The sequence below is a fragment of the Pyrus communis genome, chromosome 4 (genome assembly GCF_041283825.1).
Source record: "Pyrus communis isolate YQ-2024b chromosome 4, ASM4128382v1, whole genome shotgun sequence".
In the NCBI taxonomy this organism is placed as follows: Eukaryota; Viridiplantae; Streptophyta; class Magnoliopsida; order Rosales; family Rosaceae; genus Pyrus; species Pyrus communis.
The window spans coordinates 15,609,706-15,751,322 of record NC_142568.1 but is presented as its reverse complement, the minus strand read 5'-3'; the positions used below and the strand labels follow the sequence as shown (position 1 = coordinate 15,751,322).

The 141,617-nt window shown below is 36.3% G+C and overlaps 13 protein-coding genes, 2 long non-coding RNA genes, 1 other non-coding gene and 4 pseudogenes across 25 annotated transcripts in view; 6 read left to right on the top strand and 14 right to left on the bottom strand.

Annotated features, from left to right (window-relative positions):
- Positions 1-1,024: 1,024 nt before the first annotated feature.
- Positions 1,025-1,487, bottom strand: LOC137722293 (large ribosomal subunit protein P2 pseudogene; annotated as a pseudogene).
- Positions 1,488-1,589: 102 nt separating this feature from the next.
- On the bottom strand, positions 1,590-5,093 carry LOC137722290 (UNC93-like protein 3). The gene is made up of 10 exons (XM_068461258.2): positions 4,396-5,093; positions 3,885-4,048; positions 3,713-3,776; positions 3,516-3,629; positions 3,395-3,439; positions 2,788-3,038; positions 2,572-2,662; positions 2,286-2,398; positions 2,021-2,144; positions 1,590-1,936 (listed from the first exon to the last, which is right to left on the bottom strand). The coding sequence occupies exons 1-10, from the start codon at positions 4,561-4,563 to the stop codon at positions 1,754-1,756; spliced, it is 1,317 nt and encodes a 438-aa protein (XP_068317359.2). The 5' UTR covers positions 4,564-5,093; the 3' UTR covers positions 1,590-1,753.
- Positions 5,094-5,672: 579 nt separating this feature from the next.
- LOC137723677 (UNC93-like protein 3) lies at positions 5,673-8,907 on the bottom strand. Its single transcript, XM_068462875.2, has 10 exons — positions 8,454-8,907; positions 7,880-8,043; positions 7,539-7,602; positions 7,332-7,445; positions 7,190-7,234; positions 6,833-7,080; positions 6,618-6,708; positions 6,416-6,528; positions 6,195-6,318; positions 5,673-6,082 (listed from the first exon to the last, which is right to left on the bottom strand). Exons 1-10 carry the CDS (start codon positions 8,649-8,651, stop codon positions 5,903-5,905), a joined length of 1,341 nt encoding a protein of 446 aa, XP_068318976.2. The 5' UTR covers positions 8,652-8,907; the 3' UTR covers positions 5,673-5,902.
- Positions 8,908-14,553: 5,646 nt separating this feature from the next.
- Positions 14,554-15,530, bottom strand: LOC137741592 (uncharacterized). Its single transcript, XR_011069317.2, has 2 exons — positions 15,456-15,530; positions 14,554-15,001 (listed from the first exon to the last, which is right to left on the bottom strand). It is a non-coding gene; the product is annotated as an uncharacterized LOC137741592 (long non-coding RNA).
- Positions 15,531-16,523: 993 nt separating this feature from the next.
- On the bottom strand, positions 16,524-19,435 carry LOC137709355 (topless-related protein 1). Of its 6 annotated transcripts, none has more exons than XR_015961664.1 (8): positions 19,118-19,435; positions 18,551-18,647; positions 18,213-18,439; positions 18,036-18,097; positions 17,747-17,901; positions 17,462-17,556; positions 17,031-17,096; positions 16,524-16,935 (listed from the first exon to the last, which is right to left on the bottom strand). XR_015961664.1 is itself a non-coding variant. In XM_088692609.1 (6 exons), exons 3-6 carry the CDS (start codon positions 18,347-18,349, stop codon positions 16,909-16,911), a joined length of 345 nt encoding a protein of 114 aa, XP_088548735.1. In that variant the 5' UTR covers positions 18,350-18,439; positions 18,551-18,647; positions 19,118-19,434; the 3' UTR covers positions 16,525-16,908. The 6 variants fall into 6 exon arrangements, 1 of the variants encoding a protein (XP_088548735.1); XR_015961660.1 differs by having other exon boundaries at positions 16,525-16,935; positions 17,442-17,556; positions 19,118-19,434; XR_015961661.1 differs by having other exon boundaries at positions 16,525-16,935; positions 17,442-17,556; positions 17,747-17,862; positions 19,118-19,434.
- Positions 19,436-23,879: 4,444 nt separating this feature from the next.
- On the bottom strand, positions 23,880-27,511 carry LOC137722023 (uncharacterized). The gene is made up of 3 exons (XM_068461028.2): positions 26,785-27,511; positions 25,795-25,962; positions 23,880-25,700 (listed from the first exon to the last, which is right to left on the bottom strand). Exons 1-3 carry the CDS (start codon positions 27,373-27,375, stop codon positions 24,015-24,017), a joined length of 2,445 nt encoding a protein of 814 aa, XP_068317129.2. The 5' UTR covers positions 27,376-27,511; the 3' UTR covers positions 23,880-24,014.
- Positions 27,512-31,037: 3,526 nt separating this feature from the next.
- Positions 31,038-32,321, top strand: LOC148697528 (uncharacterized). The gene is made up of 4 exons (XM_088691946.1): positions 31,038-31,634; positions 31,776-31,898; positions 31,999-32,015; positions 32,114-32,321. The coding sequence occupies exons 1-4, from the start codon at positions 31,038-31,040 to the stop codon at positions 32,319-32,321; spliced, it is 945 nt and encodes a 314-aa protein (XP_088548072.1).
- A 3,524-nt stretch (positions 32,322-35,845) lies between these two features.
- On the bottom strand, positions 35,846-37,963 carry LOC137721768 (actin-depolymerizing factor 2). Its single transcript, XM_068460788.2, has 3 exons — positions 37,678-37,963; positions 36,443-36,708; positions 35,846-36,349 (listed from the first exon to the last, which is right to left on the bottom strand). The coding sequence occupies exons 1-3, from the start codon at positions 37,678-37,680 to the stop codon at positions 36,199-36,201; spliced, it is 420 nt and encodes a 139-aa protein (XP_068316889.1). The 5' UTR covers positions 37,681-37,963; the 3' UTR covers positions 35,846-36,198.
- Positions 37,964-55,033: 17,070 nt separating this feature from the next.
- LOC148697527 (uncharacterized) lies at positions 55,034-66,081 on the bottom strand. The gene is made up of 3 exons (XR_015961659.1): positions 65,777-66,081; positions 55,397-55,435; positions 55,034-55,266 (listed from the first exon to the last, which is right to left on the bottom strand). It is a non-coding gene; the product is annotated as an uncharacterized LOC148697527 (long non-coding RNA).
- A 3,364-nt stretch (positions 66,082-69,445) lies between these two features.
- LOC137723363 (uncharacterized) lies at positions 69,446-76,289 on the top strand. Of its 2 annotated transcripts, none has more exons than XM_068462546.2 (19): positions 69,446-69,785; positions 69,875-70,790; positions 70,895-70,963; positions 71,052-71,250; positions 72,027-72,111; positions 72,287-72,355; positions 72,480-72,561; positions 72,659-72,718; positions 72,817-72,869; positions 73,024-73,202; positions 73,598-73,781; positions 74,074-74,131; positions 74,238-74,294; positions 74,374-74,619; positions 75,022-75,083; positions 75,231-75,287; positions 75,380-75,473; positions 75,589-75,729; positions 75,868-76,289. In XM_068462546.2, the coding sequence occupies exons 2-19, from the start codon at positions 70,047-70,049 to the stop codon at positions 75,949-75,951; spliced, it is 2,523 nt and encodes an 840-aa protein (XP_068318647.2). In that variant the 5' UTR covers positions 69,446-69,785; positions 69,875-70,046; the 3' UTR covers positions 75,952-76,289. The 2 variants fall into 2 exon arrangements, with proteins under 2 accessions (XP_068318647.2, XP_068318646.2); XM_068462545.2 differs by having other exon boundaries at positions 69,460-69,785; positions 70,892-70,963.
- Positions 76,290-76,878: 589 nt separating this feature from the next.
- Positions 76,879-78,422, top strand: LOC137723608 (organelle RRM domain-containing protein 2, mitochondrial). Its single transcript, XM_068462805.2, has 3 exons — positions 76,879-77,127; positions 77,883-77,951; positions 78,041-78,422. Exons 1-3 carry the CDS (start codon positions 77,010-77,012, stop codon positions 78,277-78,279), a joined length of 426 nt encoding a protein of 141 aa, XP_068318906.2. The 5' UTR covers positions 76,879-77,009; the 3' UTR covers positions 78,280-78,422.
- Positions 78,423-81,058: 2,636 nt separating this feature from the next.
- Positions 81,059-86,689, top strand: LOC137723098 (arginine biosynthesis bifunctional protein ArgJ, chloroplastic). 2 transcript variants are annotated; one of them, XM_068462258.2, is made up of 18 exons: positions 81,095-81,412; positions 82,142-82,180; positions 82,399-82,821; positions 82,932-83,055; positions 83,140-83,213; positions 83,353-83,397; positions 83,537-83,587; positions 83,677-83,745; positions 83,877-83,935; positions 84,163-84,232; positions 84,581-84,661; positions 84,736-84,822; positions 84,959-85,078; positions 85,264-85,326; positions 85,784-85,861; positions 85,940-86,085; positions 86,208-86,278; positions 86,444-86,689. In XM_068462258.2, the coding sequence occupies exons 3-18, from the start codon at positions 82,654-82,656 to the stop codon at positions 86,524-86,526; spliced, it is 1,389 nt and encodes a 462-aa protein (XP_068318359.2). In that variant the 5' UTR covers positions 81,095-81,412; positions 82,142-82,180; positions 82,399-82,653; the 3' UTR covers positions 86,527-86,689. The 2 variants fall into 2 exon arrangements, with proteins under 2 accessions (XP_068318358.2, XP_068318359.2); XM_068462257.2 differs by lacking the exon at positions 82,142-82,180 and having other exon boundaries at positions 81,059-81,412.
- A 7,420-nt stretch (positions 86,690-94,109) lies between these two features.
- On the bottom strand, positions 94,110-97,314 carry LOC137722763 (uncharacterized). Its single transcript, XM_068461846.2, has 3 exons — positions 96,560-97,314; positions 95,527-96,354; positions 94,110-94,828 (listed from the first exon to the last, which is right to left on the bottom strand). The coding sequence occupies exons 2-3, from the start codon at positions 96,337-96,339 to the stop codon at positions 94,412-94,414; spliced, it is 1,230 nt and encodes a 409-aa protein (XP_068317947.2). The 5' UTR covers positions 96,340-96,354; positions 96,560-97,314; the 3' UTR covers positions 94,110-94,411.
- A 4,699-nt stretch (positions 97,315-102,013) lies between these two features.
- On the bottom strand, positions 102,014-103,532 carry LOC137721745 (em protein H2-like; annotated as a pseudogene).
- A 5,375-nt stretch (positions 103,533-108,907) lies between these two features.
- Positions 108,908-108,981, top strand: TRNAN-GUU (transfer RNA asparagine (anticodon GUU)). Its single transcript has one exon. It is a non-coding gene; the product is annotated as a tRNA-Asn (tRNA).
- Positions 108,982-109,933: 952 nt separating this feature from the next.
- Positions 109,934-110,550, bottom strand: LOC137723758 (histone H2B.9-like). The gene has a single exon (XM_068462949.2). It carries the CDS (start codon positions 110,446-110,448, stop codon positions 110,035-110,037), a length of 414 nt encoding a protein of 137 aa, XP_068319050.1. The 5' UTR covers positions 110,449-110,550; the 3' UTR covers positions 109,934-110,034.
- A 2,392-nt stretch (positions 110,551-112,942) lies between these two features.
- Positions 112,943-122,769, top strand: LOC137721721 (TMV resistance protein N-like; annotated as a pseudogene). The gene is made up of 15 exons (XR_015961658.1): positions 112,943-113,098; positions 113,204-113,259; positions 113,357-113,447; positions 113,554-113,672; positions 113,761-113,810; positions 114,161-114,471; positions 114,630-114,697; positions 115,020-115,097; positions 115,761-115,871; positions 116,815-116,985; positions 118,227-118,938; positions 119,297-120,396; positions 120,492-120,770; positions 120,883-121,815; positions 121,899-122,769. The product of XR_015961658.1 is annotated as a TMV resistance protein N-like (transcript).
- A 374-nt stretch (positions 122,770-123,143) lies between these two features.
- Positions 123,144-125,653, bottom strand: LOC137723524 (uncharacterized). Its single transcript, XM_088692608.1, has one exon. It carries the CDS (start codon positions 125,458-125,460, stop codon positions 123,355-123,357), a length of 2,106 nt encoding a protein of 701 aa, XP_088548734.1. The 5' UTR covers positions 125,461-125,653; the 3' UTR covers positions 123,144-123,354.
- Positions 125,654-128,925: 3,272 nt separating this feature from the next.
- LOC137722022 (uncharacterized) lies at positions 128,926-132,982 on the bottom strand (annotated as a pseudogene).
- Positions 132,983-140,950: 7,968 nt separating this feature from the next.
- The window catches only part of LOC137722713 (uncharacterized), a 2,605-nt gene continuing 1,938 nt past the window's right edge, over positions 140,951-141,617 (bottom strand). The window contains exon 2 of one of the 2 annotated variants that reach the window (XM_068461782.2): positions 140,951-141,329. In XM_068461782.2, the coding sequence (XP_068317883.2) occupies positions 141,320-141,329 (10 nt within the window). In that variant the 3' untranslated portion in view covers positions 140,951-141,319. Of the gene's footprint in view, positions 141,395-141,617 lie in introns of both variants that reach the window. The other variant, XM_088692607.1, reaches the window with a different exon arrangement.

The following is a 141,617-nucleotide window of genomic DNA, read 5'->3' as shown; positions in this document are numbered from 1 at the left end:
ACTATTAACTGAAGCCATTTGCACAGAATGAGATAGTTTTCACTATTTTTGCTACATCAACTCTTGGTTTATGGTTGTGTAAGTTTGTATATGTTTTGCTGGTGAGCTTTTCCACATAAAGGGATAACTTTGAGATCCCAAATACAGACCGACAAAAGCCAACTCCACTTTTTCCCTTGTGAGAAACAAAGTGCAAATAATAGCAGAAAGACGTCATACAATTTTTTTTTCTCTCCTTTTATTTTGTATCCATTTTCCATTTCCAAAACAAGTACAAATAATAAGGCAGTGTGATATTCTGATCGTGTTCCGCTTCAACTCCTAGCAAAGATTCTCTCTCTTACTTTTGCTTATTTATAACACTAGACAGTTTTCTGTGAAATATAATCTTTTTCAATTAATGGCCTAGGCCATTGAATAAGTTGTCATCATCAATGTTAATTCCTCTCCGCTCAAACATTTTTGCTCCTACAGCACACACCCCATCAACTTCTCCAAATGCAGTAGGGTTTGGTTCCATATCAACTGGAGGGCTAGTACTAGGCTAACCCTAGTCGATAGAGAATCAAACCCTTGCCCAGTTAAGGAAGTTGATGGAGTGGATTCTGCTGGAGCAGAAGCTCTAGATGGAGTAAGCTTTGTAAATGTATTGTAGATACGCAGGAACAATAGAACGGGAGAGGATTGCACACAATTGTAGAGAATAGAAAGGCCATTTTATAGCAAATGCGGAATCTGCATAAAAGGCATGTACAATAAACACAGAGGTGTCATGAAAAAGAAAAATTATTTCAGGCCTACATTTGGATAAATTGTCAATTAGGAAAGTTAGTGGGCTCGAAAAATTAAAGAAAAAACGTTACACAATATTTGGCTCAATTTTTCAAATTTCATGTTTATATTCAATCTCTCAGAAATTCATTCATATTTTGCGATACCAGTTTTCATTTCTATTGTTTGTGCCGTTGTTGTTGTCGTGCTTCTGTCTACAGGTGCTTCTTAGCTCAATCACTTGGTTTTAATGTTTTCAGAAACTTTAAGAGTTTTTGAAATTAATAGCACACAAGATTCAAATCCACCACAATTCCAAAACATACTACCATTTCACTCAGAAAAGAAAAGCTGTTCTTCCGGGACGTATGCACCCTAGTACTCTACAAGTCCATGTCCTCATCGGACTCCTCTTCCTCCACCCTCTCTTCTTTCTTTGCCTCAGCAGCAGCAGGCGCTGTGGCACCACTGCCGCCGCCTCCGGTTGCAGCAACTGCAACACTACCACCACCACCAGACGGTACAGAGGCCATCTTTTCCCGCCCAGAAGCAATCAGCTCTCTCATGTCCTTACCCTCGACTTCCGAAAGAAGAACCTAAATCCTGCCATCATCAGCCTCAACTCCGACAGAGCCAAGGATGTCCTTAAGATGTTCAGCAGATGGGACGGTCTTGCCTCCCAACACGGCCAACAAGTACACAGCTACCACCTTCATTTCTTCTTTAATATGCAACCGAATGTGAACACTACAACCAAAACTAGGGTATTTATAGCCACCGTAACCTAATCCTACTAGGAAAGGGATTCAAATTCTGAATGATCTTAGAACTTTGAACACTAGCCTTTAATTTCTCTTGAAGTAGATGAACATGTTACAAACAACAGATTTCCTTGCGGATGGATTTGGAGAATGTAGCAAACATAACATATACCTATACACGATTTTTTCTCAAGGATGATTTCAATTTTCATGTTTACACATTAAGAACTTGAAGACTGGGACGCTTTCTCTCGATGCGAGAGACAAACAAAGGCAGCATATGAGATTGCAACAGCGGCAAGCATAACGATCAGCATTGCCTGCAATGAGATGTATGAACTGATAAAGAAGACGACTGCAATCGAAGCACTCTGCCAGACCTTGAGCTGTGCAAATGCTCCTTCCTATTCCCAAAAACAACACACTCAGTATAGATCGATACACGTAAAGCATTAGGGGGCAGAATAAGGGAAATGTGTAGTCAATACCGTGTCGGTCTTGAAGAATATCCCAAGCAAAGCACTGAGCTGTGTGTTTAAGACTCCATCACCAACGCCCAATACAGCTGCCATTATAAGAGGGTAGACAATTCCGAGGACACCACTCTCCGCGCTGCATCATGACGAGAAATTGCATATTACCAATAGCTTCAAATTAGAGATTTAATTTTTCGGCCAAAGGTTCAAATTAGATTTTACCATAAATATTTCAACTCTACAAAAGTGTAGTACGCTACATGTATATACAACTAACCTGTATCCTAGAAGAATCCACAGGAATATTATAGCCTGAAGGAGGACTCCACCGGAAATTATAATAGTAATGGACTTGAGACCGGAGGTAAGTCGACCAGCAGCCAGTGAACACTGTATATGTTCCGCCCAAAATAAACACCAGATATCGAGCATGCATAAAAACTCCATTAAAGTATATGAAAAGGTTAAAAGTGTTGATTTTGAATGCAATCTCCACCTGAACTAACTAATGGTATAAACTGCGTTGGATAAATGATTCAAACTACTTATGCCAGTATGCTTACGATTGCATCAAAAGCTCCATAAACTGCCATTGCACCACCCACGCCAGGCACACCGAGTGTTGGAGTAACAATATACTTGGTGTATTCGGCCCTAACATTAGAACAATTGTGCAATGTTCAAGAACCGAAAAAGTAAAAGAAGAAATGGAAGCCTAAAACAAGTGATAGTGTTTCGGATACAAGAAAGTAAGCAGTAAGAGTTGGTCACGTAATTACCACACAAATGCTTGTTGCAATCCTGAATACGCCATTAGGGGGATGATCAATAACATCCTTGCATCATACAGAGGAGTGACAATTGCCTTTGACAAAGATAACAGAGAAGCATAGAAACTGGGAGAAGAATCCTGGGTGTTCTCCTCTGCTTTACCATCCCTTTTATGTAAGAAGCACATCATTATGGTACCCAAAGTCATACTGATGAGAAACACACTGAACAATAAGGTTGTGCTATTAGTACTTCCCCCCTGCGGTGATGGGAAGAAAAATAATTCAATGCGCGTAATTTCAAAACACTAATAAATTCTAAATCAAAATCTAAAATTAGTGTATGTGCAGGACTCCCTAAAATTCGTCGTGACTGAGAAAATCAAGATGAAGTAAGAAACCTCAGCCATGCTTGCACATCCATAACATTGCTGTACTTTTTAAATTAGTATCAAGTTTTGTAACCAAAAAATGCAATTTGATTTAAGAGGATTCCAAAATGACAGTTCTTTTATATACTAGGCCATCAGACTTGTGGGGTCTAATTAGTGAACAAAATCAACGGAATTGTCACAACAAACACAAGTCCTCTACAAGAATGGCAGGAGTCACATACTGTTCCATCTGTTAGCACGGCGAGTGATATAAGATTTCCCACAAACTGCAAAAGTTAAGAGTAAAGATTATAAGCCAAAACAACCAACAAAAACATTATTAATAATGTAACACAAATTCACCTGGTGAATGGCAAACATTCCCCAAAATTCTCCATTGAAGTGGCCAATGACTGTTCCTTCATGTAAGTTATAATCTTTGGCATGACTACGTGCGGTAGAAGTAAGATATGTCCCCTGATAGACCCACATTATGGTCAGAATTCCCACCAAACACTAAAACAAGACTTGAAACAAATACATATGGGTTTAATTTCTACCTGCCCAACCCATATTATCGAAGCAGCAAATCCCATGTACAAAGAAGCCGGAACCATAGTATACCTACATTGAAATACGTCAAATCCTAAAGCATATGCATTGTGAACAAATTTATGTGGGGAATGCATTGTGAACAAATTTATGTGGGGAAGTATGGATACAAGTAGCTACCAAGAGGGTATCAAGTTTGCAGCTATGAACAACCAATAGCCAGTAGTCCCAAGAATCAAAGCATTCTTTGATCCCAATGCTCGAACCACCGGAGACGCCACCATAGAGAAAAATGTGAAAGACAAATACAAAATCCCAAGTGAAATTGTCCCCAAATCATCCTCCTGAAAACCAAATTCACAGACCCAAACAAATAATCAAAATCAAGTCGAATTTACGCGTCGGGATTGCTTCTATATGAATCACTTCAGCTCAAAATTGCTTATCTAGAAGTGCTTTTACTACATCTAGAAGAGGTACTTCTACGACCCAAAAGCATATTTAATTCTTCCGCTGAAAGTTGTCAGAAGTGTCTTCTGATTGTCAGAAAACACTTTTGGCTTATTCAGAAGCAATCCCAAACAGATTTTACATCTTTAAACTCAATTTTAAATTCACAGTGCTGAAATATCATCAAATTATGAACGGAAAATCATTTCTTTTCGATTCAAGTTTCCAACTTTATACTCACAGTGTTGACACTTGTCTCTAGATTCTGGGCGGCCCCATAAGCCAGAAAAATCAGCAAAAAGGCACAGCTGAGAATATGCACATCTCTGGTATGCCTCCTCCGGCTCTGAATCGGCGAATTATCCACCACCAGCGGTGTCTCTTCGTCGGAAAAACCGGCAGAGTCCATAGCTTTTCGAGTTCTTCTTTCTCTGTACAGATTCTCAAAGAATCGCTATAAAACACTAGACATGAGTGAAAGAGTCCAACAGAGTGAGGCCAAAAGGAAGAGGGTTTCTGCCGGCGGAGAAAATCGAAAGCTGGCGAACAAACCGAGAGATTTGACTTTCAATTGGGATTACTTATTAGCTCAAAAACTCTAAAATACCGTTTGGTTGGTGAGAAAATGCAGCAAGAAAATTGAGAGGATTCTGAATTTTGGGTTTTTGTCGGGAATCAAGCGGTAAAGGAAGGTCTTTGAATCAATCGAAAGAAATATCTCACGAAACGACAATCGCCGTCCTGCAGTTCGCCAACCAAATCGTTATTATTGCCACCAACCATATAATTGCAACTCTTTTCCTTTTTCCTACTTTTTTATTTTTTTCTTTGAAATTTACACTTGTAGGCTTGTGGTTTGGCCTTAGGTTGCAATCAAAATCAAAATTTTGAAAAACAAACTAAAATATTGTCGGTAACATATTCCAAAATAGTCATCCTGCGTCCATCAGTCCATTAATTTGACTAAAAGCAGTGTAAAATGGAACCCATTAATAGTCTATTGACATTGACTTTAGTATAATTAATTGGAGTATAATGACTACGTACTACCTTATCTTCATGTTAATGTGTCAATATGTTAGGTCATGTTAGGTCATTTAGTATTACAATACATTGTTATTCATTTTTATTTATAACTGAGAGGTTTATTTTCGGTTCTCGTTAAAGACGAAATTGAATCACATTATTCTAGTTCAGCATGAGACTAAATCGCCCCCTTAATTACGATCATATCGTTTGTTAAAAAAATATATATATATATATATACACACACGTTAGAAGGCAAGGCATGTCCAAAGAACTTTTTGGTCATTTCACATTTTGCCACATTAAGATTGACCAACAATTGAGATACAGTTATTTTTTTTCAATTGAATTGCCAGCTAAACACCAAATTATAAAGAGTATAAAAGTGCAAATTGAGCTTAAATAAACACATATTGGAAAGGATCAGTTCAATTTGATCCTTTCAAATGTAAAAAAAAAAAGAAGCTAGAAGTCTGAAGTTTGTCCTTCAAGTAGATTTGAACCCAATTCGAGTAATGTATTAGATGCAGTATTATTTTGTGACAGCATAACGGTCATTTTACATTAGTTTCAGAAACAAAATTACAAATTGGATGATATGGATTTAGAGAGAGTAACAAAACACAATGATATCCAAACTTGTATGACTATGACAACTTCTGTTTTTCTCTTGAAAATGATTTAATGTTTCATGTGCACATATCATGAACCTGAACCTGAACTTAACAAAGCGAGATTGATTTGTCTCCTCGACGATGCAGAAATAGAAAGGAGGCGTATGCGAGGCAGATTGCAGAGAGCATAAGCACCAGCATTGCCTGTAATGAGATGTATGGACTGATGAAGAAGATGAGTGCAACACCGCCACACTGCCACACCTTGAGCTGTGCAAATGCTCCTTCCTGCATGTCCGCGAAAAACCAAACAGATTCGGTTTGTCAATGCAAGTGGTTCTGAAGTCGAGAGATAAACAAAACTTACAAAGGAAGGGGGGAAAGTGGAGATTTGTCATACCGTATCGTGTTTGAAGAATATTCCAATCAAAGCACTGAGCTGTGTGTTGAAAACTCCATCCCCGATGCCCAACAGAGCTGGCATTATAAGAAGATTCATGGTGCCATGTAGTCCGCTTGACGGGCTGCGTGATCATAACAAAGGTAAAATAAGGAACTAGAGACAACAAGGCATTCACTTCAGATTGGAGACTAGAATTGCAATAAAAACTGCCAAGTAACCTGTAAAATAGAAGCAGCCAGATGAATATAACGGCCTGAAATAAAGCTCCGCCTGTGACGATAAGAGTGATGGACTTGAGACCCGAGGTAAGTCGACCAGCAGTGAGTGAACACTAACATGAGCGGCACCCAAATGTGAGATCACAAGTCTAGAAAAAACTTTTATCAAGGATTAAAGAACTACTTGTGCATATATACTTACTATTGCATCAAAAGCCCCATATACAGCCATTGCACCGCCCACACCAGACACACCGAGCATTGGTTTAACGATGTACTTGGTGAATTCAGCCCTGAAATTATAATAATTGTGCAAATCTTAATACTAGACAAGCAAAGAACGATGAGAAAAAGAAAATAAGTGATTTTTGTTTGGCTGCAAGACAGTATAGCGGCTATAATTGGTCAAGTAATTACCATACAAATGCTTGTTGTAATCCTGTATAAGCCATAAGGGGCATGATCAATAGCATCCGTATATCAAACAAAGGAGGGATGAGCGACGTTGACGAAGATGACAGAGTAGAAAGTAAGTTGAGAGAAGAACCGTGGGGTGGCTCTACTTCGTCATCCCGTTTGCTTAGGAAGAACATCAGTATGGTTCCTAAGGTCATACTGCAGAGAAACACAGTGAACAACAAAGTTATGTCGCCTGCATTTCCATCCTGCAGTGATCAAAAGGGAAACAAAATCAATGCACATCATATATCCAAACAACCATGAATTCTAAATGCAAAATCGAACAAGCAATGTATACAAAAGGATGGCACGCACTGTTCCATTTTTTAGCAAGAAGAGTGGTAAAAGATTTCCAACGAACTGCAAAGTTCACAGCAAACATCATAAGACAAAATGACAGGATAAATTTGATAAAAAATTATAGTACAAATTCATTAGGAGGACCAAACAGATTCACCTGTCGACAGGCAAACATTCCCCAAAATTCTCCATTGAAGTTGCCAATAACTGTTGCTTCATGTAAGCCATTGTCTCGGGCATGACTACGAGCTGCTGCAGTTAGATATGCTCCCTGATGGATCCACAATAAGTTCAGAAATTAAATTCTAGCTTTTGTCACTAAACACTTAAGACTTGCAGTCGAAGCAAATATGAAATCTCGTACCTGCTCGACCCATATTATTGAAGAGGCAAACCCAAGGTACAAAGAAACCGGAACCATTATGTACCTACAAAGAAATAGTTCATAGTTAAAGCATATGCAACAAAACGAGAGTAAAGACTTTCTTATACTTAGCTCCTTTGTGCAGACAAATCACAGTTTAACATGTTTGCATACACTTTTACTTTCGCAATTTCAATGCCTCGCAAAGAGCGTATGTCATATATGTGTAATGCAGTGATTTGCAGTTAAAGAGACGCGTTCTTTGCGCATCAGTTGGGATTTTTTTAATTTAGACTTGGAATTCAGTTGCTAGTTATTTAGTGGATTAGTAAAGTAGCTACCAAGTTGGTTTCAAATGTGCAGCTATGAACAACCAATAGCCAGTAGTCCCAAGAATCAAAGAGTTCTTTGAACCCAAACGTCGAACAACCGAGGACGCCACCAAAGAGAAAAATGCGAAAGATAAATACAAAATTCCAAGCGATGTGGTACCCAAATTCTTCTCCTGATTGCCAAATTCAAAAGTTCCAAAACCATCAGAATCAAGTTGATCAAAACCATAAAATAACTTCTAACTCAAGATTCATATTTTCCTAATACTATTAGTGTTGCATGTCACAATCATATTACTGTTGAAGAGCTAATCACGTTTAATTTTCTCTGTAATTAAATAAAACTAAATCATCAAATTACAATTTTTGTTTTCCTTCAAAACATGCTCTCAATAAAATAGTCTAGTGCTTCTAGCACTCAATTTTTATCCCCAGAACTTCTTCTGGGAGTGCTGAAAAAATCATAAGTATTCAGTTTGGAGTGTAAATAACTAAAAGAGTTGAGTGTCAAAATCGCTACCACCCTTAAAATAATCTCTCGAAAAATAGAGAAAATAGGGAAAAACATAAAAACCCAACTCACAGTGATGAGAGTGCTCTCTAGATTCTGAGTGGCACCAAAAGCAAGAAAGATGAGCAAGAAGGCAGAGCTGAGAATATGAACATCTCGGGCATAATTCTTTCGGGTTCGAGAATTATCGACAAGGAGTGGCTTCTCCAGATCATGAGAAGACTCCAGATCATGAAAAGAAGCTGCAGAGACCATAGCAGCAGACTCCATAACTGCTTCTTCTTCTTCTTCTTCTTCAAGCTCTCAATCGAACAAAACTAGTGAAAGAGAGAGAAATTTCAACAACTAAAAGTAGGGTTTTTTGAGTGAGTGATTAACTCGAAAGTCTGTCTGGTTGCTGAGCAAGTGCAGGAAAGATCTGGATGTAGTGCTTCTGGCAGCCGAGAAATTAATAATATAAGGACACCCCATGCAGTGAGTCACTGTCTACAGAAAGACATATCCTCTTGTGATGCCTTATCTCTTTGGATATGCTCACAAGTTTACAAGATTTATCTGCTACTGGTAGGAGGCAGACTCGGACAAATTTTGATATGCTTGAAAATTTTCAAGTCTCACGAGATGACGAGGCAGCTGTACACAAGTTGATGTGCCACTTCATGCCAACACCCTCTCATGATTTAAATGTGGCTACTCGACCAAGTTCCCACAAGATGTGGGGCCTACATTTTTTTATTTTTTGTGAAATTCATGTAATTGCATGCATGCATACAAAGACATATTGGACACCCGCGAGTCAGGCCGATTTGGCGAAAATTCTAGTGAGGGTCATGATGTGGATCGAGATTCATGACCGTTCGATTCTTAACTAAAGATTTAAGGATTCAACAATTACGAATTTTGGTTTACTAGAACATGTATCAAAATTTATAAGAATTCAACAGTCACAAATTATGATTATTATAACATGCATCGAGGTTCATTACTGTTCGATTCTTAGCTAAACATTCAATGATTAAGGATTCAACAGTCAGATTATGATTTACTATATTTCGTGATAGTTCAAATCTTAACTAAAAAGTAAAGATTCAATGACTAATGATTTACCGGCCAAGGGTCCTGGTATATGCTAAGAGCTGATTCATTGTAGACAAACTCCGATTTGAGATCTCAGCTAGAAAATCCAAGCCAACCTGTGTACATATATGAATTATGAGCAACCAGTTCCTCCATATGGAAGATGTGTTACAGAAAATTATTACAGCTTGAAGTATGAGAATTGGCAAGTGGTTAGGGGAAATGGCAGAAACTGTTGCTGCATAATATTTATGTTAAATGATTTTTTGTCTTTATCCAATTTTAATTTCTTTGATCTGTGTACTTTCATTGCTTTGCAACTCATAAGAATCACAGCTTGAAGTATGAGAGTTGTCAATTGGTTAGTGGGAATGGAAGAAACTGTTTGTTGCTACATAAGATTATGTTAAATGATTTTTTTTGTCTTTATCTAATCTTTTAATTTCTTGGGTAAAGTACAAAAAACTACTACAACTATTAGTGTCACGACACTTTCATACCTTATCTTTTAAAACTGACAATATCATACCTCATCTTATGAATTTGTGACAATGTCAGACCTCCGTCAGTTTTTCTGTTAAGTGCTGACGTGGCTTGATTCGGAGCCCACTTTCTATTAAAATATTATTAAAAACTAAAAAAAATATTTAATAATTTTTAAATATTAAAATAATAAATAAAAGTTAAAAATAAAAAAAATAAAAACCTTAGTCATCCCTTTCCCCCCCCCCCTCCCTCCTCTCCTTTCTTCCCCATGTTCATCTTCTTCCTACTTAATCTTTAACCCCCAAAAAAAAAATAAAAAATAAAAAAATAAAAAAACCCAGAAGAAGAAGAAGAAGAAGAAGAAGGAAAAGAAGAAGGAGAAGGAGGAAGAGGAAGAAGAAAACCCATCAATTCAACCCCCCTCCCGGCCCGCCCGCAGAAGAAGAAGAAGAAGGAGGCGAAGAGGAAGAAGAGGAGGAGGAGAAAAAAAAAAAAAAAACCCAAATTGCAACCTAGAAGGAAGGAAGAAGAAAAAATTAAAACACCCCCTCCTGCGGAAGAAGAAGAAGAAGAAGAAGAAGAAGAAGAAGAAGAAGAAGAAGGAGAAAAGGAAAAAAAAAAAAAAAAAAAACCCCAATCCAACGCGCACTCATCTCTCCTTCCATCTCTCCTCCCCCATCTTCATCTTCTTCCCCTTTTCCCTCTACCTGCAACTCAGAAACAAAAAAATAAAAAATAAAAATAAAATTTCGAACCCAGTTTTGGCCCAAGAAGAAGAAGAACCCTCTTTGTCTCCTCCCCATCTTCATCTCCGTCCCCTTTTCCCTCTACCTGCAACCCAGAAACAAAAAAAAAAAATAAACATAAAAAAAAAAGAAATAAAATTCATACCCAGTCTCGACCCAAGAAGAACAAGAAGAAGAACGAAAAAAAAAAAAAAAAAAAAAAAAAGTGACAAATCCAGTTCCGGTCCAAGAGAAGAAGAAGATGATGAAGAAGAAGAAGGAGAGAGAGAACAAAAAAAATTGAAATTGGTGCGGGTGAATGAAAGGGGATGCCGCACCCCTAGGAATTTTTTTTTTTGTTTTTTTATTCTTAATTTTTTAATATTTAATTATTTTTTTAATTCAGCTGTATTAGTGAGTAGTCCCCGTCTCTTACCACATCAACACTTAACAGAAAAACTATCAGAAAAATTGACGGAGGTATGACATTGTCACAAATTCGTAAGATACGGTATGACATTGTCAATTTTAAAAGATGAGGTATGAAACTGTCATGACCCTAATAGTTGAGGTAGTTTTTTGTACTTTACCCTAATTTCTTTGATCTGTGTACCTTTTAGTGCTTTACAACTCATAAGATCATATTTGTTTTTCTGTGGATAGAGTTTGATGGATAAGGTGAAAACCCATTGGAGGCCAACAATCGAACCTATGATTTTGTCTTGGAGAAATTCTAAGGAGAATTTCTCAAAATGAGATTTTTCATAGATTTTCTGTGACCTTACATTTTAACGTTAATTTTTGTGCTAACATTATAAAACATTGTGCAAAAATATGAGATGGCAGAGAGTCCGATAGAGAGTCCTACTTTTGAGGAAGTCTCCTTAGCATTTCTTTTAGTCTACAATGTTGATCTTAATCAAAGTAGACCCTTGAATTAATTAGTCAAATACTTTAGATGTGGTCCCTAGTCTTTAATGTTCTTTGATTGTAATCTTATTGGTTTTAAATTATTTTTTTTTATCAAAGTTCGTGACTTATGTACACCTTGCAAGTTAGTAATAATGTATTTCCATGTCACCTTTTTAAGAGTAAACTTGATATAAGTCCAGTTTTGTAAGTCACTACTGGGATTCGTCGACTTTGTTATTTTAGGCCCGTTCATTGATTATCGTATCAGCTTATTTTCATTATCTTTATATTAACTTGTGATAAATGTTATCTTTGAAGGAAATATTTGAGAAAACCAGTTCATTTGAGCAACATCTATGCATGCAATTAACAATTAAAAGGCAGAATCATACTTGTATGCACTCAAAAACAAAGCTTTGCCCATGAAATTCAAGGCCTAGTAGTTATGGTGAACCAAGACTCAACTCAAAACAAAGTGAGTTAAGAAACTTTATACCTTTGAAGCACATCTTTGCTTAGCAAAGGCTAATCACCCAAGAGATAGGGCCTTCATTCCTTTCTTCTTAGCTCCATGGATTTCTTGGAGGAGGATGGTAGAATGGATTCTCCAAGTTCCCAAAATAAAGAACATCTAAGTCTCCACACCAAGGAGAGCATTGATGAAGCGATGAGTGACCTTGGATGAAATAGATGCTAGTAATTTCTCCAAGGTGGCTGGCCTACTAGAGAGAAAATGAGAGCTTGTGTTCTCATATTTTTCTCCAAAAGAAACCCTAAAGATGAAATGGCTATAAAGTTGCTTTTATACCACCTCACAATGGAGTGGCAAACTTGCAATTAAGCCAAGTTTACTACCCCTCACTCTTATGCCCGGCCATATTGGGTTCTTTGGGCTTTGAGGCCCTTTGTGTTTCAAGTTGTTATACAACTTGAGTTAATGGGCTTGACATTCAAATCTCATTGGGCCTTGCAACCCAAAACTAACTAGAGGTCTATAATGAACATATTCGTTTGATTAATTAACATATTAATTAATCCTAGCTATAAATAATTAAACCATTTAATTATCCTTACTCATCTCCATTGTTTCTTCAATCTCTACCTTCCTCGGTGTACGATCCATTAGGTTCCTTTTAGCGAGGCAGTGGGCAATTAGAATCCTTCAAATCGATTGTGAATTGAAACTTACTTTCAATTCTCCCATTAGTGATTATACACATTTAGGGCTTCCACAAACCATGAGTGACACCTAGCAGTATGACATGGCTACCCAGGCTAATCAGAAGAGGTATAGAACCTATTCAGTTTAGGATTACAATGTAATACGGTCTTTCTCTAATACAATAATGTTGACCACATTATTTGATTTGATAGTTTATTCATGTCTACTATTCAATGTGATTCTCTTACTTATATGATTACTTTGAACGTGATTTGGAACGACTTCCTAAATCTCATTCATACTCTGGCCAGAGATTCTTAATCAAATCATAGAGTATTCTCCCTTAAACGGTTTGAAAGCTAAAGATCCCTTGTTGCCCATTCACTTGCCCTTTAGATATATATATATATATATATATCTTTTACTCAGTTTTAAGAATAAATATGAGAATTAAATGTTGTTTCTCTTGCTCTCAATCAGTATCTTAATTTTTATCTTTTACTTCCATCACAAGTTAATTGTGCTAACTTATTTATGTTGACTAATATATGTTGCAAGTATTTTATATATAGGGTGAAGTGCCGATTTAGTTCTTGAACTATCATCTCAGTGAAAATTAGGTCCCTGAATTATTTTTTTGATAAAATAAGTCCCTAAATTCATTAAATTTTTTCTAATTTCATCTCTGCTATTATATTAAAAGCTATTTTATCCAATTTTTCGTCAACTTAAGTTACTTGACACACTTTAGAGTGTAATACCGTCATTTTCTCGCCAATAAGCCCTTAACATTTCATATAGGTTGCAAATCTAACTTCTACCCTCCAAAGTTAACTTACATTATTTCTTATGAAAAACTACCAATTACCCTCCAAAGTTAACTTCATACACTATTTATTTATGAAAAACTATCAATCTACCTTTAAATGTGTATCACATGCAAGCAACGTGACTTAAATTGACAGAAAATTGAACATAGTAGCTTCGAATATAATATTAGGGATGTAATTAACAGATTTTTATAATTTAAGGATTAATTTTTCTGAAAAAAAATAGTTTAAAAATCTAATTTTCACCAAGATGATAATTTAGGAACTAAATTGACAGTTCATCCTTATATAAATGTTAGCACAAGGTCCTTTTTCAATGATCCATTATAAAACGTAGAGAAACCCACAACCAGCAAATGGACCCAAGGCAAAGAAAAAGCCCAAAGACATGTTCATGACGAGCCTAGAAGGAAAACTTAGAAGATATATCATAGTCGACGTGCTACTGAGCACTCACTGACTGAGACCGACCACAAGCACGACTTTTAACCGCCACCGACCACTACCTCCTGACAAAAAGACAGATGAATCTAGCCCAAAAGGACCAGATTTCACCAAGAGATGCGAGCTTGTAGAGCTCCAGATCTACACACAAGTGCTCAGGGCAGTGCAGTTATAGTAGCAATCTCCACACAGTCATGATGAACAAAGGCTTAAAGGGCCGGTGTTCCCTCTCACGACGGAAAAAGTTAGTAGTAGAAAGAAGAGAAGGAGCAGTCCCAGTTCAAGAGTCTCGAGAAGAAGATGGAGGCCATCACTACTAGAAATTTGGCTATAAGCCACCCTTTTCATTTAGTGGCTATTGTCAAGTGTTGCCACTCACATTGGTGGCCAACCTCTTTGCCCACCAAGCACCCACTAAACTAGAGAGTGTGGCCTATGTAGAGGATTCTATTGTAATAATGACTACCAATATTTCATTGGTGCCTTTCCTGCAGTGCCACCCTTATTCACATCAGTGGCAAAATTGCAAAATAATATTAAAAAAAGAGGATGCCCTGTGTGGGCACCCAGATTTGAATAGGAATATTTCCTTTTTTTTTTTTTTTTTTTTTTTTGTGAGGAAACAAATTGTAAGATCTTTGATATAAGAATATACTACAAATTTGCATAACTGATCTTTAATACAATTTTGAACAAATGTTGGGACTCAAACTTTGAAAAGTGTTTGAAGACTCTGTTTCCAAAGAGCTTAATCATGTCATGCCAATCTCTCTTTGGCGATCAAACCATTGTCTCTCCAAGTGGGATGTTTGAGCTAGGTTTCTTCAAACCAGGTCAGCTTTCAAACTACTATATAGGTATATGGTACTCCAAGCAAGTAGTATCTGAGAGGACTGTTGTTTGGGCAGCAAATAGGGAAATACCAGTCAAAGGCAGCAACAGCAAGAGCAGATGATGATGATGATGCTGCGATGGGAGTTCAAACTAAACATCAAAATATTAGAGAGAATTGAAGCAAAGAAATACTCAAAAAATTACATTCACATATCCCAAAACAATATAAAAAAAATAAAATAAAATAAAAGGAACAGAAATCTGGAAGAAGATGAAAAAATCGATGCAAAACTCTGCTGCACTAAAAAAAAAATCAAAGGCAAGTCCTGATCGCCAAATTTCGAGCACAAAGAGCTGATCGCTAGAAAGAAATACAAAAACACATTGTTACTGAAGTTTTACTTGCAGCTCATTAGCATAGGACCATGCAGATGGCTCTAGATTTTTACACAAATCTGGAGGGCACCAAGACTACCAACCATATGCTTAAAGGAACTTTAATTTGTTTGCATAACTACCTGCTAACCAAATCTTGAGCATATTGATAAACCAGAAATTTAAACACGTAAGCGGCCAGATTGCAAGCACGAGACTAATTCCATACCTCAAACCGAAGGCGACGCGCTGTCTAGCAGTCCAAACCTTGATCCTTGATAAATTGAACTTTCTTCTTTGATCTAGCAATCCAAAAATAGATAAATTAGGCAGCATGTCATATCAATATAACACACCTATACGTACACACACATACCAAAACAGCCTACATTCATATTTGCATCATATCCTTGTTTCTAACTCTCTGGGGAATTTTCACAAACACCCAATAGGCAAGATTTGCTTCAATATAAAAGAAATCTGATTTAGTCAGTGATCTCAATTGCATGTATATCTGAACGACCATGCTTGTTAGTCAGTCATGTTATAGGATGTATTTAACACTTACCAAGCGATTCTAAAACAACATCCTACATACATATTATGTTGTCAAACTATGAATCAAGACAAAACTTTCCTACTTTGGTAATGTAATCTCCTAGTCTAGTTACGATTTGGTTCCTGTATTTTGACTTGAAAACAATTTTGGTCCCTTAGAAGTTGCCAATGGCTCCTGAATTGTAACTGGAAAAAAACTCAACACAGCTATGAAAAATTAAAACTCGAGGCACCAAAGCGTGAAAAAAAAGAAACCAAAATAGTTAAATTTACCCTTTTATATCATACATACCATTAAAAATTTGTTTAGAGATAAAAATGGTAGTCATAGTAAAGAATCCAACTTGACCAAAGAAAGTGGATTTCCTCACTTTCTAGTGCTAACTAGCAAGCTTGCCCGCGCGGTGCTGCGGGTTTTGAAACTGTATAAAACATGTAGAAAGAGGCAAAAAGGTAGGTGTTATTCATTTGATCTCACAAAGACTGATATTATTGCAACACATTCCAACTGGAATTTAAAAAAAAAACATAAACCTTTACTTTCTATGAACTATCACCAGAATTCTTCTCTGAACAATCATCAAGGGAACATCCTTTCTACTTTTTTCATAACTTCCTAAGAAAGATTAGGATTCAACAATCATCAAACGAACATCCTTCAGATGATACAAATATTTAAGCATGAGCACGCACCTCAAAAGAAAGGCAGAAGCTTGATGCAGGCCCATAAATCAAAAGAAAGTAGAAATCAGAAAAAAAAAAATGCTAAAAAGCAATGTGAGTCACAAAATATATGAAACCTAGATCAAACTTCTTGATAAAACCTAAGAATAACTCCACAAATTTCTGAGTTGTAAAAAAAAATTCAGAATCCCAGATCAAATTTCTTGATAAACTTTAAAAACCCCAATTCAGATGAGGAAAATACATGAGGGACTAATTTTAGCCATATTAGTTGTTTGCATTAGGTTTTGAGAAACTCAAGTACGGAACAGAAAATGAAATCAGATAAGTAATGTTATATTCAAAAGATGAACACTAAACGTGTGATAAAGATGACAATGAAATTGAATTACGGGTTCTTACCGTGCCCTTTGTGAAGTGTCCTTAGTTGAGCAAAATATTCAGATATTTTCCTGATAGGCTTCCACCTAAAAAGGTAAAAGCAGAACATCAAAAATCATGCAAGCGTCCCTGTAGAACCTTTCCAACCTGATGAAAAATAAGGGAAGAGATCAAGACTGACCTGCTCAGCTAAAAACTTGATTTCAACAAAATCTATTAATTGCACATCTTTGTTCTTCTTAGCAACCTGTTAGTTGTAAATTCAAGGATGAACATAGTATAGTAAGACTGTTAATTCACAACACGAACCAATTGATGGTACAAAATATAATCACCTAAGCCTAATCATCTTATATTAAAAAGACATCATACAATAACAATGAATGTTTTACAGTGTGCAAGTGAAGCAGCTTTCATTTGCTAATTTCTTAAGTCATAATGCAAGCTCGATTGCTGGATAAAAAAAAAATAGGGACCAAGAAGACATCAAATCCAATGCAGACAGCAGATAAAATTGAACCCAAAAGGCAAAAGCCTTCTCTAACAAATAGATACATATAAAGAGTCATTTGGGATATAGATATTGGTGGACCTGGAAGAATAGAGACGCACTGAGTAGGAGAGAACAAAGAGAGATAGTGGAATTTTGGAGGAATACCGGATGACGATGAACTGTGTAGCCATAGCTGTTGGTGGCGGTGATTCCGCTGCGAGAGACAGTTCGAAAAAAGGTAATCAATAAATCTTACAGAACTGTAATAATTCAGTCATGAGCTTCAAATCATTGACATTTCAATTATAAGGATTCATAATTTAAATTTTAAGATAGAATTAACGGTTTACAAAATTAGAAAGGTTCAAAGCCATTAACAATTATGTAACTCAGACTCTTCATACCTAGACTTTGCTCACTACAATCTCTATTTTAATCTTAGCGGCAAAGTTCTCTTCATATCTCATTACTTCACTCTTCTTTCTTCTTCATTACCAAAATCATTTTCTTCATGTACTATCTAATCTATTCAGATTCTCCTCAGACAACAAATTGATAGCTGGGAATAAAGAAGAAAACATGCATCAATAAAATTTCGAATTTTTAACCACCTCTAATTTATAATTAATCTAAGTAAATACACAGCAACCACAACAATAAGAACTTTCAAATAGAAAAGTATCTATTAACTACCATGCAGAGGATCTTCCTAGATCCAACTTCCCACAGCCCTATGTCCCCCACATTGGTACCAACTGAAGCATATACAGAGAACAATCAACAGTCAATTATGAGCAGCAAGCATCTAGGGAAAAATTGTAGAGCCAAAGGTATACAAATAAATATAAGTAACTACTTAAAAAATACAACCCAAGAAGTAGAGTCTGCTGTGAAGGATGAAAATCCATGCTCATGGGAATTGAGCCCTGATTCAAAGTCCGTGTGACATTCTTAGGCAAGTCATCAGGTGCATTCAAAGCTTGCCCTGGACATGTTACTGGCCACATGTTAACAGGGAGATTAATCCTAATCCCTGATTTCTTGGTATTCCTGTACAAACTAATTATGGCCTGATTTTTTTAAAATCATTCCATAAGCTGCAACCACAACACAACCACATCAATAAGAACTTTCATGAGCTGAATCTAAGCTTGCAAAAAGCATTCCATGAGCTGCAAAACGCAAATGCAACTGACTACTATGCATACCTTTGAATTTTTCAGATGCTTCTTCGGATATAGTTCATTGGAATCCAATGTAGGTGGTGGTGCTAAAAGCATACATGTTCTTTGCTTCTTCCAATTTCTACATAAACACAAATTAACAGATTAATCTCCCAATTACAATACGTAGCATGAAATAACAAAAACAACCAATATAATCTGGTGCATTAAATGCTTTGCCCTCCCTCATTTTATACATCGTGGGAAAATATCAAACCCAAACAAAAGTCCTCTGAAACTCCGATTTCAATATAACCAAACACAAACAAAATACCAACTCAACTCTGATTATAAAAAAACTAAATTAAACTATAAATTGAAACTTTCAATAGAACAATCCCAGAATTTTAAATTACTTACGTTGAGAACAAAGGGTTTTGCAACCTACAAACAAACATCCAAAATTTGAAACACCTACGAACCCAAAATCACAAAAACACCAAAACTGAAACACGGAATCACATTTTCTCATCTACCGAGCAAAAAATTACGAATCCAAAACTAAAATATAAAAAAAAATCCCAAAAACTTAGTGCTGCATGAAGTCCGTACCTTGGATTTTGAGGAAAGGAATATGGGTTTCGACAGATCGGCAACGTTTGAGAGCGAGAGAGACTGAACGCTTGAGAGTGAGAGAGGCGAGTTTGAGAACGGCGGAAGCAGAAATTTGAGAAAGAGAGAGAGGGAACGGATGAAAAAACCATGAAGATGCACTGGAAGTGGAAGGTCCAGCGATATGATGAACGGACGCAGGACTAGAGAGTTCCAGAGGCATCCACAAAGCGGAATCGAAATCGTCAATCGTGTTGCAGAGCACAGTTTTTCCTTTTTGGATTTCGTTTCTGAGGGAGTCGAGAGACTTCTATTGGCAATCCAGTGTCAAAACCGTCATTTTACTGTGTAATTGACAAAAACAGTAAGACTTAAAGAACAACTGAAGGGCAAAATTGGAACAACACTGGTCATCCACAGTACCAACCCTACGGGTTTTAGTATATATGATATATTTACCGTGCTTGAGACTACAAAAGCTTTATAAAAGCAGTTGCTTCTTTTTTAATTTGTCCATCAAAAATATTGCAACTGCAGATCCTGGGAATTTAAAAAAAAATTCCAAGCAAGAGATAAAATGTGATAGTTGTGGTTAAGGAGAAAATCACCATGTTCACCTTAATTTTTTTTAGAAGAACCCTCTTCACCTTAGTTTCACCCACAACCTTCCAAGGCTTCCATTCTTCTCGGCCCAGGTTGGAAACAACCTTGATTCACCTTCCTTGTCCCCAATCTTCAACATGCATACAGAAAATGGAATTAAAATTTAAAATCTAGAATTGATAAAAAAAAAAAATCACTTACACTAGGGAACACCCATGAGGAGAGGATCATTTTTACCTCTTGATTGAGGTCCAATTCAGGCAGACTTTGCTGGAAATTGGCCGGAATACCTATGGTCACCGTTTCTTAGATCTGAAATTGAGAAAATTCGGCTACAAATTTGGAGAAACTAACTTGAGGGTTGGAAAGAGGAAGGGAAGAGGATTCTGAAGGTATAGTTTGACGCTTGTTGGTGACGGGAGGACGGAGCCTCTGCTGCATGAAAGAGAAGAGTATACGGGAGGGAGGAGAGAGAGAATGAAAGGGGAAGCAAGCGGAGGGAATGAAGGGGAGGAGTTGGACTTTTGTGAAGGGGAGAGAGGTTTAATGGTTTTTTTTTATTTGTTTTATTGGTGTTCAATAAATTGTATTGGTGCCCAGTTAATCACAAATGCACAAAAAAGTATTTTTAAGAAATAAAGTTAGTTAACAGACACCAATATTGGTGGCTGATTTTTTTAGGCCACTGATATCAGTGGCATCTCACTGTAAAGCCACCAAATAATAGTAAGAGTAGCAACTTTATATCTATGACCACCAATTGCAAAGGGTGGGCAAAAAATGGTGTGTAATGGGCATAATTCTAGTAGTGCATCCTTATAAGAGTAGAGGAGAATATGCAAGGGCTGAGATATTTGCTCCATGCTCAAAACACCACGTTGCAGAAGAAACATGATGACACCCTTAAACAAGTTTTCTAAACCAGATAAAAGGTGGAAGAAGAGGTTAAAAGGGCAAAAGTGGTGGAAGATTACATATTTGGTGAAAACCGACAATCCTTTACACTGACCGCATAGGCCACAACCGAGCATCGTACGGATTTGGAAGTAATAGGAGAAGAAGCCCGGGAGGAAATCGATCGCGGAGACCAAAGACCAGGCCGAGTAGCACAAGATAGGTTTATAGAAGAAGAACGACATGGGGAAGAAGTTGAATCTTCAACAAACATTGATCCCTCTGAACATTAAGAATGCATTCAAAGAAATGATGACAAATGAGATGAAGAGTGTGTGGGACCACCTCGGAGTCACGGAGAATAGCAAGAAGCGAAAGGGCTATGATTGCATCGAGGACAAGAGCCCTCTTGTCGGCGCCCACGGTAGGAGACACCAAATTATTAAAGATGCAGAGGTACGAAGGGTTGACCGATCCCTTCGATCATCTGGATAATTGTAATTTTATTTATGCAGTAGAGGGCCGAGCATGCAATGAGGCTGCCAAGCAAAGAGAAGTGAGTCTAAGCCTTCGATGAAATACCAGTCCATAACCCTAAACCCCCTGGTATTTAAGCCCTAAAACCACTATAAACCTCCTAAGAACCATTTTTGTTAACCTTACCATCTTTTTGCGCGCGCACACAAACATTTATAATTGTATGAAAATTAAACTTCTTTGAACTATTTTCAAGGATGATAGGTAGATTAAATTTATTTATTTTCGTATATTCTACCTCCATCACAAATCAAATGTATTTAAACAACCTATGGTGTAGATATCATATATGATGACATATAAATTTTCTTTTACGTATCTTTTTAAAAAAGATTAAATCTTCGAATTTTCAAATTGAAAACACTCAGTATTACTGTCACATCACGGCCCAAGGGGACCACTTCTCGGGCTCACTCCACCACCGTAGCACGATATTGTCCACTTTAGGCCCCAACCACGCCCTCACGGTTTTGTTTCTGGGAACTCACACGAGAACTTCCCAATGGGTCACCCACCCTGGGAGTGCACTTGTGCGCTAATCGCTTAACTTCGGAGTTCCCATGGAACCCGAAGCCAGTGAGCTCCCAAAAGGCCTCGTGCTAGGTAGGGATGGAAATATATATATATATATATATATATATATATATATATATATAAGGATCACTCCCCTTGGCGATGTGGGATGTCACAATGAACAAAAAGTGTGAGTGGGCAAAAACAAAGCTTTTCAAAATCATTTCATTAACAAAAGTTCTAACCCCTCGCCATAAAACTTGTATAGTTCCCAGAAAATAAAACATGCACATTTATCGAAAACATTCTCAGAAATATGCCATGTCGAATGCCTCCACATAAAATGTAATTAAACCAGGTAATGTCAATCAATGCAAATAACATGTCAGCAAGAGTCACCTAACTTGACTTATACGGCTAAATCTAGAGCGCAAATCCCCAACTCATTAACTATACTTGCACACAAGTCGGAACCACCTAAAGTGGTCTGTACGACAGGACTGGGTGTAAATAAATATGCTCAAATGCTACGATCACATGAAGACTGGGCGAATAATCACGGGTCATCTACAAGTCGGAACCACCTATAGTGGTCTGTACGACAGGACTATCACATCCTGGCCCGGGGAGGGGGGGACCACTTCCCGGGCCCGCTCCACCACCGTAGCACGATATTGTCCGTTTTGGGCCCCGACCACGCCCTCACGGTTTTGTTTCTAGGAACTCACACGAGAACTTTCCAATGAGTCACCCATCATGGGAGTGCTCTCGTGCGCTACTCGCTTAACTTCAGAGTTCCCATGGAACCCGAAGCTAGTGAGCTCCCAAAATGTCTCGTGCTAGGTAAGGATGGGAATATACATATAAGGATCACTCCCCTGGGCGATGTGGGATGTCACAATCCACCCCGCTTAGGGGCCCAACGTCCTTGTCGACACACCACGACCAAGGTTAGGCTCTGATACCAAATTGTCACATCCCGGCCCGGGGGGACCACTTCCCGAGCCCGCTCCACCACCGTAGCACGATATTGTCCGCTTTGGGCCCCAACCACGCCCTCACGGTTTTGTTTCTAGCTAGGAACTCACACGAGAACTTCCCAATGGGTCACCCATCCTGGGAGTGCTTTCATGCACTACTCGCTTAACTTCGGAGTTCTCATGGAACCCGAAGCCAGTGAGCTCCCAAAAAGCCTCATGCTAGGTAGGGATGAGAATATACATATAAGGATCACTCCCCTAAATGATGTGGGATGTCACAATTACGATCTTCCTCTACACTTGGAAGTGAGAGGTCGTAGATTCGAATCTCATGAATGGCAAATTCGATGCCAAATTAGGCTGCTCATTGTGTGGTTTAGCCGAACTCCCTCTCCCCTTAGTGTAAAAATATCAATGTACTAAAAAAAATTCAAATTGAAAATGTGGATAAAGATGCATAAATCAATAAGTTTAATTAAAAATAATAATTGGAGTAAAAAAATACACTTGACTAAATTCAATAATAAATCAAATTTTTTTTTTAATTTAAAATTTTATAATTTGCAGTTAGCTATTTATATAGAATTTTAAATAAGACTCATAGTGATTTGAAAAAAAAAAACATATATATATATATATAAATATATGTTTTTTTTTTTTTTTTTTAACAAAATCATGGTTTGCCATGTAAAAAGTTTGCGCACATATAATAAGAAATATAGTGTATACATATATAATGATGTATACATTCATCAAATCAACGAAGACAATGTACCACAAAAAATTGGTAGATTCTTTATCAAACACAGAAAACCTAAGTACATTCTCTAAAAAAACAAAAAAAAAAAACAAAAAAGAACCAAATAACATGGGTACATTCACCGAATAAACCTCACATGAATACATTCTCAAATCAATCAAAAAAAAAAAAAAAATACCCATATTCATAGTGCCCATGAGAGTATGTGCAAGCTATCCATAATCCTCATAAAAGATGGATAAAAACGTAACTAAGGTGATCTTCTAGAAAATGGGTACATTGTACAACGAAATACTAATGATACAATCATTCATGTATAGCAATGAAAACTAATCTGACCTAAACTACCGATCGTAGATGGAGAAAGAGAAACACGTTGCACAAGCCAAATAAAGAAAAACAAGTTGCACGAGCCAAGTAAACTAGGCCCATATCTACAATTGTTCATGGCATTTAAATTTGCTGAACTTTGATCTAAGTGGGAAAGCATATATATTAGAAGTTGGAAGCAAGATCCTTTCTGTAATTAAATAATTAAAAACCTCTAACTAATAATTAAACTTAGTAGCTAGGAAGTCAAAGGTTTTAGTATATTAAAGTATGTGTGTATTCATACTATTACATGGCTTGAAGGGTCTTCCAATTTGATAAGTTCTTGAAACTCTTTCTCCATCTCTTTTACTTCCCTCAGCAGACTGCTGATGCAAAACCCTAATCCACCCAAACAAACAGTTACTTGCCCTCTAAGCTTCTGATGATCCTCTATTAATCCAGTCATGGTGGCAGTTTTGTTGGATAATTCATTGGAATTTTGAAGAAAAGAATCTACAATGCGTTCAGTCTCTTCCTTCTCTGAATCCAAAACCCTAGAACCATTTTCTCTTGCTGATAATGTTCCCGACTCAATGTCATGTTTGTCATGAACTGCAAGAGACTTCTTGGAAGCCAGCTCTTGGAGGCATTGCAGAGAATTCCCAATTTTTTTCTTGAAAATTTCCAAATCTTTCTCGATGCCCTTCATGGGTTTTTGGAGTTCTTCCGAATCAGGTTTGAAGCGCTGTAATAAGAGTGATAGAGATTCTATTATGTTGGACATGATACTCAAAAGATTCCCCGTGTTAGATAAAGATCTCCGGAGCTTGCCATAACAGGCACCATTGAAAGGGATGAACCAGAAATTAGGCTCCAGCTGAGCTTCTTCAATGAACTTCTCTAACTTGTTGACATGGGATTTTAACTTGTTCTGATTCTGTCTCAACTTGGGACCAACTAAAGTGATTTGGTTTTCGAAAAGAACTAAATCTTTGATGCATTCTTGAAGGGATCCTAGTCCAAGTGAAAGTTTGAGTTTTGCCAGAGTTGGTGCTCTTGCAGGGGATATGAGAATCTCTATGGTGATGAAACTGATCAATCCAATGACAGCCTCTGTGATTCTAGCAATCGCAAAATCGAGTGGAGGGCCATAATGTTTCCTGCCGAGTATTAGTAGTGCCCCTACAGCTGCTGATATTCCGCCAGCTTGACCATACATCCTGCTGTGCCACAGAAAGCTTGTGAAAACTAACCAAGGTAGAAGAGGTAAGAACCTCAAGTCCTCGACTTTCTTGAATATGAAGCAACACAAGATCCCGTAGATTGACCCCATTGCCGTAGATTGCGCTCGAGCATTTGCGAGAGTGAATGTTGCTTGTCTTCCCCTGACAAAACTTATTGCAATTGTGAGTCCTGCCCAATATGCCTCTCTCTTGTTAAACAGCAAACCCAGCTGCACTGCAAGGCCTAATGAAAGTGAACACTTAAGTGCAAATCGTAGACTTGTTCTGCTTGGTATAATGCACAGAAGTCTACCGCTCCATTTGGTACAACAGTTGCTTTGATCTTGTGAACCGCTTGAGCTTTTGATGCCAGGGCACTCATGCTTGCATTCTTCAACAGCCTCGGTATTTTCTTGGAGAATTTTTAGACAATCAATGAAAAAGTAAGCCAATAAATCTTCAGGAAATATGGTTTCAAGGGACCAGAAGGCCTCATCCAAAGATCTTTCCTTTTTGTTTCTTGTGTAGAAGGGTGCAAAGCGCTCAAGTTGCTCAAGCTTGTCATGTATTTGCCTTTTCATGTCGTGTAAAGCGTCCGTTTGCAGTTTCTTAATCATGGCCACAGGAAAGGAAGGGTATGAAGTTGCTGCCATTGCAATCCCTCTCAAGGGTATTTCAACTTCCTGCAATTTTTCTCGAACAGAAAAGCTACTACGGTTGAGGATACTTCTGATTGTTGGTCTCTCCCACAGTAAGGCGTCCTGTCCAAAAGGAAACCACATTGGTTAAAATCACAATGTAAGCAGCGAAAACCCGAGCAGAGGATCCAAACTCTTGTACAGAAGGTAGTTTTACCTGTTTATGTTCGATCCTTCGAAGGAGCTTTTCTCCTGCTTCAGCCAAGGGCTTGGCCTGTAAAATAAAGTCAAGTGCAGCAGAGCTGTCCCGAGACAAGATTGCATTTAAATACAAGTCGAACCTTTTCCTAGCATTCTCGGCATATTTTTGGCACATTTGTCTCACCTGTAAATGTTACAAGCATTGCCGTTAGGCTCATCGTGACATGCTCGGGATTTTGGGGCGTGACAAGAAATAAAACAACTTGAAGGTTATATATCGCTCAATATGCGTATTTATTCTTCGTAAACATCATATATCGATTTCAACTCTTACCGAAATTTTAGTAAAACTAATGTTGTTGAAATCTCGAATTTGGACGGTGTAAGTTGCTAGAAAAAGAATGGAATTACGCGGCGGATGTGAAGTTGAAGATGAAGCCATTAAGGAATATAGAATAGATTGATTTTCAGGCAACAGTGCAAAGAATATTAGGATCTATTCCTCCACTGACCCTTCTTTTTTGGGTGTATTTTCAATTTTTTTTAAATCAAAATAGATGATTAGGCGATCACTGCCATAATATTATTTTCACTTTTTTTTGTTTTTTTTTGAGGAAAATATTATTTTCACTTAAAACTTTTCAATTTTTAACTAAATTTTAACTCAGTTCATTCACAAGTTCTGTTAAAAATTTGTATAGAAAAACCGAAAGATTACAGGAACCACATGACTTGAATCATCGTAAAATTTATAAGGGTACGATATTCTAAACTACTCTAATCTACGACAAGGGAGTTTCGAACTTAGATGCAAGGATGCACTGGCCTAACCTACATGAATCATCATGAAGTTTTAACTGTGAAAACTTTGTCGACAAAAAAAACTGTGAAAACTTCTCACCATCGTTTACAAGAATTTTAGGATCCATACAAAATGATGCAGACATATGGAAGACAAACAACACATGTTATAAATGTATACATATATAGCTAGATGTATATATACCTCGTCGTAGGCAAGGTAAGGAGACAACACAGCCGCCAGAGATGCCTTTTGATAGAAAAACAAGTTGGGAAACAACATAGCCCCAACAGATGCCGAGGCTCCAAGCATAGTACTCAATGACACCTGAATCGGGTGCATAAGTACCAACTCACCAGCTTCTGCGCAATGAATGGCAGTGCCTACATACACAATCACAATCTGCCCGAACGCAATCCGCTTAGACATCAAGTGGGTTGCTCCCGGCAGTGCCACAACAAAAGCGCACAAAGCCACTACAAGGGATGATACAAAGTAACTGAAGTGAGCCGGGCCTATTAGCTGGAGGCTCAGGATTGAAAGGATCAACACCTGAATACAAGCGTAAAGCGCATGCCAGAAGCCTCTCAGTGCCTCCCCCAGCGTCGCATCTGAGACGATGAGGATTGTGGTGAGGTAAGAGTATGCAGGGTAGGCAACTAAACGCCTGAGAGGCTGTGGACCGTAGAGGGTGGTGGTGTAGACTATGGTGCAGGCTAAGATGGTTCGAAACGCTGCTTGTAGCCTCAGGCACCACACGGCATAGGTCCAGCCCATCCTGGTGGCCGGAACCATTATCCGAAGTGTTGGGAGCCTCCAAGCTCACAGGTACAACTGAATGAAATGATGTGCTAGCTTAGCTAAATTCGACCCCCAAACAGTTTTACCTGTGATATGTGTTTGCTTTTAGCATGTAGTGTACAGCTAATGAAATGGTAATAGTAAAGTTTCAAGGCTTTGGTAGAAACTAAGATTTCAGATTTACCAAGATGTCAGTGTACAATATATTTATAAAGAACAAGTTCCACGATCCTGTTTGTCTTCTTTATATCTCTCGCAAAGAGGGGTTCAAAGTAGAAAAAAATCTGACTATAAAAGTACAGCTTGACTAAGATTTAGGATCATTGTTCTAAAAATTTACACCTAGGTACTAGGTGGCTTGCCATCATCCCGATTAATCCTTAGACGTTTAAAAATTAAAAAATGACCCCTAAACCTATCTAGGCACTCGCCTAGGTCGCAACTCTCATTTAGACAAAAAATATATAACTTTTATTTTGCATTTTATTTTTTAACAAATTGTAAAAGACTTGTTGAATACTTGGTTGGACACTCATTATATGTTTGTTCTCCATGTTTTCAATATTTCCTAATACTTTATAATCTATATGTCATTCTATTTTAAATTTATGTATCTCAATACAATTATATATTCTTTTATTATAAATAGATATATTATTTGATAAATTTAATTAAAATTAAAAAAAAACTGCATAGTGGCTAGGCCCTTACTCGTCGTCTGACTAATGCCTTTTAGAACCTTAGCTAGGAAGGTAGGAATCATAAAATTACGAAAAATCGACTTATGAGAGAATTAGGGATTTTAAGTTCTTAACTCTACACCCTTGGACTTTCTCCCATGTTTCTTGGGTTTGGCTTTACTAATAGTCACTATAGTCCTTTTCCCAACCTACGTTAGAAACTAGAATTCCAAACGTTGGGTTTGTCTTCAGTAATACACTCTTTCTCCCAACAAACGGTAGAAACTAAACAAACTTAGGGTTGACCTTCTTTTTTAGCATGTCTAATTCTAGCGGGTGGTGTCCCATTAAAGCTTTTTACCTGTTCAAAATGCGCAGTATCCTTTCAATAGACGATTAACATGTGATGAACTGGTTAACGTGAGAATCTCTCCCTAATCGAATCCTAGCTTTAAACAGCTGTCTCCTTGGTCGCTCTTTGAGCCCATTTCTGGAAATTGAAACTTCACTTTTCTCACACTCCATCTTATATTTAGGGTTTCTCTCTATTTCCATCTATTCCACAAAGATTAGTTCCTAACTATAGCACAATCTCTCTCTAACTTATTCAGAAGTTGGTAAAGCTGAATTACCTTTCTATGGGTAGTGTTTTAATCAAATCCCGTCTTATTTGGGAAACATGGATTGTTGAGGATCTGCAGAATGTTGGGTGGAGAAGCACTTACCCTACAAATGGGTCAGCACTATGGCAGTATTCCAAACAAATTATGTACTATTATGTGACAAGGTAAAGTATATGGCAGTGCATTATTAGTTTGAGTTTCGCTTCGGTGGCCTCCAAGTATAGGTTCTTCCTTCATATTGGGCTTACCTCGAATTTTAATTAAAAGATGATTCTCGTTCACCATTCCTTTCATTTTGCATAATGTTATTTATTTTTTGTCCTTTAATAAACAAGGGGAGAAAAGAAGTGGCCGAAATCGCTTTCCTTTTGATAAAGATAAATAAATTTAATTGAATTGCTCGTAACTGCAGCTGAATACATGTTAACAATTGTATCTTGTTAAAAATAATATAAAGATACACTTCACTAAAGGGTGGGGATTCGAACTAAGTCGAACAATGGATCAATCAGAATAATTGGTTATCGCACTCACTAACAACAAGAGTCAAATCTAAAACCTACAGCTTACGCATGAAGAAGAATACTAACTACATCATAGTGCTAAATGAGAATGTATATTGTAATTTAAAGACAAATGGTAAACTTTCGTATGTAGTAAGGAATCACGCAAACATCGCCCTCTTTGTTTCTGGACCAGAATTCTAGTCATATATTCTTATGCTCCATAAATCAATGTAAAGGACTAATTTATATTTTTTTGGTACTATGAGACTAGTCACATATTCTTCTTTTCATATAGAAAAAAAAGGTAATATTTAGTTTTCTTAAACTACTTGAGCCTAAAGAATTTAATTTTTAGTTTTCAAATCACAAAAATCCCTTTCAGATCACCAAAAGTGTTCCTAACCATGTTTAAAAATTAAAAATAAAAAATAAAAAATAAAAAAGTTCTTATTGGTTCAAATAAGCACTTGAAGAGCTTTATGAAACAATCACCTGCTATGTGCTTTTTCAAGAAGCACTTCAAGTGTTTCTTTCATGAAGCGCTTGCATTTTCATTAAAAATCGTGTTTCTAATAGAAACGCTTCTAAACAGAACTGTTTCTTTAAAGCACTTCCAGCCAGGTGTAGAAAAACTGTGAGGTTTTGGTTCAAGAGTAATGTTATTCACACTCCCACTGTCGTCCTGCACTCCTTGTCTTTGTGTTCGACTGGCGCGTTCCTGAATAACGAAAAATACACTTGCACTGCAAACGAATTCTGTCGCGACCACGATCAGATAAAATAATGGATCATCAAAGTATCCACCCACTTGTGACCTAACCTAATAAGGCAAATGTGAATGCTAAATATTTTGTTCGATACAATGAGTTGCATAAGAATTTACCAGATCAAAAGAGAAAGAATATAGTTAAAGAATACGCCTAAGCATATCCTTGACCAGTCTTTCCAAAAACTTAAGCTATAAGCAGCTATTTTTTCTATATTCTAACAACAATTCACAAACACCCTCAGGAAAGAATGGCTAATACACTTGAAAAATAGTTTGCAATACATTTACATTCTCTGCTACGTCAGCTTACATTCTCTGCTACGTCAGCTTAGAGGATCGGGTACCAAAAGAACGGATGAATTCATTTCTGGGCATAATATTAAAATACCTCACAAAGTACCTGAACTCTCTTTTGCAGATGGGGAAGTAGACGACACGGCTTTTAGAAAGTCAGCAAATGAAAGTCAACAGTGCTTTGACGCATTGATTCCGTGCTTCTTAGCTCAGTTGCACATATCATCCTCCAAAATTCCTTCATCATGTTTACTAAATCTATGTTGCATCTTCTGTTCGACCAGAAGCTAATACTTGAAAGTTGATGTAGAATTGTAAGTAATGAGCTGATGAGTAAATAAGAAGTCATTTAATGTTAATAGGGTATGCACTTAGTCTTCAAAAATGACAAGTGTAAGGCTCAAATATGTAAGGCTAAATTAGCCATGTGTAGTGATCCTAAAAGTTAGCTAGATGTGTGGCTGAGATCAAATGTGTTGTTTTGGATCCAGCTTAAAGCAAAACGGTTGTAAAAGAGTGAGTGTGTGCGTGCTCATTCTTGAAATATATGAAATACTTTTTGTCTCTGCAACTTCAGTAGAGATGAAGAACTTTCGCATTCCTCAATCCTTTTTTCTTATTGTTATCCTGCATAACTTAGCAAAAATACTAGACACTAACATGGCCTCAGAGCCAGGTTGGATCAACTGAGTCTGGGTGTGAATCTGTGAGGTCACTGAGCTAAATCGAAGCTCACTCAAAGTTCGTGAAGGTCGTTGGAGTTTCATTATCATTCAGGCCAAAGATGTCTAGATCTGGAAGCTCGGAGGTGAGAACTCCCATTTTCTCTGGTGATAACTACGAGTTCTGGAGAATTAAAATGGTTACGGTTTTCAAATCTCTGGGGTTATGGAATCTGGTAAAAAAGGGGATTACAACCCCTGATTCGAAGAAGAAGAAGAAGAAGAAGGAAACTGAAAAGTCATCGGAAGATGCAGTAGATGAAGAAATGAATGTTGTGTTCATGAAGGATGCGAAGGCTCTAGGAATCATACAAAATGCAGTCTCTGACCAGATCTTCCCTCGGATTGCCAATGCCGATTTAGCTAAGATGGCGTGGGATCTGTTGTATGGAGAATACCACGGTGGTGATCAGGTTAGATCAGTAAAACTTCAAAATCTTAGACGAGAATTTGAATATGCTAGGATGCGAGATGATGAATCTCTATTTGGTTATCTTACAAGGTTGAATGAATTGATTAATCAAATGAAAACATTCGATGAATCTCTTTCTAATGAAAGACTTGTGCAAAAGGTTCTGATTAGTCTAAGTAAACCATATGATCCTATCTGTTTGGTTATAGAAAATACAAAATGTTTGGAGACTGTAGAATTGCAGGAGGTAATTGCAATCTTAAAGAGCCAAGAACAACGGTTTGATTTACATATTGTTGATACTACTGGGAAGGCATTTACATCTCTCTTAGTGAGTCCAAAGGGATAAAATAGAAGTGGAGCTCAATCTGGTCCATCTTAATTCCAGAAGAATTGGAATTCTAAGGGCAAGAAATGGGATTCAAAACCCAAATTCCAGCAAAAATTTCATGCTAGTCCTGCACAAAATGCACAATTAATGGGTCAGGCAATCACAAAACCACAGTGCAAGGTATGTTCTAAATTCCACTTTGGTAAGTGTAGGTATAAGGGAAAGCCTAAATGTTATAACTGTGAAAGGTTTGGACACTGGGCTCGAGAATGTACTGCAGGCAAATCAGTTTAAAAGGCAAATAGTGCTAATCAAATAGAGGTGACAGGAAACTTGTTCTATGCAAATAACAATATCTCTGAATATGTTGTCAATGGCGAATGGTATGTTGACAGTGGTTGCAGCAACCACATGACTGGAAATGAGAAATTGTTGGTTGATATAAGGACAAATGTAGTAGGCAAAGTACAAATGCCAACTGGTGAGCTTATGAATGTAGCTGGAATGAGGACTCTAGTAATTGATACTAGTACGGGCAGAAAATACATCAAGGAGGTAATGTACCTACCTGGATTGAAGGAGAACATACTGAGTGTGGGATAGATGGATGAGCATGGGTATTATTTGTTGTTTGGAGGTAAAATGTGTAGCATTTTTTATGGTCCTTCACTGGAATGCCTTGTAATTAAAGTAGAAATGAAGAGGAATAGATGCTATCCTTTAGCATTCTTGCCTGATAATCATATAGCTTTGAAAACAAGCTTGTCTCAATCTACTTGGACCTGGCACAAAAGGCTAGGCCATCTGCATCTAAGAGGATTAAAACAACTCAAAGAGAAGGAAATGGTGCATGGACTTCCATATTTAGAAGAAGTTGATGAAGTGTGTAAAGGTTGTCAGCTTGGAAAGCAACATAGAGAGTGATTGCCGAAGAATCAAGCATGAAGAGCAAGCAACCAACTAGAGTTGATTCATGTGGATCTATGTGGACCTATGCAAAATGAGTCCATAGCCGGAAACAAGTATTTTATGCTTCTTGTAGATGACTGCACAAAAATGATGTGGGTTTACTTTCTCAGATACAAGTCAGATGCATTGAATTGCTTTAGAAAATTCAAATCTATGGTAGAGCTACAGAGTGGTTTTAAAGTAAAATGCCTAAGAAGTGACAGAGGGGGTGAATTCACATCTTGTGAGTTTAACAAGTTGTGTGAAGATGAGGGTATTCAAAGACAACTTTCTATGGCTTATACTCCACAACAGAATGGAGTTGTAGAGAGAAAGAACAGAACTGTAGTTGAAATGGCAAAAGCCATGCTTCATGATAAAGGATTACCTTACTATTTGTGGGTAGAATCTGTACACACAGCTGTCTACATACTGAATAGGTGTCCTACAAAAGCTCTCAGAGATATAACTCCTTTTGAAGCATTCAGTGGTCGAAAACCAGGGATTGCACATCTTAGAATCTTTGGTTGTTTGTGCTATGTACACATATCAAGTGAGTTGAGACAGAAACTAGATGCAAAGAGTGTCAAGGGCATATTTGTAGGTTATGCCACTTGTGAAAAGGGGTATAGAGTGTATGATCCTCTTACTAAGAAACTTTTACGCTCGAGAGATGTTGTGTTTGATGAAAATGCAGCTTGGGAGTGGAAGAAGATCTCTGAGCATTATGTAATTATGATTAATCATGATGAGCTACCTGATATGCCTAAGGGTACATCACTTGAAACAACTCCTGAAGGTCAGAACTATGTCCAAACACCAAGCTTATTATCTTCTCATGAATCAGCAAGTGATGTGAGTAGCAGTATGAGAAAATCTCAAGCTTTTGATCATACTCCATTGTTACTTTATGTTGAGGTCAAATTAAGCATGTTTTAAGAGCATCTCCTAAAGACATGTTAAATATGCCAACTACGACTAAATACATTAAGGTTTTCTCCAAGAGAGGTCATAATTGACGTGACAGCTGAATTATTCGACTTCTTATTTTCTAGTAATCGTTTTTTTTACAAGAAACGAAGATAGAGTCAATAGGATACGACTTTTAAACTATTTTAAATATTTTTTTTCTTAAAAATTGCAGTAAGAGGGCCCAATAAATAATAATTTAACACATTCATTAGATCACCTCCAATCCTTGCGTTAAACCTAAAACTTTTAATCTAGAAAATTTTGGTTTTAACCAGAAACAATTTTTTCCCTCAAACCCTTCTGGCTTAAATATTGAAAAATCACTAAACTGTCACCATGAAACTCCCATAACAATATGAAAGAATATGAAACACATCAAAGATTTTTTTTTTTTTTAATTATTTTAGCTGTTAGATTTAAATTTGGATATTTAGTTCTTTATTCTTACCGTTTGATTTGATCATATTAGATCTTAACCGTTAGATTCAATGAATTTATAAATATAAAACTAAAAAAAATACACATATATGATGGGCTAGTCCCACGAACTTAGGGCGAATCCTGGTCTAAATTTACCCTAGAAATGAGTTGGAGCAAGTTGGGGTAAATTTGAAACCCTAAACTTTAAGTTTATTCCAAGAATTAGAATAGATCTTAGAATGAAAGAAATTTTGACTTCATATTCAAATGGCCACCTTAGCTTTCAAATAAAATTTTGACAACCTATATTTGACATCTCCTCTAAAAATGCTTAAGCCCTCAAGTTAGTAGTGCACAATGCACTTCCTGTGGATAATAAATCACCTAAAAGGATCTAATGGCATCAGAGGTGTGGCAAAGTCACATGTGTTTGCTGTCCTAGTGCTAGATAAGATCGGAATTGAGTCCAAGTAAGTCATATGTTTCTCAAGTCTGTCCCACAAGATAGGACGGATAAGACATAATATATTGATGTTTGGTAGCCAGATTTTGGACAATTTCGTAGAGTGAAGTCAAGCGAGTCATACGTAGTCTCATCCTACTAGATGGGATCATGTGTTAGAAGATTTTCCGATTTAATAACTCAAGGTAACAATCTAGTCTCAGCATTTAAAAATTCACCAAACAACAATCTTCCACAACAATCTTATTTGACATAAATAGTCTAGTTAGGTCGAGCCGCTATCGTGTTATAGTTCTTAAGAACAGTTTTTTCTCTACCAAAATATATAAAAAAATAGAATCAAGCATTTGACTATTGAAAGAGAAATTTTCTAGCGCAACAGAATCTATGCATTAGCTCCAGTGCAGAGCCATGAAGGGACCAGAATGGTTCCTAGTCTACCGACTTTTTCTTCACATACTTGAATTATGCTCTCATCCATGGGCAATTTTCGTGCTCACGTTACCCCTTCCTATTAGATTTTTTTCTTCGCCAATTAACACAGCTTCCAAGTGGTCAGAACATACTAATGAAATGGAAAGAAATTGAAAAAATCAACGCCCTTGTCACTGAGAAAACGAACATTATAATCGGACCAAAAGACAATGGATGAGACAATAATGAAACGATGGATAAGAGATGGATTCGTGAGCGTGAGATAGGGATTTGTGAGCATGTTGCAGCATTGTTTCAGGTCTGGCATTGTTAGAGGTGTTGTAGCATTTTTCTTTTACATTTGTAAAAGGCCCCTCCTAATCCAAAATGTTGGCTCCGCCAGTGATGGCCAACCCTTACACGAAAAAGAATAGCTTAGGACCCCAAAACAGCTTACTGTACTGCGTCATTTTTTCGAACAAACAATATTATCCACATTAAGGGATGGGGAAATGAGTTAAGCCTTACAAGGAACTAGCAATAACGTACTTCAAATTTATCTTTGACGAAAATCGAACCTAAAACCTCTCACTTATAAGTGAAGAAGAATATCATTACACCGTAATATTGTACCACGTCATATTATGCATAATTGTAGGTCATGTGAGGTGAGAGATAAAGACAAGTACATTACACCCGTGACATGACAGATCATCATCTTAAAACCAAACCCAAATGGTTCGTCGAACCGATCGACAGTTTACCCTAGGCTGCGCGCACCCAAAGCTTTGCCGCAACCATAAGTAAAAACATCTCTTACCAATTAGAAAAGATGCAGCAGATAAAAAATCCAATCAGATGCCAAGGTTGGTCATACAGATAAAGCCATTAAATAAGCAACAACGAAAGGTCACAAAAGCATGCTCCTTTTATACTGCTCCAAAGTAAAAATGACGAGGGTCATATACAACACTCGCAAAGAGGAAAGGTGTCGTCTAAACCCCACAAACAGCTACATATTAGTTTGTCGAAATACAGCTACTGAAAGCAGCCACTCAACAGAGATAGGTTCTATAAAATAAACATATCATATGATATACCAGAAACCAGACACTTGTTTAAAACAAATAAGAAACGACAGCGAAACTTGGAAATTGATTCCATCATTCGCCAAGTCGCCATTTCCACAATGTATAAACATATCACGCAAGTAACGAAGGGTGCAGGGAAGAACTTCCCACCAGATAGCCTATGATTCATAATCTAGCTGGCACGGCTCTTAATGACATCGAGACCAATCTCAGTAGGATCAGTCGCTTGCAACTCGACCTGAATGCCATCGAGCTCTCTCTTGAATCTGTCTTTGGAGCTTGCGTAGATCATCTTGCTTCTCACCCTTGATGTATCAGGAGACCTTCATAGAAAGAAAGGAAAAACAATGAATTTATGTAAAAGATGATTAGATAACAGAGTACACAGTTGAAAATGATTAAAGAACCGGCATTACCAAGCAATGAAGAATATCCGACTTTTCTGGACACCTTCTGGTGTAAGAAAGTCAAAATCAAAAATAGCATATCGGCATTCATCAGCAGGAAGCTTCTCAGTGAACTGCTCATAGGTTTCCGCTGGTTCACCAACATGTTCAACCACAACCTGCTTTTGCTTCTCCTCAATCTTGAAAACTATGGAGCGGTAGGTCCTCTTTGCCTTAAGCTCCAAAAACTTCAGTTTGCAATCATCGTGCACAGCCATGCCAGATGCTGCGTTGGCCTGCAAATTGCATGCAATCAACAAACATCAGACAGCAACACTACAATTTTCCAACAGATAAATGAATATAGATTGAAAAGACGTTTTATCAAACTAAAATTAACAAAAGAAAATTAGTAAAATGGATCTTTACAGGGAAGAACAAGTCAAGTTCTCAACCAACCCATCATGTCTTATTTCCAATGAAAACACATAACTCGGGTGAAATGCGCACAATCTGTCTTATCCTTAGTATATCTTTTCATGATATGATGCTAAAAGTAATATCTTTTGGTCCTCTAAAACGTCTTAAGCAACAAAAACAACCAATGTCAAACTTCTTTCCTTCGCGCCGTAGATAAAATCGACACAACAATGCACCTTTGTTTGTTTAATTTTTGTCCGAAACGCATCAAATTGACTCGCACAAGCGTTAATACCCCCAACAATAACAGCTCAGCAAATTATATATAAACAAACATAAATGCTAAGTACTCGACAATTTTTCATGGTACCTACCAAGTACTCATTACTTTATTATATCATTGAGAACAAATATACAAATTAAATCTGGACCGGACCAGTTCAGACAGCAGATCCACAACATTCCCAATCATCAAGAATCAGATCAAATTCGGGCCCTAAAACGCGTATACAAAACAAACAGATCCAAAATCCAATCTTAAAATGCAACAAATCGTGATCAAAATTTCAACAAAAATCCAGATCTGAAAGCACGAGATGCACAGAGAAACAGTAGATGAGCTACAAATTCTAGCCAATTTAGCTCTAAACCATCAGATCGACACAGCGAAGGAAAGAAAATCGAATCAACAAAACCGATGATCGATTAACCAGCCCAGAAATCGCAATCGGTCAAAAATCAGTGATTTTACTTTATTTTCTCTAAATTTTCTCGGCAGCCAAACAGAAAATACACTCAGAAACCCTAGCCGAGCAAAACGGAGCTAAAAGAGTGTGAAAACTCACCATTTTTGCTGCCTGTTTGGTTCTCTGATGGCGACGAAGAAGGAGGAGAAAATATAGAGAAACGGGTCTCTCCTCCAATGGCGGCTCGGCTATCTTGTGTCTCGAAGGGGAAATGTCCAAGGGCCCTTTATATTCGGTGGTTCTCTGGATGCCAGAGGAATGACAACGTGGAGCTGATCGTATGATAGAAGAGCGGGTGATAGGCGGTTCCACCAATGGCGTGCCGCCACGACTTGTACGGGTCTTTGTCTGTGTACATGGAGAGATTTTTCAATCTCCCCACAACACGGGCTAGTATGCCACTTTATTATACAATTTTTCAAGTCTTCTTTATATATGTCATTATGTGTCTTTGTTCTCACACGCTAAAAAATCTCTAACAAATGTTGGAGTGGCTTGTTTGAGCCGGCTTCATTTGGACTCGCTTATGAAATATGATTAATTTCTAATTTTAAGACACGTATGCAATTAGACTTAGAAGAAATCGATATCGTTGATGATAAATTTAATATTAATTTAATTATATAAGAAAATAGACAACATAAGATCAAAAATTTAGAACATAATAGTTTGACATAGTCATCTACGTCTTTATCCTTTTTCAGGCATGTAATTTCTTTATAAACAAAGAAGTTAGAATCTCCAATCTTTAAAAATTCAAATTAAAGATGATCAATCTAAATTGACCAAAAAAAAAAAAAAATTTAAGTAAACATAATTTCCAAAAGAAAAATATTAAACATGACAATTTCTTTCAATGAAAATTCTTGAACTTAATTTACCTTGAGTTGTTACGTAAAAAGGTGAGTTGCTCACAAGTTTTACGAGTCAAATACATCAATGTTGAAAAATCGAATCTAATACAAGTTTGTACTGTTTCAAACCAATTATTGTCAAGATATAAAAGTGTCAACCTTTTTGAAAATAAGAAAAATTTGTATAACACGGCCGACATTGTAACGACATTATCCAAATCATACAAGTTCCTCTCTCCAATGAAAGCTCAGGTCGGTTCTCCAAAAAAAAAAAAAAAAAAAAAAAAATGAAAGCTTAGGTCGGCTGGGTTAGCTCGGCTTGTAATTAACACGTTAAAAAAAAGGGCTAAATTAATAATTAGCCAGAAAAAATGGTAAAATCACAGATTTGGATCTTCTCCAGAGTCCAAAGAGGATCCTCTTGATCAAACATATGTATGTCGTTGGATTTTTATCCAACGGCTACAAACAATAAGATTTTTTAAAATTATAATAATTATAACCGTTGGATTTTCATCCAATGATCCATGTGTGTTGCTCAGGAGGAACCTCTCCTTGGACTCCAGAGAGGATCCAAATCCTAAAATCACACAAGGGCAGGTCCCACCCAGATTCTTTTTTCTGTGTCGATACAACGCTGCACTGCCCTTTTTTTTCTTTTTTTGTTAAAAACGCTACACGGCCTTTGATAAACTAAATTTGAATTATAAATCACCACTACTTTTATCAAGAAAAGAATAAAAGAAAAAAAGCAGCACATGAATGATCATAATCTACTAGTTTTAAAAGGCCCCCCCTTCTTCTCATGAGGTATACGTTTACAAGTGATCTCAATAATTGAAATCCTAATAATTAAACGGTAGTGTTATTCACACATAATTTTTTACTTTTCAGACTTTTTCACACAACCAATCCTTCCAATATTTTGAACGAATACCGTTGAAGTTGCATTCCTATTAAAATTGCACAGCTATGGGAAAACGATGATTTCGAAGTCTTCCAAGTGACGTGCTATATACGTCTGGAAAGGTAAGAAGTAGATCTACAATCTTATTATTTTTTCAGAACACCAACGATCTTAGATTTGGCACTTAAAGCAGCTGAACAGCAAACCAGCACATCACAGCAGCACTATTAAATTGACAAATTAAACTATACCTGCTCAAAACGAACTGGAAGTTGTGCCATATGCCATAGCAACAATACAGATATTAGATTTTTGTAGAATTTTATGGAAAGTTATGTGGAGAACATTATCGTCGTTTTACCACTTGTAGTGCAGGCTAGAATTCGTTGTAGGATACCTCGAGTTCTTCCTCTGAACTCATATAAAATTACGCTCAACATGCTACAATAACCTGTGAGTTTAGGATACACACAATAATATCTTCGTTAATAAGGGTTCCATCCAATGCCCTGTCCGCTCTGACGAGCTAAAAACATCACTCGCAAAGTACTATGTGATAATTCCACATTTGTCCTCCTCCAATACTAGCTCGTAATGAAAAAACACGGGGGGTATACTGTATGGAGTAAGAAGTAAATTTTTAGAGAAATATGTACGTTGGGACGATTCTCAACATTCCCACACATTAATTTAGTACAACTCATACACCAAATGGCGGTTGTGGACCTGAATTCTCACAAATAAAAAAAAAATCCAAACAACATATTACTCCAACTTAATCTAAAAAACATCTTCCTTGGATAACTATCGATCCTGAATGGGGTTTTCATACGAATTTTCTCTTGACAAAGTGTGGTGGATCGGAGTAAGTATGCCTTCGTATTCTGGTCATGACTTAAACAGCTCAAATCACGATTAGCTGAACAAACAAACCCACAGTGCCACCACACCTTGTTGGGCTATGGAATGGTCCGCAAGTACCATAAACCTTGTTGAGATATAGGTTTCCTATATTCATGGAGATTCCTACAATCTAGAGATTGACGTGTACTGCAAGTAATCATAATGCTCGAGGACACAATATCTTATGTTAGATATCCTCTTAGGATTTTTGATGAATTCACTATCATATACTCATGGTGACCTTGCGAACACTTCATCAGGAATAAATGATTTGGGCAATTAAGCTTAGGCAACACGTCATTGTCTACAAACTACAATGCAAGCATCAGTGATCCTTGTGGCAAACCATGCACATCTGGAAGACATGAAAAGTGTGTCTGCTACTCCAAACCTGCCTAAATTAGAACGTGAACCAACCCCGGTGCGAAGTAAAAGGCAACTAACATTATGCTCATGCATATCCGTCCACTTGATGGACTAAACTTGAAATCCTCATATGATTGGACAGTGATGCTTACATCATTGGAAAGCTACATATGTGATATTTTCACAACATTTTACAGCTTATAATTCCAATCTCTAATGAAGAAAATTTCGTTGTTTTACTACGGACAACGCAAGCAGCGACTTTCTGCAGATTAGTCAAAGTTCACCTTTTCAGGTTCGAACTTCAACAAGCAATGCGCTCAAAGTACAAGGGTCTGGGGTATGAAAATAGTCCCTCACAAGCATGGAAGTTCACTTTCACGCTAAGGCGTTTAGAAGTGACATGAAAAACTATTTGAAGGCCCATCCGTCCAGTGAACAACCTCTGTACAAATCATGGTAGCGCTCCAAGAAGTAAGTTCTTTTAATTATTTGATTGTATCCAGAATTGACTGCAGGATGATACATACTTCTAAGATTCTTAAACAAGACTGGAGCATAGAATCATAGTGGCCACGCGCATGAGCTACACTCCTACCAAATCAGCCTCTGACATGTTCAAGTTTAATTCCATTAATCGACCACAAGCCAAGTCAGCTTGGTCGAAGCAGCAATGTCCTATGCAATGACTTAGACACCTAACACAGGCCAATGTTGAAAACTACATATTCAAGACATAAAGCTCCAAAGTTAGGAATGATCTTTTCTAATCCTCGCTACGGATGGCCAATGAATGTGCAACCTTATCACCCTCACAGCATACTCTCATTCCTTCTTGCAGGAATGTCGAAGTTTTTCGATTCTTTCGTGACTTTGTTTGTTTTTTCTTGCACCATCTTTTTCGGTAAAAGAAATACCTCAAATTCCCACAAGGGCATAGCTTAGTCATGGCTTTGTCTTACTACTTTATAACTATACAAAAATTGACATAGTCTAAATACTCAAGGTGCTAGTGTCAAATGAGTCTCCTATAACTCATTCTGTGGTTAAAAGCTTGGTAGGCTCGACTCGAGCCATATTAAGCGCGATTACATTAGGCGGACTTTGGACATTGTGACATAGTCGTATATAATAAAATAAAGGGTTTTTATCACAAATGGTCCCTAAAATTGAAAATCTATCAATGAAGTCCCTTAAAATAGGTGTCGCAAATCAATGTGGTACTTCCGTCACAATTTTGTTAAAAATTTTATTAAGTGCTGATGTGGCACATAAATGAGTCCCACAAGATTTACAGGTTTTTATCACAAATGGTCCTTGAAATTGACCCACACCATCTAGATGGTTCTTGAAATTGATGCACACCATTAAGATGGTCCCTAAATTGAAAATCGATGAATGTAGTCCTTAAAAATAGGTGTCGCAAATCAATATTTTCATTCCGCCACAATTCTCTAAGATTTTTTGTTATGCGCTTATGTGGGTTTAATAATTAGTTTAAAAAGTTGTCTAAATACATTTTTGTACAGTAATTTTTTTTCTTATAGTAGGACCTACTCCGAAGAGAGAGCCCTTCCATAAATTCTCAAAGGCACAAGGCTTAACCAAGGCCTAAGAGGGGGTTTGGAAATAGTTTTCAACGAACAATAGACGCATCTCGGTTATAACCTCATTATCTCAAGGCATACTTCGTTGTTCTTTAAGTCACCAGCCCACCAGGGAAGCGTCAAACAAGCTTTCTAAGATTAAGGTTGTGAGGAGGTTAATTGCTTAAATGTTAACGGTGATGTCCCATAAGCGTTGCCAATCAGTCAAGCCATCACCAAAAGTGATCTCGATCCAGGTTCAATTCGGTGAAGGGTGTCAAAGTGTGTAAAGATGGGTGTATTGAGATTTTTTTAGAGAATAGACAGCGAAAGAGGTAGAAGAATGTGGACTGGGATTAGAGGTGATTGTAGGACTGGGTTTTTGGGTTCACAACTTTTTTATTAACTATTAAATTATTAAACCTATGTTGTAATTTTTTGAATTTAATTAGACTTGTGTGATCCATTTATGTGTCACATCAGCACATAATAGAATTTTTGACAAAATTGTGACGGAATGACTATATTGATTTGAGACACTTATTTGCTGGACTACATTGATCGATTTTCAATTTCAAGGACCATTTTGATGTCGCATGTCAATTTCAATGACCATTTTGATGTTGCAGGTCAATTTCAATGACCATTTGTGATAAACAAAAAAAAAAAAAAAAAAGGGACTTATGTGACTCATTTATGTGCCACATCATCACTTAACGGAATTTTTAACATAATTGTGACAAAATGACTACATTGATTTGCGACACCTATTTTCTGAGACTACATTGATTGATTTTCAATTCCAAGGACCATCTTGATGGTGATGGTCAATTTCAGAGATCATTTGTGATAAAAACCTTAAAATAAATAAGAAAATGTTGTTGCATAGGAGCTACAAAACGTCAAGTCACGAGTTTTTCTTCAATTTTGCTCAAATGAGAGAGAAATATGAGCAATTTTGAATTTGACAGTCTGTATCTCCTGTATTTCTCATCCATACAGTACTCAAACAAATTCTTTCTTACCCGTTGAAACGAATAGGGTGGTCAGATGGTACCTAACTCGGTGATTTATATGTCAAATACATAGTATTAAGTTGGTCAGATGGCACCTAACTCGGATTTATATGTCAAATACATAGTATGGCTTGATTAAACCGATATGAAATTGACTTTATGCGTGATACACGAAATAGTGGTTCTACGTGAAGGGGCCTTGTTGAGGAATGTAAGGCCATTGGAAAGTAGAGGCAACAGAGCCTCCACCGAGATAGGAATCAATACCATGCTCCCAAGCCATTTTTAATCCCAAACACATTACGACCTCACCAACTCTTGGATTTTGCAGCAAAAGCCTTCAATTCCACTGCCCCAATGCAGCCCGCCATTGAATTCCATTGTTTAATCATTCCATTAATTTTAACTTGTGATGGATAAAACTGCTCAAATCAGCTTCCCCATTGGATCCAATCATCCAAACACAGAAATACACATACATACAAAATTAAAAGAATTAAAAACTAATTAAACTCAAAGTAAATATATTTTTTTTTTCATTAATGTGGTTCATCTGTGATTCTAAACATCAAGAAAACGCTCAATTCTTGAGACAACATAACAACACCGATCGGCAAATCACAACGCAACACAACACAACACAACACAACGCAACACAAACAATGCAATGCCAATTGGGTTTAGTTATCCGCATCTGTGGTTTTCTTTTTGTCCTCAGTCGAAACCTCCTTGGTCTCTGCTGCTTTCGGGGTCGGTGGCAGAGGAGGAGTGGTCATCTGAGGCGGCAGAGCTTGACCCGATACCACAGCAGCAGCACCCACATTGCCTGCAGATGCAGCATCATCAGCCAGGGTAGCCAAGAGATAGTCAGGGGACAAAAACAAACACTGGGATGGCCTTCTCTGGTGGCGATTCGCTCTCTGAGACATTCTCGGTTTCCCTTCGGAATTGGGATTGCGAGAGCAAAAAAGGGATAAGAAGAAGGAGGAGGAGGAATTGAGGAGTATGGGAGTGAGACTATGGAGAGTTGGTGTATAGGCAGTTTGGTAAGTGCATGTAGAAAACAGAGTGTTGACTCTGTTTTTATAGTGCTTTGCAATGGTTTAAAGTTGTTAGGTTGGATTTTTTTTTTTTTTGGTTACATCTAATGCTCCGGGATCTATGGGCACCATCTTGGAGATAAAATGGTATAAAAAAAAGGAAGTATTTAACCATGTAAAGCCATATTTATCCCTTACAATGAGTGGGTAAGAGGATATAAATTCTCTGATAAGATGGTGGTATACGTCTTTTTAGTTATATTTACTAATTACGTGCTACCCACGGAATGAGATGATTGTAAAAAAAAAAATTCAGGATAAGAAAATTCTTCAGTAAAAGTAAAAAGGTGGTTAGTATATAAATTTTGTTTGACAACACATTTAATTGTAAAGAAATTATCATAAAAGTTTCTTGAAAAGGCGTGAAGGGGTAGTTAGCTCATAATTGAATTTGACTGTACATTTTACTTATACGGAATGCTAAATAGATCAATTTTTTAAATTATATTTGTAAACTATGTTATGTGTCACTAATAAAAAAATATGTGCATTAATCAACATTTAAATAATAATTCAATCATCAACAACCATATTACATGATTTACAAAATACAGTTTAAATAGATAACCTCCCTAACATTACTCTTTACTTATTGATTGCATTCTGCTGATGAGATGAGATGATTGTAAGAAAATTCACAAAACAAATAAATAAATACAATCTTATGTTGGTGTGAGGGTTGTTGATACATAAATTTTAATTTGATTACACAATTAAATTCAAATTACGTGCGCGCGGAAGGATATGATTATAAATTTGAATTTAAAATCTCGTTTGGTACATCCTATTAGACTTCGGATAGGATTAATAGTGCAAAACAGATGTTTGGTGCAGTTTTGAATTAAATAGCCGGCCGATTAAATATCCCGGGCCCACTTTTTAGTCCGGCTCATACCTGCTAAATAATACACTCCAAAAGCTAAGGATAATTTAGCGGGTTCAAAACTCAAAAGCCCAGGAAAATTTAATCGCGTTGTCTCTTCGCTCTCAAACGGATCTGTGCCATCTCCGTTCTCTCCCCTATCCAGAACGAACTCCATCTGCTGTTCCTTGTACTTCTTCCTCCTCTCGAATTCATCTGCTATACTTCGTTCTTCTTCGTCCTTTTTCTCCGCTCCCGCACTCTGTTCGCTCTCTGTTCCCTCTCTTATGAAATTGGTTGATCTGTCTATTTCTTACAAATTGATTTCATTTCTTCATCAATTTATATCTTCAATTATATTATTTTGGTTGGTGAATCCATTTGGGTTTTGGGAGATTAATTGAAGAAATGAGGAAGTGGGTTCGGCAGAGAGAGTGAGATTTGATGCGCGGGGATGATGATGAAGAAAGGATAACACAACTGTGAGAGAAACCTGGGTTTCTTTCATTCCATTTTTATATTTTGTTTTTTAATTTTGTCAGTGCAATGAGGATTAATTCTTTTTTTTTCTTTGGTTTTCTTCCTTTTTCCATTTTAACATCAATCATTCGGTGAATTTTTTTAGAAATTTATTGTAGTCCGATGTATTATCTGATGCACAAATTTATTCAGTAAAACATCAAAAACTCGACTAATTTAATCAGTATTATTCGATAATTATTTATCATATCCGACTGAAATAGTTAGTACAGTCTAAACTGTCAGACGAGGTATGTACAAAAGTGCATGCTCCTAGAGGGATGAGATATTTTTTTTGTCAAACGGTAAACTTTATTAAATTCTTATGAAGGCATGAAAGGGTAGTTGGTAAATAAGTTTGAGTTTGACTACACATTTATGTTTGGATTGTGTACTGCTCACGAAATGAGATGATCCGGTTAGTTCATAAATTTGAATTCGACTACACCTTTATTTACTAGTTATAGCTTTTAGAATGAGATGATTGTCATTTTTTTAAGGAACCTCCAAAGTAAAAGAGAGACTTTATTTAAATTTTGATCAAATTATTTTTCGTGGTCCATGTGGTGAGATGCTAGTTTTAATTTAACATATGTGGTGAAAAAAACTCTTAGTTATGACCATGTGGTCAAGTTTGTTAGTAATCTTAGTTTGAATAAAAAAATTCTATCAAAACTCCATCCATATGCATGGGTAAAATGGTCAACTCCGTTCATTGCTAAAAAAACAAAAAAGAAATTAAAAAACCCACCCACCCATCCAATGTCGGATTTAGGATTTGAACTTTGAAAGTCCTAATGTTAAATACAAGTGTTTTAGATAGGAACAGATTGTGAAGCATGCAAAAAAAAAAAATCAATTTATTTACATTGTGGGCTTGTTGTGAACATGTCAACAGATATCAGTATATGCTGAAAGCCTGAAACAATCTGTTGAGTGATATAAAGAGAATTTGTCGAGTGTTGTCTCGCAACCTGTCGAGATATGCCTAGCATGTATTACATCAAGTATTTAGTAAGCACGAAAGGAACCATACCAAACATTCATAACGTCGTCAGAAAACATTCACATGTATATTTTCTGAACTCGGGTGGTCTTAGGACACCTTGATCCCTATTTCCATTGGCCCCAACACCCACCTTAGCCACGGCAACCACCGCCTCCCTCTCTCTGAGCCTCTCCATTTTCCCAACCATGCCTTTTTCCTCAAATGTTCGCATCTCCAACTATACATGAAACAATTTTTCTCTTGGCAAGGGAGTAGGATTTTCTCCCATTCTATTTTCATCCCCTTCATAAAGATGTTTTCTTCCCTCCTCTCACACATTGTTTTTTGTCTTATTGTCTCTATAAAGATATTAATATAAGATGTTGACGTGACTTAACTGTAACCATTCAAATAAGAGAGGAAGGAAGGAGAGAAAGATTAGGAGGGAGATAATCCTCCTCCTTTTCTACCACCTCCATCTCAAGCAATTGTTTCGAAGCATCAGCCGCATCACTGGCAACAACTGTATAGTTTTTTAGCGTTTGCATTATTGGAATGAATAATGAAGGCCTTTGAAACCTTGATTTCATCGACAATGTTGAAAAGCCTGCTTGAGATTTTCTAAAGAACACAACGCGAGAGAAGTCTTTGAAGAGGTTAATGGCTCGAGTTTTGACGGACTCGAGGTTCAATTGTTGTTGCACAACGTCTTTCAGTCACTAAATCGGTATGGATTGCGGTTGTTGTTAGGCCTGAAGAGGTTGATTACACCTTCCATGGATGCCACTTTTATTTCTTCCTTGAGAACTAGATGAATGTGTCATTTAGTATTACGGTCTAGTGGTAATCCTCTTTACTTGTAAGTGAGAGATCTTAGATTTGATTATCGCCAATGGCGAATTTGAACCACGTTATGACTAACTCATTGTAAGGCTAAGCATCCCCCTCTCCTTTAGTGTAGAGAATATTGTTTGTTCCATATTCAAAAAAAAAAAAAACCTAGATGATGGTAACGAAGATGAGGGAAATTTAGGTGTATTAAAAGCAACACACATGCTCATGTGGTAATTTACGATTAGTTGAGACAACTAATAGGATTGAATGCATATTTGCCCTTCAAGTTTAACGGAGTTTTAACGAAAGAAAGAAGGAAATTACAAATTGGATTGGTATTGCTAACGAACTTGACCACATGGTCATTATTAATAATTTTTTCACCACGGGGGCCAAGTTAAAACTAGCATCTCACCGCAGGGATCATGAAAAAAAGTTTGCCTGAATTTTTTCAACACAACAACATATTTACATCTATGAAGCTCATGAGCTTCAATTTAGTGCATAACTACGCTCGCTCCGTGAGCAAGATTTAAGGTTTACATCTATGAAGCACATGAGCTTCAATTTAGTGCATAACTACGCTCCGTGAGTAGGATTTAAGGTTAAGACACAAACACAATGGGCTGCCATAATAATTTGGTATCAAACTTGCTATCTGTGGGAATCAAACCTAATACCACATACTTATAAGCGAAAAGAAATATCACTAAACTATACTCTTTAATAGCACGACTGCTACTGTATTGAGTATTAACAAAATACTAGGGGAGACTCGATTGAAGTTCTTTTCATGAGTAATGATTTGTTAGCATCTGTGAGGGGATTTGAAACATCAATGCAAATAGTTGATCTTGATTTTTATTACAGAGGATATGAATCTTTAAGCTTAGAGATGACAGAAATTGAGATGTGCGTATAAACAATTAGTATGCTAGTTAATTGTGATTTGCAGTTAAGGAGGAATGAAAAATTCTCTAGTGCGAAATAAATCTTACAAAACGGTTGCAGAATACGAGTGTTAAGGTTGATCTTGTATTGTGATTGGTTGACCAACACTCACATCCCGCATTAGAGAAAACATATTTAAATGCTCAATTCTATTGGAAATTCAAGCTCCCACATTAGAAAATTGTAATTACACACTATGTTATAGTCGATTTATGAAACTTTTGTAACAAAATATTCTAAATTATAATTTGTTTGATCGAATTCTAAACTATAATATTAGACATTTTATATCCCGAGACTTAAAAAATGTCTTACATACTTGCATTTGACAGCAAATGACCCTCTACCCTAGTTGTGAAGATGAGTATTGCCCTCTCACACTGTCGATTATTTAATCTAACATCTAATCTATCTATTGTTTGACACACACACACACACACAAAAAAAAAAAAAAAATTAATTAATTAGAAAAAATAATTAACAAAATTTGGATTAGATCCTAGATAAATGAATTGCTGGGAGTCCATTTGATTTGATGAAAAATATGATTTGAGGTTGGAACCTTCGTCCTTATCTGTTTCAGATCGAGTTTTTTTCTTTCTTTTTTCCATCTTAAGGCAACCAAGTTCGCTGCACCTAATTACCTACTTAGGTAAAGTGAATCTGGTGAATTATGGAAAGCATTTAATTGTATTAATTGTTAGTTTGATCCTTGTTTGTTATTTAGTACTACATTTTAATAATATTCTCATGCATTTGAAAGTAATAAATTTTATATTCGATTCTCGTGCATAACAAATTCAAAAATAAAGAAAGTGTTTAAATCTCGTGCATGATGAATTCGAAAAAAAAAATAATTTGAATCACATCTCATTTTGAGTGATACTATGTACTATATCTACATTATGCTTGTTAATTGTCATGTTTTATTGTTCTCGTGTTGTGTGATATTCATTTCTTATCTAAATGTATAAACTCAAAGCCCCATCCAAAATCACGGTAAGACTTAAGCCAAACACTTAGATGGTGGTGACTGGTAGTGGTGATGAGTGGGATGACAGTGGTGGTGAGTGGATCTGACAATGCCGAAGAAAAAAAACACTAAAAACATACTTTTGGTGTTCTTAGGAATTTGTGTAGTTTTTAAGTACTTTTTTGGTTCAAGTTTTGCAAAAACAGATGCATGGATAAATTTTTTAGGCTTAGAACTCAAAAACACTTATTGAGTTATAAATTTGAGTCCAGAATACTAAACGACCCTTAACTTTTTGGATGTGTTCATATCGTTTTATCGTGTTTTAACTTGCTATGTCTAACTGGCATAATAATATGAATTGAGGCGACTTATTTTTTACTTGTTACACAAAAAAACTGTGTGTTATTAATTTATGTTCTATCGTTTAAAATACGAGTAGTGAACAATAAATATTTTATGGTGTAGCATTAACAAGTTCAATACGTGTAATAATTACGAATAATTTATAACACTACGTAACAATATGACAATCATGCAAAAAAATTATCCATAACCGCGAGAAATTGGCCAACGCTAGTCCGCTACCATCAATCCAACGCTCCGAAGTGGGGTCTACAAACTTTACAGAATTAGGAAGATGGGTCCCACATTTCATGCCTAAGCAAGGTCAATTAAAAGTTATGTTCGTAAGTATGACTTTGTTGTTGCACGATAATTACAGGGAGCCGAAGCTTTGGTATCTGTCATTCTGCCATCCAGCTAACATATGCTTAAAACATCAATCACGCACAAAAAGTCCTTGATACAACTAATTGTACAACTTAGGATACAGTCCGTAACTCAATTATTATCTAATACCTACACGTATTAACGGTTGTTTATTAAAAGTTATCGATGTAATTAGTAATATAATAATTTAGTATGAATCGTATTTTGATTCGGTTTGGTTTCAAACGTGATATGCTTATGTTCTTCAACAACAAGCTCATTCCCATGGAGCAATGGTGTCCGAATCTTGAACCACTTTGCTAGTCTTCTTAGCTCAAAGATTTTCAAAGTCACTCGCATCTAAGGAGGCTGGAATGCAGGGTTTTTATTTGAACACTACTTTTGTTGCTGAAAGAAAGCAGCAGCTGCTGCTTTGGGGTTTTTTTATTTTGGCCATTCTATTCAATGAACGTCGTAAATTACAATATGTGCTAAACTCCAATTGGATTGAAATTACGGATTTTATATGTGGGCTTCATGACCAATTGACAATTTTGGGAGGAGGAGAAGGAGAAAAGGACTGCAGATGAGCTGGAAGTGTAAACAACGTGGGCAAAAATGTCCATATGGATGTTGGTACGTTCAATGAATGTTGTTGACATGTTACCGATATTTGATAAATATTAGTAATACACTTAATTTAGGACTCTTCATGTGGAGACTTTTTTTTTTTTTGTTTTCACCTAGAGACAAAACTATTCAACTTTGGTAAGTAATGTCATGGTTGCTTTTTCAGTTCGCTTTTGCATTTAAAATTTTGCTCACTATGTTTGAAAGGTGAATGGATTTGTCGGGTCTTTCTCTTCTTTTCATACATTTTTTTTTTTTAGAAAAACTAATGAAAATAATTAGAAAATTTTGAGTTTTAACGAAAATGATAAAATAAAAGGTAAAGTGAATAGTATCATGATTGACTTTTTAATATAAAAATATGATTTTTCGTTAAAGTAAATAATACCGGAAACTTTTTATTAAAGTTCCCTCTTTATTTTCACTCTCTCTTTCCTTCTTCTTATTTCCCCTTCTTCGTATGTACCTTTTTTATTTGTTTAGGAATCTAAATAAGCCTTCTAAGTGCTTGCTACGAGAAAACTCACTCGATATGGAGCTCTAAAATGCTCGTTTTTAGCAGTGCGTCGTCTTCTTTCTTTCATTTTTTAAGTTTGTGCGTGTAGATTTATGATTTTTTTTTTGTTTATCCAAATTGGGATTTTGTGTTTGTGGTTTATGATTTTAGTATGGTTTGAAAGTATAAAAATTGAACCTATCAATAAGTATACAAAATTGATTATTCAGATGGTTAATTTGACTTTTTCACATGTTTTTTTTTTCAAAGTAAACAAACTAATTATATTAATAAGTATACAAAACTGATCCTACAGATAGTTAAGTTGTTTTTTTTATTTAGAAATTTTTTTTGAAAGTATACAAACTGATTCTACTATTACATTAGACAAAAATGATTCTACATATGGTTGAAACTGCTCGTGCAGAAATGGTTGAGGAGGAATTTGGTTGATGACAATTTTGTTGAATTTGTGCAGGTTGGGCTAAGTCAAGTGTATGTGATAAAAAAAAAAAAATTAAATTGATTTCCTTGTTTTGGTCTGGGTTTGGTGAGTGAGATTCTCTTCGGATCTCTGTATACAGAGTCTGTTGACCAAACAACCCTAACCGTTCAAATTAATCCTAATGCTAGGAAGCAATTTTAACTTTTAAGGAGGGATGAAGAAAGGTGGTGGGAGATGTAGAAGAAATGCAAAAGGAAAGACGCAGAAAGTGAAACTAAAGACCCAACTTTCAAGATTTCGTTTTTGTTGATTCTTTATTGGACTTGGATTGTCTGCCCTCCCTATCTCATACCCTTCCCATCCCCTCCTATATTATGTGGTCACGGTTAAGCTATGTCAACATTTTATATTCCCATTGCCTTTTGTTTTATTATTTCTATAAAAAAAAATCAATATAAAATGTTGATGTGTCTTAACCGTGACCACATAAATAGGAGGGGATGAGAAGAGTATGGGATGGGGATGGAAGACAATCTAAGTCCTTCTTTATTTCATCCTCTCTATCTCTCTCCCGTCACAAATTAAAAACCAAAAGCTACAAACAAAATACTTAGGCACTTAATATTATACAAGTGCCAAATAATATGCGAACTTGTATGAATGTAAGAGTACATAACTAATCCGTCTACTAATATGATGATTTGTGAGTCTTTCCCTTCCTACTTCCTAGGGGACTAATTCGGTGTCATTTTAACAGAAAATTGGGCCCAGAATAGGAGTCACAATTAGACTCGGCCCACACCCCAATCTATGGCTGAAACAGCCCAGTCCCATTTTATATAAGGTTTTACTTAGGTCCAAGTGTTAATATTTTCTTGATTAATTCGGTGGGTGTTTCAAACTTGAGACTTAGCCTTATATAGAGAAGAAAAGTATCACTAAACCAATAACTAGTTGATTTTAATAGTAAGTTAGTTCATGCTATTTTAAAAGAAAAATGAAGCCAAAGTTAAGAATCATCATTCGACCACTGCCTAATATTAGGCCGAGCCGAACTAGCCCCCATTTTATGTAGAGTTAGACTTAGGGAATTGATTTTCACACACCTCTTTTAACTTCTTATATATCCTTTTTTTCTTTATAACCATCAAATTAAATAAATCAAACGAAATCAAGTGTCATGATTAAACAGGGGTGTGTACAAGGCTCAAAAAAGTGTGTGAGAATCATTTCCCTAGACTTACTTGAGTTAAAACTATGCAATGGTATATATATGGCATGAAGATAACATTTTAGTAACTTTATTCATAGTCGAAACTCTACTGTAAGTCTGTAACGCATTTATTAACGTTCATGACAAATACTTGAGGGGCGTTTTGCCATCGCTGTAACTTTTATGTTTCTTGTTACAAAAGCTTGGGAAATTTTCGGTGAAAAAAAAACCTCGTTGATCCCGAGCCTTAGTCTTGTTGATTCATTTTTTGCATAAGTTATTTTAGAAACATTTTCTTTTTTGAATCAAAGTAGATGATTTTATTTTCTTTTTAAGTGAGAATAAAACTCAGTATTATGGCAGTGACTATAACAATTACACATACGGATTTCAATTTATTTTCAAAATCTCCTCTATGATTTGGTTTTTAAATGAGAATCCACTCAAAATGAAAGTGCATTAAAATTACATGTTGTGTACATGGTAAGAAATCTTCCTTGTAAGGTCGGTGACTCTATATATAGAGTATGCATTTCACTTCAATCTTCATGACTTAGTTCACTCACTTATACAAAGTGTTAGTCTACACTAAATTAACTTAAGCTATAAGAGGAGAATTCGAACTGGGTGCAGAGAGAAAGAACACACGGTTCTAGCGAACTTGACTAAGGTCTACACGCATGAGTTTTTTCATAGTTAAAATATACATTGTTTTGTTAGTATAATGATTGCAGGGAAAGGTGTGGCTTGAGTGTGAAAATTGAAGTTAAAGGTAAACTGAGTTATACTTGGCTCCTTGTATGCCACAAGCAGAAGCTCAATCTATTTCTTGATTGGCTACTACGGGTGGCTTATAGAGAGCTAAGCATACCCTCTATCTTTCTCTGTTTGAGTTGTCCTTCCATTGTTAGCATCATTTTGCTTTTTTGGAACCAATCTTAGCAAAAATGCAAGTGAATCTTAAAAACAAAACACTTAAAAGTGTTTTTTGCAAGAACTACATAACTGGTACTTTTTGTAGGAAGCACTTTAAGTGCTTTTGGAACCCAAAAATATTTTCTTTAAAAGCCTTTTCATCTATTTTAAAGGCGCTTCCAAACGAATCCATAATTGTTTAGGAACTAAAGCTTTACCCAAAAAGAAAAAATTGTGAACGAAATGAAATTGAATTACATACTTAAGTTGAAAAAGTTCCCTAATCCGCTGCTAATTAAGATTTCCCATACCATACCAGACTTATATCTTTCATTGTATTTTATCATTTTTTTTTTGCTAGGAGAAATGATAGACGCACGTTTCTTATCCTCTTATACATAATACATCGTTGTTTAATTTGATGTTTGTTGTTTCAGTTTAATTTATTCAACTTTATAACCAAAATTTACAATGCATGCTTATGTAAGTACTTTTTTCAAAACAAAGCAAGAAGGAACCATGCATGCACTGCGTAGTGACCACTCAACAGAGGGGGCGTTAAGGAAGAGTGAAAGGCGCAATCGCACAAGACCCCAAATATGAAGGTGATGCAGGGCATAGCGGATAGAAACGAATTGAAATGATAGATAGAATTGATAGGTAGGGTCCACTATCTTTTAGTGCGAGGAGAGACCTGAAAATTCTATAAACTTTGGTTCTAATATCAGCCAACAATGTAGACACTAGAAAGAACAAAGCAATAGACTCTTAAACAAGAGAAAGGCACATAAAAACGAGTTTACAACTCAAATATCAATATGATAATTCAAACAACTTTTCCCTTATTGATAGATGCTTAAACCCCTTCTTGCAGCAAGATACTTGATGGAATCAATCGATAGAACACATAAGATAAAAAGAGACAAACAACCAACCATTAGTGACGCTATTGTACTTTTACTGGTAAGTAAACAAAAATTAATTAAAAAAAAATCAGTTTTTGTCTTATTTTACAAAAATATACAAATCTCTAACTTTTATTTTGTCTACAGTATTGGATTTGTGATCACAGCACAATCATCAAACCAATATAAGGAAAGGAGAAACGCTTGCAAACAACAGTAAGTGGGATTTGGCAGTTCTACATGAAAAAAATCTATAAAAAAAACAAATGAAAATTTGGAGGTAAAGCTGATACTGCATGTACTTTTATGTAAAACATGATTCTACATGTACTTTGTGTGAAAAGATATACAACATTTGTGATTCTGCATGTGCTTGTTGTGTGTTGTTTTCAAACAAAGTATAAAAAAATATAACTCTTTAACCTTTCACAGATGGACAATGCAAAACCAATTGAGAAGTCAGTTGAACAACGCTTAGAAGATGATGACGACGACGACTTTTTTGATCATCCACCTGCATCAAAAAAGAGAAAAATGGAAAAGCAAGTAGCTAAGAAAGGACCAAAAGCCAAGAAAGCTAAAGCGTAAAAAAAAATTTTTGCTTGAACATGAAGATCCTGAAGAAGATGAAACGGTAGTAGGACCTGAGCAAGTCGCCAAGAAGGATGAAACCGTAGTGGCACCTAATGGTCAAAAAGGTGATGTTGATGATGAGATGATTGGCGTTCAACAACAAGATGATGATGATGATGATGATGATGATGATGAAAGAACTATTCCAGATGTGCCAGAAAAATACAATGATCAAATAGATGATGAAGATATTCAAATGACATCGGCTGCGTGGAAGATAAAAACACAAAGCCAAGACAAGCTAAAAAGTCAAGACGATGACCCAGCAGACAAAATGGTAAATCCAAAAAACAAAAACAAGCTAATTCTGTTTAAAATTTGTGTTTATATTTTATATAAAATCATGAATTTGCCATAAAAAAAAACATTAAAAATGCCATCAACTGAATGATTCTGGTATAACTGATGTTGTATACTAAGTCTGATATAACTGATGTTGCATGCTAAGTCTGGTATAACTGATGCTGCATACTAATTTTTCATCACTGATGCTGGATACTAATTCTAGCATAAGTAATAATGCACGCTAAAAACTTATATTAGTAATGATGCATATTGAAAAAAATGTAAAAACAATGCTCTATACTAATTATTGTATAACTAAAATAATGAATAATAAAATTTGATTCCTATTCTTGATTCTCCTATAAATGATGATGCATGATTATTCTGCTATAACTTGAAGCTTTGTGATTATAATCCATAACTAATGCTGCATAATTATTCTGCTATAAAACTGAAGCTTTGTCATTATAATTCATAACTGATGCTGCATACTAAATCTTTGTGTAAGTAATAATTCATAACTGAAGCTTTGTCATTATAATCAATAACTGATGATGCATATTAAATCTTTGTCATTTAATTCTTGATTTTGAATACTATCAAGGGGAAAGGGTGGAGAACAAAATAAAAATGAATATCACTTTGACACATTGGTTGTGTTCTAGGTGTTGATCATTCATGATGCCTTGATATTCATGCTAGGGACTTGAAGCGCAGACCTCAGGTGAGTGGGTCTTTTCCTTTTTATAGTGTGTATATATATATATATATATATATATATATATATATATTTTAAATACTATGATATGGTTGAGTTTTAGATTGCATCATGGCATATTCATATGCATATTACCTGTATATAATTGTTGTGAATGCTTTGAAATGCTAAGGTGAACGGGGGACGCGCAAGTAAGTCCAGGTAAGGTTATGTGATGGATTGAAATGGTTGAATCAATTTGGCATGCATATGTTCATATAGTGCTCATCATTGCTACACCCTAGTGTTAATGCTCTCGTCCATGGCCTGGGCACAACCTTCACGTGTATGTTCACCTTCTGCACCGCACGTTCGCCTTGGATCCAAGTAGGTGCTAGCCTGTCGTATAGACTACATTAGGCAGTTCTAACTCGTTGGTGACTTGCTCATAGTGCCAGCTTCACGTGATCGTAACATTAGAGCGTTTATTATTACACCTAGCCTGTCGTATAGGTCACATTAGGTGAGTCCAACTTGTGTGTTAGCATAGTCTGATGAGCGATAGGTGCAGTTGTACAGGTCACATTAGGTAACTCCAATTGATATGCCAGTATAGGTTACTGAGCACATGATCATATCTATATTACTGTTGAGTTATTCTGCTGTGGTATATTTCTGGACTTACAGTTAGCATGCATTTGATTTTCATACTTATACTTAGTATGATATTTTGGAAACTATACATGTTTTACGGTGATGGGTTTATCGACGAGGATTCTTAGTGAATCTCAGTATTGGTGGCTACTTCCGAGGGTATAATCTTTATCCACTCTACTGTACTTTACTTATGACGTCACGTGTGAAATTGGTTCATTCCCGCTCATCAGCGCACTCTTATATTTAGGCACTTTTAGGTTTAAATTTATTCACATTTTCCACATCACTACACTTTATGGTTTCGTCACCTTCCAGGTGTCAGCCAACACAGCTCGATTTAGAGTCCTAATGGACATATCGGGTCAGGGTGTGTCAGTTTGATAGTCAGAGTATCTTTGGAACCCAAAGTCCAAGATGACCAAAATGTTGCACATGATTATGCCTATCCAACTGTTGAAAATGAAGAAAGAAATGAGGACATCACAGACATGAACGCGACTGAAATTGATAGGTTGATCAGGAACGTGGTTAATTTCCAAACAAAATAGGTAGTACAAAAAGAGGCTCAAAGTACATCAATTGAAGAATCAATTCCTCTAGTGCAAGAAGTGGCAGTGCAAAAGGAGCCTCCAAGTACTTCAATCCAAGAATCAGTTCTTGTAGTGCAAGAAGAGACAGTGACAAGTTCTTGTAGTGCAAGAAGAGATAGTGAAAATAGTGGCTCCTTCCTCAAATCCCAGTTCACCCATATGGACAAGAGGGAAATGCAGAATCAGTCCCTCCACTACCAGTTCAAGTTAAGGAACAAGAAGGAAATGCAGTATCTGTTCCTCAGCTGCCAGTTCACGCCGAAGAGTCAACGATCAAGACAAGGAAGCAACAAGCATTCTATGAATGGCTTCTTGCTCCACTTACGAGTGAAGAAAAATGAGAATGTGAAAATTTAGAAGAGGAATTAACATAAGAAGAACTTCCTCAAAGCTAAACAGATCTTACAGAGTACTGGAAAATGAGGGCGAAACTTCGACTTCAGATGTTGAATAATGCTATCAACACATGCCACTTCAAGAATTTTGTTATTGAGAAAATTGTTGAAGAGAATGATGCTTTGTAAAACAATAATAAGGACTTGCAAAAAAAAAAACAAGAAGTTGGAAAAAGAGAATAAAAAAAATTAGAAAAACAAAAAAGTGAACTCAAGAAGAAGAACACTGCATTGGGGTAGCAAAAGAAAAAAAATGGAAAGAAGAAAAGAATGAATTGCAAGAAAAGAACAAGGGATTGTTGAAGGAGAAGAATGACCTTGAATGGTAACAAGAAAAGTCCTACAAGAAGCATTGTGAACTAAATGCAATAAACAAAAAAAAAAAAAATGGAAAAAATAAGAGAGAGATTTCAAATTCTAAAAGTTGAGAAAATTTCTTTAGAATAATTGGTGAAGAAGCAACAAGAAAAATTTTTTGAACTAAACAAGATCTTGGGTTTCATCAATGAGGTTGAAATAGAAAAAGAAGAGAAAACTAAGAAACATGTTCATCAAGATTCTGCTACTGATTCTACAACTGAAAGCGAAGCTGTTAAAACTGGGGACACTATCGTAATCGCTTCTAATCAAGAGGTAGATATCTAGTCAAAACAAGTTATGTAAACTCCAGAAAAAGTACCAATAGAATCTCAAATACATGTTCAACCTCAAACTTGAACAATGGTCAAACGCATCAAGCAAAAAGCCAAAAAAAAAAAAAAAAAAAAAAAAGAAAAGGGATATGCATTTCTATTACAATGTCATGGAGAAAACAAGAGAATCAAATGAGTGAAAAGGCCATCCAGCATACTTTCTTCTACCCACAGTGGACAAAAAATTCATCAACATTTTCTGGGAATAAGCACCAGTGTAAAAAAAATTTACAAATAAATCTATAATTTCTATTATACTTTAAAATACTGATTCTGCATTAACATATTTCTATGTATATTGTATTTCAAGGACATATATTGGTCATCAACTGCAAATGAGTTCAGCTACTATGACAATATTGTGATGAAATAAGATATGGATGGATTCCTTGGAGATGACAGAGTTACAAATACTATGATTGATGCACACAACTACATTCTCAGGGATCAAGAAAGCAATTTGGATCATAAAAAATTCTACTTCTCGGTCAATCTCTTTGTAAGTTATAAATATTAAATTTAGATAAAATCTATTCAATGTCATTGAAACTACATATTGATACTGCATACTGATGTTTCATACACATGTCCACACTGATGATTCATACTAATTGTCCATATACTAATTATGTTCTGGATAAACAAATGAATTTCATCAACTATGAAAATGACGAAGCCAAAATGAAAGAATTGAAGCACAGTTTGGGGGAAGAATCAAACGAACAAATGGGAGTTGCGTGAAAAATCTTTATACTTCTTCTAAATCACGAACACTACACATTGCTTGTGTTCGACACAGCAGAGAAGCATTTCAATTTTTACAACTCTAAAAGAAAAAACCTCCAAGAATGTGAAACAAACATGCACAATGACAAAGCATATAAAGTGGTAAATCAAAATTCATTTTCACTTATATTTTTAGTGATTTCCTAGTACATTTTTTAAAAATACGCTTAAAATGTATACAGGTCAAAATGGTTGAAGAATGGTACAATAACAGAGACAGATTATTCCATTTTCCATTGAATGAAAGGGAAAGTTCAACAAACAACTACATCCGAATGAGCCCTTCAAATGCAACTTTTGAGATGGATGAAGATAAACAATGTCCAATCCAGCTTGAATCGTAAGTATAATTGTGTATTTTGATTGTTTTAATTGAATTACTATTCTTGGGTACATATTTAAGGTTAAACTAATTTTTGCGAGGAATAAGATAATAAAATGATTCTGACTAAATATTAATATTGTTGGAATCCTTAAAATTTGTTGATTATGAATAAATGTTCAATGATAAAATGATTGTAAACCAATCATTAGATTCCATATAAAAATACTAATTTTGCATATTGAATGAGTCTACTATAACTGATGATGTATGCTTTAACGGATACTGTATGCTAATTCTATTCTTTCATAACTGAAGCTACATCAGTCTGCTTTAACTGATGTTGCATCAGCCTGCTTTAACTGATGTTGCATCAATCTAATTTAATTGATGCTAAATACTAATTATGCAAACTTATTTTACAGAGATGATTATGGTGTATTTGTACTTTACTACATCCGAACAATAGCAAAAGGCGGAAAAGTGAAAAAGTCCTTAACCAAGCGAGAAGTCAACTATGTGCGCCGTGATATTGCATCTCAAATAATACGTTAAAGATTGAGCTGGAGCATGAAGTTTAAGGAGCAAAAATAAGCAGCTGAAGTAAAGGACAAACAAAAGCTATCTTGAACCAAAAATTGGTTCTCCAATACTAGTAGCTTCACTTAGGCAAGACAACACACTACTAGTAGAAACGATAGACATCTCTTTCTTAGCTTGAACATAAACATCAACAATTGGATTTGAAATCAATTTATTCACCAATGGAAGGGTTTAAATATCTTCATTGCACTCTAATAAACAGTTTGGTTCACCTCCATATAATGAGTATTTCAACAGAAAGCCTCCTAATGACAAACTTGGAAACCTAAAAGTTAATTGCCCACATAAATTCTCATAACTAGTATGCGGATAAAACAGCAAAACTACTGCACAATTTTCATATACACACTTCAACACTTTAACAATGGACATGATCTACACCTCAAAATATAAAAACATAAAGTTATATTGATGCTGCACAGAAATAATTAGATATATATATATATATATATATATATATATATATATACACACACATTTTAAAATGTAAATCTAATAATCAATAAAAACTAATGTTGCACAAAAAACTTTCAAAAATGATGAAACTCTTACAATATTATGTAAAATTGATGCTACATAAATGACAATAAAAAAATGTATAAACACTGATGTTGCATAAATATTAATAACATTCACCAAATACTAATCTAACTCATAATCCATTCCAATTCTAACAAATATATATGATAACTATACTGTAAAAAACAAAAGGAACTTCAATGAAAAACAAAAGCAGCACAACCAAAAATCACCTTCGCCAAACACTCGATCAAATAAAAACTGAATCAAAATCTTCAAAACTAAAAAACCGTGACTGCAAAAAACAAAAACAAAAACAATCCAAAAAAAAAAACTCAATGCGACCAATAAAAAACTGAAAAAATCAGAGACTCTTTCAAAATTTAAACCGAAATAAATTAAAAAACACACAACACTTCGAAAAATCTAAATCAGAACACATAAAATTCAGAGAGATAAACTTGAGAGAAACACTTACCTTCGAAGAAAACTTGAATGATTCCAATAGAAATTATGACAAGAGATAATTGACGCAGACGAGAGATAAATCAGAACATATAAACTTCAGACAGAAAGAAAAACAGCAGAGAAACGAAAATATAATTTGAATGATTCGAATTGCTGCCGATCTCGTTTAACAGAATACGTAACTCCGTTTCTAATGGAAAAACAGGACATGATGTCATCTTACGCGGGTTAAAAAAATGTCATTTCTTGAAATGTTTAAAAAGTGTAGTCTCAATATATAATTAAGTATTAAAAATATCCTCTACATGTAATTTTTCCTTAATTTTATTAGTTTTAGTCATGTTTGGCAGGAGGCTAATTATGTCGGGAAAACATTTAGCCAATTATGCTCACTCTATCCCCTATGATGTAATTTGGATTTGTACCTCCCCTTCCTTCTAAAGAGTCATTATTAATAATGTTTTTATATGTTGATGGCCTTTGTGACCCTGTTTTTTTTTTTTTTTTTTTTTTGAAGGTAATAAATTAGTTTTTATTAAAGGAAAAATAAAAAGTAAGTGCATTTCACATCATTGAGGATTTGAATCACTTTCCACTAACCACTAACCATGCCACGAAGAATACACCAAAATCATTCTGCGGGTGTCTCTTGAGTTGTGACCTCAACAATTGATGGTTAACCAAACAGTCAACCTACCAAAAAGTATAAATTGGCCAAATGACAAAATATTGGGGCGATTCAAAATTGTTTAACCTCGTAGCTTAATTTTAACAAGAGAACCGGCAAGTTTTCTAAAAATGTATAAAAAAAAAACTGATTCGACATATGGTTGAAGCTACTCGTGCATAAATGGTTGAGGAGGAATTGGGTTGATGACACGTACGTAATTTTGTTGAACTTGTGCAGGTTGGGCTAAGTCAAGGGTATGTGATAAAATTTTTAAAATTGATTTCCTTGTTTTTGGGCTTGATTTGGTGAGTGAGATTCTCTTCGGATCTCTGTATGCAGAGTCTGTTGACCAAACAACCCTAACCATTCAAATTAATCCTTACTAGGAAGCAATTCTAACTTTTAAGGAGGGATGAAGAAAGGTGGTGGAAGATGTAGATGAAATGCAAAATGAAAGATGCAAAAAGTGAAACTAAAGACCCAAAACAATTTTATGTTTTCACTTTCAAGATTTCATTTTTGTTGATTCTTTATTTAATCCTCTCTCTCTTCGGTAACAAATGAAAAACCAAAAGTTACAAACAAAATAGTTATTAAAAAGGCACTTAATATTATACAAGTGCCTAATAATATGCAAACTTGTATGAATGTATGAGTACATAACTAATCTGTCTACTACTATGATGATTGTGACTCTTTCCCTTCCTACTTCCTAGAGGTACTACTTCGGTGTCATTTTAACAGAAAATTGAGCCCATAATAGGAGTCACCAATAGACTCGGCCCACGGCCCAATCTCTGGCTTTAACAACCCAGTCCCATTTTATATAAGGTTTTACTTAGGTCCAAGTGTTAATATTTTTCTTGATTAATTCGATAGGTGTTTCAAACTTGAGACTTCTTCATATACAGAGAAGAAAAGTATCACTAAATTAATAGCTAGTTTATCTTAATGGTAAGTTAGTTCATGTTATTTTAACAGAAAAATGAAGCCAAATTTAAGAATCATCATTCAACCACTGCCTAATATTAGCCCAAGCCGAACTAGCCCCCATTTTATGTAGAGTTAGACTTAGGGAATTGATTTTCAACACCTCTTTTAGCTTCTCATATACACTTCTTTTTTTTATAGCCATCGAATTAAATAAATCATACAAAATCAAGTGCCATGATTAAACAGGGATGCGTACAAGGCTAAAAAGAGTGTGTGAGAATCATTTCCCTAGACTTATTTGAGTTAAAACTAAGCAATGTTATATATGTGGCATGAAGATAATATTTTAGTTAACTGTTTTCATAATCTCTACTGTAAGTCTGTAACGCATTTATCAACGTTCATGACAAATACTTGAGGGGCGTCTTGCCATCGTTGTAACTTTTATGTTTCTTGTTACAAAAGCTCGAGAAAATTTTCTTTGAAAAAAGAAAGAAAGAAAGGTCATCGTTGATCCCGGCCCTTAGTCTTGTTGATTCATTTTTTGCATAAATTATTTTAGAAATATTTTCTTTTTTGAATCAAAGTAGATGATTTTATTTTATTTTTAAGTGAGAAAGAGAGGGGGAAAAAAAAGCGTTGGAGGGTGCAATGGAGCAGCGCCACTTAGTACTACGGCGGCGACTATGACAACTACACATATGGATTTCAATTTATTTTCAAAATATCCTCTATGATTTGGTTTTTAAATGAGAATCCACTCAAAAGGAAAGTGCATTAAAATTACATGTTGTGTACATGGTAATAAATCTTTCTCGTAAGGTCAGTGACTCTACATATAGAGTATGCGTTTCACTTCAACCTTCATGACTTAGTTCACTCACTTATACAAAGCGTTAATCTACACTAAATTAACCTAAACTATAAGAGGAGAATTAGAACTTGGGTGCAGAGAGAAAGAACACACCATTCTAACCAACTTGACTAAGTTAAGGTCTACACGCACAAGTTTTTTCATAGTTGGAATATATGTTGTTTCGTTAGTATAATGATTGCAGGGAAAGGGGTGGCTTGAGTGTGAAAATTGAAGTCAAAGGTAAACTGAGTTATGCCTGGCTCCTTGTATGCCACAAGCAGAAGCTCAATCTATTTCTTGATTGGCTACTACGAGTGGCGTACAGGGAGCCAAGCATACCCTCTATCTTTCTCTGTTTGAGTTGTCCTTCAATTGTTTGCATCATTTTGCTTTTTTGGAACCAATCTTAGCAAAAATGCAAGTGAATCCTCAAAAAGCACTTAAAGTGTTTCTTGCAAGAAGCACATAACTAGTACTTATTGTGGGAAGCACTTTTAAGTGTTTTTGGAACCCAAAAACATTTTATTTAAAAGCGCTTTCAGCTATTTTAAAAATGCTTCCAAACGAATCCATTATTGTTTAGGAACTGAAGCTTTACCCAAAAAAAAATAATTGTGAAGGGAATGAAATTAATTACATACTTAAGTTGAAAAAAATCCCAAATCCGCTGCTAATTAAGATTTCCCATACCATACCAGACTTATTGTGACGACCCTAAAATTCTTATTTGGAAGCTAATCACGGTGATAGGCCCAAAATAAAATCATGGTTAATCAATATTCTATTAACCACCATAAATCAAATTCAATCATTTTATGGCTGCATCTAACTTTCTTGTTAGACTGCCTATGTACCCTCAAACGGGATCAAGCCATTCGTATTTCACCATTCACTACACTCCGACGTTTAACACAGTACGTTCAAGCATAAAGCATGAACAAATGAAAGCAAACACAAGTAAACGCCTATTAGCAAGCATGGAAGTGAGTAATTACAATTCATTAACTTGGGTAGCATAGGCATGATTTTAATACAACTTATACTTCAAATAACAACACTAGTATAAAGCAAAGTAATTTAAAGAAAAACTCGGATAAGAATTGCATAATGTGGAAATAACACTCTTTTTCTATGCAAAAGTTGCATATAACTGTTTTGATCAACCAAGTTTAAGCTCATAATGAACGCTCAAACCTGAACCAAATGGTACCATCTTAAATGGTTTTTGGAGGCTTGTTCTGTGTACTTTAAAATCATATAATAGTAGTAGAGAACGGAGCCCTAAATTGAAAGTTAATGCCAACTATAAAATGGAGTCCCAAAACTGGAAATACAAAACTTGCTGCTGTCTGGCAGCCCTGTGACTCAACTTTGGACATAATTTTGATCAATCAAAATTCACCAGAATTAAGTGAAATCAGATGGGTTTTGATCACGGACATGTCTAATTTCAAAACACACAATATTAGATCAAAAGGAACTCACAAGGACATAGAAATCAAGAGCCAAAGTAGGCTACTTGAAACATAGTTTCTCTCTGCAAAACGAAGAAGTTTTCTGCAATGTAGAACCCATACTCGTTTAATCCAATTTACAATTTCAGGGCAATCCCAAACTATCCAGGAATCGTATTTAACTTCTATTTCAATGTGTTAGCTTACCCATATCATGCTTAATCTTCCTCTTTTAGCCAAAGACTACAAACCATTCAATAAAATTAAAGTATGTACCATTTCTTGTTCTTGTCCTGCCCTCTAAACTCCTCCAAAGTTGTTCATCAACCTACCACTTAGCTACTAAGCTCTTAAATCAATGTCACCACCACAACTCCTCAACAAGAACACCAGAAATTCAAGCTAAACATATAAATCTCAAACTTGTTCGAAAATGAAACTTGAAATTCGGAAGATCCACTTACATATCTTGGAATTGCATGATGAGAGGAGTATTTTTCTCTCTTGGGTCGAGACCCATCTCGGGCGAGGTTGGCCGGAATCGGCGAAAAGCCCACGAAAACAGATGAAACTTCTAGGCTTCAATATACGAGCACGCTTGGTTCCAGCATATGGTTTTGGTATCAAATTGAAGAGGGCTTCGCTATGAATACATAACCTTCAACCGTGCGTGATTTCGTTGCCGTATGAGAAAGTTATCATTTTTTTTTAGTGGAGAAGAATGAAGGGGTAGAACAACACAGCAGCTCCCTTGCTGCATCTGCCTGCCGGGGAAAGGGAGAAAAAAAAAAAAAAAAAAGAGAGGAAGAAGCCTTTGCTTCTAGAATACTTCCTTCCAAAATTACCATTTTGCCTTCTCACTTTAAAAATTCGTAACTTACTCGTTCTAACTTCAAATCACATTCCGTTTGCGCTCAAGCGTTCGTATCGAAACATACTATTCGAATATGTAAATAAATCTGGAAAATCATGAAATGATTAAATACGTCCGCGAGGAAATCCGTTTAATACAATAGGGCAATTTCGTCATTTTCCACTTAACAAAAAATTATATGACATAAATAATAATGAAATCCAGAAGCGGGATTTCACATTTTCCCCATTCAAATTTCATAACCATAAATCTATTTATTCTCGATTTACTCCACATATTCATATATTTTAAATTTTCAGGGTATTACACTTATATCTTTCATTGTATTTTATCATTTTTCTGCTGGGAGATAGACACACGTTTCTTATCCTCTTATACATAATACATTGTTGTTTAATTTCATGTTTGTTGTTTCAGTTTAATGTATTCAACTTTATAACCAAAATTTATAATGCATGCATATGTAAGTACTTTTTTCGGAACAAAGCAAGAGGGAACCATGCATGCATTGCGTGGTGACCACTCAACAAAAGGGGCGTTGAGGGAAAGTGAAAGGTGCAATCGCATAGGGACCCAAGTATGAAGGGCCCCCCAAAAAAAATTCCATCTAAAATTTTTATGTAATAATGCTATATATTAAAAAAAAAATTTATTAGCACTCTAAAATCTCATTATGCGCTCCTTATAAGTGTAATTTTTTTTTTCTAAATATAAAAATTTGGAGTACACAATAAGATATTTGAAGTGCCAATAATAACACCCTAAAATCGATTTTTTTTACTATTATATAATAATGTTATATATTCAAGTGAAACTTTGAAGTTGGAATTTTAAAGAAGCTTTTTTCTTGTTTGGTTGTTCAAGATTGAAGTGCTTCTAATTATTTATTGAAAGTTATGTTTGTAGTTCTTTTTACTTATTATTTAATGGCATTTATAAATTTACAAGTAGTGAGTCCTAAATTTGTTTTGATTTAAGTTATTACTTTCTAGTATCAATACATTGTTTTACTTTTATTTTTTGGAAAGCTATTAGAAGGAGGGCCCCTTTTATAAATTTTGCATAGGGTCCCCGAAATGACCTGCCACTCGAGAAAGGATCCTTGCTAGATCCTCCAATCACATTCGTTTATTGTACATCATGCAACCAATTTTCATCAGCACTATTTATATTTACTTTTAAATATAAAAATTTACAATGATTTTTTACCGCACGATGTACGATGAACTGATGGATCTGGCGAGGATCCTCAATGCTGCCACTCAACAATGCATGCAAGTCGTAACACGCTCTATCTCTCCGATTCTTGGATCTCTTGATCTCAACTATTGCTTGTATAAAAAAATTGCACATTTATACAAGGAGGGGGAGGTACAAACACAAATTATGTGGATGCTGTTATTCATGTTACTGGTGCCAAACCAATTGGCCCTGCTAATGTCTTGGTTGCTGAAGCTTATGGCCTAAAAATGGGTTTTCTTATGCGCGAATAATTAGGAGGTTTATCAATGTTGAAGGTGACTAGAAGCTCATTAATTGTATTTTGTGTTGCCTTTTTCTTAGAAAATTAAAATTGTTGTTCATGATGTTTTGTATTTAGATTCTACCTTTAATTTTATTAGTTTTAGTCATGTTTGGCGGGAGCCTAATTATGTCAAGAAAACATTTAGCCAATTATGCTTACTCTATCCCGTATGATATAATTTGGATTTGTACCCCCTCCTCCTTAACAGTCGTTGTTAAATAATGTTTTTATGTACTGATGGGCTTCGTAACTCTTCTTTCTTTTCTTTTTTTTCTTTTTTTTAAAGGTAATAAATTAGTTTTTTATTAAAGCAAAAAACAAAAGTAAGTGCATTTCACATCACTGAGGATTTGAATCACTTCCACTAACCATGCCACGAAGAACACACCAAGATCATTCTACGGGTGTCTCCTGAGTTGCGACCTCAACAATTGATGGTTAACCAAACAATCAACCTATCAAAAAGTATAAATTGGCCAAATGACAAATTATTGGGACGACATTTGAAATTGTTTAACCTCGTAGCTTAAAAACCGGCAAGTTTTCTGAAAAATGAAAAGGTGTGTGGTAGCAAAGATCTCTGAATTTTACTTCATATTTAGTTTTTTTCCTTGAATTCTCATATTAGTTTCTCTCGTCTTTTAACTTAATTATGCGTTGCATGAGTGATCATTCCGTCAAATTTGTCTTTTTTCCATCCAATTTAAGGGTATAATGACCCATATGGAAAAAAGTTTCTAATTTATTTAAAAGGAAACTTGGCTTCCTAAGGTCAAGGAGGAGTTACTCCTCAAAATATTTAGTAACCTAGTCACAAATTTCGTACTTATAATTGACATGTTACAAATCACTATATAAAGATCATCTATAAAAAAAAAATCAATTAAAACTAAGATCATTTCATCAATCCCTAAGGAGTTCCGATCATAAATACACAGTTTATGAATAGGTCACGAGGTAATAAAGAGGAGTTCCTTCTCAATCTTTGAGGAGCCAAGTCTATCCCCTAAAAAATTCAATTTTTTTTTATTGTTTGGAAGAACTTCCTATTTTATCTCTCAACTTAATAGAAAAATTGACGGAGTTAATGAAAAGACTACTAGTATAACAAATGACATAATTCGAATATGGGAGAAACTAGTAGTAGAGTTTAGGGACGAAAACTTAACTCGTGGTATAGATTAGAAATTTTTAGGATAATTTAGCCAAAGAAGAGAGAATGAGAGAATTCCTTAAAAACCCTAAGAGGCCCACTTAGGTAATTTAAACTCCTTATCAGCCCAGACTCCAAAGCCCACTTAATCAAGGTACTTATTTTATACCTGGTCCACACCCCTTCCATCTTTATCTTCCTTTTAAGAAAAAATAAAAATAAAATTAAAATCCATCATTGGGACAGTTGGCTGTGACAGTTAGGTTCTGTCCATTTTAAAAGTCGGTTATGACCCCCTCCAAAACCCTCTACACTTCCTCCGATGCCTCCACCTGTCTCGTCCAACGGCTTGAATTCCATCTAACACATCACTCACGGTTACTTCCGCGTACCAAACTCTCAGAAATACAAAATTCCCGCAAAAAAAAGAAAAAAGCGGGACTCGCGGTTCCAGGTCTCATCACACGTGGCGCCACGCGGCGCAATTTGGTTGGCCAAAAAAGTGGGCCCGTAGGCTTTATCCACCTGCCGTCTCGTTTCTTCCAAAGAAACCCATTCGTCATCTTTTTATTTATTTATTTATCTAAATAAACTAGGCATTTTATCTGTCTGTCGTCCCTCAAAAGTTGAATCTGGAGCGCGAGCCAGGCTTTTTCATTTCGGTATTTTTGCCGCTCTGCACGTTTTCACCCGTTTCTCGAAACAGAATTGAAAAACCCTAACCCTTATCGCATCCCGCGCTATTTCCTCTCGCAGATCTCACTCGACAGAAACATCCTCGATTTGTTTTCTTGAATTTCAGATCCTCAACTTTCCGAATTCGATTCGAAAACGCTTTGGATCTCCGAGCTCCTCTTTCTTCTATCGGATTTCCAAGTCCTGTTCGACTTGAAATTTTCGGGTTTGGATTCGTAAGAGAAGGTTAGTTTGTTAAATTTTACTTGAAAATTGGTGATTCCGATGTTTTTGTTTTCGTTTTTCGTGTTTTTGATTCGATTCCTTGTTTTTAGGATTAAAAACTGTTTTTGAATTCTGGGGGAAAAAACTGTGGTTCGTGATTCGAGCTGGGGGAAATAGGATTCGTTTTTGGAATTGGGTTTCTGATTGAATGCTGTCTCAGTCGCACAGTGCTTGTTTTTGGAAATTTATCGAATTTGGATTCTTGAGCAGAGTTGTAGTTGGATGGGTGAAGAGGCAATTTGTGTGGGGAAATTGAGAGATGGGGAAGTGGAAACCGAAAACTCCCCGAGAGCTGAATTGAAGCGAGAGCACGAGTGTCTCGGAGATGATAGCGGGGCAGACTCGTTTCCCAACAAGAAGCAAGTGAAGGACCATTCCAATGAGGATATACGTTCGGAAGTATCAAACCCTGTTGTGTCTCCGAAAGAGAATGGCTCCACTTTTCAGGACATTACTAGCCAACCTGCTGAATTGGTAAATAATAACCGAACAGAGTGCGGTGAAGTTGAGTCCTCAAGTTCGGGGAATTCGGGCTCTGAGGAGACCTTGAGCGATGGACAGTGTACTTTGAATGATAATTGCCAAATTGAGAACAAGACGAATGGTGATGTATTGACCTCTCGGGTTGTGGTTGAAATTCCTAAGCTTGCCAATTCATCTGGCATTCGCAAGATTACGTTCAAATTCAGCAAGAAAAAGGAGGATTATGACTCTTCACATGGAAATGCTTATCAGGAGTCCGGAATGGACTTTCAGGCAATGGCTAGTACAAGTAGGGAGTTTCCGGCAAGTTCATGTTGGAGGCAGTGCGCTGAATCCGGCAACTTTCATCCTTGTACTTCTAATTGGGAGTTGGAAAGTTCTACTAATGTAGTTCCGAGCAGCTATCCTTCAAATGTTAAAAAGCTATTGTCTACTGGTATTCTTGATGGGGCTCGAGTGAAGTATGTTTCCTCCCCACCAAAGGTATTATATCAAATATATTGTTTTTTCTCTGTTGGATGTAATATCTGCTTGCAGGATGAATATATTTTTTTTTTCTTTAGAGGTTCTAATATAAATTTTAGCAGATAGAGCTACATGGAATTATAAGTTGCGGTGGTTATTTGTGCGGCTGCTTATCATGCAATTTCACCAGGGCAAGTTTACTCACTGTTTACATTGTTTTGAGTTTAAGTGCAATATTGCTTATAGGCTTATAGCTGATTGATTCAATGAAATGAGCAGGTACTCAGTGCATATGAGTTTGAGCAGCATGCTGGTGTCAAGACTCGGCATCCTAATAATCACATATACATGGAGAATGGGAGGCCAGTTTATAGCATCATACAAGAACTGAAGACTGCTCCACTAAGCAGTCTGGATGAAGTGATAAAGGATATAGCTGGCTCTGCTCTCAACGAAGAGTCCTTCCGGATTTGGAAAGGTAATTTTTAAGCAGCAACACTTTGCTGAGTTTTTTTTTTCCTTTCCGAAATAGCTCTTCTCCCAATAAACCTTTTAGGATAGCTCTTCTCCCAATTATCGAATCAGTACTTGACTCGCACACATAAGACTTATGGACCTGCAAAAGCGCAAATAACATCAGACCAAATCCATATCCACTTAGGTAGGATCTCAACTAGGCTCAACACAATATGGTGTATGTTCTGCATCAAAAGCTTTCGCACTTGATCACACTACCTTTGGTTGGGAACTGAATGAGCAATTCCCATAGGATGATGATTATGATGTGTATATATGTTTTGGATAGTAACTATTATTTGAAAATGAAGGAGGATGGGAAGGAAAGTGGTTGGGGAAGGAGGGGGAGGGCTTGTCAGAAGAAAACTTCTTTGCTTGGTTTGAGCTTGATTCCATGTTATGTTTGATTTCACCATCATTTTTCTCAACTTCCTCAGATAAATATCATATATCTCAGATCCAGAAAATCTGACATTCATGAAGCTCATTTGTCATGTGCTTGATGACATTTTGAGGGTAGTGTAATATAATCAAATCAAAAGTTCACTAATGATAGAACATTTAACAAATTTTGGGTTTTCAAAGTGCTTATGTTGGAATACTGGAAGTGCTAAGGAAAAAGCGATCCACTGAAGGGAAACAAAATTGTGTCCGGTTGATATATATGTTATGTTAATGTGATATTGAGACCCTAATGTTCCTTTTTTTTTTTTTTTTTTTATATAAAACATTCTGCAGCAACTCTTTATCGTATTGATGGAATGGCTGAAGTGGAGAAAAGACATCGTGTGAAGCTCCCTAAATTGCCTCATCCAATTCCCAGGTAATAAACTTAACAAGTCCATCATTGAATTTGTTAGATTAGTGTAACGGTGATTGAACTTAATTTAATTACAGGCTAATGGAACATTTTAGATTCTTTTACCATTGTATTTGTCATTCAGATTAAGATAACTTGTTTTTTGCATAAAAAAACTGAAACTGTATATGCTGTGCAGACCAAGCTTCCACAATCCTTATGAAACTATGAACCAGAAGAAAATCGCTGAAGGTGGCAATAGGAGAAGGTTCATCTCATCCCTTTGCCCCCTTTTCCTGTTGTGATTCTTTGTGAGTTTTTTTTTTTTCACAAGATACTGTCTCGATAAAGGGTGAGTTTTGTTTGATTCGGAAATTTCTGCTGGTTGATAGGGATAATGATCTTCACCGGTTACTATTTATGCCAAATGGACTTCCAGATGGAGCTAAATTGGCATACTATGTCAAAGGGCAGGTAATTATATAGATAATAGTTATCATGATGAAGCTGATTTCAGGTGTCGATGCCTGTAACTTTTGATCTTTAAATGATTTTATGCTTTCATTCCCAGAGATTACTTGGTGGCTATAAACAAGGAAATGGGATAGTCTGTAATTGCTGTGACAAAGAGGTAAATATTGAACTGCACAGACCACATCAAATTTAAGTCCTGCATATTGGTCTAGCCCCTCCTTCCCCTTTCTCTCATGTCAATCTTACTGTAAACAGATAAGCCCTTCACAGTTTGAAGCGCATGCTGGAATGGCTGCAAGGCGTCAACCGTGAGTAGCTTCTAAAGAGCTTTGGCTGCTGTTCGAATTTTTTAGTGTGTCATGTGTAGATAATTTATTTCATTTTGCAGCTACCATCACATCTATACTTCCAATGGATTGTTGTTTAGTGTGTCATGTGTAGATAATTTATTTCATTTTGCAGCTACCGTCACATCTATACTTCCAATGGATTGACGCTTCATGATATAGCCATGTCATTGGCCAATGGGCAAAACCTGACAGTTGGTGGCAGTGATGGAAATGATGATATGTGTGCAGTATGTGGACATGATACAGGGGATTTGATTTTCTGTGATGGATGCCCTCGTGCTTATCATTCAGGTTGATATTGTTTATAATTTTTGGTACTTGATTTTAGTTTTGGATGTATATATTTGTTCTTTGTCCTTTAAGTCTTGCTCATCAACATTTAAGATCACATTTTGATATATTCCGTTTTGTTCTTTCCCCGGTTGAACTGAAAATTTAGTGGTTTGATGAATGCTTTTTGATCCACATCACTGTCTTCTCAATCTAATGATAGGAAGTATTGTCCCCATGCTAATATTACTCATGTTTGAAAAAAAAAGAAAAATAATATATGAATTCTTTTGGTGGAAACAAAGTCATCATATAGATTGATGTTGTTAATAATTTTAATATCCCTATGAATCAATCAAGTTAGTAGTTGTTAGGTGTTTCATTTTTTTTTGGGTCTAACTTTGTTTATATTGCAGCTTGTTTGGATTTACCATTGGTTCCTCAAGGTGATTGGCATTGTCCAGATTGTAGAGATAAGTTTGAACCTGGTAAAAAAGCTGCTGCCGGGGAATCTTCTAATATTGGAAGACCTATTGTAATACGTTTGACACGGGTCTTCAATGCACCTGAGTATGAAATTGGTGGCTGCGTTGTTTGCAGGTTCGTTCCTCTTGTGTATAAATTCCATTCATTTCTTGTGTGATTTTAAGTAGCCTGACATGAATGAAGGTTTTCACGAAGTTGGTTAAATTTTGATTCTGTCACATCATGCTCAACACCCATGTCTACAAACTATTTTGTTGGAAATTTGGTACCCTGGTTTCTAGGCAATTTCTTGCAGTAATTTTTTTTTATAATATCTCTCGAGGACTCTTGCGATATAATTTCTTTACTTGATGTTTGCCATTTGGTTATCACTCGTAGGTGCTAACATATTATTTTGTATTTTTAGGAGCCAAGATTTCAGTGCAGCTTTATTTGATGAACGAACGGTTATAATCTGTGACCAGGTATGATTTAACATTTTTGCTCTTTTGATCACATGCAACGAGAGTTTGTCAAAATTTTCTCTCTTTAGTTATCTTTGTTTTATTCTTACCATTGATTCTTGTTCAGTGTGAGAAGGAATTCCATGTTGGTTGCTTACGGGACAGTGGATTATGTGACTTAAAAGTATGTTCTGAATGTTGTGGTGGTTAAATTTTTTATATTTTCTTGGATGCTAATTTATATTTTATGCGTCTTACTGCAGGAACTCCCCAAAGATAAATGGTTTTGTTGTGATGACTGTAATAGGATTCATGCAGCTTTACAGAATTTAGTATTCAATGGAGCAGAGAGTGTTCCAGCTCCATTATCAGATACAATAATCCGGAAGCATGCAGATAGAGGTTTGTTTATTGACGGAGTGGCAGATGTTCAATGGCGAGTTTTCAGTGGAAAGAGTCGCTATCCGGAACACCTACCCTTTCTTTCAAGGGCTGCTGCTATTTTTCGAGTAAGTACATATATGTGCGTTGGAATTTCTACACTTATTCTTTCACGCTCCTTGATGCCTTCCTATTAACGTATGGCACTGAACTTGGACTTGGTGTTTTATTCTTTCCCATTTTTATGTTTAAAATCCCCAAAGAAGTAGAATTTACTTAGAACTGGTAAGTTATGTTTCAGAGCATCAAAATTTATACAGGATGAATGTATTAAGGGAGTGGCTTCTCTCATTTATCACTTGGCGTTCTAGATTAGGCTTCCTATCTAAGTTTTAAGTATTTTTCTATCACTTGTTAGTTGTCAATTGTGTATATACCATATGTTGTCACTTAATTTGGTTGTGTGGACAAATTTATACTGAATAGTTATCAATGTTGTCACCTTCAAATTGATTGTACTCAATTGGCAGGAGTGCTTTGACCCTATTGTTGCACAGTCTGGTCGCGACTTGATCCCTGTTATGGTATATGGGTAAGTGGTAGTTTTTAATTGTTCTGCTGATTTTTAGTTTTTTGTTGCTTCCTGGAATTAGGTATTTTTGTGTAGCGTTTGTTCATCCAATGTAAAATTTCTATGACTAATATTATGAAATCAATTATTTTTCCCGGCATGTTTCAGGAGAAATATTTCAGGTCAAGAGTTTGGAGGCATGTACTGTGTTGTTTTGATGGTGGGGTATGTTGCTCCTCTGGTGTTAGTACGGATTGTAGTATTTGATGGTTTTGTCACACCATTTCACACTAGTAATAATTTTCGTTTATGTCCAGATCTGTTGTTGTATCTGCTGGTCTCCTTAGGGTTTTTGGTCGGGAGGTTGCTGAGCTTCCGATCGTTGCTACTAGTAGAGAACATCAAGGAAAAGTGAGTATGATTTGGAATCTGCTCTTGTTTATTCGATAATACTTTAATGTTTTTCCTTTTCTATGAAAATTACCCTTTTTTGAAGTTTGACGTCATTGTTTTTTGGTGTTTTTAGGGTTACTTCCAAGCACTATTTTCATGTATAGAGAGGTTACTTATTTCCCTGAAAGTGGAAAAACTGGTTCTCCCCGCGGCTGAGGAAGCCGAGTCAATCTGGACGAGGAAGTTAGGATTTAGAAAGATGAAAGATGAGCAAGTAAGTGTATACAGTTATTTGAATTGCAGATAGTGCGGAGTTGGAGAGAAATTGATTTTTCTAACTCGGTATTACAAAGCAGGCTGTTCTTGTTTTAACTTTTAACATTAACAGCTTAATTTTTTTCTTATTTTCCAGTTATCGAAATACATGAGAGATGTGCAGTTGACAATTTTCCGAGGGACGTCAATGCTAGAGAAGGCAGTGAAGTTGACGGATTGAAAACTTGCCAATCTCCCAAAGTTCCGCACGGCAAAATTAGATGTTGAAAGTGTTTTATTTGTGTTGTTTTTTTTTCTCATATCTTTTCAGTTAGCGCTTGACGTCTCCTGTAATATCGTAGCTATTTTTAGTTATGCTAGTGATTCGCCTCTCCAATAAGCAGCAGTTTGAGGATTTTAGAGAGAAAAAGGAGGAAGAGGAGTAGGAACAATGTATGTAAAGAGAGAAAAGAAAAGAAATTGCATGCTGACCTTTTATCCTGCACGCATGCGATGCCACATTTGTTTTTGTTACTGTATGACAACATTGTTTGCCATAATTCCCATTTGAACGGTTAATTTGCTTCTAGCACTTTTGGATTTAATACAATGAATGGTAACTCATGTAACATAAAAGTGGTCACAAAGCCGGTAGTTACGCACTTATCTCAGATCTTGATTCATATTAGTTTGAGAAGCCTCATAATATTATTCAAGACTACCTTTTTGAAGATTGTAATCTTTTATGATCCTATCAATAAAATTACGATTATTTCTTGTTTAGTGCTTTTTTATTATCAATTTTTGTTAAGCATTAGTGATCAGTTCTATTTGTGCATATTTTTCAAAACTATTAAGATTTGTTTATGCTAGATTAGGCTACAATTGCATTTCACAAAACCATGAATCTGATTGGATTTGTAATTGGTGATTCCAATATTACATTCCGATAAACTTCAACATCCAGAAATTTTTGAGTGCGACGGAACCACTTGACCATCTGAGCAATAATGTGGTTCAAATTTGCTATTGACGAGAATCGAACCTAAAACCTCTCACTTACAAATGAAGAAAAATACTATTAAACAGTAGTACTAAATCACATTTAAACTTAATTAAACTTGTGACATTCATTTTTGCGGAAACCTCCGATTGGGCTTTGCACAAAGTATAGGAGCTTCTGCAACTCTGCCCCCACCTGCCCCGAACCTGATATTTCTCTTTACTCGTTAAACCCTAAACCCCCAAATCCCCAGACTGTGTCATCACACACTGTCCATTGAAGTCGGATCACCTCAAATGGCGTTCATCTCCGCCTTCCGCCGCGTCCTCGGAGGATCTTCCTCCGCTCTCCATTCCCAATTCGCAGCCATTCGTCACAATTCAACTCTCACATCCCCCAGGCTGTTCATCAGCGGTACATTTCGATCTCACCCACTTCGTTAATTTCTTTCTGTTCTTCCCTGTTTGCGAAATCCAGTCGAACCTGCAGAAAACCATGTTTTTATTTTCATTTTTTCGATAATTCTTTCGTTTTCAGTTGATTTGTTAAAGGTTCCATCTTTTTTGAAATTTGGCTAAATTGATCAGAAATCAAATCCCAATTTCTGGAGTAATTAAAATTAAATATCGATGAAACATTGACGACATAACGGTCAATGATTGACGATATAGTGATTATATATTGACGACATACTGAAAACTGATCATTTGAGCAATGGGGATTTAAAAAATTTCATCTTTGCCAATTTCCCATATGTTTTTCTTGTTTTATGGTGCTTTGTTAAAATTGGTTGTGATTCCCACCAGATGATGGGAGTTAATATAATTTGGTGCTTCTTAACAGTTTAGTGTATGTTTGTGGTTTATAAGGCCTTTTGTAATTGCATAGTCTTGTGCTTCAATCTGTGTTCCTTTTTTGTTATTTTGGATTTGATTACAAAGCTTCAATCCAAGACATTCCAATTTTTCAACCGATTGATCGAAAAGAAAACAAAACTAATACGGCTGCAAATGTGTTAAAGTCTTGTAAATATGCCATCTGTTTACTGAAGAACTGTTGAGACTCCTGAATCCTGACTCCTGTGGAAACTACATGACCGTTTGTGTTATATGAGAGTACATGCAGATTCTTGAATCAGTACCATTGTTTCTTTGAATTGCAATGAGCAGGTCTCTCAAGATTAACAACAGACGAAAAGCTTAGAGAGGCATTTTCCCCATTTGGGCAGATTGTAGATGGTAAATGTTGATTCAGCTTGGTTTTTTAGCTGTCCTAACACTTCTTACATCGCTTTAACCTGAACTCATTGTGTTTGTTGATCATGCAGCGAAAGTGGTTATCGATAGGGTGTCTCAAAGATCGAAGGGTTTTGGTTTCATTACATACGCATCAGTTGAAGAAGCCGAGAAAGCTAGAGAAGGGATGAATGCCAAGTTCTTGGATGGGTGGGTTATTTTTGTCGACCCTGCCAAACCTAGGGAGCCTAGATTTCCTCCTCCGCAAGCACAGCAGGACCCTTCTGAAACCAGCTTCAGATCAAACAAGACCATCGGATGGTGTGGATGATGACTGCATTAGTTCGGTTTAATCTCATTGTGATGAAAAGGATGGCAGTTTAAACATTGTAAACTCTCTGGTTATTTGTATTGAGAAAATACGAAACACTTAATAGGTGAATGAATTATTGGACGGGCTATCGATACATTAAATTTCCCTCTTGATTGTGCATGAATGATTCGTTAACCTCTATCTGGACGATGGACTGTCAAATACAATGGAACTTACACTAATTTTGTTACGCTTGCACCACGAAAATTAGATAGAGGGATTCGACAAATAATAGATGCACTATAAATTGAGAGGACTTTCAAATAACTTATTGAAAGTCGGTGCTTTTGAAGTCCCTTGTATATAGCTTTATAGTGCATGAGTAGTTCATTCGGAAAAACACATCGATCGTCATATCCCTTAATTCATTTATGTACGAATTTTCTAGCTTTTGTATATCCCCGCAAGGCAAGCCTGTCACATCTTTTATCCAGCAACAATGTCCCAAGCAAATTCTGCAAACCTTACTTTTGCGCGCTACGCATCTATTTCCTTCTCGACCCTCCTCCTCCTCCTCAACACTGTCTTCACGAAGATCGTCAGTCACCCCTCCTCCTTCTCAAAGATTTTATGCTCCTAAAGAATATGTCAGAAATATAAAGCCTCATCTTGGCACCATTTCCTTCATCAGAGTCTACCGAGCCCAAATCACAAACTGTGCTTGTTTTTTCGCTTGTTGAACGTTCTTCTTCTTTTTCTTCGAAGAAATAATTGACGTAGTATTTATTATTTATGATGAGTGTGGAGTTGAGCTCGATTTTAACCGTGTCAAGTTGATCATGGTGGTTTAGCTGGTCTAGTACTACTCGTGTGGCAAGGGACTTCACGTCACAAGTGAATGCCCGATGTACCTCGTGATAGACTTTCTTATAGACTTCCTTTGCTGAATAGTCAAAAGAAAATATCGCTATAGCAAATAGTACTGTGCAATACTATTGAAAATAGCTCTATATATATAGCTTTTCAATCCATGTGGACAAGTTTGTTTTAAATCAATATGAGGTATTCTAAAATACCTTTGTTTACAAAAAAAAATACTCTCATATCACTCAGCTTTTTCATCCCACCGTAGGAGTTTGATTTTTATATTATTATTTTGTTAGTATCACACTCAATTTTTGGGTCCACTATGGAAGGTCTAACCTAGAAAAAATGAGTGTGATATCAGTATATTGAACTCATATCGAAATCCTATGCCTATAGTTGGATGGAAAATTTGAATATGATACCAGTATATTGAAATCTTGAGTTCAATATATTAAACTCATGAGTATGATACTGATATATTAAACTCATACTAATATAGTATTATTATCGGTATCAAACCTAAAATGCCTGATTTATATATATAGTTATTACACTCACTCAAACTTTCGTACAAATTAGAAACATTACGACAAACAGTAGTATTAAGAAGTAACATTGTCATTAGCTTGTCTTTTAACTTGTTATATGTGGCTTGGTAAACTATAATATTGTCTTTTAACTTGTTATATGTGGCATTAACGGTCACACTCACACGCAAGGATAAGGATGGGCAAAATACCCATGGGTTTGGGTAACCGTGGTTATCTGCCCATTTAAAGTTCACGGTTACGGTTATGGGTAACCGTTTAGACAAACAAACAGTTATGGGTATAACCGTTTATCCATGAAATTTAAATGGGCGGTTATGAGTATTACTCGCGGTTATAACGAGTATCCATTTACCCATTTAGTTTAATATATGTAAAATTAAAAATAAAATTAAAAACCCTAAATTTTCAATTTCTCCACCAGCACTAGACTCAGAGTCTCAAACGCCCCGTCCCTTGCTCATCTTTCCCTCCTCGTTGCCCTCTCCCCTCTCCAAAGCTCACTCTCTATCTCAACAGCAAGAGGAGCAGAGGACTTCAGCAGGGATTCCGAGTGGACCAGCACAGCTGATTAGAGCTCAGGTGAACACGAGTTTGTGTATGTCGCGTTTAGTTATTTGATTATTGCTTGATGAGGTGCGTTTTGATTCCCTGCCTGAAACGTGGAAACCCCATGAATATCATCAACTTGCTTTGATCAATCGCTTGTTTCCTCCTTAATTTAATTACATTTGAGTCAGTAAAGTTTAAGTATTTCAAGTGAGAATTTTCATAATTTGTGTATTTGTCAATGTTTAAGATACATTACTGCATGCTGGCATGAGCGTAGCTGTATTGACTAGAACAGATGCACTCCCTTGTTGCACCTGGATAAGCAAACTTGTTTAATTGTCAGAAAACGAAAATTATGACAAATTTTTCTTTTGTAATTTTCAAGTTATTTAAAAAAAGCATATAGACGGGTGAAAAAGGGGGTAAATGGGTAAAAAAAAAAGGATAAACGGGTTCAAAAATGGGTAAACGGGTATGTTTATGATTAAATGGGTAAACGGTTATGGTTAAATGGGTACACGGTCATGGATATGGTTAACCGTTTATAGATGGTTATGGATATGGGTATGAATATAACTGTTTATGCAATTACCCAACGGGTAAATGGTTATGCGGGTATGAACATAAACGGATATGGATAAATAACCGCGGTTATCCACCTGCCATAATCGTTACCCATTCCTACGCAAGAAAAGTCCTATAAAATAAATAAATAAATATATATATATTTTTTTATTGTTGATAAAAGTAAATTTCATTACCAACCAAAACAAATACAATAAAGGCCTAAAACAAGTTAAGTACAACAAAAGAAAATGGGTCACAATCACACAAAAGAAAACGGCCCAATGCCAAACTTGGAGCTCACTACACACAAACAAACTACACAGAAGAACCCTAGAAAACTAAGCTTTCAGAAGCTGCAGGCAACATCGTCGCGGCCACCAGAAAACCGCGCGATCCTGTAACACTGTTCATAAGCACAGTGAGCTTCCTGTCTTACCCCTGCTAAGTTTGCATTGTTATATTTTTACACGGACAATAATGTCCCGCACTCATCTCTTTCCTCCTAAGCCTAAGCAGATAATTCAAATTGAAATTCCTCTCCTTAGACCTTTGGAGCTTTGTTCGGTTTCAAGCTTTTCGACGGTAATTGGACGATTCCTCCGACGCCGGCCATCAAGGTTAGTCTGAAACGATTCCTACCTTATTGACCTATTGCATGTCGGAATCTGCTTCAAATTTGTGATTTAATATAATTGGGCTTTAGAAAGATCTTCATGATTTTGTCTAATCCAATTTCACGATTAGAAATTTCGCCTGGGGTGGGGACTGCAATTTCATCTGCTCCAAACAAATAGATTCTTTTTAGTCTGAATTTAGAAAATTATATTCGAATTTTGTTTTACATCTGATTCAGTTGGATTTAGGGGTTATAGTGTTTCCTGGCCTGAGTTGTATATAAAGAAAAAAAAGTGATTTTTTTTTTTTGTATCCTAAAGAGTTCATCATGATCATAGACATGAGTCTCATATTATCAAGTAAGATGCCGAGTCCTCTTGCATTCATATATTTAAATTTGTGAGCTGCTTTTCTGGGTTTTTGTTGATTTGTTTACTTATCTGGTAGATACAAGAAGAGTGACACCGCCATGAACATTATCAATTTATTCATGAAAAACGTCACACTTGGGCCAATCTAACCATTTATTTTGAGTACATCACATCAGCAAAATAATAAAACATATGACAGCGGGGTTTTTTCAAGTCAATTTTTGTTGGCATGTTGCTGTTCATGTAAGTGTTGATTTGATAAATGCGAGTGCTTTTGGCATTTTATGACAAAGAAGAACAAGAATAGTATGCATGCTACAACATTATGAGTCTGAGAACTGAGACGTGAATTGTATGTAGGTAAGCAACAGTTATGTGAGACATGTGAATTGTATGGAGGTAAGCAACAATTATGTGACTGTTTTTTGGCTAAAAAGATTGTGTGACTTTATATTGTTCATTACAAAACAAGGAAGAATAGGAAGAAAGTGTAATATATGATCTCTAACTATTCGACTTTGTTCCAAGCATTATTGTTTGGTGAAATAGTTGTGTTAAGATATTGGAGAAAATTAAAAATATTTAAAATTCATTTTGATGAGGTTCTCATTCTCCAGGTGAAATTTAGATACCAATTCTCAAGATCAGTGGTGCCACAAAGTGTCATATGAAGTAGGGGTCCTTTAACACCTAAAACTTTGTCCTTCTTACGTCCACTTTCCCCAAGTACGGTTCGAAACATTTTGGCTGCAAAAAAAAGAGGAAGAATACGTCTAACGTTTCGGCGGCCGCAAAACCCCACTCACCTCCACACAAAACCCTAAAACCACCGTTTTCAAATCCAACTCAGTATATTGGATACTATCGTCGAGATGTATCTTTGCGTTCCTCAATCAGTCTCCGTCAAATTCCTAGCAATCCCTCGTTTCGGTTCGTCTAGACGGGACTTCAAGATTCCTGCTATTTCCATGTCTGCCATTGAAGTCTCCCGTCACATTCCAGCAGCCCCCATTTTTCTCCCTGAAGGCCCTTGGAAGCAGGTTGACCTATACGTCGCCGTTTTTGTTTTAATTTTTGCATTTTGCCGTGCAATTTTGTTTTCATGTTTATTCAATTGATCAAGACTGAGACTTTGTTTGTGATTCTATAGATTCTCGGTGGAGTTACTGCTGCAAAAGGATTCAAAGCTGCTGGATTGTATGGCGGTCTTCGTGCCATAGGTGACAAGCCTGATCTCGCTCTTGTTACTTGTGATGTGGATGCCACATCTGCTGGTTAGTAGTTAATCACATTTTGAACTATTTGGTTTTGTGTAGCTTTTTGTTTTTGTAACAATTTTTATGTTGGGTTAATCGCAGGATCGTTTACCGTGAATGTGGTAGCAGCTGCGCCAGTGTTGTATTGCAAATCGGTATTACACACTTCAGAAACGGTGTGTTGGATTGTCTTTTGTTTCCATGATTTTTTTTCTTATTAGCGAATTATGCTTGGATTATTGTAAATTTAGTGTTGTGTTTTGTATTTTCATTTTTTTGTTTATCTGCTAATGACAAATTTTTACGACTTGTTAGGCTCGAGCAGTTTTGATCAATGCTGGTCAAGCCAATGCAGCAACGGTAGGACATTTATCGAGGCATATTTTCAATTTATCGTTTATTTTGTTCTCCAAAAACTTTGTAGCTCTTTGAATCACTCTTTGATCATGTTGTTATAGTTAGGTTTTGCACAGATAATGTATGTTCCAATTCTGTCCAGGGTGATGCGGGGTATCAAGACGTGATAGAGTGCTCAAGCAGCCTTGCTGAGGTATGTGGAGAGCGACAAACATGTGAATCTCATAGATACTCTTGCATAGGCTTTTTAATCCCTTGTAAACATGAATCTTTGTGGTGCAGCTACTTCAATTGAGACAAGAGGAAGTGCTGATTGAATCGACTGGTGTGATTGGTCAAAGGATAAAAAAGGTAATAACATAGCCACCATATTTTTGTTTCCTTGATATTCTTATGTCTAATCATATTGATTTGGCAGATATGTAACATGACATATGCTTAAGTGTTGTATAAGCGAATCATTCGTTAATTCTCCTATGCAGGAAGCACTTCTAAAATCTCTTCCAAAACTGGTTAATTTACTATCATCATCAACTGAGGGGTAAATGTTAATGCTTGCAAACTTAGCTCATATAACTGACATACTTTCGTGTTTATGTACGTGATCGTATTTCTTTTCAGCATTGAATTTCCAAGTATCTTTATTCTCTTTTATCTAAACTAACTCTCTTGTTTGTCTGGGCTTATGCTATTCTTTTTGTTGTGAAACTATGGGGCTTAAAAATTTGATTTAATCTCCCTGATGTGCCATTTTGGATCGGTCTGTAGGGCAGATGCTGCAGCAGTAGCAATCACAACAACCGACCTCGTTAGCAAGAGTGTGGCAATTCAGTCTCAGGTCAAGTTGTTTCCTATATTTATATCTTTGATGCATGAGATATCTGCTACTTTTGGAATTGTCCTTGTTAATGTGCTTAGTGATTGCTTGTACGGGTTTTGATAGTCTCTCGACCAATGACCCAATCAGAAGCAACTCTTATGTTGCTTGCTTTTGTTTAAGTTGTTTTTTTTAATGCATAATCAGCAATGCCAAAATGTTGGCATTACAATTTCGAAGTATATTTACTCTCTTTGATGTAAATTAACTGTCTTGTTCTTTAATTGTGATCTAGCTACTGTATATTACTACCAAGTAAACAACATTGAAAAATCAGTCAGGTCCTTACAAAACTGGTGATTTGCTCAGATTGGTGGGACAGATATAAGAGTCGGGGGAATGGCAAAAGGTTCCGGGATGATCCACCCAAATATGGCTACCATGCTGGGGGTTTGTCTTCTAAAGTTTCTCTTGATGTTTTATACCAGTACCTAATATTTACTAGTAGTTTTATACGGGAACAGGTAGTAACAACTGATGCGATGGTTAGCAGTGATGTTTGGAGAAAAATGGTTCAAATTGCTGTCAACCGGAGCTTCAATCAAATAACAGTAAGTAAAGTTTCTGTTTTCTCAAATTTCTAAACATCATACTTAATGGGACCACCTAACGAGGTGTAATCAACCTAGCTTGTTGCATCTTTCTTTTGTAGTATGCTGACCCACCTATGGTGTTTTCTCATTGCAGGTAGATGGAGATACAAGCACTAATGATACTGTCATTGCGTTAGCTAGTGGTTTGTCTGGAACCAAGATATCTTCCTACAATAGTAACGAAGCAGTCCAACTTCAAGCATGCCTTGATGCGGTTAGTTCCGCTCATTTAAGTTTTGCCTAACCTCCGTGGTCTAAAAATACTCTAGAGTGAGATCCAAAATTCAGGAATCAATGAAAATTAAATGGAAAAAATAAGTTTTTTTTTCTTGACTTGAGTTTTACTTTTATGTGGTCTAATCCAATTTTTAGGATTGAAATTGTAGTGTCATTTTGCAGGTAATGCAAGGTCTTGCCAAATCAATAGCTTGGGACGGAGAAGGAGCAACATGCCTAATTGAGGTCTGCATTTTTATTTAAGGATATATGTGCTAAACAAGCTGAAGTATGTAGTGTACCAGACCTCTGCTTCTAAGTGTAACGGTGGTGCAAATAATACAATCCAAAGATCACAAATGACACGAAAAGTATATAAAAGTAGATATTTGATGCTTGATGCTTGAATATTATGTCCTTATCTTTGTTTCTTTTCACATTCATACATAACTTGTGCTCACTATTAGAGTAATGTTAAAAATGTCGACCAGATTGCTAATTTTCCGCCGTTTTTTGAAGATTTAATTTTGTAGTTAAAGTCAAATTGTTCTTCAATTTCACAATTATTAGGTTATATTGTGAAGTACTCCGTCAGATCTCGGTATGTAAGTACCAGACTATGCTGGTTGTTTGCACTATGTGTTTTGAACTTTTGAGGATGATGAAATTGAGTGCGTTTGCTAATCCTAACTTAGATGTGCAGGTCACAGTGACTGGTGCGGACATTGAGGCTGAAGCAGCAAAAATAGCTCGGTCGGTGGCATCTTCTTCACTAGTAAAGGTATGACAACCGAACTCTGCCTACCTTTTTGATGCTTAAGTATACAAATCCTAAATTTACTTTCCAAATGTCAATCAGGCTGCAATATATGGCAAAGACCCAAACTGGGGGCGCATTGCTGCTGCTGCAGGCTATGCAGGAGTACCCTTTGACCAAAGCAAGCTCCAAGTATTGCTAGGGGATATTCTGCTCATGGATCATGGGGAACCACAATTATTCGACAGGTAACAAAACGTCTCTCATTAACTAGAACACATTTTCCCTCTCAGTATGTCACCTTCTCGTTTCTCCGCTCTGAGGAGGTCGATCCTAAATTTAGTAGTTTATTAACTGGGTTTCCTTTCAGGAGCGCGGCTAGTGACTACCTCAAGAAGGCTGGTGAGATCCACGGCACAGTTGTAATTAGTGTATCCGTGGGTAAGTTTTTGAAACATTTAGAGGATATGCAAGTCAAATATTCAGTTAGAACCATGATTATAATTTATAACTCGCATCTGCTTGACTACTAAACCTGCAAACTCAACTGTTTTCGTACATCTTTCGTGTCTATCGTGTTTGATATACCCTTTTACTTTTGAACAGGTGACGGCCCGGGGCGAGGTCAAGCATGGGGTTGTGATCTAAGTTATGATTATGTTAAAATTAATGCCGAGTACACAACATAAAGTACTCATTTTGTCATGGTGCAACCCCAACTGGAAAAATATTATCTCAAAACGATTAATGACGATCCAAATCTGATTTTTTTTTTACATTTATATGAAAAACGAAAGACTTGTTGTGAATCGATGAAAAAATGAAAAAAGAATCGACTATTCATTGATTAAATCATTCACTCCACCGTAGTCTGATAGATCTTTTTAATAATTGATTAACCGGACGAGAATAAAGATTGAGTCTCATTATACATGTTAATAGGTTCAAGTCCCTCTATCCCCAAAATGATCCTGTTGATTCCCTAATTATTTATTTTCATTTTGTCAATTTGTTAGCGATTCAAATCAAAATTTGTTATATTTATCATTTATTTTCATTCTACTCTTTTCTTTCATAAATGGATTTGTGCAGAAATTTTTTTCTTATCACAAGACTTGTGTGTCATATATATGATACGCGTACAATACAAATGATTTGAGCAAGGAATCCATTAAATTTGAATAATTAACAATACATATCATTACTTCTACTGTACTGAAACTTAGAAAATTGATTTTTGAAGATCCAAGAAATTCTATTAGATCATGTATAATACTTTGTAGTACTTTTTCGTTTTTTTTTAATTGACATAGACCTAAGTCCTATATTAAAATAAAATGAGGATGACGTGTCGTGAATGGTCGGGCTAGCTCAACTGGTAGAGCAGAGGATTGAAAATCCTCGTGTCACTAGTTTAAATCTGGTTCCTAGCACATGAGTAATTTGTATGAGTATAATATATTCAAGTATTAATTGATATGGGTCGACATATATATTCATTAATAGTATAAATCATGATTCATATTTATCCATCTCTTATGTATCATATGTATATAAAGTATACAAAAGAATTAAGATCGTAACAAAAAAACGAAAAGGAAGATTTGAGTATTATTAATTTTAAATTAAATTAATAGCCATAACTAAAACTAATAAAATGGCTATAACTAACCATTCCGTTAATTTAGAATTAAAAGATAATTCTAAATAAAATTATTTATTAATCAAATATGAAATTATTTCGAATTATATATAATATATAATATTATTATAGAATTGTAACATGCAATAAATATAGAAATAGAGCAACGTGGTAGCTCGCAAGGCTCATAACCTTGAGGTCACGAGTTCAAATCCTGCCTTCGCAACATTTTTCTTTTGACAAAAAAAAAAAATGATAATAATAATGAATTACCCTTTTGTTTTTTTGGTGGGAGGAGAAGAGAGGAGAGAGTATAACCCCTATACTATTGTGGTCAGCTATACTTAATGTTTTATCTAATAAATAAGAAATAAAATTTAATATATTTACCCATTATCTACGGCGGATAACGGGAATCGAACCCACGTCTTCTCCATGGAAAAGATAAATTTTACCATTCGACCATATATGCATTATATATAATTTATTTAGTATTTATAATATTTTATAAATTCTATATACAATCCATATTTAATAAATAATACAAATTTACATCTATTTATTTTAATTTAATATTTGATTTAATATTTTTCATTTATATATATTTTTACAATACAAAAACACAAAACTTTGACCCCACCCTCTCTTCTAATTTTTCTAATTTTTTTTTCTTTATTTGAATTTTTGGGATTGATATTGAATTTTAATGTGTCTCACAACTTGAAGGAATTGGGAGGGGGTCATTTCATTTTTGGATATAGAACAAATAGGTTCAAGAGATGAGAGAAATAAGGATACCCACCAGAAAGACTAATCCAATCCATAATGATGTGCTGGAAAATAGAACATTTTTGTTACCTGACCAACCCTTAGGAGAAGCAAATACAACAGGTACACTAATCAATAAGATTAATGAAGTAGCAATTAATGCAAAACAGCCAATTGGAAAGCAATGGTCATGTTTCTAATCCTCCAATCTACCAATAAAAGAACTATATTATTTGATCCCGGTTTTCAAGACCGAAGCTATCAACCACTCTACCATCTCTTTGAAAGATAATTTCTATTTTACTTTTATCCCATATTTTATTTTTATTCCACCCCTTAGAACTCGGACATATGAGTTAATACCATTACTATCTATAGAAAGATATCGGGTGTGAATCTATAGGTCTTTATATTCTGTATACATATATAATATAGAGGCATGATATAGCAAGCATGCCCATTTGTAAAATTTGTAAAGTAAAACAAAAAAAAAATGGATTCATGGTAAAAGGATTTGCAGTCATAATTTATAGCTCAAATATTGTTATTCATGATATTGATCCGATTCGATATCATCGAGATGTAATGCATCCCATTGAATTTACAGGCGAAAGATTTATTATCTCTATGGGATTAACTCCCGAGTTATTGCGAATTAAAGAAATATTAAACAATAAGATTATGGAAGTAAATATTCTCGCATTTATTGCTATGCACTGTTCATTCTAGTTCCTACTACTTTTTTTACTTATAATATACGTAAAAACAGTCAGCCAAGGTGATTAATTTGAATTAAACTTTATTTTTTATTTCTTATCAATAATTGCAAAGAAGAAAAGGATAAACATTTCGCATCTTAAATGAAATGGGCAGACTAGAATAAGTCGTATTCTATGCGATACGATAGGATGGTAGAAAGATTCATATATTTCTTTCTACGATACTATCTAGTATTGTTATTGTAGTGTATAAAGTTGTATTGTAATGCGGGTTAATTTAATATAGATTAATATAGATCAATCTACAATAGTGTCATCATATTCCTTTCTCTATGTATAGAAATCGATTTAATTACGTGTATATATATATATATATATATATATATATAGTGATAATGTATATTATATAGTATCCCAATTCTATTTCTTTGCTTTATCTATTTGTATTTTGTGTTGATTTCAATTAAATTAATTTGAAATAATCGAAAGCGACTTTTACGATTAGAATTCCTAGATTTCTGATTATTTTTAATATGAATCCTGATCGAAAGAATCAATCGAAGAAGTCATCGATTGAGGAATTGACAAAAGATCCATGGGAACTTCTTCAGATTTCAAAAAAATGGGATCACTTCTTATGGACTTGTTAAGAATGATTCTGATCTAGTTCATGGCCTATTGAAGTAGAAGGCACTTTGGTGGGATCCTCACGGACAGAAAAAGATTGTAGTCAGTTTGATAATGATTGAGTGACATTGCTTCTTTGGCCTGAACCAAGGAATCCCTTAGATATGATGCAAAATAGATCTTGTTCTATCGTTGATCAGAGATTTCTTTATGAACAATACGAATCGGAGTTTGAAGAAGGGGAAGAAGTCCTCGACCCGCAATGGATAGAGGAGGATTTATTCAAGCACATAGTTTGGGCTCCTAGAATATGACGCCCTTGAGGCTTTCTATTTGATTGTATCAAAAGGCCCAATGAATTAGGATTTTCCTATTGGGTCAGGTCATTTCAGGGCAAGCAGATCATTTATGATGAAGAGGATGGGCTTCAAGAGAATGATTCGGAGTTCTTGCAAAGTAGAACCATGCAGTACTAGACATGAGATAGATCTTTCAAAGAACAAGACTTTTTTCGAATAAGCTAATTCATTTGAGACCCTGCAGATCCACTCTTTTTCTTATTCAAAGATCAGCATGTGTTTTCAGATCGAGAATTTTTTCCAAATGAAGAGATGTCAAAGGGGCTTTTTACTTCCCAAACGTATCTTCCTACATCTATATATAAATGCTGGTTTATCAAGAATACACAAGAAAGGTACTTCAAATTGTTAATTCATCGCTAGAGATGGCTTAGAACTAATAGTTCATCATCTAATGGATTTTTTCATTCTAATACTCCATCCGAGAGTTATCAGTATTTATCAAAGCTGTTCCTATCTAACGGAACGCTATTGGATCAAATGCCAAAGACATTGTTGAGAAAAAGATGGTTTTTCTCGGATGAAATGAAAATTGGATTCATGTAACAAGAGAAAGGTTTCCCATTCCTTAGCCAGAGAAGGGTAAGGTAAATTTTAAGATATTGTGTGTTAGAAACTATACAATTAATCGAAGGGGTGGATCCAACCCAAACAAAAAAGAAAGATTTCTTCCAAACAAGGAATTAGGAAATGGGATTCAGATTCAAAATACAAGGCAAAGGGAAATTTGTTTCATATATTTTGTATCATGTTATTCTTAGGGCAGACCTTTGCAATTTTTTATCATAACTTGACTTGATATTATAGTAATATCACTTGAATATTATAGTTTATATAAAATTTAATGGAATTCAAAAAATTTTATTATAAAACAATTACATTTTAAAAAATTTAAAATTAAAATTTTGAATCAATTAAATAACTTATTAATTTATAATATTTTATATATTTATAATATCTTTATATAAACTAAAATCTTTAGATTATATTAGAATATAAAATATATTTATAATATATAGATATATTATTTTATATTTTATATAATTATATATATTTATTATTTAAAATTTACATATTAATTATTTAATCGGTCTTCTCAAGGCAGTTTATTTGCTAACTTTAAAGAGTAAGGAATTTTTGTTATAGATAATGGATGTCATTGGTGTGACATCCCACATCGCCCAGGGGAGTGATCCTTATATGTATATTCCCATACCTACCTAGCACGAGGCCTTTTGGGAGCTCACTGGCTTCAGGTTCCATTGGAACTCCAAAGTTAAGCGAGTAGCGCGCGAGAGCAATCCCATGATGTGTGACCCATTGGGAAGTTCTCGTGTGAGTTCCCGGAAACAAAACCGTGACGGCGTGGTTGAAGCCTAAAGCGGACAATATTGTGCTACGGTGGTAGAGCAGGCCCGGGAAGTGGTCCTCCTCGGGCCGGGATGTGACAATTTGGTATCAAAGCCTAACCCTGACCGCGTGTATGCCGATGAGGACGTCGGGCCCCTAAGGGGGGTGGATTGTGACATCACACATCGTCCAGATGAGTGATCCTTATATGTATATTCCCATACCTACCTAGCACGAGGTCTTTTGGGAGCTCACTGGCTTCAGTTTCCATGGGAACTCCGAAGTTAAGCGAGTAGCGTGCGAGAGCACTCCCAGAATGGGTGACCCATCGGGAAGTTCTCGTGTGAGTTCCCAGAAACAAAACTGTGAGGGCGTGGTCGGAGCCCAAAGCGGACAATATCGTGCTACGGTGGAGTCGGGGCCGGGAAGTGATCCCGCCCGGACGAGGATATGACAATTGGCTTCATTTGAACGGTGTAATAAAGCAAGGTAAGAGGAGCAATAAGTCAGGCTGCTTGTGCTTAATTAATGTACAAGACTTAGATCAAACTAGGGCTCGTTCGCTTAGCAAATCTTTAATTAGTAAGAGCGTCACTTATTCAAGTCATTCAAAATATCTTTCATGACATAGAAATCGAAAAAAAATTGCGTCCAATAGGATTTGAACCTATACCAAAGGTTAGAAGACCTTTGTCTTATCCATTAGACAATGGACGCTTTTCATTCCAATTTTCCTATATCTTGTTTGGAAAAATAGTTGAACCATTTTTCAAGTCAATGATGCATTACATTAATTATATTCATAATTTTTTTATAAAATATTCAAAATCTCAAAATATTTAATTCTTTATTTATTTATTTAATAAAAAAATAAAGTAAAAGCGGGTAGCGGGAATCGAACCGCATCGTTAGCTTGGAAGGCTAGGGGTTATAGTCGACGTTGATTCATCATTTTTAGCGTCTCTAATTCAAAATTGAACGTGAAACTTTGGTTTCATTTGGCTCCTTTATGGAAGATGTATAAATTCCTATATTAAGACATGAACGAAAAAAAAAAAAAATCCCACCCATAACATCTATGTCAGCTTTTCTGTCTGAATGTATTCAAAACAACCTGTTTTCTAGACGATCCCTATAGAAAATAGGGGGATTATATTACAACAACCTTTTTAGTTACTTTGTTCTCCATTTCTATGTGAGAGAATCCTTAGAGCAATCCACCCCTAAAAATGCGCTGGCACCTAGCCTATTTAATCCACTCAAATGAATAGTGATTGACCCCAATGAATAGTAATTGGCCAAATACATCTCCATCCCTAAAAAATGTGCTGGCACAAATACATCTTCATCTCTAAAAAATGCACTGGCACCTAGCCCATTTAATCCACTCAAATGAATAGTGATTGACCCCAATGAACAGTAATTGGCCAAATACATCTCCACTCCTAAAAAATGCGCTGACACAAATGCATCTTCATCCCTAAAAAATGCGCCTAGCACACAATCCATTTAAAATATTATTAATTTTTTTATAAAATAAAAAAAAATTACATAAAGTACTACAAATAAATAAGAAATTACATAAAGTACTAAAAATAAATAAGAAATTACATAAAGCACTAAAAATAAATAAGAAATTACATAAAGTACCAGAAATAAATAAGAAATTATACGAAGTCTAAGGAGTTAGGATATGTGGTGCTAGGATCTTCGTTGCTAGGATCTGTGTAGCTAGAACCCCCTCAACTTGTTTCCTAATCTCTTGCACGCCTCTTTCGCACCATCTCTTTTTTCCGATGTCCAAAAATATTTAGAATTCGGAGACATTCCTACTAGAGACTTGTTCATAGTGTCACGATCTCCTTGAGCCATCCTTTCTTCTATAAGCATCAGGCTTTCTCGATTAAGTATTTCTCTTTGTCTCTCATTAGCCATATCACATCTCTCAATAGTGTCTAAGATTGCTTGCATGGTCGCCACTTTTGCCTCATCTCTAGCCGCTTCTCGTGCCATGTTCAGTTCACCTTGGCGAGCAAGTTCGTCCATATATTTTGTGTAGTCATTCTTGGAAGAACTCCCTTTTTTTCTTTGCCGCCTTTTTACCTTGAGGCCTTAGGGACCGTTGAGTCTGCTCCAGCACTTCTTCAGGCGTCCCTTCCCACTCTTTAAATGTCTCGCCTTCCTGTTCAATCGAGTCTGCTTCTGACGAACTGTATACAGGGATGCCGTGCATGACAACTTCTAGACTGGTTTGCACAAGTTTGTATATGGGACAATCTTTAAACAATTCTTAATAATTTTTTTTTAATTTTTATTAAGTTAATTAATCTGGACCGTTGGATTTGAAAAAGATTCAAATCCAAAAGCCCAGATGTAGACACGTGGCCAATGGTCATAATTCTGATAGTTTCATCTTGTTTTTTTTCTTTTTCTTTTTTTTTTTTTACGTTTTTTGAGCAAAAATCGTGGACCGTTGATCTTGGGATTGGACGGCCAGAATACTAGTTTTGAGGTCTATATATCTTGCGTAAAAATTATACCGGAAAAAGGGGAAATGCCGGTGGTTTTGAGGTCTATACATGTAGGAGGGAGGAACAAAACGTAGTCATACGAGATGAGAAGCTCGCCAAGCATGGTAAAAACAGATCGGAAAGGACCAAAGTGAGAACACTACCTTGCGTGTTGAACAATGGATGTGAATAAAAATTAGGTTCAACATAACTTCCACATACATTAGGGTATGCCATTGATGTATAAATTCATGAACCTTTGCTGGAGAGAGTACGCAGACAATGCGATAACATAAATTGATAAGCAGATAACTAGCATATCATAATAGGGGCAACCCAATAAGTGCGTTCTGTGAGCGAAAAGTCGATTCACAGTAGAAATGCATGCCACAAACACAGTAATTACAAAATGCCACTCCGAAAGAAGCATAGCAACGACACAACACGCAATGAAATCACCACGCTGGGTCAACAACACGGACATGACCAGAGTAGCAGATTGTTCCAAGTTTTCTCAAACACTCAACAAAACTGTCTCGAGTGACTTATTTACGTGCACAACAAAGGTTGTGATATTCGCAACATATATATGTTTTTACTTACGAGGCTTCAGCAACCGGGTAATGCATGTTAGCGAGCGAATTTTTCAAGATGGAGCTCCCACAATAAGAAGGCCGGTCTGGGCTGCCTACCACAAGCTCACCAAAACCATTGTTTGTGTCAACCAATGTTTCACGGGGATCCATTGATCTGTAACACCTCCCAGAAGACCCAGATTTGCGATATTGCTTCTTATCTTTTCCTCGTGAAGAACTGCTCTTTTGCCCCTTCTTTCCATCTTTCTTCCAATTTTTCTTGTTCTTTGACTTCTGCTGTTTCTTGCCAGTCACTGTATGCGACATTGATGTAGCAGGCGGATCATACACATCAGGGGCCCATTTGACAGAAAGTTTCCCAGGTGATAATCCCTCTTTCGCCCGACTACCTTTTAGGGCCGAAAGTAGCTTCGAAGGAGACTGCACAAGGCATTAAGAATAATAAGAACCTATGTTATGAGAACTACACAAAACTAGACCATCACAACATTTCTTTTCAAGTGGCTAGTTCAATCCATCCAAAACTAAAGACATAAACATAATTGTACTAAATTATAATTTCATATTTTCTGGAGAACTTAATAGAGGAGATGCACAGAAAATAGTATGTAGCTTCTACACATTGCATGATATGCTAGAGACCAACTATCCGGCAAGAAGGACAATGCATAATGAACAGGACGAAAAGGCCTAAAAACAAATGAACATTTTCTATAACACCAAGAAACAAACACATTCTGCCTCCACCACTTTAAGTGAAGCAAAGAAGGGGAGGACGGGATGCAATCATACCAACTCACATGCACCAGATCACATCAGAACTCTGAAGTTAAGCGATTTGACAAAAAAGAAAAGAAAAAAGAAAAGAAAAGAAAAGAGAGGACAACCCAAAGCTCTAAACCATCTGCAAGCATGCACCACTATGTGTGATGTGCAGTATATCAAGCTAGGCATAGTCCAATATAGGGTTATTCACTCATTACAATAACAACAGGTTCCTTACGTATATCAACTGAAAACAAAAGTGGTAATGATTAATGGGATGTCCAAGAGAGAGAACATAGTATGAGGGGGAAATGGTGCACAACTCTGTTCCAGTAAGCATATAAATAACTTACAGGCAAAGACACCGAGTGCGAGTAGGCATGGTGATGATTTTCATCCCCGCATAGCACCTCTTCTGGTTCCTCCTTTACTATGCTTGAGGCATTAGGAGAGAGCACACCAGTAGGAATAGGAAAGGTTGCACACTTGTTCAAGCATTTTCGAGTGACGTTTCCCTGTTGTGCATTAGGAACTTCATATGTGTTTCTTTTTTCCACACCACTAGTATTATCCCCATCAGGAGCATGTTCCACTACTCCGACACCTTTGATATCAATCGACTCTTTTCCAACATCTTTGGCATCAATCGACACTTTTCCAACATCTTTGGCATCAATCGACACTTCTCCAACATCTTTGGAATCAATGGACAATTCTCCAACATCTTTGGACTCTTCTCCAACACCTTTGGCATCAATCGACTCTTCTCCAACACCTTTGGCATCAATCGACACTTTTCCAACATCTTTGGCATCAATGGACACTTCTCCAACATCTTTGGAATCAATGGACAATTCTCCAACATCTTTGGACTCTTCTCCAACACCTTTGGCATCAATCGAATCTTCTCCAACACCTTTGGCATCAATCGACTCTTTTCCAACATCTTGGGAATCAAAAGACTCTTCACTAACATCTTTAACATCAATCGACTCTTCTCCAATACCTCTGATATTCAAGGATTCACCAACAGCACTTACAAGGTCGCTTACTAAATAATCTTCAAGCAAAGTACGAATTTGCTCTTGGTTCGCAGAAGGCTGCAAACCTTGCAAACGGTCTACATTTAGCAACACCGATTTCCCACTAGGAGAGCTTATGTCCATCTACAATAACAAATTCTACACAATGCCAAAATCCACAAGTTAACAACATCAAACATCAAACATCATTGAAGAAATCAAATCAACAGAGTTAACCAAATCATTGAGCTACAAAAATAACTACATATCCATCATATAATCGAAATATCCAGCTGCCTCATTATCTGAACCTAAATATAAACAAAAACAATGAACACCAAGCTAAATTCATAAAATTAATTACCTCGAACAAAGTTAGCAGAAAGAACAACCTTCGCACCAAGATCTTACAAAACGATTCCAAACTTTTTAAAGCCTTAACGAGGATTTCTTCGATCCTTAAAACCTCAGATTTCTCGAAGAAATCTCGACGAGAACTCTCTAAACTTCGCTACAGACTGGGAAGCTGAGCAAGAACCACAAGATAAACGAACCCAAGTGAGATTTAGACCTAATGTTAACTAAGATTACCGCGCCGATCACCTTTTTCGAGATGTTTCAGACGATGAGAGCAAGAGCCGCCGTGGAAGGAAGTCAAGTTAGGGACCGAGGGTCGTAGGAGGAGGTGAGCGGGCACCGAAGGCATTATCGTATGCTCTTCGAAACCCCTAAACCCGAACGTTGCAGCAAAACCCGCTCCAGATCGTGAACCAGAGCTACGAAATCTGAGAAACCCGGCTTCTAGGTACTCGTGAAATCGGGGGATATAGCGGCTTTCAGGGGATTTGGCGGCGGAGCATGGCGGAGGAAGGATGAATGGATGGATATGGTGGTTGGTCAAAGCCAAAGGGAGCTTCAGAGATCGCAGAAATGGAGATCAGAGCGTATGGGATTTGGGGGGTTTTCCTTATTTGTATATAAGGAGGAGAAGAAGACGGGTAATGCAATGGGTCAATGGGTCCACGCCCGAGTCTGCCGGGTTCGCAGATTATATCGGAGACGTACACGTGTTTATCGGGGATTGCCGCTGGGTCGCGGGAGATTTTTAGTTAGGTTGGGCCGGGTCAACTAACATTTTCCTTTTTCTTTTATCTTTTTTTTTTCCTTCAAGAAAAGGGCCTTTTTTGGTATATTTATTTTGCTATTTGTAATTTAAGGGACAATGTTTGTTTGTTTTTTTTATTTTTTTTAATTTTTTTAACAAACGATATTATTTATAATCGGAGATGGGGGAGTGAGTTAAGTATCACAATGAGTTAGTAATAATGCTATTCAAATTCATTTTAACGAGAATCGAAAATAAGATACAATGCTCACGTAGGGCTAGTTTCAAAAATAAGAAAGGAACAAAAAAAAAAAAACCAATATCTGACTGAAAATCATTAATTTTGATAATTAGTTCCATTTTTTATTCAGTTTAGTAAATCGAAATGATGAACCTTGTGGAGATTTCTCAGCATTTGGAACTAGACCTAACAAAGAAGTTGTGTTTGCCATGTTTGTGTGGTTTTTGTGTCAAGTTAGTTATTATAACGGGCCATGTCATGGCTACTAAATTATCTTAATGAGTTTAAGAATTCAAACTTCAACCCGACCTGTTAAAAACAATATATACTTTAATAAAAGGTCAAATAAAAAAAAATTCAACAATAGGACTACAATTTCGTTAAGCACTACAAGCTTAGACCTCCGTGCCATGTAAATATTACTTTCAAAACACATAACGTTACGCGATAAATACAAAACAAGTATACTATGTTAAATATGAACGAGTAGAGTACGTGAAATATACATGAGTACATGTATAATACACATATTACACGTGAAACTATGCCTATCATATAGTTAGGGTTTTTAGTTTAACGGATTACCTGCTTGTAGATCTGAATCAAAGCATTATGTAACCAATTGACCTGATAACACACCAGATCGATTAAGCCTTGACTCGAACTTCGTTATTTTTGTATCATTTCATATCGGATTAACGGGTCGTGCGTGAAATGCCAGGTCTAGTTGGAACTTCTAATCCAATTGAGAGATGTGAAGTGAGTCACCGTTAAAGAGAAGGTGAGTGAAGTCGAGACAACAAGAGCTTATCCACTACATAAAACTTCCAAATTTAATACATTGAAGCAAATCCAGGTGGTAAATCAAACAAAGTTTATCAGAAATTCACGTATTGAAGAAATCCAAATGCAACGATGGTGGTCGATCGAAGAGTGATGGTGGTTGGCCGTTGTTTAGAACGAGACGGAGAGAGACGAGCAACAGAGTGATGATGGGGGTGGGTTCTGATGGTCTGGGTTTGAGAGATTAAGGGCTGGTTTGGTATTGTTGTGCTTTGAAAAAAAGCTGCTTCTGTTGTGCTGTGAGAATAAGCAGCTGTGAAATAAAGCAGCAGAGTGTTTGGTAAACTTTTTTGTAAAAGTGCTTTTGAAAAAAAAAAAAGCAGTATTAGAGTGTTTGGTAAACTTTTATGTAAAACAGATGTGAAAAAGCCGGTTTTTCAAAGCTAGGTTTTGCAGCTTCTTGTTTTTGGCTTTTTTTCATCCAAAACTGTGAAAAAAAAGCTGAAGCTGAGTGTTTACCAAACACAAAAACAGCTCCCAGCTTTTTTTTATAGCAGCTTTTTTCAAAATCACCTCAGTACCAAACCAGGTCTAAGAAGAGGAAAGAGACTCTTCTCTTCGCTCTTCTATTCAAAACAATGGTGGGAATTTAATCTTAACCAATGTAATGGCTAGGATTATTTATAATGATATGTATTATATAATAAAAGTTGGAAAAAAATTATAATCAAATCGGTTTGGTATTACTGAAAATACAGCGATGACCCTAATTTTGTATTGAATTATCAAGATTCTTCGGTATCATGTTACCAAAAAATTTGGGATTTTGGGCCAGGTTTGGGTTTCTTGGGTTGGCTTCGAGAGTTTCGGTATTTTCTTCCAGACCTACTTAAAAGGACGTTTTTTGCTATTTGTAATTTAAGGGACAATGTCTTTTTTTTTTTAAAACAAACAATATTATTTATAATAGGAGATGGGGGAGTGGGGAGTGGGTTAAGCATCACAATGAGTTAGCAATAATGTTATTCAAATTCATATTTGACGAGAATTGAAAATAAGATACAATGCTCAGGTAGGGCTAGTTTCGAAAATAAGAAAGGAATAAAAAAAACCAATATCTGACTGAAAATCATTAATTTTGATAATTAGTTCCATTTTTTATTCAGTTTAGTAAATCGAAATGATGAACCTTATGGAGATTTCTCAGCATTTGGAACTAGACCTGGCAAAGAAGTTGTGTTTGCCGTGTTTGTGTGGTTTTTGTGTCAAGTCAGTTATTATAACAGGTCATGCCGTGGCTACTGAATTATCTTAATGAGTTTAAGAATTCAAACTTCAACCCGACCTGTTGGAAACAATATATACTTTGATAAAAGGTCAAATAAAAAAAAATTCATACGAGATTACTAAATATTAACATCTGAATTCATAAGGTCCTTTGATTCAACAATAGGACTACAATTTCGTTAAGCACTACAAGCTTAGACCTCTGTGCCACATAAGTATTACTTTCAAAACACATAACGTTACGCGATAAATACAAAACAAGTATACCATGTTAAATATGAACAAGTAGAGTACGTGAAATATACATGAGTACATGTATAATACACATATTACACGTGAAACTATGCCTATCATATAGTTAGGGTTTTTAGTTTAATGGATTACCTGCTTGTAGATCTGAATCAAAGCGTTATGTAACCAATTGACGCGATAATACACCGGATCGATTAAGCCTTGAATTGAAATCCGTTATTTTTGTATCATTTCATATCAAATTAACGGGTCATGCGTGAAATGTCAGGTCTAGTTGGAACTTCTAATCCAATTAAGAGATGTGAAGTGAGTCACCATTAAAGAGAAGCTGAGTGAAGTCAAGACAACAAGAGCTTATCCACTACATAAAACTTCCAAATTTAATACATTGAAGCAAATCCAGGTGGTAAATCAAACAAAGTTTATCAGAAGTTCACGTATTGAAGAAATCCAAATGCAACAACGGTGGTCGATCAAAGAGTGGTGGTGGTTGGCTGCCATTTAGAACGTGACGAAGAGAGACGAGCAACAGAGTGATGATGGGGGCGGGGTCCGGTGGTCTGGGTTTGAGAGATTGAGAAAAGGAAAGAGACTCTTCTCTTCGCTCTTCTATTCAAAACAACAGTAGGAATTTAATCTTAACCAATGTAATGGCTAGGATTATTTATAATGATATGTACTATATAATAAAAGTTTGAAAAAAATTATAATCAATTCGGTTTGGTATTACTAAAAATACGGTGATGACCCTAATCATGTACCGAATTATTGAGATTCTTCGGTATCATGTTATCAAAAATTTTGGGATTTTGGGCTAGGTTTTGGTTTCTTGGGTTGGCTTTGAGAGTTTCGGTATTTTCTTCCAGACTTACTTAAAAGGACATTTTATCTTTAAGGAACTTTAACGAAAAGCTCCTAATACTGTTCACTTTAACGAAAAACCAAATTTTTACACTAAAAAGTCAATCATGGTACTATTCACTTTACCCCTTATTTTATCCTTATCTTTAAAACTCGAAGTTTTCAAACTCTTTTCATTATTTTTCTCATTCAAAGGGCATTAGTAGTACAATTAAGAGTGATTTGGCTTAAATTATTAGCATTAATATGTTAAGTAAATTTTGAACTCTACATAATAAAACTGTTTATTGATATTGGATTTGATAAATATCAATACAATGAATTGTTTGATACTTTTAATAAATTTTGTGATATTTGAAGATCAAGGTTTAGATTTCGGCACTGTCGGGGTAACAATTTTGTATCAGGGAAATTTCAACGTTGATCTTCAAATATCACAAAATTTATTAAAAGTATGAAACCCATATTTCTAATAAAATTTCCCAAATGTGATTGTTGTAGACAAACAATTTTGCAAGCGTGCGAACCTAATACACTACGTTTGAAATTTCCCTGAATGTTTGAAGCGAAATTTTTGTGCCACACGAAGGAAGGCTTGGACGTATGAAGAAAAATTAGGAAAATCATACCCAAAAAAAAAAAAAAAAAAAAAAAAAAAAGGTTAAGAACCGATACCAAGGCCATTAACTAAAGACTGATCCTTAAAATTAAAAAAATTTTAACGAAAAGCTACCATTACTGTTAACTTTAACGGAAAAAAATCACATTTTTACACTAAAAAATCAATCATTGTACTATTCACTTTACTCTTTATTTTATCATTTTCGTTATAACTCAAAGTTCTAAAATCAAATGAAAGAAAAGATAGCAAAAGCTACCCAACCTACTGGATCCTTTACATAAGGGTAAAAAGAAATTTTATCCATCTCTGAATGCACACTCAATGAATTATTTGATCCAGCCCCGGTCATCTTTCTTCTAACTTTTTGTTCTGTCTGACTATTCCTTTAAATAAATATGTTCTACGTCCCCTTTTCATTAGTTTTCCTTAAAATTAAATACAAGAAAATTACATGAGTCCCAGTTACATGCAAAAAGCAACCCCTTATTAGATCTGAAGGAAGTAGCTCCACAAAAACTCTCCCAGCTCGCATTTCCTAAATGAGGTTGGCGGTCACACTACAAGAGAAAAAGAAGCAAACTACCATTCCCAGCTACAACTTATGTTACAGACACTGACATAGCTAGAAACACTAAAAAACGAAATCCGACTGGGGTTTTGGGAGCCATCAGCGATTCCTGGTCTTCTACTTGGACTCGTCACTCTTGATGCCTTCCTCAGCAGCACGCTCACCTCTGGACCTGTCGGAGGTGCTCAGCCTGCCTTTCTTTCCCATCTCATGGTATCCCTCTTCCCCTATCTGTTCCTTCCTCGTCTGCCCTCCACGGCTCCGCCCTAATTTATCATCACACAAACATTCATTAATCATTCAGAGACTACAACAAGTATGTCAAAATTTACTTTCACCTGGAATGCAAAGGTTGCAGTAAAGAATATATGACTCACTACCACATAAATTACCATATTTTTTGGCTTTCAGGTCTCTACATACTGCTACCATATGACTCAATACCACATAAATTACCATATTTTTTGGCTTTCAGGTCTCTACGTACTGCTACCCTTGCATATAGCATACTAAGTGCATGAAATTTCTTTTTCGCGGGAGATGTGGAAAGAGTGAGTAGTTAAATGAATGAGTAATGATATTCATACCATATTTTTGTACCACATTTTCATACCACTTTAGATGACATTTGACGTGGATAGCCACATCATTTGAATTAATCATATTTTTAAATTTAGTTCATTATTTAATAAACTAATAATTAAGGAAAACTAGTTAATTAAATGATGATTGTGGTATACGAGGAGTCTTTCTCCTTCATTTCCTTGGATTTTGCAAATTTTTCAAATAATGTAGTTGTCCACATCATATGCCATCTAAGGTGGTATGAAAATGTGGTATGAAAATATGGTATGAATAGCATTACTCTAATGACGCGTTTACGTAACGGTAATGAAAATATGAGAAATTGAATTGAGAAGGTATTAAATTGATGAGAAGTTGGAATAAGAAGAAGTTGGAATCGGATTCATGTTGAAGTTGTTTACTTAAATGTTCTGGAATCGGAATAGAATTCCATAAAGCTGTTTACTAATTCAGCAAAATCGGAATATAAACTAGTATGATTACTAAAATGCTCTTGTCCCAAGTCAAATATTTTATATACTTTAATGGATTTATAAAAGATAGTCTTGGAAATAAAAAAAATAAATGAAGATATAAAATGAACAACAGTGTCATTCCGATTGTCCAAACAATCAGGAATTGGATTACCACCATATATCTAAGAAATTCAATTCCACCAATACAAAGAATTGAATTCCAAAATTTGTGTGAGCCCCACTGCTTTTTTGATCCCTTCATGTTTAGTTAACACATGAGTAATTCGTAATTCGTAATCGAAATTCAATTTCAATTCCACATTCTCATTTCGATTACGGATATGTAAACACGCCATAAAAGAATTAGTTACCTTCGGCAAGGTACTCCCAAGCCTCGAGGCTATGGCCACCAGTACCACCGGGGACGACAGTCTCTCCCCTCCTTGCCTTCACATCCAGCTCATTTCTCTTCTCGGGGTCTTGTCTTTCCTGTTCCGAAGCCATTTCTTAATTTCTAAACTCGAGTTCATCTCACAAACCCTAGCAACTGTACGCAAAGTTTGACCTAGTGAGGTAATTGCGCTTTTCAGTACTGAGTTACTGTTAGGAGGGGAGTTGGGGTTTATATAGAGGGAGGATTTGAATGTGACTGAAGAGGCAGAGAGAGTAGAATGTGACACGTAATAGGGTAAACGTGGCTGATGAGGAGCTCTAGAACTTCGGGGGGTAATGCCACGATTTTGCTTTGCTCTGTCAAAACGGTTGTTTAACCTGCGGTAAGAAGGACACGAGTCCATTGCTTAATTCGGTCACTGAATCCGCACCGTTGCCAAGGAGATAATCATGCAAAGACATCATATACATGCACATCCACATCCACAAATAAACCCTAGAAACTGTATGCAAAATCATCTCCTGATATTTACACATGCATGAACAAAAAATGAATACAAGTACCAAAGAGAGGAGAATTCAATTTGAGACCTCTGTTAACGTCATCGATAGCTCGATCAAAAAGCTAGCTAGTTTGTCGACAATATGATAATTTGAATAAGATCCATCACTTATCGAATGCGAATATAATGCAAGTTCTGGACTCGAGTTGGATCTAGTCTTTCTTTTTGCTAACAAAGATGCTTGGAACGTACATACAAGTTCTTACAAATTACAATTCGTTGTGAGTGCGTTTGTTGCACCAGACTATTGCAGATTGACTTAGCTTCAAAAATTAAGTTGGACTAACTTTAATTATATAAGCTGGACTGACTTAGTAAAATATTGTGAATTTTGTGCATTTCAACGAAGAGTAATTTAAGAAAGTGATATTGACTTTAATTGATGAGGAAAATTGTTCTTGTTGACCTATGCTAGAAACCATCAACCTATGCCAAAATATAAAATTATTTAGTGACCTAAACCGTTTTTTTTTTTTTTGGTGCAAAGGGTTATTGCTTTTTATTAATTGTTGGGATCTGTTTGGTTGGTAAGAAAATGATGGAAAAGGGAAATTGAAAATCATGGTTTTTTTTTGTTTTTTGTTTTTTTTTATGAAAGCGATAGATATATTGAAGAAAGAGAGGGATTACATCAAGGGAGAGAACCAAGCTCCAATTAACAATCTTCAAATAAAACATCTAAGATAATGTCCGGTGGTTCTTCAAACCAAAGAGTGGGAGTAATGGAGGAGAGATTGAAGCAAGCAAGTTTGTGAGCCACCTCGTTTGCTTGGCGTCTAATATGGGTAAAGCTAACTCCAGTGATTGCCGAGGCAATTTCTCTGGAATCCTTAACGATCAGACCAAACGAGGAGAGGTCTGGTGAGGAAGAGCAGAGACCTTGGACAATCTGGAGCGAATCACTCTCAACAATAATGTTTTGAAAACCCCTGGAATACGCCAAAGTAAGACCCTCCTTAACCGTTATGGCTTCTGTAAAGAGGGGGGAGGAGATGTGAGGAGAGGACTTGGATAAACCCGCCAAACCCAGCCGAGTCACGAATAACTGCCCCCATACCACCAACAAGGTGAGTGACATCCCAGGCACCATTAATATTTAGCTTCACTTGTCCCTGCCTAGGTTTAGCCCACTTATGCCCTGTGGGAACCTGGGAACAGTTCAAAGAAGTAGGAAAAGATACCATCAGGAAATTTTGCCACCAAGAAATTGTGCGGGGAACCAGGACATTAGGAGAATCGCATTTGCCCAACCATAGCATCAAATTCCATGCAGCCCAAATGGCATAGGATAACATTAGGATTAAATCATACTTGTGATTGTCCAGTGAAGGAATAATGGAAATCAGCCACTCACTGACCGAACAAGAGGGATTACCACTAGGTAGCTTTCCCAAGACTGAGAAACTCCACACACAGGTTGCAAATGGGTAGTCCCGGAGAATATGAACACCCGTTTCATCATCACCGCCGCATAACACGCATTGAGAATCAGTCGGAATAAGTCATTTGGCCAAGTTAATCTTGGATGGGATAATATCCAAATAAAAGTGCCACGCATTAATCCTAACTTTTGGCGGAACTTTTGCTTACCAAATTTTCTTCCAAAGAATAGAGGCTTGCAACTTTGTAGATGGGGAGGCACGGTTTGACACTCCTATAATCATGTCAAGTGCTATGTGGTATGCTCTCTTAACAGAGAATAAACATTTCTTCTCGAAATGCCAAATTAGCTTGTCCTCTGGCAGATGGTGACTAATAAGCAGCGAAAGGATAAGATTTGCCTCCAGGTTTGAGAACAGGTCTATTATCACCTCTGACTTCCAACATTTTCTGTCTGTATCTATGAGGTCGCTGACAAAGTTAAAGTCACAATTTGTAGGCATAAGGGTGAAGATATGGAACGATGATGAGAGGGGCAACCACTTGTCCTCCCATATTTTGATACTTTTGCTGGACCCAACTTTCCATCTCAAGCCTTTATCTAGCACCTCCCTACACGAACAGAGGCTTCTCCGGACGAAGGAATCCCCGGGTTTGACTACAGCCTAGGAGAATGAGGAGAGGGAGAAGTACTTCGCTTGGAAAACCCAGGCCACTAAGGAGTTAGGTTCAGTTTGAAGTTTCCAAGCTTGTTTGGCAAGGAGTCCCAGGTTGAAGGCATGGAGATTTCTGAAGCCAATACCTCATTCAGTTTTGTGAAGGCAAAGCTTGTCCCAAGCAAGCCAATGGATTTTTCTACTCTCATAGGAACTATTCCACGAGAAACGGGCTACCAGTCCACTGAGCTCATCACAAAAAAAACTTAGGTAAGAGAAAACAGGTTATTGCATATAGAAGGATGGCCTGCGCGACAACTTTAACCAGTATTTCGTAGCCCGCCGAGCTTATAAGTTTTCCTTTCCAGTTATGTAGTCGTTTCCAGAGACACTCTTTGATAAAATTAAAGCATTGGCTTTTTGTTCCTCCCCACAAGAGTTGGAAAACCCAGATATCTATCATGCTACTCTACCCGATTTACCCCTGACTAACCCGCCAGAGAGTTTTGCACATTTCGCTTTATATTTCTGCTGAAATAGACATCGCTCTTCTACAAGTTGATTTTTTGGCCTGAAGCGATTTCGTACTTATGGAGAATAAGCATAATCTGTTGACATTCCTCCGGTGTAGCTCTAGCAAACAGAAAACTATCATTGGCGAATAGGAGGCGGTTAATTCGGGGAGCACTAGAGCAAATTGAGATGCCTTGGATGTGACCCTCCCGTTGCTTTTTTTTCAATCAATGCCGACAGTCCTTTAACGCAGAGGAGAAAAAGGTAGGGGGACAAAGGGTCTTCTTGCCGTAGGCCTTTTGACGGGTGAAGGTACCCTTTTGGCACCCCATTGATCAAGAAGGCATACGGGACGGTCGAGACACAAGTCATAATCAAGTTTACCCACATGCGACAAAAGCCGAGACGAAGCATTACATTTTCCAGGTAGCCTCATTCGATGTGATCGTAGACCATGCTCATATCGAGCTTTAAAGATCGGAATCCATTTTTTCCCCTGCACCTCCTGAACAAAAAATGGGATAGCTCTGTGGCAAGCATAATGTTGTCTGAGATCTGACGTCCCGAGACGAATGCATTTTGGTGCTGGGAAACTATATGTTGGAGCAATGATTTCAATCGGTTTGCAATAGCCTTGAAGGCTATTTTGAACAAAACGTTGCAGAGGCTGATAGGCCGAAGCTGGGACATGTATTTTGAAGTTTTAACCTTTGGGATGAGAGTGATGTAGGTATAATTCACTTTCTTCAGGAGATTATCAGAGTTAAGAAATGAGAGAAGAGCTACCATTACATCCTTACCAAAAATACCCCATAATTTTTGAAAAAATAGAGGAGGGAGCCCATCGAGCCCAGGGGAGGTGAAGGGCTGCATCTGGAACACTGCCATTTTGATTTCGTCTACATCAAAGTGTCACCTCAGGGAAGAATTCAATTCATCTGTCATACGCTTGTTAATGGCATCCAGAATTTCTCCATTCGGGAACGGGTGGTCGGACAAGATGATAGTCGAAAAGTAGTCAGTGACTACCCCTTCAATGCCTGCATCGTTGTTGTGCCAAGCTCTGTTGTTATGTCTTAAACATGCAATCCAATTTTTTCTCCAGCGAACAGACACCCTTCGGTGGAATAACTTAGTATTACGGTCCCCATCTCTCATCCAAAATGTTTTGGATCTTTGTCTCCAGTAGGTCTCCTCTTGGGCCAAAATGGTGGGCTAGAGCCTGCCTTTAGAGGATGAGTTTATTATTTTAGCAAAAGAATTTCTAATATTCCTATAATAGCCAATTCCCCAAATTTGTTTCCAATCTCCTTTGACTAGCAGCCAAATGTATTCAAGTATATGCTTTACGATTTAGGTAGATATTGGTGTTAATTATGATGAAGTGATTTGGTTAGGTTTTGGAACTGGCTGGAAATGTTGCAAGAGACAACAATAAGAATGGCATTATCCCAAGGCGTGTGCCTATTGGCCATGAGGAACGATGAAGAACTTGGAAAGCTCTGACCATTGCTCATGCTGCTGTGCTTCCCAACATCAACCCTATGTTTCTACCAAAGAAGCTCGAAAGGGTAAGGAACCCAAGTCGCCCGTCAAGCTGCCACCAAGTCCCTTAAGAAGGCATAACGTATCGAATTAGTAGTGTGTTTGGTAGCAGTGCCATGTGAAGAAAGTTGAGGTTCCACCCTAAAATCAATTGGCAGGAAGTATTCCAACTACTTATAAGCACATGCAAGATCCATCATCTCATTGATGTGGGATTCGCTTTCAACACAATGCACTTGTGTATGGAATTTCCATGTTTGTACTTGGTTAGTAGGATGCCTTCATGTGTCGTTAAGACCTTTGTACTCTATTTTGATATCCATTTTGAAGGTCCATGTTTCATATGAAATGAAAATTTTCCAACTTCTAAATTTTGCTTTTTGCAATGCAGTTGGAGATAATTTATACAAGTGGAGTGGTTTCTACAGACTCTCACTTTCTACGCACCCTTCTTCATCCTGGCTCTTGATTTTCCTTTGGTTTGTTCAATCCAAATGGTTAGGGAAAATAAACAGGTGCACTAGACATAAAAAAAAAGTGTGCATAAATCGTTTCCCTTTGTATAACTATTGCTTGATTTGGTGTTTTCTTCCACTTAAATCTTTTAACTTTGAGAACATCTATTTCATGATTCTCAAGTTGGAAAATTCTAGTATGCAACGATATATGTTATACATTAGTTGTTTTATCCACGCGACAAGTCGGGTTCATCTTTCCCTCCTAGAGTATAGAATGACACTTGTCATTGAATACATGTGCCATATATTATTGTACAGTAGAAAGACTGCTAGGGTGGTTGTTTTTTTTGTTTTGGTTTTTTTTTTTTTGGAAATCTCTCATGATAGGATGGTGAGTTTGCGTTAAGCAATTTAGAAAGTGTTTGTTATATAAGTTTATCAAACAGCTGGAATAGCTCAGTTGGTTAGAGCGTGTGGCTGTTAACCACAAGGTCGGAGGTTCGAACCCTCCTTCTAGCGTCCTTTTTTGTATTTTACATGGGCAACATAAGTTTGAAGGTGCTGCTTCACGAAATGCTCTCAAATCACTTGAATTTTTAATAAAAATCTGAACATGTTTTAATTAGAAGCGGGTTCTAGCAAAAACGTTTAGGAGAAAAATAAATACTTAATAGAGGAGTCTCAAACAGGCTATGAATTGTAGCAATTCAACTTAAATTACCTTCTTTGATATTCACATGGGCTGTGAAAGCCTCCTCCTCATCATGTGAAAATTAATGTGGATGGATCATGGAGCTACTTACTGCTAATTGTGAATGGGGTCTTATGTTATCCTATGGATGCCAAACAAGTGATTTCGGACTTGTTAATTAAGAGATAAAGATAAATTGGGCACGCGACGGAAGCTACTCTTGTTTTATTTACTTTGCTTTTGTTATATATTTGCCGTGATTGTAATTGAGTAGCTCATCTTTTAGCTAAGAATGCTTGTTTGCATTGTGAATTTCATGTTCGGGTGGAGGAAGCGCCTCCATTTCTATTTGAATTTTACCCTCTCATGTACAAAGAATAGTCAAGTTAATTCCCTATAGATACATGAAAATAAAAAAGAAAAAACCTAATTACCTCTTGATACTACGTTCTTGTACCAAGAGGAAGAATGGAATCGTAATTATTTTTCTGTTTTCTTTACAATGTTGTCTTATGATTTCGAAGAGTACATAACTACTATTTCATAGCATTAATAACTCTTGCATTCGTCTTTGATTTATCCTCCATTCCTTGTTCCTGTGTCCCATCATCAGAAAATTCAGAAATTTCCAGTTAAAATTTTCAATCTACAAACCATCATAAAAATTGCAATTTATTAGAGATTTCAATCCAAAAACGACGCGAATTGCCCACTATTTCACTGGTTCATCACATCTGAATATATTTTTCGTGGAAAAATCCTAATAAAAAACCGATTACATAAAAACAACTGCATGCATGTATATTATTCACCTCAAAAATAATATTAACACAAAAAAAGACGTTCTCAAACCGAACCTATTACAAAAATTAAAAAGAAAATCAACAACTAGTAAATTTAGTAACGGCCTTGGTGCCCTCAGACACGGCGTGTTTGGCAAGCTCGCCGGGCAACACCAACCTGACGGCAGTCTGGATCTCCCTCGACGTGATCGTTGGCTTTTTATTATACCTGGCCAAACGTGACGCCTCCTGAGCGAGCTTCTCGAAAATGTCGTTGATGAAGCTGTTCATGATCCCCATGGCCTTGCTGGAGATCCCGATGTCCGGGTGGACCTGCTTCAGCACCTTGAAGATGTATATCTTGTACGTCTCCGTCGATTTCTTCACCTTCTTCTTCTTCTTCATCTCCAAGCCGCCTTCCTTCGGGATCTTCTTCTCCGCCTTCGTCGGCATCTTCTCCCCAGCCGGTGCCTTCTCCGCCACCGGCTTCTTCTCGGCCTTCGTTGGCGCCATTTCGGGTGGTTTTTTGTTGAATCGGAAAGGATGCGATGAAGGGAAGTTGGAACGGATTTTTGCGGGGAGAGGGAGTGAATTCAGGTATTCTGGTGGAGGGGAGGAGAGTGCGGTTTGTTTAAATAGTGACCGGTAGTTGGTTCTGATTGGTGGATGGGTTGCATGAGGATCGGTGACGTAGATGATTGGGTGTCCGTTGGATTGATTTGGAAGCGTGGTGGCAGTTGGATTTATTGGAGTCGTGGTCAGACTGATCATATAGCGAAATACGAGGTTGATTTGGCTACCGTCTCGAATTTGGACCGCACGATTTGTTGGAAGGAATATTGACTTGGCTCTTTACTCCACCGTAGGATTTATGATTTTTTTTTTTTTTTTTGCAACGATTTTATGACTTGTGACTTTCCATTTTCCGGGAGTTCATCTGAAATCATTCAAAATTTTAGGGAGATACATGATTTGCTAAAGTCTAAAATACACTACAAGATCACTTTCAATTCATAAAAATTCTTAGTGTTTTAAATGGGTAATATTAGATAGTTCAAATTTTTAGACCAAATTTTGTAAACTACATGATATGGTTGTTAATTATTAAATTATTACTTAAGTGTTGATTAACATGCTTGTTTCTATTAGTGACACACCATTTTATTTGTAAATTTAGTTTAAAATTTTGGTCTACCTAGTGTTGGCCTTTTCAAATACTTTAAAATCAAATCCTACAAAGTACACATGGAGTTTTATGAATTACTTTAAAATCTTGATTAAATACGCCCAGATTTAATTTTGTAAATTTTCATAAACTCTTTTAATCTTGATTGAGTGCTCTTAAATTTGTGGACTTTCATGGATTCATTTAAAAAATTTATTGAATACCTTAAATTTAAACACTTTTTTTTTTATATAATTTACACTAATGGGTAAAAGAATAAATTGATTACAAACTCATCATCTACAAGATTTGAAACCAAAACCTCTTAAAAAAGACATTGTAAACTCCTAATTAAATACACCCCTAAACTTTGAACAAGGCCTCTAACTTTTACTCTTGAAATAAGAAAGCTTTAAAAGTTGCAAAACCAAATGACAACAGGCACATTTGATGTCTAGTATTGGCTTGGCAATCAACAAAATTTAATAAATGTTGAATAAAAGTATGGGTGTTAACTTGCATATCTTATCTAAGTGAAGGCTAAAAATGGAGAAGTCACGAAGAAGACTTGTCCCATTCAATCCTATCATTTTTGGGGAAATTACAATGGATAAAGTTTATTCATGATTTGAAGAAGATTTCTCAAGCGGCTACAATTTCATGGCGGGTTGGTTTAAATCAGTTCCAAAATTTGGGATCATTTGGGATATTTTTAGGTTTTTCTATCCCTCACAAATCTTGGCTCGCTAAAAAAACTGAAGCAGTTTAAGGTTCTTCAGCTTTTTGATTTGGATTGAAGATGATTTTTACCCAAAAAGACTAACGTTTTGTGGTAAGTTCTTTGAATCCTGCATCTGAGAGTTTTTTTTCTTTTCTCCAAATCCATAGGATTTGTTTTCTTCAATTTTAAAATATTGCAATTGAATTCTTTGTTTGGGTAAAAATTCAATTAGATTCTGTATGGGTTCTGATGAGGCACTGAATTGGGTTTGAGAGTTTTGATATTATGAGAGAGGTAGGGAGTATAACGGGAGAGAGGGAGGTAGGTGATTTGCGGAAATGGAGGGTGAGAGAAAAACGGGAGAGAAGGGGTAGTACATTATATTTTGATTTTATAATTTTGGGGGTTTTGTGTTTAAACTTTTTTAGTACATTTTTCGCAGATATAGCCTACAAATGTTGACCCAAACGTTGGACATAATCATTACTTTAGTCTAAAGTAGGAGGGGAAATCGCACTATTCATATGAACAGTGTTTTGGACCGCATTTCAATTTATTTACAAGATTGCCACTCAGATGCTTTTAGCTTTTTACGAAGATGCCATCATCAGTTCGAATGACGGGAATGCCCGTTTGGTGTTAACATCACACGGTTGGGGGTAAAAGTTAGGTGGGCATTGTTGTCAGTTAGGGTTACATTCGGTGGGATCGATGGCTCGGTGTGGGATTTGGTGGGAAGGCATGCTGCTTACAGAGAGGAGGAGAGAGAGGGAAGGAGGGAGGGGGATAAAGGGGGTTTGGTGAGGGGAATGCATGCGACTTGCAGAGAGGAGGGAGGGAGAGAGGAGGAGAGAGAGGGAATGAGGGATGAAGATGGAGAGATAGGGGTTTGGTGAGGGGAAGGCATGCGACTTGCAGAGAGGAGGGAGGGAGAGAGGAGGAGAGAGAGGGAATGATGGAGGGGGAGGGAGAGAGAGAAGGGTTTGGTGAGGGGAAGGCATGCGACTTGCAGAGGGAGGGAGGAAGGGAGGGAGCGAAGCTTAAAAACAACTGCATAAAGTTCAATGGACAAGGTCGTAGCAATGAAGATACCTCGCTCTGAACCATTTCCCCTCTCCTCAGGCGAATGCTGAACAAAGTTTTGAAGGAACAAAAAAGAAGAGCTACACATAATAGAATCCGATACGCAAGGAAAAGAAGAAAGCCAGCTTTTCAATGAAAAAGCTAAAATCAATCCTTTCAACCTCCTCATTGGCGGCGGCACCCACGACCACCAGGTTCACTTTTATTTTAATTTTAATTTTTTGCTTTTTCAATGGATTAAAGAATATGAAACGAATTATAATTTAAAATGGTGAAATTTTGTTGATTTTTGCATTCAGTGTTCTGAGTGATCATCGAGCTGTGATGGGTTAGTGTTGGATTTGATTCAATTGAGGTAAAAGCTCTGCATGATTGTGATACGGAGAAAATCCTAGAATCTTACCTTCGATCCAAATATCTGATTTTTGTTACAATTGCTATTTTCATTGCAGGAAAATGTGGTGGAGACAATAATTCCCAAATCCTCGAGTTTTATGAATGCATTCCAATTGATAGCCATGTCAAATGATCTCGATTTGTCAGGTATGTTCGAGGAACATGCAAGTTTACAAGAAATAGATTTACTAAAATAACTAATCCTACTTTTTTAGCTTATAACGAATAATGTTGAACTGTTAACTTAATTTAGGATGAGAAATAGAAGACAACAAGAATTGGACCCAAGCATACCATTACTGAAACCATGAAGAAAATAGAAGTGGCTGGAACAGATGCGAGTATTCTGTAGCAAGAACAAACAACTTTAGGGTACACGAAACTTATATTCAATCTTGCTTCTTTATCTGCTTATCAAAGTTTCTTCCTGCCAACTAATGATGTATTATTTTTTCATCAGATGTAAATGCATGCAAAAATTCCAATGAAAACGTAAATCACCATATCCAGGTAAATCCGAATCGTAGATCAGACTTATATTACAATTTGTTTTCTTTGTGAAATTTTATTGTAATTTACACTAAAGTCTCTGGCTTTTGAAATTCTATATGAAATTGTGAATGTTATTCGAAATCAAGTCCGGCCGAGTTCTTTACTAAATAGTGCGAAAATATGCATGATGAAACTAAATTATTTTTGTATCATCTATATTTACCTGTTATCATAACAGGATTTAAAATATAGAAACATACTGCTTATAGGATATTAAGGTTGAAGTCATTTAGTTCCAAAGATGCCATAACTAATGTATAATTGAGTGAAATGCCAGTTTACATAGATATTGTGCTTATTTGTTTTAGGTGGATTACCAAAAGGAGCTCATCAAATATTCTGCGAGCACGATCGACCTTGATCATTTGGATATTTAAAGGAGCCATTGATCATTGATCAAGGGAAGACGACGAGTTGTGAACCTGTGTGCCAATTTTTCCAATTTTGTAGACAAGCAGAAACTTTCGCACTCACCTCTGTCTTATCCCCCTCTCGCCGCCGTCTCCCTTCTCTCACCTCCATCGTCTTACTCCTCTTTTCTCTATCTCTGGAATCCTATCGTCATCTTCCTCGCATGCAAGGCTCAAGCCCTTTCAATTGTAACCAAAACGTGTTTCAGGTGCCTAACATAACCTCTCACTACTCACTCACATCAGTTGGTTTTTGTAATTTGAACTTTTCTTTCTAATAAATTTGTGTGCTTTCTGGATTTTTTATGGCAGTTTTGGACCTTATCTTTTCTGAATTTGTGTGCTTCTCTGGGTTTTTTAATGGCAGTTATGAGGAAGAGCAAGAAAAAGGAAGAATCAGTATTAGAAGATCTTCCCAAAGAGTACTATGATGATGTGAGTGCTTTTATCCTTTAACTTGGCCAATTGGGTGCTCAAATTTCATGTTTTTCTGTGATTATATGAGTAAATTTATGTATTTTGTTTTTGGGTTTTGCCAAATTCAATGGTGGTATTTATGGGTTTGGTATTGATTTTCACTTAACAATGACTTTGGGGAAATTGATTGAGTCTGCATTCAATGTTTTCATGCAGTTACATAATGATGAAATAGAATTCAATTTTTTCATTACCTTTCTTTTTTTTTTTTAAATGCAGTTACATTTATATGATGATTTACAGCATATATTTATCTTTTAGATTCTAATTCTTCATGCAGTCTAAGCCATGAAGGATTTGATAAACCCACAATTGATAACAATGTGCAGCGGCATCAACGGTTTTGGACAAGGAACAAGTAAGTACCATTTTGTTTCATTGTTCCAAAGTATTATGTAGAGATTGCTTTAATATCTTGGCTTCTTTGCTGTTTGTGGGGTGTCTGAGATAGGATTTAGGAGATCTGGTTTAGGTTTTGCAGAGAGAGAAATAGGGGGTGTCAGAGAGAAATGTGGGAGGATTTAGGCGAGGGATTCCAGGGATTTGTTTAGGGTTTCTTTTCTGCGATTTGCAGACAGAGAAATGGGACAATGGTGAGAGAGAGATGGGAGGATTTTCTGCGAGGGTAAAGGGAACGGGTAAAAGAGGTTTGGGTATGGGTAGGGGATGGAAAAACATTTCATTTTCCATTTGCTTCCTCAAACCCGAGGGATTTTGGCGATTGCAGAGAAAGAGATGGGGGTGTCCATTAGGTGCCCTTTAATTGTCACTTTTGTGATTTGTCCACCCTTGATTGTTGTGTGATTCATTCTCAGGAACATTCTATGCACAAGGTTTCATGTTATTCCTTCCTTTTAATTTTGATATTATTGTGCTTAATTTCTGTTTTATTTTATTGGGTGATTAGATTAACAGACCTTGGATATTTTGGTATAATAATTTCACATCACGTGTTGCCCTTTTTGCTTCACCTTAATTGTTCATCAGATGCTAACTTTTAGTTATGTTTTCTTTGGGTCAGTCTCCATCTGGTACATTTGTCCATCCTTCTGGAGTGGAGCACTATCTTTCTGACAGCATAAATGCTTTGAGAAACTGCTATGGAGACAAACAGTTGTTTACTCCGTTCTAGGTATGGTTTTCTTTAGTATTTTAGAGGGATACTTAACTATTCCCCATTGTAATCCTTACCTTTGTATCTATCTCTCTCAAAAGACGATGAGAGTAGCAACTGTTGCAAAGCAAATTCTCAGATGTATCTAAGCATATACATACATCGGACAAAAACTGAATCTTAAATTGGGGCAGTGAGTTCTGCAACATCCTGGTGCTGCATATATTCTCACACTTTTAAAAGTTGTATTTCTCAAATATATTGGGAATTTTAATTAGTTTTATGTCATTTTCGTAGGGCAATTTAGTAGAGATTTAGACATAAAAGAAGATGCGTGAATCAATACAATTAACCTAATAGTGATTTGGTTCAGCGTAAAGACCACTGCTAGGGCATTCAAGCCATTTTCTTAATTTATGCACATATATATTATACGTAACCAGCACATGTTTCCAAAGGATGTTAGTTAGTGTTCATGCTCTACTGATATTTTATTCTGTTCATTTTGATTTTGTTTTTCAGTTGTGGTTATAGGATTGTTTTGTCTCTCTTTTTTTTTCTTTTTTGTTTTCCCTTTGTACAGCTTTTCTAAAATTGAACTGTTGTTCTCAATTTGGTTATTTGAACCAAGGCCAGTTAGGCTGTGCCTTTGGAAGGTCTCACTGCTTTTAAAGTTGAATGGTGCTAACTGAATAGAATGCGTTCATTCTTCAGTGTGTGTGAGTGTGTGTATGTAGTCTATGTGAGTGCATGCAGTGTGGTTAGGTTCATTCCCGCATGGGTTTTCATCTTTTTTCGTTAAATGGTTAGGTTCATTCCCGTATGGGAGAGGTGTGTTTTTGCCATCAAATTGGTAGAGACTGATCTTAATCAAATATCATGCCATAGTGTTATTTTGTTTGCATCTATGGAACTATATATTTACTTCGTTGTTGTTGACGGCTTCGCATGTTCTTTCCAGATAATGCTGCCTTTTTGGATTTCGTATGAGTGTCCCGGGTCAGTTCTGGACCATCAAAAGAGGGATGATCGCTGTCATTCGGACTGCGGGCGTCCACTTCAAAATCCTGATCCTTTTCTTGATTTTAGGCCATGCAAAATTCATGGTGAAAAAACTGAGCTCATGTCGTTGGTTTGTGCCTCTATCCTATTTCTTATTTATTTATTTATCAATTCTTTTCCTTCTTGGTTCTATATGTTGCTGCTGGTTCCGATATTTCATTGTCCTATTTGTGCATGATATCAGTGCTGCCACTTTTCATATTCTTATCAATGCTTACATCTTCACTCTTTTCCTTCTGTTTCTTTTTTTTTTTTTTTTTGAGAAGACTTCTATTTCTTTTACTTAACATGGTTTCAGCTTTTTGAGATTGTGTGTTTGATTAACATTTGATCGTATGATGTTAGAATTTAAATTTGATGTGAATAAATTCTGCCGGCAGGGATTTTGGTCTCTGGATTTTTCATGGTGTAATTTTTATGGCATGATCCATAGGTGTCGTGTGTATTTTTGTCAACAATAATAAGCTTTTTCTCAGTATTGCAAACAAGTTTTCTTATAATTAAGAGACGAGTGCATGGTGCATGTGTCTTAATTTATTCAGGTTAAATATGTCTTATTTATGTAGTTAAGGCGGGTGCATTCAAGTCCCGCAGCAACGCGCGGACATATTTTCTCGTTACTTCCTATTACAATTATTAAAGTTAATTCAATTAACTAAAGTTGATTTGAATGCGATGATGATGGCAACTACTAACAACAAAACAACAATCTCCTTGGATTAAGGAGAAAGAACCGAAAGGTGAGGAAGAAAAGAAAGTAGAGCTCTGCACATAGAAACGTCAGAGAGCTTTCAGTGTGCATGTAAAGCAAAAGTATACAACAATTCCAATAATATTTTTCTTCTAACTTACTATGTTCCCTATTGTTAAGCATTGTATTTGTATATTAGTTTCACTTAGTTGAAGGTCTTGAAAAACTTCATTTAATAAATCCAAAATGTGTATTCCTTTAAGAGTCGTTTGATAACTATTTGGTTTTTAGTTTCAATTTTTTGTTTAGATTTCTTTTTGGGCATTTATGATAACTTTATGTAAGGATATGTAGATTTAATATTACAATTTAGTATAAATTTATATGTTCTTCAAGAAATTAGTTCTCTTAACTTCTGTTGAATAGAGTTATACTATTGTAGGTTTAATGAATATTATTTTTGGTTGATAATTAATTGATGATTTTGAAGTGTGTAATATCTTTTGAAATGTATATAAAAACCAGGCTGCTTATCTTATCGATCCCATTCACGTATTTATCCCTCTATTCATTAAGGATTATGTTTAATTTATCAAGTTAAATGTGTCTTATTCATGCAGTTAAAGTTAGTGCATTCAAGTTCCATAACAACACTCGGGCATATTTACTAGTTGCTTCTACACTAAGAAGCATCGTCATTCGTCGCCACTCCTCATTCCAAAGTCAACTGTTAATTTGTGAACAAGTTAATACTTATGAATCATGTGGCTTGTCAAACATTAATTGAATCTCTATTGAAACAATCATCTGGTCAGCTTCTATGGCTAAGGAAGCAGCAGCAGCTGCTGCCTCATCTTCATCTCCTCCTCCTTGTTTCACAAATTCATGGAAATACCATGTATTCTTGAGTTTTAGAGGGGAGGACACGCGCTACAATTTCACAGGCCATTTGTGTACAGCTTTGCGTCAAAAAGGAATTAACACCTTCATGGATGATTGTCTTTCAAGGGGAGAAGAAATATCAACAGCGCTCCTCAAAGCGATTGAAGAGTCGAGGATTTCTGTCATTGTATTCTCGGAAAACTATGCTTCCTCAAGGTGGTGCTTGGACGAACTTGTTAAGATCCTTGACTGCGAGAAATCAAATCAACAAATGGTGATACCGGTATTTTACATGGTGAGTCCCTCGGATGTTCGAAATCAGAAGGGTTGTTTTGGTGATGGACTTGCTGGCCTTGAGTGCAAATATATGGATAACGTTGACAAGATCCACAAATGGAGGCCAGCTCTTTCAGAAGCAGCAAACTTGTCTGGGTGGACTCTCTTGGATAAGTATACATTATTACTTTAACACTTCCTTCTGCTTTCACTTGTTTCGATTTCTCTATTCTTTTGGTATATAGATTTAAATTTTTTGTGATAGGATCAAGAATCAAAAGACCCAACATGTCATCGATTTGTGGCATTGTCATCCATTTGTGCATATTTGGAGTCAAATTTAGTGTACAAATTAGTGTCTCTAGCGTCCTTTGTCCAATCTTCTCAAACTATAAAAAAATATTGCTTTGTAAATATAACTAGAAGGACATTCTGTTCTACTTTTGTATGTGTGTATGTTTTCTTCCCTCTTTTAAAAAACACATGGGAAAATATCATTTATAAGATGTTCGTTGTGATTTTATACTCGCAGGCATGAAGATGAATTGAAACTTATTCATAACATTGTTGAAGGGATTTCCACGCAAGTAATAAACTGTACATATTTGGATGTGGCCGAATACCCGGAATAGAGTCTCGTGCACAAGAAATAAACAACCTCTTACATGTTGGGAGAAATGATGTCCGTATGGTAGGTTTATGGGGGACTGGTGGAATTGGTAAATCAACAATTGCCAAAGCTGTTTATAATTTAATTTCCTACAAATTCGAAGGCAGTTGCTTTCTCAACAAGGTTAGAGAAAGTTCAATGACAGATAAAGGATTGGCCAAATTACAAAAGACACTTCTTGATGAGATTCTAGGGGGAGACAAGTTGAAGGTGGCCAATGTTGATAAAGGAATCACTTTAATAAAGAAAAGATTAAGCGGTAACAGGATTCTCTTAGTTCTTGATGATGTGAACGACATGAGACAGTTACGCTACTTAGTTGGGGGATCAGATGGTTGGTTTGGCATTGGTAGTAGAATTATCATAACGACGAGGGATAAGAAACTGTTAATTGCTCATCATCATAATATTTCAATATACGAGGTGAAGAAATTGAACTATCATGAAGCTCTCGAGCTCTTCAGTTGGAATGCCTTCAAAAGCAATGGACCTTTGGATGGTTATGCGAAACTTGTAGACCATGCAATACGGTGTGCTCAAGGCCTTCCATTAGTTTTGAGAGTCTTAGGTTCACATATGTACCGTGAAAGTATAGATAAGTGCAAGCTATATTAGATGGTCTGATCAAAAGCCGAGAAATTCAAGACGTTTTCAAGATAAGTTATGATGCATTGGATGAAATAGTGAAGGAAGTTTTTCTTGACATTTCATGCTTCTTTAAAGGGGGAAGAAGTAACTATGTGATCGAAATATTAGAAGGTTGTGAGCTAAACCCCCAACATAGCATTGACGTACTCATACAAAAGGCCCTCGTAAATATAGATCTTGGTTTTATATGGATGCACGATTTGGTAGAAGAAATGGGTAAAGAAGTAGTTCGCCAACAATCACCCAATGATCCTGGACAGCACAGTAGATTGTGGTTTCATGACGATGTTTATCGTGTTCTGACAGAAAATACAGTAAGTCCATTCGACAACATTTTATTTGTTAATGAGACATGCATTTTTTTTTATAAGGAACTTGCATTGTTAATACTTTTGAATTTTCATACTAGGGAACGAAAAACATTACAGGCATAAAGGTACAGCTGCTTGAATCGGATAATGAGATATGCTTAAGTGCTACAACCTTCTCCAACATGAAAAATCTTAAAATTTTCATAAACTGTAATGGACGGTTTTCTGGAGCCGTTGATTATCTCCCCAACAACTTAAGGTTAGTTGATTGGCCTGAATGTCCGTTGAAATCTTTGCCGCTCAATTTTAATCAGAAGAATCTTGTTCTACTCAACATGAGGAACAGCCATATCACAGGATTCGGGGAGGGATTTAAGGTATTTACGTTGATCTTTTTTCTTTCTGTTTTATTTAAGGCTAAAGTGTCTTGCTTTTGTCTGTGTCCCCTTTGAAATGTTTTCATCCTTCCCTCTCTTTTTTTCTTCACATAACCTGACGAAGCCGACTTCTATAAATTTATCTGGTTGTCAATACTTAAAAAGAATCTCCGACTTCTCCGGAGTTCCAAACTTAGTGAGGTTGGATCTAGAAGGTTGCACAAATTTAACTGAGGTTGATCCATCAGTTGGATTTCTTAATAAACTTGAAAGACTAAGTCTTGTTAACTGCTATAACCTTACAGTGTTTCCAACAACAATAAGCTTGAAATCTCTGATAAGTTTTTATCTTCGCGGTTGCAAAAAGTTTGAGATATTCCCGGAAATTGTGGGCAAAATGGAAAGGCTATGTAGTTTGGAACTTGATAGATGTGCTCTAAAAGAATTGCCTCCATCAATTGAAAATCTCACCGGGCTTAGATACTTAAATTTATATGGATGTGAAAACATTGCAAATCTGCCACAAAGCATTTATGCGCTGCCCCGTCTTGGACGTCTTGGTCTCAGTGGCTGCTCAAAGCTTGTCACACTCCCTCCGGAGCTTCCAACAAACTCAAACATTTCACTTGACAACTTTGGGTCGGTAGCATTTCCCATTTCATGGACTATACTTTTTGATGAATGCAATTTATCGGACATTGATACCCTTGCAAATTTCGGTTGCTCATCTAAATTAGCAAAAATTACTCTACGTAATAGCAATTTTGAGAGTCTTCCTGCATGCATTAGCAAATTTGTGTGGTTGGAGGCACTTGATTTGTGTGGTTGCAAGAGACTTCGCGAAATTTTAGAACTTCCACCAAAGATAAGATGGATTGACGTTCGTGATTGCATATTACTGGAAATATTTCCAACATTATCAGAGATGATACTGGCAGACGGAGACATGAGACCCATTCGTTGGATGGACATGTCGAGTTGCCAAAGGCTATACGAAAAGTTGGCTTTGGACGTCTCCATGATGGCAAGCGTATTACTGCATCAGGCACTTTTCTCTCTTTCTCTTTTCCTTTTTTCCACTCTTCCACTATGAACGACTAATGAACATTCATTATATGAATCTTACAGGCGGGGAAGTGCTATGAAGTGCTAAGTATTATACTTCCAGGCAGTGAAGTTCCAAATTGGTTCAGTTGCCGTAAGGACGTACGTGTGACTGATCCTGGTTTTCATGTGAAATTTTTATCGAAATCCCTCGACTTTCAAATGTAAAAACACAGGACTTGTTTTCTGTGTTGCTTTCAAAATCGCGCAAAGTTTTTCTGGACAATGTATTTTTTATACACGGACTGCAGTCAATGGAGTACATATAAATGACCCGACTGGTTTTACTTTTCGATCAAAAAAGACAGATGCAGCTCATGTGTGGCTAAAATATATTCCATTACCGGCTCACATAAACTCGGAGGTGGATGAGGGTGGTGATCAATCAAAGCCGTATCTTTGTCGAGTTTATGTTTACCACTTATTTGGAAAAGGGGTGCTCATAAATGGCTGCGGTGTCCACTTGGGAAATTGCAGTATGCCCGAGGATGGTGGTGAAGATGATGACAATGTAGAAGGCGAAGTTGGACCAAGAAAAAAGAAAAGGATGTTGGCCATCAAGAGTTGAATGTGAGTGGCAACATTTTCATTTCGGTCAGGTTTCCGACGTTGGACTTAACATTCTTCAACGCGTCCAAGAAGGCCATTGATATACGATTCCTCTCGTCTCTCTCTTGTGTTTCAGGCAAGTATTTGGCTCCATTTTAACGTTCTCTCCTGTTTTTCTTCTGTTAGTTTTCAATTCTTAGAATTCTTTGTGGTTTTTGTTTATGGAAAACTAATCTCCATAGCAACGGCTAGGAGATAAACCTACACTATAACCATGTAATTTTATTATTTTGATTTTATTTTGGATTTTCAATGTCAATTTTATATTGTGGAATTTCTTATTTAATCTATTTTTGGAATGATGAATATTAGTTATGATCCATAGGATCAACCATTTTTTCTTTTTTCTTTTTTGGTGTAGTTTTGTTTCAACATTCATGCTTTCAATGAACTGTTTATATTGATTGATTGGTATGATTTTGATGGCATAGTTTTGTTTTTTATATTTTGTCGTTGTAGGTATAAATCGAACATCCAAAATGGAGATTTAATCACCAAAAGCTTTTATATTGAGAAAAATTAATTGTCATATCTTCTAATTGAGAGCGCACGTTGTTTGTTTATCAGTTGAATTATAAAAATGAATCGAAATAGTGGAATTGCATAATTGTATATAGGCGGAACCCCAATGCTTTAATGCTATTTGGAGCATATGGTATCTACAAAACAAGATCCTGTTATACCATCTTCAGTTAATGGAATAGAATTCCATCTTGCTAAGCATTTAAAAGGCCACAAAAATGTTTCCACAGGATGAGTCAACCGAATGTTTGCAGATTGTATAAAACATCATCTCGCTGGTTGTGTTTAAGGAACATCAACAATGCCAACAATTAGGATACAACCATATATATATTGGACAGTTTGAGCATTACCCTGCTAATCCAACGTGGCTTTTACGGCGAAAACGCCCCAATGTTTGTTGCATTTCCAGATCAGGCTTCAATCCTATTTGGATCATTTCTTTAACAAGCCTCAAAGCTTCACCGATTCTGTTAACGCTTATATAGCCGTTGACCAAGGTTTTATAGGAAGCAATATCAGGCGCATAACCCATAATCACCATTAAGTTCAAGACCACCTTCGCCTTATCCATTCTGCTCTGCAAACAATATGCACTAACCAGCATACTGCAAGTTATTGTGCTGAGTTTCATACCGTATTCAATTGTTGCCTCAAATATTTTGTGAGTCTCTTCTGTCATCCCACCTTTGCAGATAGCATCCAAAAGTATTACCAAAGTAACGGTATCAGGCAAGAGTCCCCGGCCTACCATATCATCAGACAACCTTGTGGCTTCTTCCCATTGAGCTGTACGGCACATGCCATGGATTAAACTGTTATAAGTGATAACATCAGGTGCCAGACCTCTTTGAGTCATTAACTCTAACATACTGAGGGCTTCTTTCGTCTTCCCCTCCTTGCAAAGAGAACTTATCATATTATTATAGGTTCTAACATTTGTGAGTCCCCGGCCTACCATATCATCAAACAACCTTGTGGCTTCTTCCCATTGAGCCGTACGGCACATGCCATTGATTAAACTGTTGTAAGTGATAACATCTGGGGCAATACCGTCATCCAGCATTCTATTAAACACCCTTGTAGCTTCTCTCCATTGGCTGGTCCGGCACAATCCATTAATTAAGGAGTTGTAAGTCACAACATTAGGCTTTTCCTCTCTACGGATCATTTCTTCCACAAGATTCAGTGCCTCTGTTGTCTTCCCTTCCTTGCATAAAGCATCCAGTACAGAATTATATGTAAAAATATTAGGCAAGGCTCCATAACCAATCATGGTTTTAAATAAACTCATAACTTCCTCCCAGTTACCAGACTTGCATGAAGCAGAAATCAAGCAATTAAAAGTGACAACATCAGGCTTTATGCCTCTCATTGTCATCTTTTCAAACAGAGTAAGTGCTTCTTGAATTCTTTCTTCCTTGCAAAGACCGCTGATAAGAACATTATATGTGTATACACTGGGTGAAATTCCACTGTTAAGCATGCAAATCAAGAAGCTCTTGGCTTTTTCCAACCTCCCCAATTGGCACAATGCGTAAATTAAAGCGGTGTAGGTTAAAACATCTGGCCTGACTCCTTGATCTTCCATTGCTTCAAAAAGAGAGAGCACTTCTTCCCAGCGACTCATGTTGCATAACCCATGAATCAAAGTGTTATAAGTGATAATATCCGGTACAACACTTTTGCTGATCATATCTCGAAATAGGGTCGAGGCCTCATCTACTTGTCTTTCCTTACACAATCTATCTATGATGGGATTATAGCAGTCTTGTTTGGGCTTGAACCTTCCATCTTCCAACATATTCATAAGTATCTCGAGTGCCTTAGAAGTTTTCCCAGCCTTGCATAGTCCATTGATCATGGTAGCATAAGTGATTTCATTGCATGTGTATCCCTTATCTTCTATTAACTTGAACAGCTCCATTGCCTCGTCCCAGGAACTGTACTTGCAAAGTCCGTGAAGTAAAATACTTACAGAATGAGCATCGGGTTGAAGACCATATTTAAGGGTAGTTGCTAAAACAGAGAAACCGAAGTCCACCCGGTTCAGACGGCACAAGCAATTCAGAACAATATTCATTGTACAGACATCAGGTCGGAATTGAGCGCAACCCATCAACTGTTTACACATAGAAACCACAGCAGAATACTCCTTCATCTTGGAGAGTGCCCCAAACAAACAATTGAAAGTCCAAATAGAGGGCAAGGGTTTGGTTTGAATCATGGAATCGAAGTAACCGAATGCTTCATCTTTCCTAATCTTTCCAGATTTGCATCGAGTTTGAATCAAATTGTCCGATTCCGAATGGGTTTGATTAAATCTATCTGTACTAGTAGCATTAGCATTGCCAGCAGCGGAATGAAATCCATCTTTTTTGTGCAGAAAGGTAAAAATGAATGAAGGATTACCTGTTGAGTTAGGAAGCCTCGTGGTTATCACCTTTATCTTCATCTTCCACAGATTCAGCCCAGTTCATGAAATCCCATGAATTTCAATCCTTCTCTGGAATCAAGCTGCAATTGAAAAGAAACTGACTTCAATTGGTTCTTGTTTCAAACCCTAATTCAGTATTCTTAAAAACAACACCTCTATGCTCATGACATAAAATATGCAACATGTATTTACGGAGTGTTATAATCTATATAAGACTAAAAATGTGAAGTTTTTAAAAACTTCTTACATACGGCTCTATTATTATTATTATTATATATATATATATATTTTTTTTTTTTTTTTTAAGGAATACAACTTAATTAAAAAGAAAAAAACAATAAAAATACAAAATAAAACTACCTCACGCGCATGAGTAAGTGACCATTTGTCACAGTGATGAAAATGTGTTGTGCCAAGTTTGAATCTCATCGGAAGTTAATCTAACATTTAACTTACTAATGCTATCGTAAACATGTGACAAAAGGATTAGCATAAATGAAATGCGATGACAAAAAAAGTGAAACTTTCATAATACCTAAATTGCCCTTCTTCTATTAGGCATTTCTGAGTACTTATATATGTAAGTTACTTTTTAATGACTTTGTTGAGTCAAACTAACGACTTAAGATAATGTTAAGGGATCAAATTTTTTAAACAAAACCACAAAGTTAATGCGTACTTGTCCTATCACTAAATTTTTTGTTTCATTCTTAAACTATAATTTTTGTTTCACATTATAAACCCCAAAAGTAGTCAACCAAAAAATACCATTGTACAATCCTACAATAAGCAAAAGCCAAAAAGAAGTTTTAAAAAACCAATATCTTGATCAATGTAGAGTTTGTTTGAAATTGCTTTGAAAATGACTTTTTAGGGAAACTATTTTTAGATTCTAAAAGTGCTTAAGTATTTCTTGCAAGAAGACAATTATGTGTTTCTTGCACGAAGCAATAAAATGTTTTTCAGAACTTACTTGCATTTTTACTAAGTATTGGTTCCAAAAACATTTTCCTCAAAATCGCTTTCAATTATTTTAAAAGCTGGACTCGCCACAAACGAGTTCGCTTCTAGAATTCCTCAAATGAGTTCACCTTGCTGTGACTAATTTTGAGTTTGCTCCATGAGTTCATTGTTTCTTGTTTTCAGCAGATTGTTCTAGGAGAACGTTGCTGGCTGAAGCACATAATTCAAAGAGCAAACAACTTCATCATCAACATCTAAACACGCATACTGAATCAGCTGTGCACACTATTAATGCAGCGAAGGATTCCTAATCAAAAGGAAATTACATACAGAGAAGCTAAAACGCCTGGGACTAGGACTGCGTATGAATCTCGGTTTCCTTGACAGAAGCAGATGACACGATGGAGACGACGGTGGTGGAGTTGCAGTACGTGATAGATTTGCGGATAAAAGTTAGATGCATATGCATGACTAACAAATCTCACTAACATCTGAGGGTTCCAATATATATAAACACAGCAGAGACCTATAATACCTCGTAAAATCAACCGACTTGAATCAATAGGCCGTGCCAGTTCATAAGAGCAGACAAATGGATTACTGTTATGGAGAAACAACAGAGATTACCGAAAGCACAAGTCATCGATGCAGTTTGAAAGAACTATACAACTAAAATCCCTTCTCTTAAGCTGCTCAGCTTCGTTATCGATTACCTTAAAATCAAAGTATAATTTGACCGCCCGAGCAAGAACAGAACTACATTACTTTGATCCAAAGGACAGTAACCTCACATGGATATAAGTAGCAAGAAAAGATACAATTACAAAAGATGTATTCGACAGCACTAGTGGCGTTAAATCTAGGGGAGAAACCTAGTCGTGTGGCGACACATATATTGGGCTAAAAGCTCAATTCGGATATCCCAGGCCATTTGGAATGATAAAACTATATATATATATATGTGTGTGTGTGTGTGTGTGTGTGTGTGTGTGTGTGTGTCAATCTCTGAAAGCCAAACACAAACTAAATCATCAAATTAGTTTTGGCATTAATTTGCAAATACGCACCGCACCATCCACATCTTTACATTTGAAGCACGCAAGGATGCAAGATCAAAAGAATAACGAAGTGTTTTTTCGTACTACATCAGTATACATTAAAAACAATAATGGGCTAAAGAAGAAGCTCCTGAATCAGAGTGGGGAGGAGAACCATACCAACCTGACGCCGCTTACTCAGGACTCCGCAGGAGATCAAGGTCCAGGTCAGTTCTATAATTTTATCAGCTGGTCGAATCCCTTGAACAAAAAGGATGTCACTTATACATCAACTACAGTAATGCTAATCCTCCTCTTTTCACACGTGCAAAAAGACACACCGGTACATGCATGTATTGCTCATTACAAGCAAAGTCATACACAGTATCATACTAAGGAAGGTGGAATGCCAGAGTTACAAAAAGTTCACATTGTAAGCTTGGTCTCTCGGAGTACTTATTTCTTTCGACTTGTAGAATAAGGACAACAAGAACAAAACTAACTTCTTCTGACACAAACCTAGGTCAGATACGCCCGGCCAAAAAGAGCTTTAAGTGGAAGGTAGAAGTCACAATACCTATCAAAACGGCTTGATTTCACACTCATATTGCCAAAACGTTATTGAGAGATAAAGAAAATTATTCAATTTAAACACAATAGTTACATAAAAATTTAGAGTTGGGAATTCATGGTCCTTATTGACTTGATTTCAAGCTCGATAGATCAGTCAATAACCATACCTAATTGAACAAAGTACAAATCGGATTGCATTAAACAAATTTCTAACCTTTACAATTCCCACGACACTGCAGACATTCATACATACACAGTAGAGAGCAGTTTCTTCAAGGTAAAGCGTTATCCATCGAGAATGTATTGATCATCTTCATTATTTCGTCCTTCATTGCTCCAGCACTGTTCATGAGCCACGCGTCTGTCTGTTTCTATACGATGTCAACGCGTTGGTCTGGTTCCAGAAGTTCTCGACCCTTCCTTTTTTATATCTGTTTCACAAAAGCTCTTCTTGTATAAACTGTATTTAACTCGGTCAGGTTTCCGACATGGAACTTCACATTCTTCAACGCTCATCTCTCCCTTGTGTTTCCCGGACCCTGGCAAACTAGTAATGACATTGATTTTCTTCTTGCAAAGGTGGACATGAAGTTAGCTTCTGGACTAATGAAAGCGCATTCTTAGATGAGGGAGGGAGGGGGGACCAGCTCAGCAATCATCGCTGTATTATGCGGTATCTGGTCGGTCTGTTTTTTGTAATGGTCATGTGGTGCATTTCTCATTTCTCCTCTCTAATTATTTTATAGTCTATTTCTTCATCACTATGCTTTAGTTCCTTGGAATTTGGAAGTTCCTTACCCAAACATACCCCAACACTGTGTTTGGATGAGAAAATTTTAGATTACTACGGAGGGGCCAATATTTAATCCTTAGCTACAGAGCATTTGAAAACTGAACGAGTTTAAGCTTATACGAAAACGAGTTTCCATTGTAGCACAAGAGCACGTAACAGAAACAAGAAAAACATAACCAGTGAATTACCCCATCACACCGAAATCTATTCATTAATATATGACCACTCTTCTTTAATATAAATTTCAAACCAGGTAGCGTATTATTCTGCACATGAAGCATTAGGAAAAATCTTCAAAGTTCCATCCATTCTCGCCTTAAATTCTTTGTGAACCTCATCGGTCATCCCTCCATTGCAGAGAGCACCAGAAAGTATCTTCAAAGTTATGCAATTAGGTAAGATTCCATGGCATAACATTTTGTCAAATAACCTTGTGGCTTCTCTCCATTGGTTGGTACGGCACAATCCATTAATTAAGGAGTTGTAAGTCACAACATCAGGCTTTTCCTCTCTACAAATCATGTCGTCCACCAGATTCAGCGCCTCTGCTGTCTTCCCTTCCTTGCATAAAGCATCCAGTACAGAATTGCATAAAGCATCCATAACCAATCATGGTTTTAAATAACCTCACACCTTCCTCCCAGTTACCCGACTTGCACGAAGCAGAAATCAAGGAATTAAAAGTGACAACATCAGGCTTTAGGCCATTCGTTGTCATCTTTTCAAACAGAGTAAGCGCTTCTTGAATTCTTTCTTCCTTGCAAAGACGGCCGATAAGAACATTATATGTGTATACATCGCGTGAAATTCCACTGTTAGGCATGCAAATCAAGAAGCTCTTGGCTTTTTCAAACCTTCCCGATTGGCACAATGCATAAATTAGAGTGTTATAGGTGACAACATCTGGCCTGACTCCTTCATCCACCATTCCTTCAAACAGACGAAGCACTTCTTCCCAGCGTCTCATGTTGCATAACCCATGAATCAATGAGGTATAACTGAAAACATTCGGTACAACACTTTTGCTACGTACTTATCCAATCACTAATTTTTTTTGTTTCATTCTAAAACCATAATTTTTGTTTCACATTCTAAACCCCTTAAGTAGTCAACCAAAAAATAACATTGTAGAATCCCCCAATAAGCAAAGCCAAATCCTAGAACCATAACCAAAGAAGTATTAAAAAATCAATATCTTGATTAATGTAGGGCTTTGTTTGAAACTGCTTTAAAAATAATTTTTTAGAGAAAATATTTTTATATTCCAAAAGCATTTAAAAAATTTCTTGCAAGAAGATAATTATGTGCTTTTTGCACGAAACAATAAAATGTTTTTTCATGACTCACTTGCATTTTTACTAAGTATTGGTTCCAAAAATATTTTTACCAAAACCGCGTTCAATTATTTTAAAAGCAGGACTCGCCGCAAACGAGTTCACTTCTAGAATACCGCAAATGAGTTCACCTTGCTGTGACTAATTTTGAGTTTGCTCCATGAGTTCATTGTTTCTTGTTTTCAGCAGATTGTTGTAGGAGAACGTTGCTGGCTGAAGCACATAATTCAAAGAGCAAACAACTTCATCATCAACATCTACACACTGAATGAGTTGTGCCTTACATAAAATTTCATTTTACTCCTTACGCTCTATTTGTGACACATGTAACATTATTACCAAATGATTTTTGAAGAATTGGGTAAAAGGATAATGACAAATAGAATTTTGCACTTTCAAAATGTGAAAATGTGTTTGGTAGTTTAATTTGAAGATAATGTAATAGAATGAAAACATTGAAAATGTGCTACGACCAACACCTTTAATGCAATATATATATATATATATATATATATATATATATATATATATGCATATATATAAATTCGTCTTTGGTAGTAATAGTGACAGATAGTAGTTGAGACAAGACGAAGTAATAGTGGTTAGAGTGGTGGTACTGGTAGTAGTTGTGAGTGGTGACAAACGACAATAGAGGTGTTAGTAACGGTGGGATTTAGGTGGGGACAACAACAAAGTATAGGGCAATGGTGGCATAGTGGTGGTGGTGCGATGCCTACAATGGTGAAAAATCATGGTTGTGTTCAGTGGTGGAGCCACATTAAGGGCTACTGCAGGCTACAGCCCCAGGTATCTTTTGGTGAAAAATAAAATTTTGCATGTAATTTTCATTAATTTTCGAATGTAGCCCACCATATATTTAGTTTCTAATCCGAATTCTTTCGGTTTAATTATATAATACATTTACAAACAATCTCTTTTTCTTATATCATTTTTTCTCATCGCTTCTTGTACATGTACAATTTTGGACTTGTTTGAATTTTCACCTGTATTTGTTTAATAACGAAAATTCTTGGCTCACCTTGTGAAAAAATTCTGAAGCTAGCTGGTAACGTGAAAAATACGATATCAAGTTTCTTTGTTTATATATTTAAATTTTTAAGCTAGTCCATCCGGTGAAAAATTTCTAGCTCCACCATTGGTTGTGTTAACAATGGTTGTGAAAATGGTGGTTGAGAGGTGGCAGGGATGATGGTGGCAGAGATTGTGGAGGTGGTGGAGGGCATGGTGAGGGTAATGGGTTGAAGAATGCGGTGGTGGTGGTTATAGTTGTAATGGTGGTGGCCTCAACGGTGAGATGGTGAAGGTAGTTATAACATTTTTTTATTAAAACTCAAACTTTTTTATAGTGTATCTTTATTTTCTATTATTTTGGAATCTATTCTTGAACAACAAAGAAAACATCAACTTCATATTTTATAGAACTTTGGCTAAAATTATTTTATGAGTTTTTTGTTTTCTGAGTTTATTTTCACAAAATAGTTTGCCAAACGCATTTTCGTCCGTTTTTGTATCTGCAAATTGAAAACTTATTTTGCAGAAGGGCAGTGAATTATATCTCAAAGCCTTGGGGCTCAAAATTTTCTAGTCTATTGTGTTTAGTATTGTTTTGTGATGTATATTTGTACAGTGAAAAACCTCGGGATTAAAATCTTAATTTATAAGTTGTGAATAAATTGCATTGGTTGCATTAGCGTTCGGAAATCAATTTTTGATTCGAATATTGTTTATGAAGATTGCAGTTCCATAATCTTTCATATAATTTTCAATCCTGTAGCAATGCACGGATACAAATTCTAGTTCTAAACTATTGATGCACTAATAATTGCACCACCTGGATGCTATGGTGAATTGTTTGTGTAGCTTAGTCCTTGTTGAGATTAAATTGCTTGCTAGTGGTAATGATTGTGTAATGATAAAATCAAGCTAAATAGGTCTTGAACTTTTAATAGTTACCTATTAATAACTCAATAGGTTGATTTGTCACATATGATCGAAAAAGACAATTCCAAATCTTAGACAATCTCTAATAGTAAAGAACTATATTTTTAACCCTCCATGAATTTTTTTTTTTATGAAAAAAAAAGATATTTGTTAAAAATAAAAACCTCTAGTGCAACCATTATCAATACAATCGAAATGAATGACATTGAGCGCAATAGAAGGTAAGCCATAATCCTAAATATGAGGATTCTCAATCGTCATCTCTCCATGATTTTATAGTCTGAAACTCATTTGTTTTTTATCTTCTTTTGGAATTAGAAAAAAATACTCAATAGAAAGTGTTTGGAAATTTCGCAAAATAAATTGTTCATTAACTGATTGAAAAAATTCGCAATTTTGTATGTAAAGGTAAAGCACTTGAAGGGAGGCCCCATCCGATGTGCCCCTTTGTCGACTTTATTGAAAGAAATTATCGTTGACTAACTTAAAATATTCGCAACTTTGTACCTAAAACATGTAAAGGAGCCCTCTTCCCATGTGCATTAGGGCTGGGCAAACGGGTCCTGGGCCCGAGGGTAGGGGCGGGTATAGGCGGTTCGGGGTGGGTACGGGGCAGGTCCTGTTTTTAAATAGGGGAAACGGGGCGGGGAGGGCCTAGGTAATGGCATTCTAGGGTCGGGCCGGTTCCAAATTTATAGAAAAACGGGGCCCCGAACCGGCCCGTTTGTAATTGAAATGGACGGCCCAGATTGAAAATAAACATACCTTCCAATCATGACCATTGGTTTTACCCTAATTGAATATGATTCAGTGAGATGTGAGAGTCTTTGCTCTCTCTCGACCTCGACCTCGACCTCTCCGTCTCTGAAGTCCGACATCTCATCCTCGATTTTCTTCTTGATTGTTCTCCTCGACCTCTCCGTCTCTGAAGTCCAACCTCGACCTCGACCTCGACCTCTCCGTCTTTACTCTCTCTCGACCTTGACCTCGATCTTCTTCTTGATTGTTCTCCTCGACATCTCATCCTAGACCCAGGCACCCGCACAACCCATCTTCCCGATTCTTGTTCTCTCTTTCCCGACGACATCACAGCCGTCGCGATCACCAACACTCTATCACCGTTGCCAGTTCAGGTGAATTCTTTAACCTCTTTTTTTTTTTATTTTTTTTTATATAGGTTCTTTAACCTCTGATGTATGTAATCTGTGCTCAATATATTGGGATGTTCATGTTTGTTCTTGCTGATTTGGTGGATTTTCTGATTTTTTAGCTTGTTTTCACATCCAAATGTTGAGTAGAAGTCCTTGTATTTCACATATATTCTGAAGAATCTGAAGTATTTCCAAGCATATTGATTTGCAATCCGGAGACATCCATTCTATTTCTGTTCATTTTTTCAATTTTTAATTTATTTTCATTGCCATATTTGTTAAAGGTTTCAAATTTGGATCTGAGAAGCATACAACAGAGGTAAATGTTGAGTAGAAGTCCTTGTATTTCACATATATTCTGAAGAATCTGAAGTATTTCCAAGCATATTGATTTGCAATCCGGAGACATCCATTCTATTTCTGTTCATTTTTTCAATTTTTAATTTATTTTCATTGCCATATTTGTTAAAGGTTTCAAATTTGGATCTGAGAAGCATACAACAGAGGTAAATGTTGAGTAGAAGTCCTTGTATTTCACATATATTCTGAAGAATCTGAAGTATTTCCAAGCATATTGATTTGCAATCCGGAGACATCCATTCTATTTCTGTTCATTTTTTCAATTTTTAATTTATTTTCATTGCCATATTTGTTAAAGGTTTCAAATTTGGATATGAGAAGCATACAACAGAGGTAAATCGCAAAGAAATCTGGTGCACTGAGGATGACTTCTGGGATTGAAGGACTATCTCTGCTAAAGACAACAAAGGTAATCTTATCCAATCAAATTTATATCTAGGTTTTAAAAGTTGAAGGAGTAATGTGACAATGGATATCATAATCTAGCCCTTGACATCAGAGCAAAATCTAGGTTTTAAAAGTTGAAGGTGTAATGTTATCCCCCTTTGATTGTAACTGTCCCTTGAATATATATTCCAGCCCCTGACATCAGGGCAAACTCTTCCGACTGTTAAGTCATTGAGATTCCTAACTTAAGTCTTAACCGGAAGGAAACACATATGCATCTTAAAAATCTTGAAGCTTCTCGATGCTCATAAGCTAACGGATAAGAGCGATGTGTAATTGTGTATGGCCTCAGTGTGGTGTTTTTGGGGCTCTTGACAGGGATGCAGCCAATTACAGATTGTGTTTTGGATAACTACTCGAACCTAATTACAGATTGTGTTTTGGATAACTGTATATGTGAACCATCTTCTATGCTTTGCATGTGAGAATATAACTTCTTTGTCAAGTTAACATCCCTTATTGTTAACGCTATTTAATCCCTGTAACCGACTAGCTGCACTGGTTTTTGTGTTATTTACAAGTTTTCCTGCACTTCAGGTAAACATTACATTCCAATGTAATGTTTTGGCAACAGACAAAATGTAATATATTTCATGTAATTACTGATTATGTAATATGCTTCCAATCTCTCATATCTAATGATCTCTTATGTCTTGGTTTGTGTTCAAGCTTTGAGGTAGCCTAGCATCCAATCGCCTTTGGTTGAGCAGAGCCTAATCCAAATACATATTTCTCAAATACCTGAGCATACCTCATCGGTTTCGGTAAGCTCTAAAGCTTATTTGTTTTAGATCCTTTTTATTATGTTTCGAATGTGCCTTATGAATGAGTTGACGTACTCCCATAAATATTGAGGTAGTGTTGCAAATGTTTATTTGTTTATAGTTATTAGTTATTAATTATTAGTTATTAACCTATTACAGGCTTAACAAATGTTTGTTTGTTTATAGAACTTATTAACCTATTCTTCATGCAAATGTTCTTCTATGTCCAAACTGATTAGTATAATAACATGATGATACTTCTCAGCCTTTTTGGTCTTTTGTCGGTCAACAATCCGTGTGTTGTGTGTTCACTCTGTTTAATTGTGATGCGGCTGCTGCCTGCTTGTGTTTCCCATCCCAGAGAATAATTATTTGCTTTGAGTTAGGGTTTAAATTATGTATAATGAACTTAAACATGAATAGCTCCTCAATGTAGTTTCCAAACTGCGAAAGCAAGAGAATTTAGGATTAAAAATAATTCTACTGTTATACCAAAGTGCAATCCGACTACTCAAATGAAGATATCAAAGTGATTAACTAACATGGCTTTGGGGTTTGAGATATCAAGAAAGTCCTTGGTGTGGAATCAACTTTGTTCTCAAATCCAATTTTACCTTGTACTTTTTGTTTAAGGGTGGAATTCTCGGGGCATTAGACTTAATGTGTAGATTATTTGCTATCAATCAGAAAGCAACCAATCCCAGAGAGTGATTGTTTCCCATCCCAAATAGTAATTATTTGCTATTTTATTTACATGGAGATTATGCTTTTTTGGGTTTAAATTATATATAATGTGTAGATTATGCTTACATGGAGATTATGCTATTTTATTTGATTAATGAATATAGTTCCATTATTTAATTTTTACAGATTTTTACCTAATGTCTCAATCTCAAAGTCAAAGTACCCCTCGTAGTACTAATGTAGCATCATCTACGGCTACATCACCATGTCCTCCACAACCAACACAAGCACAACCCACACAGTCAAAACCATCAATGCCTCCCCCAAACCCCTCATCCTCCAGAAAAAGAAAAGCACCACCTATTCCAAAGACAAAACAACCAACTATAATAGCTTCACTAGAGAGATCTTCTTCTGAGAGATCTTGGGTTTGGGATCATGTCACTAAGTGTACTGTCTCGGAAATACAAGAAGTAGAAAAGGATGGAAAGAAAGAGAAGGTGGAGGTACAAGTATTGAAGGCTAAGTGTAACCATTGTAACGCCCTTTTTGCATGTGATACTAGTGGGGGTGGAACTAGTACTTACATTAAACATATCAATAAACATTGCAAGTCATATAAACCAACTGATGAGTTGCAAAAGGTTCTAGGCAGTTCTGGACCTTCTGGGGATGTCAAAAACATGCTTGTTGCTAAAGGGTGGAGCCAAGAAGAAAGTGTGGAAGGTATTATTGAGTTTATTGTGATCGAGGAGGTACCTTTTAGTATTGTGGAGGGTGAAGGGTTTAGGCGGATGATGTGCAAAGTCCAGCCTAGATTGCATGTTCCATCTCGGAGAACTATCGTGAGGGAGTTATTCAGTATGTATGATAGCATGAAAGATCAGTTAAAAAAAGAGATACACAATCATAGAGTGAGCTTGACTACTGATACATGGACAAGTGTGCAAAATTTGAACTACATGGTCCTAACTGCTCATTTTGTGGATGATGATTGGAATATGCACAAAAAGATTCTAAACTTTTGTTTGATTTCAAGTCATGAAGGCAAAGAAATAGGGAAGATGATTGAGCAATGTTTGGTTGAGTGGGGGATTGAAAAGGTAATGTGCATTTCAGTTAACAATGCATCGGCTAATAAGGTGGCAATTGAGTATGTTGTTCGTAAAATGCAGAAATGGCCTAATAGTAAAGGGATTATGAATGGCAAGTTTATGCATGTGAGGTGCTTAGCTCATATTATTGGTAGTGAAACATGGGTTGAAAGATTAGATACAAGTGTGGATGCTCTTAGAAATGTCGTGCGGTTTGTGAGATCAAGTCCCCGAAGGTTAAGTTATTTCAAGAAATGTGTGGAGAATGAGAAGTTGGATAGTAGGGGTCTAGTTGTTATGGATGTGCCTACTAGGTGGAATAGCACATACACGATGCTAGAATCTTGCTTGAAGTTTAAAAAAACATTTGAAAGGATGATCGAAGATGATGAAGCCAATATATACACCACCTATTTCAGTGAAAAGGTGTTTAATGATGAAGGAGAAGAAGTGGCGGGTAAAGGGAGGGTTGGACCACCTAAGGAGGAAGATTGGGATAGTGCCGAAGTGTTTGTGAAATTTTTGAAGGTCTTCTATCTTGTAACTTTGAAAGTTAGTGCAAGTAAATATCCCACATCTAATACAGCTGTTCATGATGTCATTGCTGTGGAAAATGAGATTGAAAAACTTTTTTTGCCTGAATATATGTAAACTGGAGGACCTGCAGAGTTGGTGCTACGTGATATGGCATTCAACATGAGAGCCAAATATCGAAAGTATTTTGGTTCAATTGAGTCCCTTAATCAAATATTTGTAATTGCCCTTGTTTTAGACCCAAGGTTCAAATTGAGGCACTACATGCACTTGTGTAGAAAGCAATTACAACTTCTTGAAGAAGAGATTGAACAAAAAAGTAATCAAGTGAAGACATTGTTGAAGACAATGTGTGATGAATATGCTAGTTAAGCTTTCGATTCACAAACACAACAAAAGGGTAGAGAAGATTTAGTTCTTGACACTTCTTCTTTAAGGGTAAAACAATTATCTTCTAGTGTGCCAACAAAAAATCCAATGATATTTAGTCAAATCATGGATGATTGGGAAAAGGAACTAGAAGACACCGAGGATATTGCGCTTGCACATGAGGTGGATAGGTATCTCCTTGACACTGTAGAGAAAGTACCACATGGTTCACAATTTGACGTTTTGAAATGGTGGAAGTTGAAAGGGAGGAGCACATATCCCACACTTGCTTTGATAGCGAAAGATGTCTTGCCAATTCAAGTGTTAACAGTTGCCAGTGAGAGTGCATTTAGTGGAGGAAAGAGAGTAATTAACCCTTGTAGATCATGTCTCCTTCCTCAAACAGTGGAGTCATTGATGTGCCTTCAAAATTGGATAAGAAGTGAACCAATTGGCAACATTGAGTATGAAGCAAGTCCTGCGGAGCTTGAATTTTATCAAAAGTGTGAAGAAGGTAATTATCTTGTTTTTTATAGTTTGGTTTATAACTTTATATTAATTGGTTTACAATTAACGTTTGTTCTTTGTTGTAGAATATAAAAGAAAAAGAGCAAATACTATATCTACAAGTTCAACCATCTCATCATCAAGTGTTCCTGAAATTGAAGCAACTCGAACGAATAAAGGAAAAGGAATTGCGGTAATATTTTAAACTCAAATGAATAAACTTTAAATTTCAATAATTCAATTTGAATGAGGATAGATAATATGATGTTGGACATTAAAAATGTCATGTTTATATTCTAATTTTGCTTACAGATTCAATGAAGATTGTTGTTGGAACTTGGGCGTTGGAACTTGGATGTGGTTTTGGATGTTAATTTGAAATTTATTGCGGATGTCATGTTTATGTTGTTTTGGATTATTTGATTCTTGGAATTTGGATGACTTGGATTTTCGGATATTTTGTATGTTGATTTAATTTTTAGATGTTGGAAGATGTAATATTATTATTTTGGATGTATCGTTAATCTATGAACTTGAATGTTGGACTTTGTATTTAGATTGGATGTGAATAATGGTGAATTTGTGCAAAATCTGCATAAATGCAGTATGTGACTTTCTGCAGTTGCAATCTGTGCAAATCTGTGCAGTTTTGTGCAGATTGCAATCTGTGCAAAATTCAATCTGTGTAGTTTTTGTGCAGATTGCAATCTGTGCAAAATTCAATCTGTGCAGTTTGCAATTCGTACAATTATTATTTTTTTTTTTCAAACAACCAAAAAAAAAAAGACCCGTGGACCCGGCTCGAACCGGCCCGTTTCAACCGGGTCGGGTAATGTCCGGTTCTTATATTAGAAAATGTAATCCCCGGCCCGACCCGCCCCGTTCCCTTTGAACCTAAGTCCGGTCCGATCCCTTCAAAAATGGGCCCGGCTCGGCCCGTGCCCAGCCCTAGAATATACAAGTCGAAATCCATATTTGCATTAAACATTCCTTTTGTTTAGTAAGGACTCATTTGGATGTGCTTTTGAAATTACTTAAATCACTTTTAGAGAAAATGTTTTTGGGTTTCAAAAACACTTGAAGTGCTTTTTGCAAGAAACACCAGTTATGTGCTTTTTGCAAGAACGCACTTCAAGTGCTTTTCCAAGATGGATTTTTTTTTTTCACAAATGATCCCTGCAATTGACCCTCACCATCAAGATGGTCCCTAAAATTAAAAATCAATCAATGTAGTCCATAAAAATAGGTGTCGCAAATCAATATAGTCATTCCTTCACAATTCTATTAAAAATTCTATTAAGTGCTGATGTGGCATATAAATGGGCCCCACAAGATTTACGGGTTTTTGTCATAAATAGTCCCTAAAATTGACCCACACCATCAAGATGGTCCCTAAAATTGAAAATCGATCAATGTAGTTGAAAGTAGATGTCACAAATCAATATGATCATTCCACCACAATTCTGTAAAAATAAAAAAATAAAAATTGTTATGTCCTGATGTGGGTTTAATAATTAATTAAAAAGGCTATCTAACTACCTTTTTGCACAATGGAATTTTTTTTTTTTTATAGTAGGGTCTACTTTGAAGAGAGATTCCTTCCATAAATTCTCAAAGGCACAAGGCCTAAGAGGGGGTGTGGAAATAGTTTTCAACCAACAATAGACCCACCTCAGTTATAACCTCATTATCTCAAAGCAAAACTCGTCGTTCTTTGCATCATCAAACCACCAGGGAATCGCCGAACAAACTCTCCAAGATTAACGTTGTGAGGATGTTGATCGCCTAAATGTTAACAGTGATGTCTCAGAAGTCGTTGCCAATCGGCCAAGCTGTCACCACAGGTGATCTCGACCCAGGTTCAATTCAATGAATGGTATCGAAGTGTGTAAAGATGGGTGTGTTGAGATTTTTTTAGAGAATCTCGCAAAGGAAGTAGAGACATGTGGACTGGGATCAAACGTGACAGGAGGACTCGGTTTTTGGGTTGACAATTTTTTCATTAACTATTAAATTATTAAGCCTATTTGTAAATTTTCTTTTTAAATCTAATTAGACTTGTGCGACTCATTTATGTGTTACATCAGCAAATAACATAATTTTTGACAAAATTATGACGAAATGATACATTAATTTGAGACAATTACTTGCAAGACTACATTGATCAATTTCAATTTTATGAACCATTTTAATGTCGCGTGTCAATTTCAAAGACCATTTTTATGTCACTGGTCAATTTCAATGATTATTTGTGAGAAAAAAAAAAAAAAAAAAAAAAAAGGACTTATGTGGCCCATTTATATGTCACATCAGCACTTAACAGAATTTTTAACAGAATTATAACGGATAGACCACATTGATTTGCGACACCTATTTTCAAGGACTACATTGATTGATTTTCAATTGCAGGGACCATCTTGATGGTCAGGGTCAATTTCATGAACCATTTGTGATAAAAAACCTTCCAAGATTTAATTGCATTTTTACTAAGGATTGCTTCCAGAAACTTTTTTCACCAAAAGTGATTTCAATCATTTTAAAAGCATATCCAAACGAGTCATAAGTTGTCCAAGTCAAGCCATCCTAAACATTATATGTGCCTAGGTCCGTTGGTTTTGATAAACCTAGAATCGGAATACAAGAATGATGAAGAAAACGGCCCAAAATCCCCACAAAATTTGTCATTACTTTAAGGAAGGTCATCAAAAGTGCCACCATAATCCAGAATTTGACAATATTTTAATCACCACGATGCAACTTACATTAAACGCATTCACTGCCACGTCCTATAATGCATTGCCCTGCACAGCTACCTGGGCATAGTGTGACGGTGAACTTGTTCCATGCAAGTCTTCTCCCTTTATTGAGTAACTCAAACAATAAATTAGAAATAGCATCTCTAGTGTATCAAGAATATAACCCTTTCAGAGCCAGAATGACTTGTATGAAACTCAGCTGTTCTGTCTTTTCAAATTTGCATAAACCATCTTGTACTAGCCAGCTTACAGGCATAACTAAAATTTACAACCAAGTAATATAAAAGAGTCGATGCACCATTTTAGTGCATTGATAAGCAGCGCTAATCAAAAACTACTTTAACAGAATGATGTCTCACAAGACATTCCTCCTTTTGTACCGTCTTACGTACTGGAAAATAAAACAAAAACAAAAAAATAAAACAGCTTACAACCATGTGAAATGACAAGCAGTCTTGAATTGCCACCCCAAGTACCAAATCAAGGAAAAGTTCGAGGAGGCTCCTTCTTTGACACTAGAAACTTCTTATGCAACCAAAAGCCTTTCTTTTAGGTAATCCTGCAAGACGAAGTATAATCAGGTTAAACACATAGCTCATTGCGAATGACATAACCGGCAGGATCCTATACACAAAAGCACATACTACCATAACTTTATTTAGGTTTATACATATAGGTATTAGATACTGAGGTTAAAAGTTACAGCACAGCTAGACATGATTCTAGAGTACCATGCAAAATCCCGTCATTTCAAAGCTCTGAACCACAACTTACCATAAACATCAGTGAAACATGAAGATGCAGATAATAGGAGAATACTTAAATAATGCTTGGTGAAGGAATCAGA

Bases quoted from the DNA above. Each gene is read 5' to 3' on its own strand.
- LOC137722290 (XM_068461258.2), bottom strand. From the start codon at position 4,563: ATGGACTCTGCCGGTTTTTCCGACGAAGAGACACCGCTGGTGGTGGAT. The intron at 4,049-4,395 runs GTGAGTATAAAG...TTTGGTTTTCAG, and splicing joins TAGAGACAAGTGTCAACACT to GAGGATGATTTGGGGACAAT. The intron at 2,145-2,285 runs GTTAGTTGTATA...GTCATGATGCAG, and splicing joins TGGATTCTTCTAGGATACAG to CGCGGAGAGTGGTGTCCTCG.
- LOC137723677 (XM_068462875.2), bottom strand. From the start codon at position 8,651: ATGGAGTCTGCTGCTATGGTCTCTGCAGCTTCTTTTCATGATCTGGAG. The intron at 6,319-6,415 runs GTTACTTGGCAG...ATGATCACGCAG, and splicing joins TGGCTGCTTCTATTTTACAG to CCCGTCAAGCGGACTACATG. The intron at 6,083-6,194 runs GTATGACAAATC...GCGGACATGCAG, and splicing joins TATTCTTCAAACACGATACG to GAAGGAGCATTTGCACAGCT.
- LOC137709355 (XM_088692609.1), bottom strand. From the start codon at position 18,349: ATGTGGCCAGTAACATGTCCAGGGCAAGCTTTGAATGCACCTGATGAC. The intron at 17,557-18,212 runs GTTGTATTTTTT...TGTCTCTCGCAG, and splicing joins CAGCAGACTCTACTTCTTGG to CGGAATCACCGCCACCAACA. The intron at 16,936-17,030 runs GTCAGTCTTGAT...TTACCTTTTTAG, and splicing joins TCAAGTTTTTAGCTGAGCAG to GTGGAAGCCTATCAGGAAAA.
- LOC137722023 (XM_068461028.2), bottom strand. From the start codon at position 27,375: ATGGTTCCGGCCACCAGGATGGGCTGGACCTATGCCGTGTGGTGCCTG. The intron at 25,963-26,784 runs GTATATATACAT...TAACATTTACAG, and splicing joins CTTACCTTGCCTACGACGAG to GTGAGACAAATGTGCCAAAA. The intron at 25,701-25,794 runs GTAAAACTACCT...CCTTTTGGACAG, and splicing joins GAAGGATCGAACATAAACAG to GACGCCTTACTGTGGGAGAG.
- LOC148697528 (XM_088691946.1), top strand. From the start codon at position 31,038: ATGTCTAGATCTGGAAGCTCGGAGGTGAGAACTCCCATTTTCTCTGGT. The intron at 31,635-31,775 runs GTAATTGCAATC...TCTTAATTCCAG, and splicing joins AGACTGTAGAATTGCAGGAG to AAGAATTGGAATTCTAAGGG.
- LOC137721768 (XM_068460788.2), bottom strand. The intron at 36,350-36,442 runs GTAATGCCGGTT...CTTTCTATGAAG, and splicing joins CGGATATTCTTCATTGCTTG to GTCTCCTGATACATCAAGGG.
- LOC137723363 (XM_068462545.2), top strand. From the start codon at position 70,047: ATGGGTGAAGAGGCAATTTGTGTGGGGAAATTGAGAGATGGGGAAGTG. The intron at 75,084-75,230 runs GTAAGTGGTAGT...GGCATGTTTCAG, and splicing joins ATCCCTGTTATGGTATATGG to GAGAAATATTTCAGGTCAAG. The intron at 75,474-75,588 runs GTGAGTATGATT...TGGTGTTTTTAG, and splicing joins GTAGAGAACATCAAGGAAAA to GGTTACTTCCAAGCACTATT.
- LOC137723608 (XM_068462805.2), top strand. From the start codon at position 77,010: ATGGCGTTCATCTCCGCCTTCCGCCGCGTCCTCGGAGGATCTTCCTCC. The intron at 77,128-77,882 runs GTACATTTCGAT...TGCAATGAGCAG, and splicing joins CCCCAGGCTGTTCATCAGCG to GTCTCTCAAGATTAACAACA. The intron at 77,952-78,040 runs GTAAATGTTGAT...TTGATCATGCAG, and splicing joins ATTTGGGCAGATTGTAGATG to CGAAAGTGGTTATCGATAGG.
- LOC137723098 (XM_068462257.2), top strand. From the start codon at position 82,654: ATGTATCTTTGCGTTCCTCAATCAGTCTCCGTCAAATTCCTAGCAATC. The intron at 84,662-84,735 runs GTTTGTCTTCTA...ATACGGGAACAG, and splicing joins ATATGGCTACCATGCTGGGG to GTAGTAACAACTGATGCGAT. The intron at 86,279-86,443 runs GTAAGTTTTTGA...ACTTTTGAACAG, and splicing joins TGTAATTAGTGTATCCGTGG to GTGACGGCCCGGGGCGAGGT.
- LOC137722763 (XM_068461846.2), bottom strand. From the start codon at position 96,339: ATGGACATAAGCTCTCCTAGTGGGAAATCGGTGTTGCTAAATGTAGAC. The intron at 94,829-95,526 runs GTAAGTTATTTA...TGCCTTGTGCAG, and splicing joins CGCACTCGGTGTCTTTGCCT to TCTCCTTCGAAGCTACTTTC.
- LOC137723758 (XM_068462949.2), bottom strand. From the start codon at position 110,448: ATGGCGCCAACGAAGGCCGAGAAGAAGCCGGTGGCGGAGAAGGCACCG.
- LOC137723524 (XM_088692608.1), bottom strand. From the start codon at position 125,460: ATGAAGATAAAGGTGATAACCACGAGGCTTCCTAACTCAACAGGTAAT.